At 44.9% G+C, this 111,365-nt stretch overlaps 1 protein-coding gene across 3 annotated transcripts; it reads right to left on the bottom strand.

The window, feature by feature from the left end:
* Positions 1–23,639: 23,639 nt before the first annotated feature.
* NEIL3 (nei like DNA glycosylase 3) lies at positions 23,640–94,277 on the bottom strand. Of its 3 annotated transcripts, XM_044288012.1 has the most exons (11): positions 94,148–94,277; positions 61,002–61,187; positions 59,927–60,054; positions 56,147–56,281; positions 53,746–53,959; positions 43,848–43,922; positions 43,200–43,366; positions 41,462–41,625; positions 38,946–39,318; positions 27,131–27,305; positions 23,640–23,936 (listed from the first exon to the last, which is right to left on the bottom strand). In XM_044288012.1, the coding sequence occupies exons 4-11, from the start codon at positions 56,266–56,268 to the stop codon at positions 23,778–23,780; spliced, it is 1,449 nt and encodes a 482-aa protein (XP_044143947.1). In that variant the 5' UTR covers positions 56,269–56,281; positions 59,927–60,054; positions 61,002–61,187; positions 94,148–94,277; the 3' UTR covers positions 23,640–23,777. The 3 variants fall into 3 exon arrangements, with proteins under 3 accessions (XP_044143947.1, XP_044143867.1, XP_044144021.1); XM_044287932.1 differs by lacking the exon at positions 61,002–61,187 and having other exon boundaries at positions 94,148–94,260; XM_044288086.1 differs by lacking the exons at positions 59,927–60,054; positions 61,002–61,187 and having other exon boundaries at positions 94,148–94,258.
* Between the last annotated feature and the right edge of the window lie 17,088 nt (positions 94,278–111,365).

The following is a 111,365-nucleotide window of genomic DNA, read 5'->3' as shown; positions in this document are numbered from 1 at the left end:
AAATCTGGCAACTAAAATGTAATGTTGATAAGTGCAAGATAATGCACCTGGGACGTAAAAACCCAAGAGCAGAATATAAAATCAGTGATACAGTCCTAACCTCATTATCTGAGGAAAGGGATTTAGGGATCATTATTTCAGAAGACTTAAAGGTAGGCAGACAATGTCACAGAGCAGCAGGAAATGCTAGCAGAATGCTTGGGTGTATAGCAAGAGGAATTACCAGTAGAAAGAGGGAGGTGCTCATGCCGCTCTACAGAGCACTAGTGGGACCTCATTTGGAGTATTGTGCTCAGTACTGGAGACCAGATCTCCAGAAGGATATTGATACTTTGGAGGGAGTTCAGAGAAGAGCTACTAAACTGGTACATGGATTGCAGGATAAAACTTACCAGGAAAGATTAAAGGACCTTAACATGTATAGCTTGGAAGAAAGACTAGACAGAGGGGATATGATAGAAACTTTTAAATACATAAAGGGAATCAACAAGGTAAAAGAGGAAAGAATATTTAAAAGAAGAAAAACTGCTACAAGAGGACATAGTTTTAAATTAGAGGGGCAAAGGTTTAAAAGTAATATCGGGAAGTATTACTTTACTGAGAGAGTAGTGGATGCATGGAATAGCCTTCCTGCAGAAGTGGCAGCTGCAAATACAGTGGAGGAGTTTAAGCATGCATGGGATAGGCATAAGGCCATCCTTCATATAAGATAGGGCCAGGGGCTATCCATAGTATTTAGTATATTGGGCAGACTAGATGGGCCAAATGGTTCTTATCTGCCGACACATTCTATGTAAGTAGCAGGCCCATGAATGGCGAAGGGTGTCAGCAGTAAGTTTTATGTTGACATCACTGTTTATTATCTCCTTCTTCTGAACCGTCAGAACAACCCCAAAATAAACGGATCCTGTATTTTGAGCATCCGCCTTCACACGGTGTGGTCATGCAGGTGGAATACTGGTGGAAGGAAGGTATATTTCACCCAGATTTCTCACCTGGGTGAAGTAAGTGTAATCCAGGGAGTGCTGTGGCCTGAACAAACTTGGTTGTTTAGGCATGATTCTTTCTGGAAATACGTGGGGCCTGGATTATGCGGAACGGTTGTTAAGATTGGTAGAGGGAGCAACCGTTCCCTTGCTTCCAGGCCAGTTTGTTGTTATGCTCTGAAACACCTTAAGACAGTTAACCTCGTTAGATGACTATATACAGAGTGCTGTGGCTCACTTAGGTGGACACTAGGAGGATCCATTATGGAGGACCAAACTTAACAGATACCATCTGAGCGAAGCGCCACCTGACTTATCAAGCCATATCCCGACGGTCTGACTTTACCTAAACGGTGGCTTATCCGAGCTGTTATCATTTTCCGTACAATGCCTGATGACTGATTCGCAGGGTACCTTTTATATATGCCGGTCCCACGGTCATAAACAACTGCCGTGACGCGAGTTATTGCATCTGTATACTGCATTCTAACATACATCAAGCACTCTGTGGACACAAGGCCCGCTTTATATCCCTGACGGCATGGAAACTACTATCTACGCTATCTAGTGTTTTGCTTCCTCCTCCTCTTAGTAATATCAGTTGGTCCAATCTATGTATCTAACTATAACACACAGCGGTGCATCAATAACGGTGATCTACACCCACTCTATGGAGGCCTTTTTACAGTAGTGGCCCCCGTCTTACTTGCTGTACCATCCATTTAAATATCGTAACTTATTTACCCCCTGATGATCCCACACCGTGGGGGAAACGCGTCGGGGTTTACTATATAATTATGGTTGTTGTATCGATGAAATCATCACGTTAGGGTGTTTTTAGATTTTTTGTTAAGTGCACCTTGTACCTCTTGATGTCCACGCATCACCAGGGCTGTATACATAGGGCACTACTCTGTTTGTTTTGTTGGTCTGTCTTTATAGGAGTCCACCCACCCATATCCATAAAGGGTATAGTAGGAGTGGGTAGACAAGGCTTGAGGACAGGGAGTCCCCACCATTAGGGGCCGTCCCTGGGCAGAGGGATAGGCTAGGGTGTGAGCGTAGGGATAGTTTTCTCCCCCTCCCCCGCCCACCCAGTATCTCGGTGGTACTACCTATACTAGTGTGTGATATACATCATTTTTGTATTATTAAAATGTAATCTTTCTATATAAGGGTTACTTCTAAATGCTGGACTTAATTATTCTTTTCGATTGACCCATTATAAATACTTTATCCACAATAGCTGGACTTTAGTTCACTTAGGTGGAAGCCTGCAAGGACAGCGCACGGTGCTGTGAATACTGAGGACCAGGGAACAGACTACATGCTGTGTGAACGTCAGCTTACCAACTGTAGCCTAGGTGAGACAAACTCTTTGTGTTATTAGTTAGTCCCAGACGGGAAGGCTTTTGTTTTGTGATTTGTTACTGCTATACTCGAAATCCTGGGTTCCACTAAAAAGCATGTGTTGATGTAAACTTCCTGAAATCGGACCCTAAATAAAGTGACGTGAACTTTATATCATCTGTGCCTCCGTGAATGTCCAGAACCGTACGCTGCCCCCCTTGCAGGCTTACAACGATCAGTAATTGATCAGTATTGGTAAGGCCAAAGAATTCCTATGGTCAGTATTTGGTCAGTTTTTTGCATCAGTATTTGATTGGCAAAAACAGGAGTGGGTCCAAAACAGAAATAACAACATATTATGGAAATATTTGCATGTCTTCTGTGTTTTGGACCAACTTCTGCTTTTGGCTTCCAAATTATGAGCATATCCTAATGCAAAATAGGGACCGTGTGATAGAGGCTTTATGGATGCTCCAAAGACAGGATCTGTTGTTTTTTTTTTTTCATTTTTCCATCCTGAAAGATCAGAAGAAGGGTAAAATAAATGTTGATGTCAACAAAGCCAAACAGGGACACTAGTAGCACATTACAGAGGGGGAGGATGACTATCACATGAGGAGTCAACACAGTGGCCCAGTGACAGAGTGGGGAGGGTGGCAACCACATAGCGAGTCAACATAGTGGCCCAGTCACAGAGTGGGGAGGGTGGCTGAAGTGGTGGAGCCTTGACTGCTGGAGCATAGGTGCAGGCCACTGGAAGAGTCAGAGGTTGCTGTTTTAGACTGTACAGTAACATTAGTGCCAAGGTTTTCCCAGACCACTTTATGGTGTTGATGCAGGGCTGTGGTGCCAGCATTGGCACCCTAGCCACATGCTTCACCTTCTGCCCACAGATTCTACAAACAGGAACACTGTCATCCTCTGGCGAGTATGGAATTTTCCCCCCATCACTGCCTCTATGAACCAGTGCAATTTTAGTTGTTTCCAGACAGGTAGGATCCCGAGTAGCAGATGGTCTACCTCTAGCACGTTTGGCTCCAGACCTCACACTGCTGCCACCCTGCTGACTTCTGGCCAAGTTACCACCCTGCTGGCTCAGACTAGAGCTGTGCGATATGGCCTAAAATCTATATTGCAATATAATTTGATGCATGTGCGATATAATGATACATTGCGATATATTATTTTCTTCTGTATGTATACAAATTATAAAACTTTTCAGGAAATTTTTAAGATGTGTATTGTGCAATAGATCTTTTTCAAAACCACGTAAAGATGAAGTGTTAGTAAAACACTAAATTATTTAAAATAAAGTGCAAATTTTGCCATTTGCCATCATCCATGTCCCCCAGCCAGCCCCATGCCATTGACATTTGCCATCATCTATGTCCCCCAGCCAGCGCCATCAGCCCCATGTCATTGCTATTTGCCATCATTCATGTCCCCCAGCCAGCGCCATCAGCCCCATGCTATTGCCACCACCATCATCCATGTCCCCCAGCCAGCGCCATCAGCTCCATGCCATAGCCATCCACTGCCCACCCCCCGGTATATTTGGGCCCCTGCTAATATACTTACCTTTCCTGCAGAGTGTTTGGCTGGCTGATAGAGTCCACAGGAGACGGACCGCGTCTTCTTCCTAGCATGCAATGGGAGGGATCTGACATCACACACAGCGTCAGCCAGCGCGCTGACTATGTGTGCACGCAAGGCCCTGGCCAGTGCAGCGCGGTGCAGAGACGGGAGGCTACGGAGCGGTGAGTGAGAAGCTTCTTCAAGTCAGTACCGCTCCGTGGTCATCTATCGCGATATGGCAATATAGACAAAATATATATCGTTGCCCGAATTTATATAGTTCATATTGTTTATATCGCCCACCCCTAGCTCAGACGCTGCCTCATGTGCAAGCTGCCACCCTCATCCCCTTATGATGATAAAGCCCCCTCCCACGTGTGATCAGCCACATAATTTTCCACTACTGTCTCCAGGTCACTGATGTCACCCTCACCAGTCTCAGGGCTGCATGCCTGACCGCTCGCAACACCTGCTCCAATGCGACTCTCATCGTCGCTACTTGCCCGTCTACCGGAGGACGCAGTGGATCTCTCCCCCACATCTTGGCTAGGCAGTAGTTGCTGACTGTTCCCAGTAAGCTCATTCTCGCTGAAAAGCGGAGCAGAGCCGACGGCATACAATACTTCCCAAGCAGAAGGAACATAAACTGAAAGAGGCAGGTTCAGGACAGGTGGGGGCACAGAGCCAACTAAGCTTGGTGTCAGAGTAACCCACCGACCGCTGGGGGTGTCTGATGTCAGTTGAGACGATGTTGAAGACCGAGTGAACTATTTAAGGACAGCTGGGTTGCTGGTCAAAACATGCCTGCTAATTGATACTGGTAGCTCTGGCCTGCCACTACCACCCCCTTCTTCTGCTGCTATTTCTGCCAGCTCCAGAAACATTTTTGCCACTGCCAGTTTCCTTAGAAGACCCTAGCACCTGTCCTTCGGGCACACTGTACTGTAACTCTACGTGTAAAATAGCCGTAGTGCCAGGCCACAATTTATATGCAGTCTCCATTACCACAGTCCTGTCAGTCCTCTCTGTACTTCAACTGTCTCGACATGAACTCCATTTCAACAGAGATTCTGCTGAGACCAAATAACTGAAGTGTGAACTTGGCCTAACCTGTCCTCCTGCTGTGTAATTAGGACAGGTTTTGTGTGTACTAATAGGACGGCAGACATTTTACTTCCCCTGATCATTGCTCCTAGACAAAGTGAGCCATTATAAGTAATGAAAGGTATTTGGGAATATATTTCTAATAAATTAATATTTAAGCATTTTCATTTTCTTGATTACCAGAGAACCTCTGAAAGGCTACTTTCACACTAGCGTTTCTATTTTCCGGTATTGAGATCCATCATAGGATCTCAATACCAGAGAAAAACGCTTCTGTTTTGTTCCCATTCATTGTCAATGGAGACAAAACGTAACTGAACAGAATGGAATGTTCAAAAAAACATTGTTCCATTTGGCTGCGTTCCCATACCGAAGAGTAAACTGCAGAAAGCTGCGGTTTTCTTTCCTTCATGCAATGTTAAAGATAATACAACCGGATCCGTTCATAACGGATGCAGCTTGTTGTATTATCAGTAACGGAAGTGTTTTTTGCTGAGCCCTGCCGGATTCAGCAAAACGCTAGTGTGAAAGTAGTACCAAAACAGGCCGACTGGCCCAAGAAAACCCCAATGAAATGCACATCCACTAGATATTGAAACAATATATAGATTTTATTGGACTACAAAGACACACGAACATGATTAAAAATTGTATACAATATATCTTGTGCTGGTACAGAATGTGACCAAACACCAACGCAGCTCCCACCTAAGACCACAAATATGGGCGCAATGTATGTAGTCCACACAAACAATATCCAAAGATATAAAGCAAATAATAATATGACATCAAAACACCTGGTACCTGAATGAAATCAAAGATGTGAGGACTAGCAAGGTGGGCTTTATGACGCTGGTGTGAAAGTGGCCTAAGGCAACCACAGATTGGGCAGCGTAAGGATGCCGACGGGCAACTTTAATAGATTGCTGTGGCAAAAAGATGGAGTCTCAAGAAGAGAAAAAGTTGAATTCAAGTCCCTTTCACCGTAGAGCTCTGAAATAAGTTCCCTTCAAATCTTCAGCAATCCCTACTACAAATTGCCTAGTGGAATTATAGAGCGTGGCATTTAAATCTAGCTTTGTTTTACATTAAAAATATAGAAAGGCCTGGAACTTCAAAGCAATCAGAGATCAGTCATTGTGCAGGATGTCTCATTAGTAAAGTTTAGAGTACAATTTACCGATCAATGAGACTTATTAGCTTACACTGATTATATCATACTTTGATCTTTTACTTACCACAGATTTGTGTGTGCCAGATTAGACTCGGAGAAGCACGTTACTCTTTAATCATTGAGAAACCAGAATTATTATTTTTTAAGTTACTGGAATAGATTGTGAGTTGTATTTTAATGGCATTCGGCATGTTTAATACTGTAAGGTCATTTCATATAACAACAAATCATTTGTTTTACAAGTCAAGCAAGTTTTGGTTTTGTACAATTTCACAGTGTTCATGTTTTCGCCTCGTGCTTTAAATAAATCGATTAATCTTTCTTTGCTCTCCTTTATAGGTTCTGCCTTCGGTGACGACCCAAGGCTTCACTCAGTTTCACTGCTTCATATATAAACCTGGTTTGTCTCAGCCTCTGGAAGAGATGGTGGATTGTCTAAAGCTTAAAGCAGTGCTCCCCAACTCCAGTCCTCAGGGCCCACTTGCCGGTCAGGATTTGGTGGTAACCCACAAATTGAATACCTATGGTAAGTCCTGATGCATTGACACAAATTATATCAGCTGCTCAATACTAAGGAAATCCTGAGAACATGACCGGCAGGTGGGCCATGAGGACTGGAGTTGAGGACCACAGGTTGAAAGGGGTATCTGCTTTTTTTTTAATTGATGACCTAACCTCAGGATAATGTATCAGTATCAGTTCGGCACCCCCACCAACCAGCTGTTTCAATAGACCACAGCGCCCCTCGTTGCTTGGTTTTGGCTCTAATATGCATTGTAAGCTGCGAGACCTCATATAGACAGCGGTGTGCCTTTCCAAATCTCGTCCAATCAAGTGAATTTAGCACAGATGGAATTCAATCAAGGTGTAGAAACATCTCAAGGATAATTAAGAGAAATCAGAGGCCCCAAGAGCTAAATTTCAAGTGTCATAGCAAAGGGTCTGAATACTTATGTCCATGGAAAAATGTAGTTTTTCCTTTTCAATAACTTTGCAAACATTACTAAAATTATATTGTTCATTTTTTATTAAGAGGGATTGAGTGCAGTTTGTTGGGAAAACTTGAATTTTTTATGTTCACACGAAAACGCCACATAAAATGTGAAAGCGTCTAAAGACTTTACGAATGCACTATAGATACCGATCCTACCTGTAATATGCATAAACAACCAATTAATATTTCCCTTATACTCACTATATCAATGACCCAATATCATAAATCATAACTCCACCACTAAGTATATTTAAATAATTATCAATTTTATTAGGTATCTCTGGAGTTACAAAATCTGGCCTCACATAAATTAAGAACATTTAAAATCTATCTCAGACTTCGGGTGTATGGTAATTACAATTTATACATATAAAGTGCTTAGTCCAAAAAAAGATATACAGTACAGACCAAAAGTTTGGACACACCTTCTCATTCAAAGAGTTTTCTTTATTTTCATGTCTATGAAAATTGTAGATTCACACTGAAGGCATCAAAACTATGAATTAACAAATGTGGAATTATATACATAACAAAAAAGTGTGAAACAACTGAAAATGTCATATTCTAGGTTCTTCAAAGTAGCCACCTTTTGCTTTGATTACTGCTTTGCACACTCTTGGCATTCTCTTGATGAGCTTCAAGAGGTAGTCACCTGAAATGGTCTTCCAACAGTCTTGAAGGAGTTCCCAGAGATGCTTAGCACTTGTTGGCCCTTTTGTCTTCACTCTGCGGTCCAGCTCACCCCAAACCATCTCGATTGGATTCAGGTCCGGTGACTGTGGAGGCCAGGTCATCTGGCGCGGCACCCCATCACTCTCCTGCATGGTCAAATAGCCCTTACACAGCCTGGAGGTGTGTTTGGGGTCATTGTCCTGTTGAAAAATAAATGATGGTCCAACTAAATGCAAACCAGATGGAATAGCATGCTGCTGCAAGATGCTGTGGTAGCCATGCTGGTTCAGTATGCCTTCAATTTTGAATAAATGCCCAACAGTTTCACCAGCAAAGCACCCCCACACCATTGCACCTCCTCCTCCATGCTTCACGATGGGAACCAGGCATGTAGAGTCCATCCGTTCACCTTTTCTGCGTCGCACAAAGACATGGTGGTTGGAACCAAAGATCTCAAATTTGGACTCATCAGACCAAAGCACAGATTTCCACTGGTCTAATGTCCATTCCTTGTGTTCTTTAGCCCAAACAAGTCTCTTCTGCTTGTTGTCTGTACTTAGCAGTGGTTTCCTAGCAGATGTTCTACCATGAAGGCCTGATTCACACAGTCTCCTCTTAACAGTTGTTCTAGAGATGTGTCTGCTGCTAGAACTCTGTGTGGCATTGACCTGGTCTCTAATCTGAGCTGCTGTGACTCGGATGAACTTATCCTCCGCAGCAGAGGTGACTCTTGGTCTTCCTTTCCTGGGGCGGTCCGCATGTGAGCCAGTTTCTTTGTAGTGCTTGATGGTTTTTGTGACTGCACTTGGGGACACTTTTAAAGTTTTCCCAATTTTTCGGACTGACTGACCTTCATTTCTTAAAGTAATGATGGCCACTTGTTTTTCTTTGCTTAGCTGATTTTTTTCTTGTCATAATACAAATTCTAACAGTCTATTCAGTAGGACTATCAGCTGTGTATCCACCTGACTTCTCCACAACGCAACTGATAGTCCCAACCCCATTTATAAGGCAAGAAATCCCACTTATTAAACCTGACAGGGCACACCTGTGAAGTGAAAACCATTTCAGGTGACTACCTCTTGAAGCTCATCAAGAGAATTCCAAGAGTGTGCAAAGCAGTAATCAAAGCAAAAGGTGGCTACTTTGAAGAACCTAGAATATGACATATTTTCAGTTGTTTCACACTTTTTTGTTATGTATATAATTCCACATGTGTTAATTCATAGTTTTGATGCCTTCAGTGTGAATCTACAATTTTCATAGTCATGAAAATAAAGAAAACTCTTTGAATGAGAAGGTGTGTCCAAACTTTTCGTCTGTACTTTACATATAGAATAATATAATCAGTGTATGCAAAAAGTGCTGTCCTGTCCACAATATACGGAGGTCACAGAGCCAAATTTCCGACCCCTTGAAAAAGCTGACGGCGAAATGCGTGTCGGGACACAGTCTGACTGTGTTGTGGTAAATACTTGGGTCAGTATGCTATGCTTTATGCTAACTATATGATATTGATGTATGGCAGTGTGCTTTGTAATGTCTGTGAGATTTAGGGCTGTTTCACACGAGCGGATGCCGTGCATGACATCCGCTCCGTGAATGACAGCCAAGACCCGATGCGAACTGCAGAAGCACGGAGCATTAACATGACTGATAATGCTCCGTGCCTCTCTGTGATCTCTTTACTACTGAAATCACAATGACAATTTTATCTCACTGTGATTTCGTAGTAAAGAGATCACAGAGAGGCACTGAGCATTATCAGTCATTTTAATGCTCCGTGCTTCTGCAGTCTGCATCGGGTCTTGGCTGTCATTCACGGAGCGGATGTCACGCACAGCATCCACTCGTGTGAAACGGCCCTTAGGGTCGGAAATTTGGCTCTGTGACCTCCGTATATTGTGGACAGGACAGCACTTTTTGCATGCACGGATTATATTATTCTATATGTATATTTTTTTGCACTAAGCACTTTATATGTATGAATTGTAATTACCATACACCCGAAGTCTGAGATGGATTTTAAATGTTCTCACTTTATGTGAGGCCAGATTTTGTAACCTAATAAAATTGATAATTATTTAATTATACTTAGTGGTGGAGTTATGATTGTTTTGATCTATATATCTAAGTTTTGGTTCTACCTGTAATATGAACCTTGTTCCATCTGCTATAACTAGCCCCCAACCAAGCCCATTTTTGTTTTTTACTCCCCACATTCCAAGAACCAGAACTTTAACATTCCATTCACATAGCCATATGAGGGCTTATTTTTTGCAGGAAAAGTGCTATATATTTTTTTTAAATGGCACCATTTAATTCATCATGTCTTATATTGGAAAAATGGAAAAAAAAAATCTTTGTGGGGTGAAATTGAAGAAAAAAAAAGTTCTGCCAAGGTTTTTGGGGTTTTGACATTACAGCACTCACTGTTCGCTAAAAATTACATGACATCCTTATTCTGCAAGTCTGGTTGTCCTGTTGCACGTGCACTTGTCAGCTGAAGTCATCTGTGTTGGTCGCATGTTCATATGTGCCCTCATTGCTGAGAAAAATTATGTTTTTAATATATGCAAATTAGCCACTAGGAGCAATGGGGGAGTTGCTGTTACTCCTACTGGCTCAGCTATCTCCGCAACTGCCGCACCCTCTGTACTTTGGTTGACAGCGCCGGCAATGAAAACATCATAAGGCCTGTCAATCAAAGTGCAAAGGTTGCGGCAGACTGCTAAAGTTCACTGTATTTGGAGCCCGATACCACCGTGCACCAGCGGATCCGGACAAAAAAAAAAATCCCCCAAAAAGCTACATGTATTTTATGTCTGGCCGAAAGCCTGCATACGACACAGATGTGAACCTGGCTAAAGCAGCTAACTGCATTAAAGTGATCTGTACAGACCAAGAAGTGGTGTCTATTATTAGGCTTAGTGGCCAGTTCGCAAACTGTAGGATTTTATGGGTTTTGTTTAAATACAGATATTGACATGGAAAATGACAAATAACATAATAAAAAATGCTTTCTAAACATATTCAATATAAAAACGTGATTTAAACAGTAGGTAATTTTCTGACACATTACCTTTAAAGGGTTTTCCAGGATTTTGATACTGATGACCTAACATCAGGATAGGTCATTAGTATCTGATCAGCGGGGGTCCCGGATGTCAAGGATGGGTTAGGAGTATCAAAACACCGGAAAACTCCTTTAGGCCTCATGAGCATGGCCGTTGTGCAGGCATTTTGCACATTTGGGGCCGCAATTTGCGGTCCCCAATGCACGGGCAACGCCTGTGCGGCGGCCGGGACGGATCGAGACTAGAGTTGAGCAGACACCTGGATGTTCGAGTTCGGCCGAACTTCACAAAAAAGTAAATGGGGACCCGAACTTTTGCACACTAAAATAGCTGTCATGAAAAGGGCTAGAGGGCTAAAATTGGCATCAAAATGTGGTTAAGAGCATGCCAAGTGCTCTGCAAACAAATGTGGATAGGAAAATGACTTTAAATAACATAAAATACGTAAAAAAATATAATAATAATCTTGATCTAGGAGGACAAGGTCCATATGGAGTAGGAGGTTGAGGAGGCGCTGGATGTGGCGGTTTAGGTGGAAGCGGCGGTGGAGGAGGTAGCCTACACTGCTTTTTTGTTTTTACATTTTTTTTATTTATTTTTTTTAATTAGGGTACACCCCAAAACATTGGGAAATATAACCTGTGATAACCACCTCCAGTCATGCTAAACACACGTTCAGACAATACACTGTCTGCAGGGCAGGCCAGCACCTCCAAGAGGTAAAGGGCAAGCTCAGGCCATGTGCTCAATTTGGAGACCCAGAAGTTGCGGGGGCTGACCCCTGTCAGTCAGTTCATGTAGGCGTGTGCATACTTACTGCCCCACCATGTCACACATCCCCGTGATGTTCACAATCTAATTTGATATTTGCTCTATCTACTTTCGATGTTCTTTTATGCGCCTATGGTGATCACGGGTGGCGGGGAATCGGGGTTCCAGGCCGGAGAGGGAGCGTGAGAAAGAGAGGCCACATCCAAGGGAGGATTAATTTTTTCAAATGTAAAATTATAGAGCGGAAATATGGGACAAAGTATTAAAGCGTAAAAGTGGGACAACTTTTTAAAGTATAAGCATTGAATGAAAGGATGTGTCGCGCATCAATTAATTAAGAATTTTTTTAATTTTATTCCCTGTCAACTATGCAGAGCAGGGGTTTCTATCCGGCAAAATTTGAAACATGTCACCTGACAATGTAATTGCCGATTTTTTTAAATTTATGTTCCTGTCACCTATGTAGAGGGCTCCCCAGTGACATCCATTTGGATATCTTCTCTATCAACTTTCGATGTTCTTTTCTGAGCCTACCATGTTGATCACAGTTATAGGCGAATCAGACTTCAACGCCGGAGAGGGAGCGTGAGAAAAAAAGACCAAATTTAAGGGAGATAAATTTATAAAAATTTTTGGGGATCGAGCGGAAATATGGGAAAAATTATTGAGGCGCAAATGTGGGACAAATTACAGAAGCGCAAATGTGGTACAACTTGTTAAAGTTTAAGCATTGAATGAAAGGAGGTGGCATGCATCAATTAACCACCTCAGCCCCCCTAGCTTAAACACCCTTAATGACCAGACCACTTTTTACAATTCTGCACTACACTACTTTCACCGTTTATTGCTCGGTCATGCAACTTACCACCCAAATATATTTTACCTCCTTTTCTTCTCACTAATAGAGCTTTCATTTGGTGGTATTTCATTGCTGCTGACAGTTTTACTTTTTTGTTATTAATCGAAAATTACCGAAATTTTTGCAAAAAAATGTCATTTTTCACTTTCAGTTGTAAATTTTTTTTAAAAAAACGACATCTATATATAAATTTTTCTCTAAATTTATTGTTCTACACGTCTTTGATAAAAAAAATAATGGTTTGGGTAAAAGTTAGTGTTTACAAACTATGGTACAAAAATGTGAATTTCCGCTTTTTGAAGCAGCTCTGACTTTCTGAGCACCTGTCATGTTTCCTGAGGTTCTACAATGCCCAGACAGTAGAAAAACCCCACAAATGACCCCATTTCAGAAAGTAGACACCCTAAGGTATTTGCTGATGGGCATAGTGAGTTCATATAACTTTTTATTTTTTGTCACAAGTTAGCGGAAAATGATGATTTTTTTTTCCTTACAAAGTCTCATATTCCACTAACTTGTGACAAAAAATAAAAACTTCCATGAACTTACTATGCCCATCACAGAATACCTTGGGGTGTCTTCTTTCCAAAATGGGGTCACTTGTGGGGTAGTTATACTGCCCCGGCATTTTAGGGGCCCTAATGTGTGAGAAGTAGTTTGAAATCAAAATGTGTAAAAAATGCCCTGTGAAATCCTAAAGGTGCTCTTTGGAATGTGGGCCCCTTTGCCCACCTAGGCTGCAAAAAAGTATCACACATGTGGTATCGCCGTACTCAGGAGAAGTTGGGCAATGTGTTTTGGGTGTCAATTTACATATACCCATGCTAGGTGAGAGAAATATCTCGGCAAAAGACTTTTCCCATTTTTTTATACAAAGTTGGCATTTGACCAAGATATTTATCAGCATGGGTATATGTAAAATGACACCCCAAAACACATTGCCAAACTTCTCCTGAGTACGGCGATACCACATGTGTGACACTTTTTTGCAGCCTAGGTGGTCAAAGGAGCCCACATTCCAAAGAGCACCTTTAGGATTTCACAGGGCATTTTTTACACATTTTGATTTCAAACTACTTCTCACACATTAGGGCCCCTAAAATGCCAGGGCAGTATAACTACACCACAAGTGACCCCATTTTGGAAAGAAGACACCCCAAGGTATTTCGTGATGGGCATAGTAAGTTCATGGAAGTTAGTGGAATATGAGACTTAATAAGAAAAAAAAACATAATTTTCCGCTAACTTGTGACAAAAAATGTGTTTTGCGGATCCGCGGTGTCCGTGTTTTGCGGATCCACGGATCCGCAAGACACATACTGACATCTGAATGGAGCCTTACAGGGGGGTGATCAATGACAGGGGGGTGATCAGGGAGTGTATATGGGGTGATCACCCCCCTGTTAGGCTCCATTCAGACATCCGTATGTGTTTTGCGGATCCGATTCGTGGATCTGTAAAACACATACGGACGTCTGAATGGAGCCTTACAGGGGGGTGATCATCCTATATAGACTCCCTGATCACCCCCCTGTAAGGCTCCATTCAGACGTCCGTATGTGTTTTGCGGATCCGCGGTGTCCGTGTTTTGAGGATCGACGGATCCGCAAAACACATACGGACGTCTGAATGGAGCCTTACAGGGGGGTGATCAGGGAGTCTATATTGGGTGATCAGGGGTTAATAAGTGACGGGGGGGGGGGGGGTGTAGTGTAGTGGTGTTTGGTGCTACTTATTACTGAGCTGCCTGTGTCCTCTGGTGGTCGATCCAAGCAAAAGGGACCACCAGAGGACCAGGTAGCAGGTATATTAGACGCTGTTATCAAAACAGCGTCTAATATACCTGTTAGGGGTTGAAAAAATCGCATCTACAGCCTGCCAGCGAACGATCGCCGCTGGCAGGCTGTAGATCCACTTGCTTACCGGCCGATCCTGTGAACGCACGCGCCCGTGTGCGCGCGTTCACAGGAAATATCGCGTCTCGCGAGATGACGCGCCGATGCGTGACTCTGCCTGAGACAGCCGCCTCCGGAAAGCAATCCTGCATTAGGCGGTCCGGAGGCGGTTAAAGAAGAATTTCGGAAATTTTATAGTCACCTATGCAGAGCAGGGGTTTATTCACGTCTAAAATTGTAAAATGTCAACCCAAGAATGTAACAGAAAAATGACAGAAATTTATTAACCTGTCTACTTGGTAGAGGCGGGGTATATTACACCCAAAAATTTGTGAATTTCACCCAAAAATGTAACAAACAAATTCTTTTTTTTTCTTTTTTTTTTTTACCTGTCTACTCGGTATAGCAGTGGTACATCACACCCAAAAATTGGTGAATTTCACCAGAAAATATAACTGACAAAGTAGTGAAATGACCTAAAATAAAATGCGTCCAAATAAAATAAAATAAAATTTGATTTATGAGGTGGAGATCCATATGGAGTAGGAGTTTGAGGAGGGGGTGGACGTAGCAGTGTAGGTGGAAGTGGCGGTGGAGGAGGACGACGACGAGGTAGCCAACACTGGTTTTTGGTTTAAATTTTATTTTTATTAGGGTACACTCCAAAAGAGTGTGAAATATCCAAAATACAAGAATGAGCAATTGCGCTGCAGTATAACAATGGCTGGTTAAGGCAGGTATACATGTCTATTCTGCACAAGTTACGGACAAGTCCTGTGGGATCCATGCCTGGTTCATTTTAATGAACGTTAGCTTGTCCACATTGGCTGTGGAGAGGCGGCTGCGCTTGTCTGTGATGATGCCCCCTGCCGTGCTTAACACATGTTCAGATAATACACTGGCTGCAGGGCAGGCCAGCACCTCCAAGGCGTAAAGGGCAAGCTCAGGCCATGTGCCCAATTTGGAGACTCAGAAGTTGAAGGGTGCAGACCCGTCATTCAGTACGTGTAGGCGTGTGCACACATACTGCTCCACCATGTTGGTGAAATGCTGCCTCCTGCTAAGACGTTCCATATCAGCTGGTGGTGCTGGTTGATGTGGCGTGCTAACAAAGCTTTTCCACATTTCTGCCATGCTAACCCTGCCTTCTGAGGTGCCCCAGCTGCGTTGGCAACCTCTTTCTCGTCCTCTGCCTTCGCCTTGTGCTTCCACTGTGCCCCCGCTGTCAGGTGGGAATGCCACCAGTAGCGCGTCTACCAGCGTGCACTTGTAGTCGCACATCTTACGATCACGCTCCAGTGACAGAATTAAGGACGGTACGTTGTCCTTGTAACGGGGATCCAGCAGGGTGTCCACCCAGTAATCAGCACAAGTTAGAATGTGGGCAACTCGGCGGTCGTTGCGGAGACACTGCAGTATGTAATCGCTCATGTGTGCCAGGCTGCCCAGAGGCAACGAAAAGCTGTCCTCTGTATCCCCCCAGCCATGCACCAGTGATGGCCATGAGCTGGTCTGGGCGCCATCCTGCTGTGAACATGGTTCCTCCTTCTCATCCTCCACCTCGTCACAATTGTGTACCTGGTGTTTGTGGGTGCAGGAACCCACCCTCGGAGCCACTTGTGAAAAACTGGCCGGAAACCCTACAAAATGATCCCTCTTCCTCCTCCTGTGCCACATCCTCTTCCATCATCTCCAACCACGTTTTTTCAAGGAGGCATAGAAGTGGGATAGTTCCGCTGAGAACTGCGTTATAGGCACTGGCCATGTTGGTGGAGTACTCGAAATAGCGCAACAAGGAACACAAGTCTCGCATGGAGGCCCAGTCATTGGTGGTGAAGTGGTGCTGTTCCGCCGAGCGACTCACTGTTGCCTGCTGCTGCTTGCACAGTCTGGCCAGCATGTGCAAGGTGGAGTTGCCCTTGTGGGCACGTCGCATATGAGGCGGTAAACGGGAAGGCCGAAGTTACGCTGCAGCACTGACAGGCGAGCAGCAGCAGGGTGAGAACGCCGAAAGCGCACACAGATGGCCCCGCACGTTATGCAGCAGCTCTGACATATCGGGGTAATTTTTAAGGAATCTCTGCACCACCAATTCAGTACATGTGCTAGGCAAGGGATGTGCGTCAAACCGGCTAGTCCCAGAGCTGCTACGAGATTTTGCCCATTATCGCACACCACCAGGCCGGGCTTGAGGCTCACTGGCGCAAACCACTCATCGGTCTGTTCAAGGCCCGTCCACAGCTCTGGCGCGATGTGGGGTTTGTCCCCCAAACAGATAAATTTTAAAACTGCTTGCTGTCGTTTACCCCTGGCTGTGGTGAAGGTGTTACGCTGACCGGATGAGGAGCCAGTAGAGGATGAGGAAGTGGAGTAGAAGGAGAAAGCAACATGAGGCAAACTGAAGCGCCCTGCAATCCTCGGTGGTGGAAGGACATGCACCAAACTGCTATCTGCCTCAGGCCCAGCCACCACTGCATTTACCCAGTGTGCTGTTATGGAGATATAATATCCCTGACCGCGCTTACTGGTCCACGTATCCGTAGTGAGGTGCAGTGCACACCAGCATTTCAAAGGACAGTAATTTTGAAATGCTGGCATTCAGGGCTAGGGATCGCGGGTGGGTAGAGGGGTACTTCCTCTTCCTCTCCAGTGTTTGGAGATGGAGAGCTGAACGCTTCCGTGGGAAATTGTGGAGATGCTTGGTGACCCAGGTGGTGGTGTTGCTGGAAGATCCTCTGTTTGCGGGGTGGCACTGTCACTCCAGAGGTGGATGAAGAGGCAGAGACTGGTGCAGAAGAGGAAGCAGGAGGAGCGAGAGACCTTTCTTGGTTTTTCAGGTGTTTACTCCACTGCAGCTCATGCTTAGCACTTAAATGCCTGGTCATGCAGGTTGTGCTCAGGTTCAGAACGTTTATGCCTCGCTTCAGGCTCTGATTGCACAGCATGCAAACCACTTGTGTCTTGTCACATTGTCTGAAGAACTGCCACGCCAGGGAACTCCTTGGAGCTGGCTTTGGTGTGCTCGGTCCCTTGCTGCAGTGGGCAGTAGCAGGCGTACTGTCTAGAGGACGGCTGCTCCGCTTTTGCACCCTGCTCCCTCTTCTGCTGTGCTGGTGGCTCTGTGCGACCACCGCCTCTTCCTCCGAACTACATAGGTCACTCGCATGACCTTGATTCCATGTGGAGTCGAGGACCTCATCTTCCACCCAGTCTTCACCCCTGCCCTCCTTGTCGGTCTGCACACTTTCAAAAGCCCCAGCAGTTGGCACCTGTGTTTTGTCATCATCCGAGACGTGCTTCGATGGTCCTCCCATGTACTCATCTTGAAAGATAAGTGGTTGGGCATCAGTGCACTCAATCTCTTCCACTTCTGGGGCAGGGATAAGTGGATGGCCCTGGGAAACCCTGCTAACAGAGTCATCAAAAAGCAGAAGAGACTGCTGCATGACTTGGGGCTCAGACTGCTTGGCTGATTTACAAGGGGGTGAGGTGAAAGACTGATGGACATCGGCTGCAGGTGCCAACTGTGGTCTTTCAGCAGGAGACTGGGTGGGAGACAATGTGAAGGAACTGGAGCCACTGTCAGCAACCCAATCTACTATCACCTGTACTTGTTCAGGCCTCACCATTTGTAGAGCCGCATTAGGCCCGACCAAATACCGCTGCAGGTTCTGTCACCTACTCGCACCTGAGGAAGGGTCTTCACTTGTGCGTGTAGCTGGTACAGATCGACCACGTCCTCTCCCTGCAACAGGAGCTCCACCAGCAGCACCACCTGGGCCACGTCCCTTATTGGACGCTCTCCTCATATTTCTCGAATTTAGGATCTTGCCCTAAATGCTTTAATTAATAATAGAATATAACAACAGTATATAAAGGGTGTATCTCACACAGTCTGAACAATGACATCTGCAGCAAAGGCTGCCAACAATTTTTATTTATTTTTTTGCCCAAACGGCCCTTTGTTTAACCACCTCCCGACCGCCTAACGCACCGATGCGTCCGGGAGGTGGTTGATTTATTCCTCCTGGACGCATCGGCGCGTCATCTCGCGAGATTTCCTGTGGGCGCTCGCGCTCACAGGAACGGAAGGTAAGCAAGTGGATCTCCAGCCTGCCAGCGGCGATCGTTCGCTGGCAGGCTGGAGATGTGATTTTTTTTTAACCCCTAACAGGTATATTAGACGCTGTTTTGATAACAGCGTCTAATATACCTGCTACCTGGTCCTCTGGTGGTCCCTTTTGTTTGGATCGACCACCAGAGGACACAGGCAGCTCAGTAAAGTCGCACCAAACACCACACTACACTACACCCCCCTGTCACTTATTAACCCCTTATGAACCCATGATCACCCCATATAAACTCCCTGATGACCCCCCTGTCATTGATCACCCCCCTGTCAGGCTCCGTTCAGACGTCCGTATGATTTTTACGGATCCACGGATACATGGATCGGATCCGCAAAACACATGCGGACGTCTGAATGGAGCCTTACAGGGGGGTGATCAATGACAGGCGGGTGATCACCCATATAGATTCCCTGATCACCCCCCTGTAAGGCTCCATTCAGACGTCCGCATGTGTTTTGGTATCCATGGATCCGTAAAAATCATGCGGACGTCTGAATGGAGCCTTACAGGGGGTGCTCAATGACAGAGGGGTGATCACCCATATACACTCCCTGATCACCCCCTGTCATTGATCACCCCCCTGTAAGGCTCCATTCAGACATCCGCATGTGTTTTGCGGATCCGATCCATGTATCCGTAAAAATCATGCGGACGTCTGAATGGAGCCTTACAGGGGGTGATCAATGACAGAGGGGTGATCACCCATATACACTCCCTGATCACCCCCTGTCATTGATCACCCCCCTGTAAGGCTCCATTCAGACGTCCGCATGTGTTTTGCGGATCCTATCCATGGATCCGTAAAAATCATACGGACGTCTGAATGGAGCCTTACAGGGGGGGTGATCAGTGACAGGGGGGTGATCACCCTGATCACCCCCTGTCATTGATCACCCCCCTGTAAGGCTCCATTCAGACGTCCGCATGTGTTTTGCGGATCCGAAAAAATCATACGGACGTCTGAATGGAGCCTTACCAGGAGGGTGATCAATGACAGGGGGGTGATCCGGGAGTCTATATGGGTGATCACCCCCCTGTCATTGATCACCCCCCCCTGTAAGGCTCCATTCAGACATTTTTTTGGCCCAAGTTAGCGGAAATTTTTGGTTTGTTTTTGTTTTTTCTTACTAAGTCTCATATTCCACTAACTTGTGTCAAAAAATAAAATCTCACATGGACGCACCATACCCCTCACTGAATCCAAATGCGTAAACATTTTTAGACATTTATATTCCAGACTTCTTCTCATGCTTTAGGGCCCCTAAAAAGCCAGGGCAGTATAAATACCCCACATGTGACCCCATTTCGGAAAGAAGACACCCCAAGGTATTCCGTGAGGGGCATATTGAGTCCATGAAAGATTGAAATTTTTGTCCTAAGTTAGCGGAAAGTGAGACTTTGTGAGAGAAAAAACAAAAAAAAAAATCAATTTCCGCTAACTTATGCAAAAAAAAAAAAAAATTCTATGAACTCGCCAGGCCCCTCATTGAATACCTTGGGGTGTCTTCTTTCCAAAGTGGGGTCACATGTGGGGTATTTATACTGCCCTGGCTTTTTAGGGGCCCGAAAGTGTGAGAAGAAGTCTGGGATCCAAATGTCTAAAAATGCCCTCCTAAAAGGAATTTGGGCACCTTTGCGCATCTAGGCTGCAAAAAGGTGTGACACATCTGGTATCGCCGTACTCAGGAGAAGTTGGGCAATGTGTTTTGGTGTGTTATTTTGCATATACTCATGCTGGGTGAGATAAATATCTTGGTCAAATGCCAACTTTGTATAAAAAAATGGGTAAAGTTGTCTTTTGCCAAGATATTTCTCTCACCCAGCATGGTTATATGTAAAATGACACCCCAAAACACATTCCCCAACTTCTCCTGAGTACGGCGATACCAGATGTGTGACACTTTTTTGCTGCCAAGGTGGGCAAAGGGGCACATATTCCAAAGTGCACCTTTCGGATTTCACCGGTCATTTTTTACACATTTTGATTGCAAAGTTCTTCTCACACATTTGGGCCCCTAAATTGCCAGGGCAGTTTAACTACCCCACAAGTGACCCCATTTTGGAAAGAAGACACCCCAAGGTATTCCGTGAGGTGCATGGCGAGTTCCTAGAATTTTTTGTTTTTTGTTGCAAGTTAGTGGAATATGAGACTTTGTAAGAAAAAAATAAAAAGAAAAAATCATCATCATTTTCCGCTAACTTGTGACAAAAAATAAAAAGTTCTATGAACTCACTATGCCCATCAGCGAATACCTTAGGGTGTCTACTTTCCGAAATGGGGTCATTTGTGGGGTTTTCCTACTGTTTGGGCATTGTAGAACCTCAGGAAACATGACAGGTGCTCAGAAAGTCAGAGCTGCTTCAAAAAGCGGAAATTCACATTTTTGTACCATAGTTTGTAAACGCTATAACTTTTACCCAAACCATTTTTTTTTTTTTTGCCCAAACATTTTTTTTTATCAAAGACATGTAGAACTATAAATTTAGCGAAAAATTTATATATGGATGTCGTTTTTTTTGCAAAATTTTACAGCTGAAAGTGAAAAATGTCATTTTTTTTGCAAAAAAATCGTTACATTTCGATTAATAACAAAAAAAGTTAAAATGTCAGCAGCAATAAAATACCACCAAATGAAAGCTCAATTAGTGAGAAGAAAAGGAGGTAAAATTCATTTGGGTGGTAAGTTGCATGACCGAGCGATAAACGGTGAAAGTAGTGTAGTGCAGAAGTGTAAAAAGTGCTCTGGTCATGAAGGGGGTTTCAGCTAGCGGGGCTGAAGTGGTTAATAACTGAATTTGACAGCAGTATATAAGCCTGTAAATTTCACACATGCTGATGCTGCAAGGCCTGAAAAATAGTGGAATCTGGCAAAAAAATTATGTTTTTAAAAATCAAGAAAATTATGGCTGTATTTCTAGCTTAAATTGCATACTGACTAATCCAGATGTTGTATATTGCCCAAAAACTTTTTGGGGGGGTAACAGAATATGAAAGCTGTATATATTAAACTTGAATTTAACACTTGCAGATCAGTAAAAGTGTTTTTTGTCAAAAAAGTGTGTTTTTAAAAACCCAGAAAATGATGGCTGTATTTCTAGCTTAAATTGCACACTGACTAAGGCCTCATGCACACAAGCGTTTTATTCCGTGTCCGTTGCGACGTTTTTCGTGATTTTCTGCGGACCCATTGATTTTTCAATGGGTCCGTTAAACTCGGCTAATGCACAGTCTGCCATCCGCGTCTGTGATCCGTGGTTCCAGTCAGTCAAAAAAAATATAACCTGTCTTATTATTTTCGTGGAAAACGGTTCGCGGATCCATTCAAGTCAATGGGACTGCTAAAAAACGCAGAGGCACACAAGATTGTCATGCGGGTCCGCATCCATTTTTTTCCTATCATTTGCATGGCAAAACTTTTATTTACATTCCTTTATGTCTGGTAGAAGACACACTGAAACGGATCACGGAACAACAGAACCCTATTTTGCAGAACGGAACACAACAACGATCGTGTGCATGAGGCCTAAGCCTGCAAATGCACCAGATGTTGGCAATTGCCCAAAAAATTGGGATTTTCAATGTCCCAAAAGCTCAGATGCAGTGCTAGTGCACTGAGCTTGCATAAAATGGCCGCCGCCCACCTAACTGACTTATTAAAGTTTTTTTTTTTTTCAGTTACTGGGCTCAGGGCAGGATAAAAAAATTGTGCCCTGCACCCACAAAACACAATGTATGTCGATCGCTGAGTTAGATTCTGATTTTGAGGAAAGATTCAGTCCTATTCTCTCCCTGAAATCACCAGCAGCATCCTCTCCCTACACTACACAGCAGAGTGACGTGCAGCGCTACGTGACTCCAGCTTATATAGAGGCTGGGTCATATGCTACACTGGCCGATCACATTAGTAGGCATGGCTGTGATGGCTTCTGAGGTCAGACAGTTAACCGCTTGTTGATTGGCTGCTCTGCAGCCTTTCAAACAGCGCCAAGAAAGCGCCGAACACCGAACCCAAACTTTTACTGAAATGTTTGGGGTCCAAAAAATCCTAAAGTTCGCTCAACCCTAGTCATGAACTCATTAATGGGAAAACCTGTTTAATTCCAAAGAATGGAGGGCCTCAGCAAGTGTACTATATTAGACCAATATCAATCCAGCCTATAACAGAGCCGTCTTGGGCTTACAGAGCTGAGGCCTCTTAGATATTAAAGACTGCTACTTGGATCTCTCCACATAACTTATTCCTGTATCAGACCTGGCGTTTGGACCTGAAATCATTAGTTTTTCCCCCAATTTAAAGTTCTCCTAATTTAATTCTCCAGGGGTGCTGTCATGGGGCAAATAAGTGATTACTTTTATGAGAAGACATTTTCTTCTTGAACCTATGATCGCACACATCTGTATAAAATATTCGCTAACAAACCAACCTGTCACTGGAACATAATAAAATATCAGCCCTTTGTCCTTACAGGATATGGACAGCGCTGCATTTTTTTTTTATTGAATTGCATAGTACATTTCTAATACAGGGAAATTATACATTTTACTTTACTGGGCTTCAACAATTGGCCTATATCTATATATTTACTGTTTACAATGGGAAGGGGGGGGGGGAATTATCAAGATTGGAACTTTGTACACCGGTCTTGGTATCTCTTGCTCTGCTGGAGGATGCACCTAATTTATGGTGAGGTGCAGGCCTTTTCATGAGCATCCTCTGCAGTCCGTGCACCTAAACCTAAATACATGGCAGCTACGAACGGTCATAGATTTCTGTGGTAATTTACACCAGAAAACTGTCGTCAACTAAGATTAATGTGCTGGGCCCACTTTCCCTACCCCTTTTTGAAAAGTGGTGAAGGTGGTATAGAAACGCCACTTGCAACAAAATTGTCACAATGACATTTAAAAAGTCACAAACACAGGGACCGCAACTTTTTTTCCCCCTCACCTAAGAACTGGTGTAGGGAGATAATAAAATCACCCACTAGATGTCCAGCTCCTCATTGATTTCACCATAAATCAGGATCTTTCAGGAGAGGTCAAAGTTTAAATATATGATTTTATTGTAGAGTATTAGGAAAGAAAAATGAATATAATTAAGCAAGAAACATCAAAAAGGACATGCTATTCACAACATAACACTTTACTGTACATCAGAATGTGCTGAGACACCGAAGCACCGAAGACTGTTAGTCTGTGGGATTTGCCCATTCAAAGACGTTACACTGCTTATCTTTGCCGAAAGGGCACACGTAAAAATTTCTGCCATTGTTCGGGCCAATCTTCAGTACTGTCCTCATAATGCATCTCTTCCCGTGGTTGCAGAATGGAAAATGCAGGTCAGCCCACTGAAACAAAAGAAGCAGAAGCTGTTATAATGCTGTGCAGATTATACATAAATTCTACACCAATGGAGAACATATTAAAGGGAGTCTTTCACCTAAAATCACCATTATAGAACACTAACATCAGGATCTCCATTACATTCCCCATATTAGAATGCTACCTTCCATATTGCTGTCCATCACCGATTTTCTCAGAAAACACTTTTATTCAATATGTTAATTAGCTTCTGAAGGTGCCCAGGGGCAGCGTTCATGCAGCCGTTGCCCAGGCGAAACCCCTCATCTTTCACCCCTCTGGCCCGACCTAGGTTCTTCTGATTCCGTCCTCCTCTTAGTGAGAATTCCAGCGCCGACGCTGCAGAACGGTTATGAGGTTAATAGAGTTTTCCCCACTAACAATACTTAACCTCTCCCCAGCAATCACGGGAAGGTCAGTCATGAAGTGCCCCATAGAATAGAAGTGAATGGAGAGGTCACGCGTAAACACCACAGCTATGGGACTTTTGGAGATGGATAATGCACTGTACTCAGCAGTCCCAAAGAAGTAAATGGAGGTGGGAGGATCGTGAGGTAAGTGTGCTCTTCTCCCTCGTACATCGCTGCTACCAGTGAGTGCTGGATAGAAAAGCAGTGCTCCAGTCCTTTTGACCAGCTCCTGGGTGCTTGATGGGGCGAAAATGCTAATATCTCGGGAACGCTGCTATATAACTAAGATATTATTTTATCTGCATGATCAACCCTACCAGGCAGTATGTCCATCTTAATTGGCTGATCATGCTGACAGAGGCTCTAACCCTTTAATAAGACATCAAATACATTGTTTAATAGTCATATGGTTGATATCAATCAATAACCTACGGATTAGGTTTTATTGGAATTTTCATTACCTGTTTGGGTTTTTGATTATTGTTTACTCTCCATATGACGCCCTTTAATTACCTAGGATAGCTATGGCTGTAGTCCAATACCCATCACCACAGCTCCTTATCTATAGGTAGTGAATGGCAGTAATCCCACCTAACGTGACGGCACTATACCAGTCTTTGTACTGTTTATATAGTTTTGATATTTTTCTCTCTCTTCCCCTTTCCTTTTTAGGCTATAACTAGGTAAGTTCTAGGCACAATCTCTATCTTTTCTGGCATCATGCGGACCTTCTGGAGTTTGGCTATTTTTTTCATCTTAGGGTACTTTCACACTAGCGTTTTTCTTTTCCGGCATAGAGTTCCGTCACAGGGGCTCTATACCGGAAAAGAACTGATCAGGCATATCCCCATGCATTCTGAATGGAGAGTAATCCGTTCAGTTTGCATCAGGATGTCTTCAGTTCAGTCGTTTTGACTGATCAGGCAAAAGAGAAAACCGCAGCATGCTACGGTTTTCTCTCCGGCCAAAAAAAATGAAGACTTGCCTGAACGCCGCATCCGGCATTTTTTCCCATAGGAATGTATTAGCGCCGGATCCGGCATTCAGAATACCGGAATTCCGGATCCGTCGTTCCGGCATGCGCAGATCGGTAAAAATGAGAAAAAATGTACAAGACGGATCCGTCGGTCCGCATGACAAGCGGAGAGACGGATCCGTCCTTGCAATGCATCCGGATCCAACTACGGAACTGCCCGCCGGATCACACTGCCGCAAGTGTAAAAGTAGCCTTACCCAGCCAAGTATAAATGTGTTATTGCTGTACCTACAGTGGTTAATATTGAATAATTCATAGCAAAAGCAGACAGTTCAGCACGAATGAAGCTCCTCACGACCTTGCAGCATTCCCTTGGAATTTTTCCATTTATTTTCCACTCTTCGGTACAGTATCACAAGTCGGTATAAATGCTGAGATTGAGATTTTTTTAGTACCCTTGTCACACAATGTTTCAGGAGGACCCCCCCCCTCCCTTCCTCATGTGTACCGACATGGGTTTACACTGGTGTTATATACCACCTTTATAATACAAAATTACAAACCCATATAAAAACATCACCCATAAAATACAGCGATGAGAAAAATACACTAAGTGAACATGTTTCATTTGCCCCTTTGGTCTCACGCCTCACTCTCTAATATGTCGCTCTCTGTAATAATTATCTTTTTACTACACTATCATTTCTTCTTTGCACCTCCTCAACTATCTGCCACTTCAATTTGCTTACAATATGTCTAGCTTAAACTGTTGTGTCCCCAAAGGAGCACTTTGATTGTTCCCCTCACTTTCCTATCTTCCATACGTTCTAAGACAAGACCAGTGTTTATTTAGGTGCACTTTTATCAGTATGTACGTCTGTCCAACATAACACTTCCCACACTGGCACTTTAATGAAGAAATCACACTTGTTGTGTTACAGGTGTAATGGCCATGTACAGGAATGACACGTATTTCCTTCTCTAATGATACCATTACAATTCTGACACCCCAGGCAGGGAAATGTACCTACTTTCCAGGTACCGTTGATGGACAGCCTCTATATAGGAGCTCTATGCCCTGTATTCTTACTATATGTGACACTGTCATTACATATGCTGGTTTCCTTTCTTTTGTAATTATCTATGCATGGCACCAGCCAGTGCCAAAGCCCACTCCACATTTCTATTTTAAATTGTTTTTCAATACTCAGATATGAATACGGTAGGAAATAACCAATGGCTCGTGCGACTTCGGACGAAAAAGAACTTTGGCTCCATGGAGCCAATACATTTTAATGCTGTACGGATACAGCATTAAAATGTAAATAGTTGAACGAATCGACTTCAGATCTATGATCCGAATGTCGATTTGCTCGAGCCCAACGATAACCATTATAAAACATAGGAATAAATGGAATTTAATCTGATACAGTATTCCATTATATTCAGGGACAGCTTTTCATGTCTTGTACCTCCCTATAGACGAGGAGATGCAGGCTATGGCCATTTAGTTATGTATCTGTGAGGCACAGATCTGACATAAGAGACTAGGATCCCAACCGCACTGACAATTCTGGGTTTGAAGCTTATACAAGATTGACGTTTACTCTAAAGAGATTCACAAAGGGTAAAGTACATATTCTAGAGACTGATTTGCAGTAGCCGTATGCTTGTAAATTGCTATAAGACCCAGATATCCTTCAGTAGATTCTTCTCCATCATACAAATAGTCCTTCCTGTGTCAGCGAGTAAATGTAGGACTGAATGCAGGGCACAGCTGAACGTAAAGACTCACTTCAAAATAGTCACATCTTGCTTCCCGAGGTAGAGAGCAACTATAAAACTGTCTTCCTTTGTTGTCACCATCTTTTTTCACAACCTGAAGAACAGAGGGACGGCTATGCTTGCTGCAGTGGGGGCCATTTGCATTCGGTGGAGACGTGCCTCCTGTCATGTTAACGCGAGGTGAACTGCAGGAGTAACAAAATTAAAACAAAATGAATAAATGTGGTACATACTGGAAAAGTCTAACAATGATTGGAGGGTATAGTATGGCTAGTATTAATGCTACTTTAAATACAAGGGGGACATTTACCAAACCAGATACGTCAGTTTTGTGGCTTAAAATAAAATAAAAGTCATGGCGATTGCAACATTTGGTGTCCCTTGCCACTTTCCACAGTGGTCTATGTTTAAGAGCTAAAAATGACATTAGACCTGGATTATGGTACATTTTTGCAAAAGTCGCACCCTACACCAAGCAGCCCCCTGTTGTACTTTTACACATTGTAATTAGGGATGAGCGAATAGACATCGGATGAAACATCCGAAGTCGATTCCGTACAGTATTAGGGCTCATTCAGATAGCGGTATGCTGTCTGCAAAACTGTGGATCCGTTTTTTTATGGACAGTTGAGCATGTCCGCAAAAAAAAAGTATTGTATTCCGTTTTTTGCTGACCCATAGACTTCAATTGGGCCACGTCCTGATTTTTACTGACAAGTATAGGACGTGTTTCATTTGTTTTGCTGAGCCGTGCGATGGAAGAAAAAGGGCCCATAGAAGTGGATGGGACAGCATCTAATCCGCAAAAAAACGGATCCGCATTTTTGCGGACAGCATACGGCTGTCTGAATGAGCCCTTAGGGTCCATTCACACGTCCATTGTTTCTTTCCTGATCTGTTCCGTTTTTTGCGGAACAGATCTGGACCAGTTCTGTACCCATTCATTTTCAATGGGTCCTGAAAAAAAATTGGACACTGTGCTGTCCGATTTTTTTTTCAGGACCCATTGAAAATGAATGGGTACAGAACTGGTCCAGATCTGTTCCGCAAAAAACTGAACAGATCAGGAAAGAAACAACGGACGTGTGAATGGACCCTTAGAGTGTATTGGCTCAGATGAGCCGAAGTTATTACTTTGCAAAGTCTCACCAGACTTCGGGTAATAACTTCATAAATTAATTTCTACTGTAAAAAAAATTTTTTTCCTGAATTAGGGTTTGGTTCCAAGCTCCTTTTAATGAATGCCAATCACCTTCCTATATAACAGTTACAGGCAATTATCTGCCCCTTTCCAGAAGATTTCATGGCTGTATGACTGGTGTGGCAGATCTTAAAAGGGAATCTGTCACCAGTTTTAGGCCTCTTTCACACGGGCGTCTGTGCCCCGAGGTCGTGCTGCGGCCCGCAAAATGCGCACCGCAATGCACGAGCACACAGTCCGTGGGGCAGCGGATCGCGGACCCATTCACTTGAATGGGTCCGCGATCTGGCCGTTCCGCAAAAAGATAGAACATGTCCTATCTTCCGCACTATTCCACATCTCCGTATTTGCGAACCCATTGAAGTGAATGGGTCCGCATCCGTGATGCGGAATGCTCACGGAACGGCACCCGTGTATTGCGGATCCCCAATACGGCAACAGGGCACACACGCCCGTGTAAAAGAGGCCTTAGGCTGCTCGGTTCTAACAGCTCCAGCGCCTGCCAATGAGTCCTGATACTCATGAGCTCATGACTATCCACGCCCACTTGCCTCTGATTGACAGTTTATTCCACATCAGCAGAAGGTGGGGTGAATAGGATTGGTTCTGCAGGATGTGTATGGGTGTCTACAAGCTCTATATAGAAATTACTGCAGAGCGTGAAAATACCCTTAACCCCTTGGATACCGGAGGCTTTTTCATTTTTGCGTATTTTTCTTCCCTATCTTCCTTGAGCCATAACTTTTTTTATTTTTCAGTTCACATAGCCATATGAGGTGTTTTTTTTTTTGTGGGACAAGTTGGACTTTCTAATGCCACTATTTAATATGGCATTCAATATAGTGGGAAGCAAGAAAAAAAAAAATCTCCACCATTTTACGGGTTTTGTCCAAACGATGTTCCCTTTGCAGCAAAAATGTCCCATGCCCTTCATTCTCTGGGTCAGTATGATTACAACAATACCACATATCTATTAGTTTTTTATGTCTAAATGAATGAAAAAACTTTTAAAAAAAGTTTTTACATCACCATATTTTGACCCCCATAACTTATCTACTGAGTTGAGTGGGGGCTCATTTGTTGCGGGACGATCTGTATTTTTTATCGATACCATTTATGTGTGACTTTTTGATCAGTGATAAAAAATGGTGAATCGACTATTTTAACCTTTTTTCCTGTAACGCCATAGATGCCCGTGATGAGAACATAGTCCTACCACTTTACAAATCATTAGTCAGACCACACACAGACACACACTGTGTACAGTTCTGGGCTCCAGTGAACAAAGCAGACATAGCAGAGCTGGAGAGGGTCCAGAGGAGGGCAACTAAAGTAATAACTGGAATGGGGCAACTACAGTACCCTGAAAGATTATCAAAATTAGGGTTATTCACTTTAGAAAAAAGACGACTGAGGGGAGATCTAATATATCATGGGGCAGTATAGAGATCTATCCCGTCATCTATTTATTCCCAGGACGGTGACTGTGACGAGGGGACATCCTCTGCGTCTGGAGGAAAGAAGGTTTGTACACAGAAGAGGATTCTTTACGGTAAGAGCAGTGAGACTATGGAACTCTCTGCCTGAGGAGCTGGTGATGGTGAGTACAATAAAGGAATTCAAGAGGGTGCTGGGTGTATTTCTGGAGCGTAATAATATTACAGGCTATAGCTACTAGAGAGGGGTCGTTGATCCAGGGATTTATTCTGATTGCCTGATTGGAGTCAGGAAGGAATTTTTATTCCCCTAAAGTGGGGAAAATTGGCTTCTACCTCACAGTTTTTTTTTGCCTTCCTCTGGATCAACTTGCAGGATGACAGGCCGAACTGGATGGACAAATGTCTTTTTTCGGCCTTATGTACTATGTTACTATGTTGTATTGGAAAAATATTTTTATATTTTAACAGTATGGGCGTTTTCAGACGTGTGATGCCCTTAAGTTTTATTTTTTTGTATTATTTATGTATAATCTTTTTTATTCTACGTTTTGTAGCTCGTGTGTGATGCTATAAGACTTATTTTTATTCTGTACCATTATTTTTCTTAAAATCCATATTGGTACCAGAATTGTTCATTATTATGTTGACCTTTTTTTGTTTCGATTTTAGATGCCGTGATCACACTTGATCACGGCATCTAAAGGCTTTAAAGGGACACTGACAGGCCCAATTAGCATATTTAGTTATATATATATATGACAGTACAGGTCTTATACAGTCTATTAAAATCATCTAAGTATCCCCCCTGTCCACCTTATAAATACGGAAATATAAAGTTTTATAACCTGCTTGTCCGGTCACCAATCTGCCCAAGGTGCAGCGTTTCATGTCAAAATGCGCCCAGCCAGCCGCTCCCAACTGCCGTTCTGAAGCCCCGCTCATCAATATTCACTTCGCTGGGCGGCGGCTACAACTCTCCACGGTCACGATCCTGCGCATGGGCAATCAAATCCTCCTGGCATCGTTCATGTCTAATCTACTGCCAGGCACTGTTCATAGCAGCGCTTCAGAGCGCTGCTCACTCACATCTCAAAAGGGGTTAATGATAGGTGCCCATGCGCAGGATCGTGACCGTGGAGAGTTGTAGCCGCCGCCCAGCGAAGTGAATATTGATGAGCGGGGCTTCAGAACGGCAGTTGGGAGCGGCTGGCTGGGCGCATTTTCAGATGAAACGCCGCCCCTTGGGCAGATTGGTGACCGGACAAGCAGGTTATAAAACTTTATTTCCGTATTTATAAGGTGGACAGGGGGGATACTTAGATGATTTTAATAGACTGTATAAGACCTGTACTGTCATATATATAACTAAATATGCTAATTGGGCCTGTCAGTGTCCCTTTAAAGACCACGTTCAGCATTATTGCCAGTCGCAGTCATTAGCTGCGGGTCTCTGCTGTTTGAGACCCTCCAGCCATAGCGCCCACTGCACACACTATCGTAGCGAAAGGGTTGAAGATGTATTCCCATTTTAATTATTGCATTTGTTTGTTTAGAGAATAGGCTATGCTGTAACAGTATTTTTAAGAACCGATTGGTTCTGTCCTCTTTAACTCTGTATCACCTTTTATACTCTGCCATTATAGTTAGATAACATGCATAAACCCCACCCCAACCCCCATTGTGCTCAGAAAACCCACTCAGGAATCTCAGAGACATGCATGCTGCAAATTGGACATCTTTGGGAGGAGGGGCTGAAGGTCATAACCCTAGTTTGCAATTAGGTGGCACTCCAGGTAGGATGTGATTAAAATACTTTCTTTCTTGTAACACCCTGGGGTTTCGGCCATGTGCTACGAGACTCAGAGTTCTCCCTCCCTCCATATTGTATGTGTAGGCCAGTGATGATTATTTCCCTTTTACTACTATAGTTTATCACACTTAGGGCTCATGCACGCAACAGTATGTATTTTGCGGTCCGTAAAAAATACGGAATGCACACGGACGCCATCTGTATTTTGCAAAACAGCTGGCCCCTAATAGAACAGTCCTATCCTTGTTTGTAATGCGGACAATAATAGGACATGTTCTATATTTTTTGTGGAATGGATATATACGGAAACGGAATGCACATGAAGTAACTTCCCTTTTTTTTTTTGCAAACCCATTGAAATTAATGATTCCGTATGCGGTCCGCAAAAGAAAAAAAACGGGACGGACATGGAAAGAAAATACGTTTGTATGCATAAGCCCTTAGTAAATATTTATTTACTTAGCCTGCGTAAGCTTATTCATTCTCAAATAGTCAAATTCACGTTTTAAAAACAGGGCAGTTATATAATTTTCTAATACACATGTATTGCAGACTTTTATATAAGCCTCTCAAGAGGAAGGAGAAAAAAAAAAAAAAAAAAAGACCCATTCTAGTCCTGTAAGATGCATCCACAGGAGATCTGAATAGAACCAAAGAGGGCATCAGTCATGTGATCCTCAAATCTGTCATGTGAACTCCGGGGCAGTTAACTGTTCACATAACTAACAACTGCAGTTTCTGGAGATGCAGAACATATACACTCACCTAAAGAATTATTAGGAACACCATACTAATACGGTGTTGGACCCCCTTTTGCCTTCAGAACTGCCTTAATTCTACGTGGCATTGATTCAACAAGGTGCTGATAGCATTCTTTAGAAATGTTGGCCCATGTTGATAGGATAGCATCTTGCAGTTGATGGAGATTTGAGGGATGCACATCCAGGGCACGAAGCTCCCGTTCCACCACATCCCAAGGATGCACTATTGGGTTGAGATCTGGTGACTGTGGGGGCCATTTTAGTACAGTGAACTCATTGTCATGTTCAAGAAACCAATTTGAAATGATTCGAGCTTTGTGACATGGTGCATTATCCTGCTGGAAGTAGCCATCAGAGGATGGGTACATGGTGGTCATGAAGGGATGGACATGGTCAGAAACAATGCTCAGGTAGCCCGTGGCATTTAAACGATGGTCAATTGGCACTAAGGGGCCTAAAGTGTGCCCAGAAAACATCCCCCACACCATTACACCACCACCACCAGCCTGCACAGTGGTAACAAGGCATGATGGATACATGTTCTCATTCTATTTATGCCAAATTCTGACTCTACCATTTGAATGTCTCAACAGAAATCGAGACTCATCAGACCAGGCAACATTTTTCCAGTTTTCAACAGTCCAATTTTGGTGAGCTCGTGCAAATTGTAGCCTCTTTTTCCTATTTGTAGTGGCGATGAGTGGTACCCAGTGGGGTCTTCTGCTGTTGTAGCCCATCCGCCTCAAGGTTGTGCGTGTTGTGGCTTCACAAATGCTTTGCTGCATACCTCGGTTGTAACGAGTGGTTATTTCAGTCAACGTTACTCTTCTATCAGCTTGATTTAGTCGGCCCATTCTCCTCTGACCTCTAGCATCAACAAGGCATTTTCGCCCACAGGACTGCCGCACACTGGATGTTTTTCCCTTTTCACACCATTCTTTGTAAACCCTAGAAATGGTTGTGCGTGAAAATCCCAGTAACTGAGCAGATTGTGAAATACTCAGACCGGCCCGTCTGGCACCAACAACCATGCCACGCTCAAAATAGATTAAATCACCTTTCTTTCCCATTCTGACATTCAGTTTGGAGTTCAGGAGATTGTCTTGACCAGGACCACAACCCTACATGCATTGAAGCAACTGCCATGTGATTGGTTGACTAGATAATCGCATTAATGAGAAATAGAACAGGTGTTCCTAATAATTCTTTAGGTGAGTATATATACACAGTATATACAGCATTACTGCCTACAACATGTCTGTGTAAAAGCACATCTAACATTGCTCTACCTGTCGTCGTAATTTATTTTACGGTTATCCTTATTAATAACATGACAGCATTGCCTAGAGACAGGCAGCCATTTTGCAAATAACCTGGAAACAGACAGCCACGTAAGCACACAGAGTGTAGTTGTAATAACCATAATGTTTTCCACCATTGGTCCTATGTAGTTATCCCATGGAAGTGTCCTGTGCCCCTGCACATACATGTCATGAAACACTATTGCTTACTGAATGTCAGTGGGGTGTCACATGAGTGATGCCATGTTTCATGCAAGGCCATGGATACATTACACAGGACTGTCTGATTCATGGGCTAAAGCATGTTACTGTGCAGACAGGGCTCAATAAGCAGATATAAGAATGGTATTTATTACATTTTAACTCTTTCTTCCCTGGAGGTTTTTTTCATTTTTGCATTTTCGTTTTGCGCTCCCTGCCTCCACAGAGCCATAACTTTTTTATTTTTCAGTTCACATAATTGTATAAGGACTTGTTTTTGCAGGACAAGTTGTACTTTCCCATGGCACAATTTAATATTGCATATAATGAAGCGGGAAGCAGGAAAAGAAATAAAAAAAAATGGAAATGAGTAAAAAAGCAATTCCACCACAGTTGTAGTTTTTTTTTTTTACGAAGTTCGATAAAACTGACCAGTTACTTTTATTCTACAAGGCGATACCTTATATGTATAGTTTTTCTTGCATTTTGATACTGATAAAATATTAAAAACCTTGGGGAAAAAAAAAAAAATTGTCGTCATATTCTGACCCCTATAACTTTTTTGTAGTTATGTGTACGGAGCTATGTGAGCTTTCATTTTTTGCGGTGTGATCTGTATCTGGGATGTGTACGACTTTTTGATCACTTTTTATTTCATTTTTTTGTGGGAAATTAAGTGACTAAAGATAGCGAATCAGACATTTTTTTACATTTCACCATTTGCCATATAGGGAATATGTTTTTATAGTATGGGCATTGACGCATATGGCGATACCCATGATGTGTATTAATTTTATTTATTTTTTTACTTTGGGGGAAAAGGGGGAGATTTGAATAAATAAATATATAATTTTTTATTTATTTTTTCACACTTTAGCAATCATTAGATTGCTGTTCTCAGACGCCAATGCATTAGCATTGGAGTCTATGGGAAATGTGCTAGTTTCCTATGGAGCCCTGCTATAGACAAGGGCTCCATAGGAAACACTATGCAGCACCTTCCTGTCATTCTCTATAATAGGGGCTGCTGCATACAAGCTCCGGCCCCTCTGATCGCCACACAGGGGAGCCGGAGCATACCCGGAAGCGAGCACTTGCGGTAATACACACGCTTAGATGCAGTAGTCAGGTTTGACCACAGCATCTGAAGTGTTAAATGTCCGCACCTGACATTATTGCTGGTTGCGGACATGAGCCACAGGTGTCTGCTGTATGAAACAGCAGGCACCCTGCAGCTATGGCACCGGCTCCACTCAGGAGCGGGTGCCATCTTTAAAGACCCGGCCAGTTCCGTACTAGTACGGCGCTGGTCGGGAAAGGGTTAAATACATGTATATTTGAAAATTGTATAACTTCCTATTACATAAACAAATTTAAAAAAATAAAAACAGTTATAGCTATCTAAAGGGGTTGTGCGGCCATATATATTAATGACCTATCCTCAGGAAAGTTCATCAATATCCGATTGGCGGGGTCCAACACTCCCACCGATCAGCCGTTTGGTGAGGAGGCATCGCTCCATGTGATCCCAGCTTCCTCGTCTCTATACTGTGCGTGGTCTCCTCTGGAGCGGCGGGGTAGTGTAATTACAAGGACCCACTCTATTCACTTGAAAGGATCGAGTACTTTTTTTTTATTACACTGCACTTGGCGGGGGTACTGGGTGCTGGACCCTGGAGATCAGATATTGATGACCTCTCCTGAGGATAGCGGTTTTCCTACCATATATATTGATAACCTATGTGTAGATTTAGCCAAAGAGAACTTGTGCCCTTCACTTTTCTGCTGCATATCCTGATGAAACAAGGGGCTGTGAGTTGCTATTAAAGTGACTGAAAGGCTACCCATTGTGTCACGTACAGGAACAGTTCATTTATTTTTCATCAATGTTGGTCGCAAATGCACACAATAGTTTAAATATGTAGCTGCAGCTCATAACAGTGGCATGAATAAATGATACCTATACAAGGAGTGTTTGTACTGATGGAATAATATTTAAATCATTTTTCTGAGGTTCTGTCACAGGAAAAACAAAGTGACATTTCTAGAAGGCAATTATAGAGCCACGTTCTTCTAATGCAACTGAAGGAGATGTGTGCAGGGAAATTGAGTTAACAAGGATCACAGTGGGTGAAGGAATCAACACTTGACAGGTTTTTATTTCTTAATTTATTCTTTTAACGTTTTCTCAACTTAAAAAAAAATTTTTTTTACTGAACATTTAAAAAAAAAAAAAAAAAAAAAAAAAAAAAGGGAAAGGAAATGTACTTTCCATGCATTTAATGTTCTCCGGGTCATGGCATTTAGCCACTTCCCAAGACAACTGTGATTTCCTGTGAAGTCCTTTTTATTGTTCCCTTTAAAGCGCATCTACATCTGCCATAACTGTCTGAGAGGTACACAACCCACCGCCAGGACTTGCCCCTATGTGAAAAACGGGGATGCCTTGACCTGCCTAGTATAGTGACCACATCTCAGCGGGAGAATGAATGACCGCTTAATTGATCCCATAGAAGTGAATGTAGAGTGCGTTCTCCACAAAGGTCCTAGAGGTGGAACCAACATTTGTTGGAGACTTATGGCCACAAATGTTTAGTCGAGTTTATGCCCCTACAATTCAGCTATAAGAATCAGACCTCGTGCAATTCTACTTCATCAAGCTTAGGGTACTTTCACACTTGCGCTTTTCTTTTCCGGTATTGAGTTCCAGCCTCGGGGCTCTATACCGGGAAAGAACTGATCAGTTTTATCCCCATGCATTCTGAATGGAGAGCAATCTGTTCAGGATTAGAGATGAGCGAACCTCTGTTTTAAGTTCGGCGTCTAAAGTTCGGGTTTGGATTAGCGGAGAATCCCGATCTGGAACCGGATATGGATTCCGACTTCCGTTGTGGTCCGTGGTAGCGGAATCAATAATGGCCGATTATTGATTCCGCTACCACGGACCACAACGGAAGTCGGAATCCATATCCGGTTCCAGATCGGGATTCTCCGCTAATCCAAACCCGAACTTTAGACGCCGAACTTAAAACAGAAGTTCGCTCATCTCTATTCAGGATGTCTTCAGTTCAGTCTTTTTGACTGTTCAGGACGGAGATAATACCGCAGCATGCTACGGTTTTATCTCCGGCCAAAAATCCAGAACACTTGCCAGCATTTTTTTCCATAGGAATGTATTAGTGCTGGATCCGGCATTCAAAACACCGCAATGCCGGATCCGCCCTTCCAGTCTGCGCATGCTCAGACCGAATAAAAATGTGAAAAAAATAAATGCAGGATCCATTTTTCCAGATGACTCCGGAAAGACTGATCCGACATTTCAATGCATTTGTAAGACAGATCAGGATCCTGATCAGTTGGCATACGTTTTGACGGAACTGCCTGCTGGATTCCTGTGCCGCAAGTGTGAAAGTAGGGTTATCTGTCAATCTAAGCTTGGTTTAGTAGAACCACAGGATGTTTGGCTGCGAGATGAAAGTTAAAGTTAGGTTATGTTACAATGATTTTCGGTGGGGAATTTTTGAAGTGTTCCAAGTATCCTAGCATAGCACAGATGTACAAGGTGAGGAATAACAATCTGGTTTACCATATATACACATATCTACAGGCCAAAACGGAATAGAAAGCAGGCAGACCTGGGGACCTTCTTAAAGGGATTCTGTCACCAGTTTTTGACCCCCACATTCAAAAATATGGTTATGTGCATGGAGCCCTTGTGATTCCTAATGTGGTCTTATAAGCTAAATCTGTAGGCTCATTTAGTGTAAAAAATGTTTTATCTAACCTGTCATTCATCAGATTAAAGGTGCCCAGGAGGATGCTCATGTCTCCAAGATGCCGCCCGCCGCCGTTCGTGCCCAGCTCCTCCTTTGCTGTCATCAGCGATGTGCCCAGCTCCTCCTTTGCTGTCATCAGCGATGTGCGCAGCTCCTCCTTTGCTGTCATCAGCGATGTGCGCAGCTCCTCCTTTGCTGTCATCAGCGATGTGCGCAGCTCCTCCTTTGCTGTCATCAGCGATGTGCCCAGCTCCTCCTTTGCTGTCATCAGCGATGTGCCCAGCTCCTCCTTTGCTGTCATCAGCGATGTGCCCAGCTCCTCCTTTGCTGTCATCAGCGATGTGCCCAGCTCCTCCTTTGCTGTCATCAGCGATGTGCCCAGCTCCTCCTTTGCTGTCATCAGCGATGTGTGCAGCTCCTCCTTTGCTGTCATCAGCGATGTGCCCAGCTCCTCCTTTGCTGTCATCAGCGATGTGCCCAGCTCCTCCTTTGCTGTCATCAGCGCCGCCTTAGAATCCTTTTCAACGCCTCCGGCTCTCCCTCACTCCCCCCTCCTTCTTCTCTAACATCCCGCGCGTGCGCACAGGCCTGTGCCTGATGCGCCCGTGCGGACTTCTCCGTTCAGCCTCATTGAGCGAAGTGCGCATGCGCCAGCACTTCGCTCAACCTCCCGATGACCTGAAGGCTGGCCTGTGCGCACGCGCGGGATGTTAGAGTAGAAGGAGGGGGGAGTGAGGGAGAGCCGGAGGCGTTGAAAAGGATTCTAAGGCGGCGCTGATGACTGCAAAGGAGGAGCTGGGCACATCGCTGAGGACAGCAAAGGAGGAGCTGGGCACATCGCTGATGACAGCAAAGGAGGAGCTGGGCACGAACGGCGGCGGGCGGCATCTTGGAGACATGAGCGTCCTCCTGGGCACCTTAATCTGATGAATGACAGGTTAGATAAAACGTTTTTTACACTAAATGAGCCTACAGATTTAGCTTATAAGACCACATTAGGAATCACAAGGGCTCCATGCACATAACCATATTTTTGAATGTGGGGGTCAAAAACTGGTGACAGAATCCCTTTAAGGCTCTGTGGCTGCCCTGGAATCCCATATCAACTATTTGTGAAGTGTTGTGGGGGTCCCAATGGAGTGACCTGTCTAACCACTTACATGATGCAATGACCAAGGCATCCAAAGTGTGAACAGACCTAGCTCAGAGTATCCCTGATCTCAATCACTGCAGCCATGTTTAATACATGATCCTTCTGAACTTGTACAGTCTACAGTGACTATTACAGTCACTCTCCCCCTAACCTGTCTATTGCACAAGGTCTACTGAGCCTTACCTCATAGAGGAGCTTGCGTTACTTGTTGTGGTGTGTTCAGTCTTCTGCTTCTTCTGTAGCGGTGTGAATGAATGTGCTCTTCCATTCACAGTGTTCAGAGACTCTGTCCGCTCCTCGTTTTCACTGCTTCTTCTCTTACTGGATATCATGTGCATGTTGCTGTAACCGATACCTCCAGGAGAGACACATTTGCCTTGCTGTTCTTTATACAAATTACTTTCTGCACTGAAATCACTCAGTACCAATGTTGTGTGTCCAAAAGCCGTCTTTCTATTAATCTTCACTTCAGCCAGTGGTTTTCCAAAATTATTACATGGATATTTAATCAGATCCGAGTCATAAGCGTCCACGTCATTGGCTGAATGTGTTGGAGCTTGGGGGGAAAAAAAGAGAGAAAGATTGAAAGGTCATAAAAATATAACAAACAAGCATACCACAACGAATATTCTACCTCCTGCATAAAAACGGACAAACGTTGTAGTGGTGGTGTAAGAAGAAGTGATATTGCTGGAAACATTCTCCTCTTATCTCACTTCATTGAGCAATGTTATATTATTGGCAGAGCCAAATAAGTTACTTTCTCAAAGTATCCGCTATGCTTGAGCAAGTCGACCTACGGATCATAGATCCAAAGTCGATTCCTTCATATACTTCAATGTTAATGCTGTTTCTGTTCAGCATAAAAATGTATTCGCTCCATGGAGCCAAACTGTGTCTTGCCCAAAGTTGCACGAGACTTCGGTGAATTACTACAGTATTCCTATCTGCGTATTTAAAATCAATTTTCAAGGAATTCAAAGTGGTATTTGGTACCTTTGGCTGGTACCTAGGTACCAAAGTCACCTTTGATTCCTATTAAAATTTTATTTATTTTTTAATGGGATTTAAATTTAAATGAATACAGTAGTAAGTCACTGAAGTCTCGCCTGACTTCGGGCGAGCCAAAGTTTTGCTCCACGGAGCCAATACATTTTAATGCTGTACAGCAGAGATGCTCAACCTGCGGCCTTCCAGCTTTTGCAAAACTACAACTACCAGCATGCCCGAGCAGTCTACAGCAGGGCATTGTGGGAGTTGTAGTTTTACAACAGCTGGAGGGCCGCAGGTTGAGCATCCCTGCTGTACAGAAACAGCATTAACATTGAAGTATTTGAACGGATCGACTACAGGTCTACTATCAGCGGAATGAACACGCTCGTCTGAAACTAGCCTTAGTTATTTAAATCACTAAAGTCGATTGTCTCAAAGACAATGCCTTCCAAGAGCAGTCAGCTGGTTGCCTCAGTTTGTCAAACACATGAATTTCCCAGGAAAATCCATTTAAATGAGCTCTTAGTCTCTGATGCTACCAGATGTCAGGCAGCTATAAGTCAGTGTTCAACCCTTTAAATAGACCTTGAGACATGATTTGGGTAATAAATAAGCCAACATCTCATCTGCAGACAGCTGTTTCAGGGTAATTGTCCCTCATAAATGCAAAAGCAGACAGTACTGGCTGAGAGGCTTAGGTCAGGATTTGCGGGATACTCTCTCTCCTTATGGAGAGCACCTAAACATTGTGAAGAGCCTTATAAGCCAGGCAACGCTCATCTGGAATTCTGGGAAGATGGTATGCAGATGAGCTCTTAGCAAGCTCTGCCTCTAAGTCTTCTGGTAGTTAACTCAGTGCTCTCTGCACTATGGGAATTAAAGGGGTTTTCCGGGATTTTGATACTTATATATCTGATTGGTGGTGATCTGACATCCGTGCTCCCCGCTGATCAGCTGTTTGAGAAGGCACCGGCGCTTCTGAAGCCTTCTCACAGCTTTTCCTAGGCCAGTGATGACACGCTCATGTGTCACGCGGCCTAGGAGCAGCTCAGCCCCATTCAAGTGACTGGGCCTGGGCTGCAATACCAAACACGACCACTATACAATGTACAGTACTGTGCTTGGGAAGCGTAGCGAAAGCAGCAGCGCTCACAGGAGGGCCGGTGCCTTCTCAAACAGCTGATCGGCAGGGGTACCGGGTGTCGGACCCCACAGATCCGATACTGATGACCTATCCAGAGTATCAAAATCCCGGACAACACCTTTAAGCCAGTGGAGCGATCACCCCAAAACAGCTGCAGATGAGATGCGGATTTAATTATCCAAGTCATCACTCAAGGCCTGTTTAAAAAAGGTCAAAACATTGACTTAGGCTTCTGGCACACGAACATATGTATTTTGCGGTCCGCCAAAAATACGGATGACATCTGTGTGCATTCTGTATTTTGCGGAACGGAACAGCTGGCCCTTCATAGAACAGTACTATTCTTGTCTGTAATGCGGACAATAGGACATGTTCTATTTTTTGGCGAAACGGAAATACAGACATATGGAAACGAAATGCACACAGAGTAACTTCTTTTTTTTCTGCGGACTCATTGAAGTGAATGGTTCTGCATATGGTCCGCAAACAGGAACTTCTGCCTCAACATTCAGTAGCTACAAAGCAGAAATCTGCATTTTGTATACAATAAGATTGCACACACCTTCCGGTCTAGTAGCGAGGCATGCATCACATTTCTGGTCTGATGGTTTATTTATGAGAGTGCACACTCCACAGGCCCAGTGTTCTTCTTCACTCTTGGCCACATGGTCTTGCGAGTCTTGTTTATACATCCATCCAAGAATACTATTTCTTTTTGGCAATTTACTAATGGATTAATAAAAATAAAAAAAATAAGTGAAGAACTAAAGTATAATAATGTATATGTATATATATTATTTAATATTTGTCAGAAGTTTTTCTCATCCGGAGTAGTGGGAATATGACATTTTAAAGGGAACCTATCAGATGGAAAAAAAACACCCCAAACCAAAAGCAGTACCTTGGAGTAGCCAGCAGTGTGTTTCTAATGATCATTTTCTTCCCGCAGTCAGATGCGGTAAAAGCAGGAAAAATTGTTTTATTTTATCCCCTGCGTGCGCTATTTTCCAGTGATGCTTGAAGTCCAGGGGGCAGCGGCCTCCTTGCTTCAAGTGAAGGTAACCGCGTCCCCTTCCCTGTGACTGACAGCCGGCTGTTTGGCAAAGCCAGCAGAACCCCAGACGAAGCATCACGGCGAAACCCGGGTCGGGCACCACAGAGATATTTTTAAAGCTGTAATTTTGTAAGTATATTAAATATTTTTATCTGACCCAGTGGTAAGTACTTCACCATACTTGCGACTTTCTTCCTATGAGATTCTTGGAAGCAGAAGTCTGGTTTTATTCGGGTGTAGCGGCATTCCATCCGTTAGACCGGTGTTTGGTATGAGATCATTTGAACCGACGGCTTCTGACCCACGCCTGCTTCATCCACTAAGCTCCTTTCAGAAGACTTCAATGAGATCCCTATCCACGCACCATACCAGTGAAGTTTTGCGAGTACAATCTGTTCGCAAGGTGTATTAAGTGTTGGAACATACTACACTATAGTGTTTCTTCTTTGCAACAGATTTTCGAAGGGAGACACTATCAAGATTTTATATACGCGCTTACTAGCGGACCTTTGTGAGTATAGCTCATCCACATGGTGTGATAGGTGTTTGGGGCTTACTACACCATAGTGCGTTTTCTCATCACACTACAGGTTTCCATACCATTGATGGGATGTGAGGTGTGCTCGTCGTCCCATTAAGCTGAAGATTATATAAAGAGAACTATAACACACAGAGAAGATTTTTCACCTGCAGCGCAATCCTTTTTCTATTTATTTTACTAATCACTGATCTCTGGTCTCACCTGAACTAACTAGGCCTGAACTAGGTATATATAAAACCTAAGTTTTATCCCCATCTAGTGGTGGGATGTGTAAATTACACCTAATCTGCCTGGTAACAGGGATTTTGCAGATACATTAGTACAAATTCACACAATACAGCATAATACAGTTTCAAGGTAAAAAGTGCTTTTAAGCATTGCCCACACACACGTAATGGGACGCTGCACGGTCAGTCACCGGCGAAGGAGGCGCGGTTACCTTGACTTGAAGCATGACTGATAAATAGTGTGCGCAGGGTATAAAAACGTTTTTTCCTGCTTTTACCGCATCTGACTGCAGGAAGAACATGATCATTAGAAACAAACTCCTGGCTACTTCAAGGTACCGCTTGTGGTTTTTGGGTGGTTTTTCCCCCTTTAATTTGCGTTTTCAGACTATTTTTTGGTCAAGAAAAATCACGGCAGTGGCAACCATTCTGTAAGTGATAGTTTCAACACTCAGTTTAAGCCAAGCCTATTCTGTACCTTAGATCAACCTGTTCAGGTTTATCCTTTTGACAATTTGAGCAAAAGTAGGTCATTCTGTTGTCTTCACCCAGACGACACACTGTGATTTTCGTACCACACTGACTACAGCAAGGTTTTTTGTACACTTTGTAGTGTTTGTAGAGAGGCGAGCCATTCTTTCGACACTGCAAAGACAAGACATACTTTTATGAACAAGGCCTGATGCTCACGACAGAATTTTGCATCCACAACAGATCCACATATTTTGCGGACAACACTTGGATTCATTCTTTTCTATGGGTCCACAAAAAACATAAAATGGACAGCACACATGCATGTGCTGTCCATATCTGTAGGTCTGTTCCGCAAACAGAAAAATGTCCCATTCTTGTCCATACTGTAGACGAGAATAGTCATTTCTAGTAATGGGAGTGAGAAAAATGTGAGGAGCACACACAAAGTATGCAGATATGTGGTTTGCAGACAATCCAGACACGGCCACGAGTCCTAAATCTGCAGTCCAGAGGTATCATTGAGCTGCATGCAACTCCTGCATTACTCCTGTGGACCGAAGCTGCCACTTGATAAAACGGGAACGTCTCAATAAAACATCTCCATGTAGCTTCAGCTTAAATGCTGAACTTATCTTTAGCCCCACTAAATTACCTTATAAAACAGAAGAGTGAAGTCCCGCGTCATTTTGACCAGATGGCTTATTTGCTTGTCTGTTAGCAGACCAGCCTGTAACGTAAAAGGACACACAAGAGAAGGTTTTTTTAATCTTTCCAACATTAAAGGGGTTGTATGGGATTTTATTAGTGATGACCTATTCGCATGATAGGTCATTCATATCAGATCGGCGAGGGTCTGACAGCCCTGCCGATCAGCTGTTTGAAGAGAAGGCCACGCTCCATACGAGTGCTGCCCTCCCTTCATTATTTACATGCTCGTCATCGCAGCAGTGAGCAGGTGTAATTACAAAAAGTCACCCCATTCACTTCTATGGGATGGCTCTATAGTATACACTTTAATATGAAGGAGCCATCCCATTGAAGTGAATGCTGCTGCCATGCCGACGACGACCAGGTAAACAATGAAGGGAAGGCATCACAGAGCGTGGCTTTCTCTTCAAACAGCTGATCAGCAGGGGCGCCCCGCTGATCTGACATTGATGACCTGAGGATAGGACATAGATATTAAAATCCCTGAAAACCCATTTAAAGAGGACCTTTCATCAGTTTTGACATAGGCCAATTAGGGTATTACCTTGTAGGGCGGTGCCCACTGATGCTATGTTTTTTATTTTATTTGGTGCGCTGTATTATAATGAGCAGTATACTCGCAATGGGGAGGAGACGCAGTCTTCTGCTGTGGGCGTCTCCTTCTGCCTGGCTGTGAGCGCGATCCAATCAGAGCGGACCGCTCACAGCCAGGGAGAAGGAGCTCAAGTTCTCATGAAATTCCTTCTCCTTGGCTGTGAGCGGTCTGCTCTGATTGGGTCGCGCTCACAGCCAGGCAGAAGGAGACGCCCACAGCAGAAGACTGCGTCTCCTCCCCATTGCGAGTATACTGCTTATTATAATACAGCGTGCCAAATTATCGGGGACGGGGGGGCTTTAAAGAAAAAAAAACAGAAAAAAAAAAAACACCCATTGCATCAGTGGGGGCCGTCCTATAAGGTAATACCATAATTAGCCTATGTCAAAACTGATGAAAGGCCCTCTTTAATGAGCTTAATGAAAATAATTTCAGCATATTGGATCACAATAAAATTAATCTAAGTGAAGGCTGTCACATTTAAAAGTCTTAAAGGGTTTCTCTCATGAGAAAAAAAAACGTTGTGGAGCTGACTGACATTAGCAATGTGTTAATGTCAGTAAGGATGAGCGAACTCGAACTGTATAGTTCGGGTTCGTACCGAATTTTGGGGTGTCCGTGACACGGACCCGAACCCGGACATTTTCGTAAAAGTCCGGGTTCGGGTTCGGTGTTCGTCGCTTTCTTCGCGCTTTTGTGACGCTTTCTTGGCGCTTTTTGAAAGGCTGCAAAGCAGCCAATCAACAAGCGTCATACTACTTGCCCCAAGAGGCCATCACAGCCATGCCTACTATTGGCATGGCTGTGATTGGCCAGAGCACCATGTGACCCAGCCTCTATTTAAGCTGGAGTCACATAGCGCCGCCCGTCACTCTGCTCTGATTAGCGTAGGGAGAGGTTGCGGCTGCGACAGTAGGGCGAGATTAGGCAGATTAACTCCTCCAAAGGACTTGATTAACTGATCGATCTGCAGCTGTGGATCATTGAGCTGCTGATCCTCAATTGCTCACTGTTTTTAGGCTGCACAGACCGTTTGTCAGTCTCATTTTTCTGGGGTGATCGGCGGCCATTTTGTGTCTTGTGGTGCGCCAGCACAAGCTGCGACCAAGTGCATTTAACCCTCAATGGTGTGGTTGTTTTTTGGCTAAAGCCTACATCAGGGTGAAGCTGTCACACCAAGTGCATTTAACCAGCAATAGTCTGTTCATTTTTTGGCCATATACAAAATCAGGGGCAAGCTGCGCCTGTCACCAAGTGCATTTAACCCTCAATGGTGTGGTTGTTTTTTGGCTAAAGCCTACATCAGGGTGAAGCTGTCACACCAAGTGCATTTAAACAGCAATAGTCTGTTCATTTTTTGGCCATATCCCAGTCTAATTCTGTCACTAAATCCATACCGGTCACCCAGCGCCTAAATACTAGGCCTCAAATTTATATCCAGCTAAATCTGTCCCTAGTGCTGTAGCTGGGCGAGTTATTTAGTGTCCGTTCAAGCACATTTCTTGTTCTGGGTTGAAATACAATTCCCAATTTAGCAATTTCATAATTTAGTGGTTCCTGCTATATCAGAGCTATTTGAAATCTATCCCAAAAAGGGTATATAATATTGAAGGTGCACATTGGGTCATTCAGAATAACTTCACACACACCCGCTACTGTGTATTTCCAAGTCTAATTCTGTCACTAAACCCATACCTGTCACCCAGCGCCTAAATACTAGGCCTCAAATTTAAATCCCTCTAAATCTCTCGTTACCCACCGCTGTACTGTTGTTGCTGGGCAAGATATTTAGTGTCCGTCAAAGCACATTTTTTGTTCTGGGTTGAAGTACAATTCCCAATTTAGCAATTTCATAATTTAGTGGTTTCTGCTATATCAGAGCTATTTGAAATCTATCCCTAAAAGGGTATATAATATTGAAGGTGCACATAGGGTCATTCAGAATAACTTCACACACACGCTTCTGTGCATTTCCAAGTCTAATTCTGTCACTAAATCCATACCGGTGACCCAGCGCCTAAATACTAGGCCTCAAATTTAAATCCCTCTAAATCTCTCGTTACCCACCACTGTACTGTTGTTGCTGGGCAAGATATTTAGTGTCCGTCAAAGCACATTTTTTGTTCTGGGTTGAAGTACAATTCCCAATTTAGCAATTTCATAATTTAGTGGTTTCTGCTATATCAGAGCTATTTGAAATCTATCCCTAAAAGGGTATATAATATTGAAGGTGCACATAGGGTCATTCAGAATAACTTCACACACACGCTTCTGTGCATTTCCAAGTCTAATTCTGTCACTAAATCCATACCGGTGACCCAGCGCCTAAATACTAGGCCTCAAATTTAAATCCCTCTAAATCTCTCGTTACCCACCGCTGTACTGTTGTTGCTGGGCAAGATATTTAGTGTCCGTCAAAGCACATTTTTTGTTCTGGGTTGAAGTACAATTCCCAATTTAGCAATTTCATAATTTAGTGGTTTCTGCTATATCAGAGCTATTTGAAATCTATCCCTAAAAGGGTATATAATATTGAAGGTGCACATAGGGTCATTCAGAATAACTTCACACACACGCTTCTGTGCATTTCCAAGTCTAATTCTGTCACTAAATCCATACCGGTGACCCAGCGCCTAAATACTAGGCCTCAAATTTAAATCCCTCTAAATCTCTCGTTACCCACCGCTGTACTGTTGTTGCTGGGCAAGATATTTAGTGTCCGTCAAAGCACATTTTTTGTTCTGGGTTGAAGTACAATTCCCAATTTAGCAATTTCATAATTTAGTGGTTCCTGCTATATCAGAGCTATTTGAAATCTATCCCAAAAAGGGTATATAATATTGAAGGTGCACATTGGGTCATTCAGAATAACTTCACACACACCCGCTACTGTGCATTTCCAAGTCTAATTCTGTCACTAAATCCATACCGGTCACCCAGCGCCTAAATACTAGGCCTCAAATTTATATCCCGCTGAATTTGAATACAATACATTGGGCCAAATAATATATTTGTTGTTGTGGTGAACCATAACAATGAGAAAAACATCTAGTAAGGGACGCGGACGTGGACATGGTCGTGGTGGTGTTAGTGGACCCTCTGGTGCTGGGAGAGGACGTGGCCGTTCTGCCACATCCACACGTCCTAGTGTACCAACTACCTCAGGTCCCAGTAGCCGCCAGAATTTACAGCGATATATGGTGGGGCCCAATGCCGTTCTAAGGATGGTAAGGCCTGAGCAGGTACAGGCATTAGTCAATTGGGTGGCCGACAGTGGATCCAGCACGTTCACATTATCTCCCACCCAGTCTTCTGCAGAAAGCGCACAGATGGCGCCTGAAAACCAACCCCATCAGTCTGTCACATCACCCCCATGCATACCAGGGAAACTGTCTCAGCCTCAAGTTATGCAGCAGTCTCTTATGCTGTTTGAAGACTCCGCTGGCAGGGTTTCCCAAGGGCATCCACCTAGCCCTTCCCCAGCGGTGAAAGACATAGAATGCACTGACGCACAACCACTTATGTTTCCTGATGATGAGGACATGGGAATACCACCTCAGCATGTCTCTGATGATGACGAAACACAGGTGCCAACTGCTGCGTCTTTCTGCAGTGTGCAGACTGAACAGGAGGTCAGGGATCAAGACTGGGTGGAAGACGATGCAGGGGACGATGAGGTCCTAGACCCCACATGGAATGAAGGTCGTGCCACTGACTTTCACAGTTCGGAGGAAGAGGCAGTGGTGAGACCGAGCCAACAGCGTAGCAAAAGAGGGAGCAGTGGGCAAAAGCAGAACACCCGCCGCCAAGAGACTCCGCCTGCTACTGACCGCCGCCATCTGGGACCGAGCACCCCAAAGGCAGCTTCAAGGAGTTCCCTGGCATGGCACTTCTTCAAACAATGTGCTGACGACAAGACCCGAGTGGTTTGCACGCTGTGCCATCAGAGCCTGAAGCGAGGCATTAACGTTCTGAACCTGAGCACAACCTGCATGACCAGGCACCTGCATGCAAAGCATGAACTGCAGTGGAGTAAACACCTTAAAACCAAGGAAGTCACTCAGGCTCCCCCTGCTACCTCTTCTGCTGCTGCCGCCTCGGCCTATTCTGCTGCTGCCGCCTCGGCCTCTTCCTCCGCCTCTGGAGGAACGTTGGCACCTGCCGCCCAGCAAACAGGGGATGTACCACCAACACCACCACCACCACCTCCGTCACCAAGCGTCTCAACCATGTCACACGCCAGCGTTCAGCTCTCCATCTCACAAACATTTGATAGAAAGCGTAAATTCCCACCTAGCCACCCTCGATCCCTGGCCCTGAATGCCAGCATTTCTAAACTACTGGCCTATGAAATGCTGTCATTTAGGCTGGTGGACACAGACAGCTTCAAACAGCTCATGTCGCTTGCTGTCCCACAGTATGTTGTTCCCAGCCGGCACTACTTCTCCAAGAGAGCCGTGCCTTCCCTGCACAACCAAGTATCCGATAAAATCAAGTGTGCACTGCGCAACGCCATCTGTAGCAAGGTCCACCTAACCACAGATACGTGGACCAGTAAGCACGGCCAGGGACGCTATATCTCCCTAACTGCACACTGGGTAAATGTAGTGGCAGCTGGGCCCCAGGCGGAGAGCTGTTTGGCGCACGTCCTGCCGCCGCCAAGGATCGCAGGGCAACATTCTTTGCCTCCTGTTGCCACCTCCTCCTTCTCGGCTTCCTCCTCCTCTTCTTCCACCTGCTCATCCAGTCAGCCACACACCTTCACCACCAACTTCAGCACAGCCCGGGGTAAACGTCAGCAGGCCATTCTGAAACTCATATGTTTGGGGGACAGGCCCCACACCGCACAGGAGTTGTGGCGGGGTATTGAACAACAGACCGACGAGTGGTTGCTGCCGGTGAGCCTCAAGCCCGGCCTGGTGGTGTGTGATAATGGGCGAAATCTCGTTGCAGCTCTGGGACTAGCCAATTTGACGCACATCCCTTGCTTGGCGCATGTGCTGAATTTGGTGGTGCAGAAGTTCATTCACAACTACCCCGACATGTCAGAGCTGCTGCATAAAGTGCGGGCCGTCTGTTCGCGCTTCCGGCGTTCACATCCTGCCGCTGCTCGCCTGTCTGCGCTACAGCGTAACTTCGGCCTTCCCGCTCACCGCCTCATATGCGACGTGCCCACCAGGTGGAACTCCACCTTGCACATGCTGGACAGACTGTGCGAGCAGCAGCAGGCCATAGTGGAGTTTCAGCTGCAGCACGCACGGGTCAGTCGCACTACAGAACAGCACCACTTCACCACCAATGACTGGGCCTCCATGCGAGACCTGTGTGCCCTGTTGCGCTGTTTCGAGTACTCCACCAACATGGCCAGTGGCGATGACACCGTTATCAGCGTTACAATACCACTTCTATGTCTCCTTGAGAAAACACTTAGGGCGATGATGGAACAGGAGGTGGCCCAGGAGGAGGAGGAGGAGGATGAGGAAGAGGGGTCATTTTTAGCACTTTCAGGCCAGTCTCTTCGAAGTGACTCAGAGGGAGGTTTTTTGCAACAGCAGAGGCCAGGTACAAATGTGGCCAGCCAGGGCCCACTACTGGAGGACGAGGAGGACGAGGATGAGGAGGAGGTGGAGGAGGATGAGGATGAAGCATGGTCACAGCGGGGTGGCACCCAACGCAGCTCGGGTCCATCACTGGTGCGTGGCTGGGGGGAAAGGCAGGACGATGACGATACGCCTCCCACAGAGGACAGCTTGTCCTTACCCCTGGGCAGCCTGGCACACATGAGCGACTACATGCTGCAGTGCCTGCGCAACGACAGCAGAGTTGCCCACATTTTAACCTGTGCGGACTACTGGGTTGCCACCCTGCTGGATCCACGCTACAAAGACAATGTGCCCACCTTACTTCCTGCACTGGAGCGTGATAGGAAGATGCGCGAGTACAAGCGCACGTTGGTAGACGCGCTACTGAGAGCATTCCCAAATGTCACAGGGGAACAAGTGGAAGCCCAAGGCCAAGGCAGAGGAGGAGCAAGAGGTCGCCAAGGCAGCTGTGTCACGGCCAGCTCCTCTGAGGGCAGGGTTAGCATGGCAGAGATGTGGAAAACTTTTGTCAACACGCCACAGCTAACTGCACCACCACCTGATACGCAACGTGTTAGCAGGAGGCAACATTTCACTAACATGGTGGAACAGTACGTGTGCACACCCCTCCACGTACTGACTGATGGTTCGGCCCCATTCAACTTCTGGGTCTCTAAATTGTCCACGTGGCCAGAGCTAGCCTTTTATGCCTTGGAGGTGCTGGCCTGCCCGGCAGCCAGCGTTTTGTCTGAACGTGTATTCAGCACGGCAGGGGGCGTCATTACAGACAAACGCAGCCGCCTGTCTACAGCCAATGTGGACAAGCTGACGTTCATAAAAATGAACCAGGCATGGATCCCACAGGACCTGTCCGTCCCTTGTCCAGATTAGACATTAACTACCTCCCCATAACCATATATTATTGGACTCCAGGGCACTTCCTCATTCAATCCTATTTTTATTTTCATTTTACCATTATATTGCGATGCTACCCAAAGTTGAATGAACCTCTCCTCTGCCTGTGTGCTAGGCCTAAATATATGCCAATGGACTGTTGCAGTGGTGGCTGACATGAAGCCTGATTCTCTGCTATGACATGCAGACTAATTCTCTGCTGACATGAAGCCAGATTGTCTGTTACGGGACCTCTCTCCTCTGCCTGGGTGCTGGGCCTAAATTTATGACAATGGACTGTTGCAGTGGTGGCTGACGTGAAGCCTGATTCTCTGCTATGACATGCAGACTGATTCTCTGCTGACATGAAGCCAGATCGTCTGTTACGGGACCTCTCTGCTCTGCCTGTGTGCTAGGCCTAAATATATGCCAATGGACTGTTGCAGTGGTGGGTGACGTGAAGCCTCATTCTCTGCTATGACATGCAGACTGATTCTCTGCTGACATGAAGCCAGATTGTCTGTTACGGGACCTCTCTGCTCTGCCTGTGTGCTAGGCCTAAATATATGCCAATGGACTGTTGCAGTGGTGGGTGACGTGAAGCCTCATTCTCTGCTATGACATGCAGACTGATTCTCTGCTGTCATGAAGCCAGATTGTCTGTTACGGGACCTCTCTGCTCTGCCTGTGTGCTAGGCCTAAATATATGCCAATGGACTGTTGCAGTGGTGGGTGACGTGAAGCCTCATTCTCTGCTATGACATGCAGACTGATTCTCTGCTGACATGAAGCCAGATTGTCTGTTACGGGACCTCTCTGCTCTGCCTGTGTGCTAGGCCTAAATATATGCCAATGGACTGTTGCAGTGGTGGGTGACGTGAAGCCTCATTCTCTGCTATGACATGCAGACTGATTCTCTGCTGTCATGAAGCCAGATTGTCTGTTACGGGACCTCTCTGCTCTGCCTGTGTGCTAGGCCTAAATATATGCCAATGGACTGTTGCAGTGGTGGGTGACGTGAAGCCTCATTCTCTGCTATGACATGCAGACTAATTCTCTGCTGACATGAAGACAGATTCTCTGTTACGGGACCTCTCTCCTCTGCCTGTGTGTGTGCTGGGCCTAAATATATGCCAATGGACTGTTGCAGTGGTGGCTGACGTGAAGCCTCATTCTCTGCTATGACATGCAGACTGATTCTCTGCTGACATGAAGCCAGATTCTCTGTTACGGGACCTCTCTCCTCTGCCTGTGTGTGTGCTGGGCCTAAATATATGCCAATGGACTGTTGCAGTGGTGGCTGACGTGAAGCCTCATTCTCTGCTATGACATGCAGACTGATTCTCTGCTGACATGAAGCCAGATTCTCTGTTACGGGACCTCTCTCCTCTGCCTGTGTGCTAGGCCTAAATATATGCCAATGGACTGTTGCAGTGGTGGCTGACGTGAAGCCTCATTCTCTGCTATGACATGCAGACTAATTCTCTGCTGACATGAAGACAGATTCTCTGTTACGGGACCTCTCTCCTCTGCCTGGGTGCCGGGGCCTAAATATCTGAGAATGGACTGTTCCAGTGGTGGGTGACGGGAAGCCAGATTCTCTGCTATGGAACCTCTCTCCAATTGATTTTGGTTAATTTTTATTTATTTAATTTTTATTTTAATTAATTTCCCTATCCACATTTGTTTGCAGGGGATTTACCTACATGTTGCTGCCTTTTGCAGCCCTCTAGCCCTTTCCTGGGCTGTTTTACAGCCGTTTTAGTGCCGAAAAGTTCGGGTCCCCATTGACTTCAATGGGGTTCGGGTTCGGGACGAAGTTCGGATCGGGTTCGGATCCCGAACCCGAACATTTCCGGGATGTTCGGCCGAACTTCTCGAACCCGAACATCCAGGTGTTCGCTCAACTCTAAATGTCAGCAGTACATAACAGTATGCTTTATAACTCCCTGCCAGCTGCCGTTCTCTTAAAATACGTAAAAAATATGCAAATTTGGCACAGGCGCAGTGAGTGAAGGACGTGCTCCTGCTGCCAGCTTCCTTCTTTCGGCGCAGTGAGTGAAGGACACGCTCCTGCTGCCGGCTTCCTCACTGAGCGTGTGCCGAATACTAAACATGACGGCGGCGGCACGGAATTTACGGGACGATGAGGAGAACTCGACAGTCAATCAACTGGACCTGAGCGTGCCAAAGGGTGAGTAGACCGAGCCTCTAGCTGCTACGCCCCAGTAGCACCTAGAGGCTCATTAGCATATTTTAGAAGTCTTTATTTTAAGAGAACGGCAGCAGGCAGGGAGTTATAAAGCACACTGCTATGTACTGCTGACATATCATCGCTAATGTCAGTCAGCTACATAACGTTATTTCTCATAATAGAAACCCTTTAAAGGGGTTGTTTACATTGGTGAACTATCCTCAGAATAGGTCAATATCATATTGGTGGGGGTCCGACACCCAGCACTCCCACTGGTCAGCTGTTTGAAGAGGATCTACATCCTCTTCATTACATTGCCCGTGGTTTCAGAAGTGCAGTACAATGACACTCACTCCAATACAATACACGCAAGGTAGACGATGTGTAGTGAAATGATCAGGAACCAGTGCTCGAATGGAGCGCCGTCTCGGTGGCAGGGGTCCGGCACCAGTCATCAGACATAGACGACCTTTGCTGAGGACAGATCATCATTATATACTGCCTGCACATCTGCTTTAATCATTAACCACAGGACAGAACACTGGCATAATGAATGTGAGAGAACAATACACGGTACCTGGACTGCTGGATGAAGGGCACTGTCAAAAAGAGCTTCATTTTTAATAATGTTGCCAACTCCAGGCAGCACTGCCTGATCAAGGAGCACATCACAGACCATGCGACTGCCCTGCTTCTTGACTTCACTCTCTGCTCTAGAGAAACTGAACTTGGAGGAGCAGACATCCAAATCCTGAAAAGTTCGAACTTTTTCTTGACAATCTGATGCGTTCCTTGAGTAAAGAAATAACATTATTAAAGAGGTTGTCCGAGGTTTTGACATCAATATCAGATCGATGGAGAACACCTAGCACCACCGATAATCAGCTGTTTGAAGAGGCCATATCATTCTGGTGAGTGCTGTGACCTGCTCACAGCTTACCAAGTACAGCGGCTGTGCTTGAAACTAAAGCTCAGGCCTATTCACTTGAATGGAAGTTACTGAGCTGTGCCTAGGCATGTGTCATGGCCTAGGAAGGGACCGGAGTGCTGCAGGCTCTTGAACAGCTGAGCAGTGGGGGTGCCAGGAGTCAGTCCCCCAAAATCATTCCCCCAGAGGATGAATAGAGCAGCAGAGTGCATGCTTGGCTTGCCATTCCATTAGGACGAGAACAATGCCCCCCCCCCCTTCATTCTTGTGATATGTGGGGGTACCAGCCGACTGACCACCACCAGTTACTTTTATCAAGTTTGCTCTCTGTTGTCTCTTTTGTTGATTTCGACAGACCAGAACAAAGATCCCATCATAAGCAGACTCAGAGTAAAAACAGACCCAGCATGTATGGTACATGCGTTATATTCACCACCCATTGACTGTGTAATGTTTCATAAAAAACACAAACAACAACATTTCGATGGGTCCCGTTTCAAGTGCTGTGACTGCCCTCTCTGATGCTTCCAGTCCCTGTTGGACCAAAGTGTGACACTGGCCTCAGCTGTGACATGCAATGGACCAGAAGCAGCAGAGATGGAAACTGCGCTGCTGGAACTGGGACCCATCGAAAAGGTAAGAGCTGTTCTTTTTAGCAGTCTCAACCTCTCCAGCCATCCAACCACCCTGCAAACTTTTTTTGTTTCAAACAATCCACAAAAAGCGGTAAATAGCTTAAGCGGTATTATCATTTTGACCATTTATGGCATATCCGGTGAGCCCTCATATTAGGAGAAGACTAGTTTGTTGATTTATATGGGTTGGCATGAAACGCCTTTCTAGGTGGACAGTTTCATTGATCTCTATGGACCACTTCCCTAAATCCCATAAGCTTGATTGCAAAGCAAAAAGCGGCCCCCATTAGACACTGTTTGGGTTCTCCTAAGAGGTGAGGGTCCTACAAGTGGGCCCCTTGCTTAGTAAGCATTTATCCCGTGGTTATGTCATAACTGTCCAGGATGGGAATACCATTTATTTCAGAGATGCCATTGTACTTCCAGAAAGCTGTAAACTCCTTAGGCCTCTTTCACACTTGCGTTGTCCGGATCCGGCGTGTACTCCACTTGCCATAGTAGTAGTGGGGAGCAGTATACTTACAGTCCGTGCGGCTCCCGGGGCGCTCCAGAATGACGTCAGAGCGCCCCATGCGCATGGATGACGTGCCATGTGATCACGTCATCCATGCGCGTGGGGCGCCCTGACGTCACTCTGAAGCGCCCCGGGAGCTGCACGGACTGTAAGTATACTGCTCCCCACTACACTTTACCATGGCTGCCAGGACTTTAGCGTCCCGGCAGCCATGGTAACCATTCAGAAAAAGCTAAACGTCGGATCCGGCAATGCGCCGAAACGACGTTTAGTTTAAGGCCGGATCCGGATCAATGCCTTTCAATGGGCATTAATTCCGGATCCGGGCTTGCGGCAAGTGTTCAGGATTTTTGGCCGGAGCAAAAAGCGCAGCATGCTGCGGTATTTTCTCCGGGCAAAAAACGTTCCGGTCCTGAACTGAAGACATCCTGATGCATCCTGAACGGATTTCACTCCATTCAGAATGCATTAGGATAAAACTGATCAGGATTCTTCCGGCATAGAGCCCCGACGACGGAACTCTATGCCGGAAGAAAAGAACGCAAGTGTGAAAGAGCCCTTAGCAAAAAAGCTGTTAATCATTTTCAATATTTCAGTTAACCGTTTCTATATGCAAACAGTGCTGAGCTTATTAATGCAGCCGAGGCGAGACATCTACCATGATATACAGATTGGTATCACAATCATGGCTCGTCAATGAAAAAGTCAGCTCTGCTAAACTTCTATCCATCACTACTCTGATACATTGATTTACACCACAAAAAAATAAAATAAAATAGGTCTTCAAACTTTCAAACTTATTGTACATAGAACATAAAATGTGAAGCCTAATAAATAACCTTTGTCAATGTCCTTTTACCCAGAGCGCTATTAGAAACAGTTCATGACGCCAACGCTTTACCTGACATGTACTGTGGAGTCAAAGAAGCAAATCAAGTCCTTGGTGAGCTGCACTTCCAAAACTGCTGGAGCTCCACTTCTATCTTTCTTCTCTGCTGGATTAATGCGCATTGATCCATTCATTCCAAAATGGACTCTACAATGTAACAACGGGGCATTAAGTGTGATTATAGCTGCAAGCAGTGAATAAACCAGTGGCCAGCTCATCAGCTGCTCATTTCTTGGCACTAGGCCTATAGGCTAAGTGATTTAACTTTTCACATACGTCTGCTCTAGAAAACGGTAAAGGTCGATCATTTCTGTGTAAGATGAATTTATAGGTTATTGCGATCCTGATTTAAAAAGTTCAGCGAGTGCAGTAAACGGTAGAGGTGAAGTTAAAAGGCGCTTAAAAAAACATGAAACGCGTCACACCTCGTCCTGTATACTTGTAATAAAAACAACAGGATATTGATGTGTGTGTTTGCTCAAACCTTTCAATTATTTACAATAAAATTTTCTGGTTTTGCTGATCTTTAAATATTTATCCAAGGTCATTGTGCAGACGCTCGGCTACATCTTGTTTTCCGTGCTTTGTTTGTTTTATTAAATAAAGATGGAACGGAAGGCAGCGCTGCCGCAAGAAGCAATATATTACATGGCGTGGAGGTGACCAGCCGGCTGGATAATGGATTTGTCACTAGCAGCCACTGCTCGAAACTTATGCACTTACCGAACAACTCAACAGCTCATCACTCACATAGAAAAATGTGCCCATTACCACGTGTAATGTACTAGCAGAGTATATAGGATCAAAGTAAAATCAGAGCCAGTGCCATAGCGAGAAGTGTCTTCTAAATATTTAAAGGGGTTGTGTCATTTCAGCAAATGTCATTTATCATGTAGAGAAAGTTAGTACAAGGCTCTTACTAATGTATTGTGATTGTCCATATTGCCGCCTTTGCTGACTGGATTCATTTTTCCATCACATTGTACACTGCTCGTATCCATGGTTACAGACCACCCTGCAATCCATCAGTGGTGGCCGTGCTTGCACGACTATAGGAAAAAAGCACTAGCCTAAGTCAGGGCTCCAGATGGCGACCAAAACGGTCGCCAATGCGCCTTAAAATTTGCAGATGGCGACAAGACTTTTTAGTCTTGTCGCCATTTGCGACTGTACCGCCGCGATCCTGCGCAGCCTATGTTCTCTTCAGTAGCACAGTCAGTGGTGAAGGAAGGAGTCCCTCCCTCTCCACTGTGACGCGGCCGCCACTACCACCAATGGGCAGATAGCAGGAAGGAGGAGGGGAGGAGCTGTCGCCACTGCGCCACCAATGAATGTAAAACATAAGTATAGGCAGCGGTATCACAGACCCGGCACCCGGCCTCAATAACAGGGCATGCGCTCTGCGGTAGTTAACCCCTCAGGTGCCACAGATCGCATGCCCTGTTATTGAGGCCGGGTGCCGGGTCTGTTATACCGCTGCCGACAGGAGTTAAAGAGGACCTTTCATGGGTACAAAGAATATTAACTTATTAGTAGCAGGCTACATAGAGCGGCGCCCAGGGATCTAAGTGCACTTACTATTAGTCCTGGGCGCCGCTCAGTTCACCCACTGTGGCCCCCGGTAATTTCAACATTGAGAGCAAGGAGGAGGAGACGCCAGTGTCTGTCCTTCCCCCCGACAGCAGCGCTGACCAATCACAGCGCAGAGAGAGGGAGTAGTTTTTTTCTCCCTCTCTCTGCGCGGTGATTGGTCAGCGCTGCTGTCAGGGGGAAGGACAGACACTGGCGTCTCCTCCTTCTTGCTCTGAATGTTGAAATTACCGGGGGCCACAGCGGGTAAACTGAGCGGCGCCCAGGACTAATAGTAAGTGCACTTAGATCCCTGGGCGCCACTCTATGTAGCCTGCTACTAATAAGTTAATATTCTTTGTACCCATGAAAGGTCCTCTTTAATTACATTCATTGGTGATGCAGTGCGCCCCCCCAAAGCCTCACCCCCCCCCCCCATTATCACTGGCCACAAGCCCCCCCCCCCCATTGTTATATGGTGGCCACAGGGCCCCATCCACTCCATTGGTGGCAGTGGCAGATTACACTGCTGGGGCTCAGATCGTTACCATGGCAGCCAGGACGCTACTGGAGCCCTGGCTGCCAAGTTCAGCTCCCTGCTGCTGTGTGCACAGAGCACAGGGCAGCAGGGAGATGTGTGAGATCCTATTCACCCTGATAGATCTCTATCAGGGTGAATAGCACAAGGGATGAAAAGATCCAGGTTCTAGTCCTAAGGGAAGAAATGGTTATTAAATAAAAAGTTAAACAAAAAAAAACACCAAAATACTAAAAGTTTAAATGGCCCCCTTCCCAGTTTTACATATAAAATTTACAAACTATAAAGAATTAACATATTACATATCGCCACGTCCCAAAAAGTGTGAGCTATTAAAATATTAAAAAATATTTCTGCTCGGTGAAGGCCGTAACAGAACAAAAAACTCTAAACCACGCAATTCGCCATTTTTAGTCACTTTGTCCCCCAGAAGATGTCCCTGGATGTGAGAGGTATGTGGTGCTGTTTTCTCCTATATGTAGTGCTGGCTCACTACTGTGACCTGCGTCTCATCTTCTCAAAGTCCTTTTTTTTTAATTATATGCATTTTAAATTTGGCGACTAAAAATGTAATTTGGCTCCTAAATTTTTGGTCATTTTTTTTTGTCTGGAGCACTGTAAGTGAGTTCCCATGGTCCTGGCCACCAGAGAGTCCGGCACTTTTTCCTATAGTGTGCAAGCATGGCCACTGCTGCTGGATTGTAGGGTGGTTGTAATCATGGAAACGAGCAGTGTATAATGTGATGGAAAAATGAATCCAGCCAGCAAAGGAGACAATATGGACAATCACATTGCATTAGTATGTGCCTTGTATGAACTTTCTCTACATGATAAATGCCATTTGCTGAGTAAAGTATGTGAGCATTCTTTTAAAGGGACACTTTCATTAAACATTTTCTAAATCACAAATTAAACAGGTTTTCTGTGATTTCATGTTCAGCAGTATGACTACATCTATGACTACAGAGTTAAAAAAAAAAAAAAAAAAAAATACCCTGACAGAAGTGTCCCTTTAATCTGGCACTGGAAAAAAATAAAAATAAATCTTGCTTGCTTGAAACAACAGTCTTGACAACAAGATGATCACAATGTGTCTCCCTACAGGGACCAACCTCCATGTGGAAAGAGCCAGCATTACAAAATGTCCGATTGGTTGTCTGTGTAATGTAGGACAAGAAAGGTTCTCCAAGGTGACGCGCTCTTCACTCTGGCCAACATTTGAGGATCATGACTAGACATTTACGAAGAATTACCCAAAAATATTAAAGGTGTTGGGTCCTGTTTCATTTTTAAGGTGTGGTCACATGGCCAGCTTCATGATCTCCTGCTGTTCTTTACTGCCTGGTCCCTCTTGACATGTAGGCAAGGACTGCTCAGTATGTGTGTGGAGGTGTCTTAACTTTCCAATGATGGCAGATGTCACTGGAAAGAAGGATCACACGTTTTGGAGTTCAACATGTCTGATTCTTTGTTCTCAAGGATGAGATGCTGCTGCGAAAAACGCCCGCGTGCAGCTTTTTTACCTTGTCCTATTGTGAACACATGCACTCTGAAGAATAGCCGTTTACTGAATGAGCGTTCAGCTGACCGGTATCTAAGGTACATGGCCATGTTTAGCCTTTTTTGGTATGTATTTGGTGTATGGCCATTTCTGGATGCACATGGTTGGAGGTTAAATAGCTTACCGTAATGCTTTCAGTCCAAAGTAAAGAAACAGTTCTTTTCCTAAAGTTGCCACCCCAGTATAGGTGCATGAAACCAAAGACAGGAGACCGCTGCTACTTGTGCCCAGAGCTGCACTGCTGGCTGGATTCTGTAAGTGCAGAAAAATAAATTACCGGTTGAACTCCTTGAATGTCCAGAAAAATTATTGAATTGTTAGCAAGTAAATGTTAAAAGTCATATGTCAGCAGATCTGTACCTATAAAACTGGCAGACCTGTTACATGTGCACTTGGCAGCTGAAGACATCTGTGTTGGTCCCATGTTCATATGTGCCTGCATTGCTGAGAAATATTATGTTATAATATATGCAAATTAGCCTCTAGGAGCAACGGGGGTGTTGTCATTACACCTAGAGGCTCTTTTCTCTCTGAAACTGCCATGCCCTTCAAATGTCCGGGAAGGGCTGTGAAAACGTCATCACGCCTGGCCTTGTCAATCAAATGGAGAGGACGCGGTAGTTGCAGAGAGAGCAGAGCCTCTAGGTGTAATTGCAACGCCCTTGTTGCTCCTAGAGGCTCATTTGCATATAGGAAGACATTTTTCTCAGTAATGAGGACACATATGAACATGGGACAAACACAGATGCCTTCAGCTGCCGAGCGCACATGTAACAGGTCAGCCAGTGTCATAGGTACAAGTCTGCTGACAGACGTCCTGTAACCAGGATTAGCATTCTCTACTGCAGTCTAGGTATAAGCCTTCATAGACAGCAGGGAAGGACACATTCTTGCATATTGCAGGTGAAGGAAGCATGGTTGCAGATTTACATTTGAGGCATTCACGTTGACCATTTCCTTGACAAGTCATTCAGGGTCTGATGCCACCACATCACGCTGCTCCTCCACCATCTCATAGCAGTGCTCCAGACTAAAAAAAATATCAAGGAGCCATTGGCTAACCTGAAAAATTTAGGAGCCAAATGAAATTTATAGTCGCCAAATTTAAAATGCATAATATAGCTGGGATGCTTAGGAGCATGGGGTTTTCCAAGCTACAGCCCATGCAGTTTAAGGAGTTGTACACTCATTTCCATGACCTGTCAGACTAGCCAGATTCGCGTTGGTAATCCCTAGGTGCTGGGTCCCGGCTCATTCGCTTCCCGGCCTCCGCTGCTCGTCTTGGGTTTCCCCATGAAAACGTTTGGCTGCAGTGGCATCAAGACAATCTCTGGCCATGGTGTAGATCTGCCTCTCTTGCATCACATGTGGAAATGAATACCGGTCTTGTGAAATAAGGGGAATAGATTATATGATTTATGATCAGAAATGGTTACTAGTCTGTGCATTGATAGGATTGCGCTGGTTTCACACCGGAGTCTGTCTGCAGGAGCTCTGTACTGCCGAGGTCGCATACCATTATATTGATTTATGATGCTATGTAACCCTTACAGTTCTGGAATGTATTGGATAACACTGACCGCATTAGGTCAGTGTTATCCAGTACATTCCAGACCTCTAAGGGTTACATAGCATCATAAATCAATATAATGCTATGCGACCCGGGCAGTGCTATGCAGACCAGGACAGCGGGTGTTAAAGCAGCACAGGCGGTGGTTATACTTGTTCTTACAGATCTCTGCCTTCTCCTTGTGACCCCATAAGGACCCAGTCCTATAAAAACACACTAATAAATCTGCATACGGGTGACTCGTCTAGCGTTATCAGCCGTGGACTGTGCGGCCCTAGATGAAATGTCTCCAGCAGCTCAGCGCCACAGCACAGACTCAACTCCAAAACTTGCCAGACTGCTGGAAGCGGGAGCACAAGCCACGCCCACCCTCTATGCCGGGTAGGGTGAGGGGCGGAGCTTCACCCAGCAGACGTCTGCAGCGTGTGTCTGTCTGCTGGATGAAAGCCTTTTTTTTTTCCTTAGAGGCAGAGCAGCGAGCGGAGGGTCTAGGTGCAAATTGCGACAAGACTACAAAGTCTTGTCGCCATTTAGCAGTTCTAAGTCGCATTGGCGACCATTTTGGTCGCCATCTGGAGCCCTGCATAAACATGTAGCATTTTTGGTAACATTAAATTTGACATGTTTTAGGCTAGCAGAAGTTGTTTTTTCCTCATCAGACAACAGAATATTTTGCCAACTGAGATATTGTGAGAGTTTCTCTACCATACTGGCATCAGTACACATTCAGGGGTTCTTATGCAGTTTTGAAGCCAAAAGCAACGTGTGGATATATAAGAGAAATTCTACTTTTTCTCAAAATCCATTCCTGGTTTTAGCCTTAAAAACTGCATGAAAAACCTGGACAGCTACTGGCAGTCTAAAGCTGCAACTAGGTCAAAGTTTTTTTGAAGGGTTATCTAAGGGGTGCTTTTTAAGTGTGCTTAGCAGGCATAAGGAATCTTGTAGGCCATGCGATGCCTCTCTGGAAAAGGGTATGCAAATAAGTTCCTTTTCACCCAAAAAATTTTTGGGGAGTTCTGGTGGAGCTAGTTGATGTGTTGGTACCCTATAAGTCAATGTTCAACCTTTCAAAACAGGCCTTGAGACATTACCCACATCCACATGGAGGATAAATTCAGTAACATTGCATGTGGCAAACCCACTGCATTTTACAGTAATGAAATCTGCAACAAATCAGCAGCAGAATTTCCGCCGAATCACAGTACGAGGCGTGTTCAATAAGTTATCTACCTGAATATGAAGACAACATTTTCAGAGAAAATTGAACTTACTACTTTTCAATGTAATCCCCTTGACTTTAACACACTTATTCCACTTTGCCTCCAGGGATTGGGTGCCCTCAGAAGGCTTCTTGCCGCTGCAGGAACCCCGTTACCGCCTCTTTGACTGCATTATTATCAGGAAATTGTTTCCCACTGAGAAATTTCTTCAAGTTCTGAAAGAGAAAGTAATCACGGAGTGCCAGGTCTGGACTGTAGGGTGGGTGGCTAAGCTCCATTCCCTGATAGCAGCATGTGATTTTCAAGACTCGAGAGCTGGTGCATTGTCATGAAGCAGCAACACGCCTGCTGATAACTTCCCACCGCGTTTCTCTTTGAGGCATGAATTCTAGTAACTCTAGTAAAACTGTTGCCATGATCTTTCCAGCTGACTGCTGGATACAACATTTCTTTGGAGCTGGTGACCCCTTCTGCTTTCATTGCATGGGCTCTTGTTTGGTCTCAGGATCATGCTGGTGGAACCATGTTTCATTACCCGTAATAATTTGAGAACAGAAGTCTCCTGGGATTTCTCTAGGCCAGTGGTTCTCAACCTTTCTAAAGCCGTGACCCCTTAATACAGTTCCTCATGTTGTGGTGACCCCCAACCATTACATTTTTTTCCTTGCTACGTCATAACTAATTTTGCTACTTTTATGAATTGTAATGTAAATATCTGATATGCAGGATGTATTTTTATTGCTACAAATTGAACATAATTAAAGCAGAGTAATTAATCACAAAGACAAAATGTTGGCTACCCCCCAAATAAATAAATCAGAAGTGCTCAGGGTCCCCCAAATAAATAAATCAGCAGTGCTTCATGTCCCCCCAAATAAATTAAGCCTTACTCAGCCAAATAATTAAAATAAAATTAGCCAGGCTCAATTAAATCATTGGTGGCAGTGGTGCTCAGCGGCGGTGTCATTAACGAAAAAACTCGGACCTCAGCAGACAGGCGGCCCGACTTACCCATCCAGACGTCAGGCTCCTTCAAGCACAGGCAGTGATAGGACATAACTTCCTGTGCGCGAGGATAAGGGGCCGCTGCCGTTGTGCGGGCGACCCACAATAGGAAGCCTCAGGTGACCCCCCGGAAAGGGCCGATCGATCCCCAAAGGGGTCACGACCCCTAGGTTGAGAACCACTGCTCTAGGCTTGTCTAAATTCTCTTGGTCAAATTGCTGGTGACAAGTTTTTTGCTCAGGTATCAACCTTCGTGGCATCCACCGGGAACTGACCTTTACCATCAAAACATTATGAATGATACTGGAAACTGTGCCAACTGAAATGTTTAATTCATGAGCTATAACACTGACTTTGACTTGATGATCTTCTAAAATCTCCACTTTGTGGTAGGTTTCCTCTTAAGATGCTTCAACAGGTCGCCCTGAACGGGGGTCATCTTCAACTGACCCCGATTTAAACTGCTTGGCCCAAACGTTACTTTGTAGTATGAAGGCGCATTATCACCATATACAGCAATCACCCTTTCATGGATTTCTTTAGGGTGATTTTCTTCCTTTTTAGGGAATTTAATCACAGAACAAAGCTCCAAAGCTCCACTGCTGCTGTGTGTGTTGTATGTCCAGACATGTCTCCTCCTGCACAGACAAGCTGAGCTCTCTAATGCTGGGGTAGATAACTTATTGAACACCCCTCGCATAACCTGTACCACGTAGCTGTACACTAACTGGTGCAAGATGAAAACACTAGGGCACTGCTGAAAAAATAAAAATAAAAATGAAATAAGAGCAATGTACAATCAGAGTGTGTACACAGTGTCTGGACTTCCCAGATCTGCAAACAGAAAATGTGCAGCATATTACAGTAGCTGCAAAGTGGATGAAATGTTAACACATAATCCACGTGGTCATGCGGTGACCTACAGTGAAGATACTGTAGATACTGAAGATAATTTAGATACACAGCAGGTCACAGATTTTCACCCTTCAATGTAGCCGAGTGGAATTGGCGTTATATCAACAGCAAAAATCCATAAGTAATACAAATGCTGCAGAACCTGCAGCAAAATCCATGATGGATTTTTCTTTCCTGTGGGCAGACTGACATATCAAGTTAGGCTACTTTCACACTCGCGTCTGAGATCCGCCTGTGAGATCCGTTTCAGGGCTCTCACAAGCGGCACAAAATGGATCAGTTAAGCCCAATGCATTCTGAATGGATAAGGATCTGTTCAAAATGCATCAATTTGGCTGCGTTTGGTCTCCGTTACGTTTTTTTAGACGGTCACTAAAACGCAGCTTGCAGCGTTTTGGTGACCGTCTGACTATGCGGAGCCAAACGGATCCGTCTTGATTTACAATATAAGTCAATGGGGACAGATCTGTTTTTCACTGACAATATGGTGCAATTGAAAACGGATCCGTCCACTATTGACTTTCAATGCAAGTCAAGACGGATCCGTTTTGAGATAGACTTTTTTTTTTTTTTTAACTCGTTTTATTGAAGTTTAACAACAGACATGGTACAACACAGCCTGAAACAGTGACAGCACGCGCAGGAGAGCCACTTGTTTCCCAGCATATCATCAAATCACACAGTGTATTAGGCAGGAATCCATAGTGTTACACAATTGAGCATAAAGACACTCTATATCAACTTTACAGCGATCATACACCCAGCGCAATGGGATCCTCCGACACGGAGTGTAAATGCACAGACTGCAGTAGAGGAACACCACTCCCCCCATACCTTCTGGAACTTCTGAGGACATTTTCTATGAGTATACACCACTTTTTCCATTGCCATTGCATGGTTCATCAAGGTCTTCCATTGACCCACTGTGGGGGACCTTTCCGCCATCCACCTCAAGGCAATTGCCTTCCTAGCCAGGAAGAGGGCCTCCCCCAAAAATACCCTCTGGTGATGTGTCCACCGTTCTTCCTCCAGCACTCCCAAGATACATATTTTGGGGCAAACCCCTATCGGTGCCGGTACTATCGTGGAAAGGATTTCAACTACTTTGCCCCAAAACACCTGTAAATGCATACATCCCCACATCAAGTGCCAGAAATCAGCTCCCTCCTCCTGACATCTATGACACTTACTACTAGTCGACCTCCCCATTCTAAGCAGCCTAACAGGGGACAAATAACTCCTATGCAGAATGAACAATTGTGTTAGTCTATTATTTACAGATGGGGAAACCTTAGTGGGTACCAGCATAGCCTCCTCCCAATCTTCAGCGTCAAGAGTCGGGATATTAGTCTTCCATTTCGCCTCTACCTCCAGTGGATGAAGAGCCATGCGTTCACCCAGCAGGTATGTGTACAATATTGAGATAATGCCCCTAGGCCCCTGTGATCGCAGCACTCCTATCAGCGGATACTTGGAGATACTGCGACTCATCCCTCTAAATTGAGTGCACAGAGCATGCCTTAATTGAAGGTATCTGTAGAATAAGGAGTGGGGAATCTCAAACTTCTCCTGGAGTTGCTGTAAGGTCCGCAATACTCCCCCATCATACAATTCAGCCAGTGTCATCACACCCTCCAGGTTCACCAAGTGTGGGAACATGGGGTTGTCCCAAAGTGGTACCGCATCTGGCAAATCCACATATGAGTTAAATTTAGTCGCCTTCCATACCTGGTGAGCCAGCCTGTGGGCAGACAGTAGCCTCCCAGAGACCGAACCTGGGGACTCCAGCACAGGCCAGAGAGTAGATAGGCCAAGATACTCTTTCAGCCAATACTCCGGCCCTGGTAACTCCCCCTGCTTCACCCATGCCGCCACATACTTTAGCTGGCCGGCCAGATAGTAAAGAAAAAAAATCGGGTAAAGCAGCCCCCCCCTTGTCTTAGTCCTTTGTAGCACTTTCAATGAGAGCTTCCGTCTAGCCCTGCCCCAAACAAAAGCCGCCACTATTGAATGTAGTCTGTCAAAAAAGGCCTTAGATACCGGGGCGCATGCGTGCGACAGGAGATACAGACCCTTGGGGAGCAGAATCATTTTAACTAGATTTAGTCTCCCCATCACCGAAATCGGCAATGCCTTCCACGTTTTAAATTTGTCAATGAATAATGACTCTATTGGATCAATATTTCTTGCCACAGACGCGCATGGGTCCCTTGTGATCACGATGCCAAGGTACTTAAACTGATCCACCACCGGTAAGTTATGTATGCACTCCGGCCAGTTGTGGTCCTAGAGAGGCATAATAGCCGATTTCGTCCAGTTTATGTGCAAGCCCGAGTATATGCCAAACCTCTCTATTACCTCAATAGCTCTGGGGAGGGTCCGCTCAGGCTCGGCCATAAACAGGAGGAGATCATCCGCGTACAGGCCTACCTTCTCCACCCTATCTCCCTTTGCGACCCCTATAAAAGACTCATCCTGCCTAATACGCAAGGCTAAGTGCTCTATCACTACCGCAAACAGGAGGGGGGAAAGGGGGCAGCCCTGCCTAGTGCCTCTTTGCAAAGTAAATGAGTCCGACTGGGTTCCATTTACTAGTATATTCGCCTTAGGTCTCTGGTACAGAATCTCAACCCACCGCAAAAACCCCGGTCCAAACCCAAATTCCCTAAGGATCCGCAAGAGGAAAGGCCACTCCACGGAATCAAAGGCCTTGGCTGTGTCAAGAGACGCCAGAGCCCATTCACAACCCTCCGCTACCCCTACCTGAGCGATAATCTGGGCCCTTCTGATATTGTCAGAGGTGGTCCTCCCCGGCATAAATCCTGCTTGATCCTGGTGAACTATAGACGTGATCACCCCGTTCAGACGGGAGGCCAGTATCCTAGTCAATATTTTATAGTCTAAATTTAGTAGGGAAATTGGCCTGTAGGAGCCACACGCAGTTGGATCTTTATCCGGCTTTAATATGACAACAATAGTCGCATCATACAAAGTCTCGGGTAACTGATGACGCTGAAATGATGCCAAGTACAATTTAAGAAGTTGAGGACTGAGGATCTCACTATACCGTGAGTAAACTTCTATCGGGATCCCGTCAGGCCCTGGCGCCTTCCCCACAGGGAGATCACGAATAGCCATCTGAATTTCTTCCAGGGAAATATCCCTGTCTAGCAGAGCTACATCCGCCGCACCAAGCTTGGGGTGGTCCACCTCTACAACATAGTCATTCAGTTCCCCCTCCGTATAGTGTGCTGCTGAACTATACAATGCTTTATAAAACTGCTTGAATCCCTCAAGTATTCCCTCCACAGACTCTACCAGCTGACCCTCCGAGCTCAGAATCCGTAATACTGGGGGAGACGACTGATTGGTCCTAGCGATTTGAGCCAGAAGCCTACCCGCTCTATCTCCCGCTTCAAATGACTGCTGCTTCATGAAAAATATTTTACGTTTACTCTTCTCCTTAAGGTGCAGCATATACGACCTACCCTTAGTCATCCACTCCAGCCTATTACTCTCCGTGGGGTCAGCACAAAAAAGGGCCTCAGCCTCCCTACACTTAGTATGCAAATCCAATTCCTGGCGAGCCAAGTCCCTCTTAACAAATGATATTGAAGACTTCAAACAGCCCCTCAGGTAGGCCTTCAGGGTGTCCCATAGCAGTAGGTCTTCCGTCTCTTCCCCCTGTGCATCTAAAAAAAACTCTCAGCTGGTCAGGAATCCTATCATTTTGAGTCAGCAGGGAGAGCCAAAAGGGATGAATTCTCATCTTTCCCCCACCAGAGGTAGCCCCAGGGATGTTAAAACGTGCCACAACCGCAGCATGATCTGAGGGGCCCCGCGGCTCATAAGTGATATCTATTACGTCTGTATATACAGCAGCGTTACCAAAAACGTAGTCAATTCTCGAAAGCGCCCCCCTAGCGGGAGTGAAACAAGAGTACTCCCTCAGTCGCGGGTTTCTAAGTCTCCACAAGTCCACCCATCCTAGTTCTGTCGTAACTCTAAACAGTGTCGTCACCGAATAAACCCCAGTTCCCCCCTCACCAGACGGTCTATATCTATCTAACTCTTCCTGCATGACCATGTTGAAGTCCCCCATACAGAGCAGTCGGGCAGTGGGATATTGTGCCGCAAACCCCAAAATCACTTGAAGAAGTGAAAGACTAGCCGGAGGAGGATTATATAGGTTAATAAGAACGTACGGGATGTGATTAAGGCTCCTTTCACACTAGCGTTCGCTGGTCCGCTCGTGAGCTCCGTTTGAAGGAGCTCACGAGCGGACCCGAACGCAGCCGTCCAGCCCTGATGCAGTCTGAATGGAGCGGATCCGCTCAGACTGCATCAGTCTGGCGGCGTTCAGCCTCCGCTCCGCTCGCCTCCGCACGGACAGGCGGACAGCTGAACGCTGCTTGCAGCGTTCGGGTGTCCGCCTGGCCGTGCGGATCCGTCCAGACTTACAATGTAAGTCAATGGGGACGGATCCGTTTGAAGATGCCACAATGTGGCTCAATCTTCAAGCGGATCCGTCCCCCATTGACTTTACATTGAAAGTCTGGACGGATCCGTCCGAGGCTATTTTCACACTTAGCTTTTTTTTTGCCATTTTAATGCAGACGGATCCGTTCTGAACGGAGCCTCCGTCTGCATTATTATGAGCGGATCCGTTCAGAACGGATCCGCCCGAACGCTAGTGTGAAAGTAGCCTAATAAAGCCATACACTAATAAGTATTGACCCTCCGGATCAACAACACATTTCTGCGGCTCCCAAAGGAGTCCTTTGCGCACTAGTAAAGCCGTTCCTCTAGAATTCGACGTGCCATATGACTGAAGTGACCACTGCACCCATTGTTTAGCAATTCTGTGCCCAGTGTCAGCCGTCAGATGAGTCTCCTGAAGTCCTAGAACGTGAGGACAATAACGTCTCACATGCGAAAATACCGCTATCCTCTTGTGCGGTGCGCCCAAGCCTCTCACGTTCCAGGACATCACCACTAAAGAAGCCATGATGCAATCAGGAAGCTATCTCTCCAGCAACGCAGGATGCTAACCAGTGAGTGAAAAGAAACCCTGCTAAGTCTAACAGCTCGCCTCCTACCCACACTCTCAGTGTAAAAATGATGTGTCCATGTCTTCAGTATTCTAATAAACATATAACCCAACAGGTGAACAACTAACACCACTAAACATACAACCAGTACATATACCATAGTGTCAGTTATGTGGCAATGAATTCGGGGACCAGTACGGGAGGAAAGTTGTTATACCCGTACAGGTAGCCGACCATTCCCCGTTCAATGCAGATGATAAAGCTGCAGGTGCAATCTAACCTCAATAAATGCATGCATGCTTATCCAGCCCCTCAGGACTCAATTTCCCCCACTTATCTGGATCAAAGGCCTCAGAGATCTGAAAGCCCGCAAAGCAACATAACACATATAGGTGAAGCTTTAGATTGCACCGTTAAACAAGATAACATTAACTGAATGGCAAGGCGCCAATGTCGTGCCTTCCAGGGGCCCATCAATACTTGCATCTTAGAAGTGAAGTCCCATATCAGTGCGGCCTAGGACGCCTAGCGACCCAGTCCTCAGCTTCCTTCGGATCAGTGAAAAATATAGGCCGGTCTCCATCCACCACACGAAGGCGCGCCGGGTAGGCCATCGAGTACTGCAAGTTCAGCTCTCTGAGGCGCCTCTTGACCGACACGAAGGTGGCCCTCTTCTTCTGTAAATCCGCAGAAAAATCCAGGAAAAGTGACACATTAGCGTTGCGAAATTGCCCCTTTGCTCCTTGCTTGACTGAGGATTAGATCACGATCCTTCCAATTCAGCAATCTGGCTAGTAGAGGCCTCGGCGGTGCACCCGTCGGCGGTGGTCTGGCCGGAACCCTGTGCGCCCTTTCTACTGCATAGGCCACGGAGAACGCAGCATCGGGGAATTGGGCCTTGAACCACGTCTCCAGGAAGCCAGCCGGGTCTCTCCCCTCCGCCCTTTCTGGCATCCCCAGGATCCGCACGTTGTTGCGTCGCGCCCGGTTCTCAAGGTCATCGCACTTCTGCCTCCATAACCCGACAGCTCTCTCCACCTCCGTCAGTCTCGAGTCCAACGGCCTTGTGTAGTCCTCCAGCTCCGACACTCGATCCTCCGTTTGCTTGACCCTCTCCCTCAGCTGCTGCACATCTTGTCTCAACAGACCCAGGTCAACGCGCACCTCCTCAATCTTGCAGGTAAGGGAGGATTGGCATGATGATAGCGCCGTAAGCAGCTGTTCAGACACCGCTTTTAGGGTGATCTCAGGTTCCCCAGCATCATCAGGCTCCATCTGCTGTGCGGCCTGCCCGCGCGTCACCGCTGCACGTGGAGTAGCGGGAGCTGCGGCGCCATGTTGGTTCTCCTGGCGGGCATACTCTTTGAGCTCGTCTGCCGCGGACTGTGCCTTGCTGGGTCCCATATCTTGGTGCCTGGGCTTCCTCCTTCTCCTCTGCACTTGCCACTCTGAGTTTGAAGAATGCAGCTTGACAGGATTAGTCAGGATAGGATTCAGGGAACGGAGCCGCTCTCAAGTGCGTGCGCTCATGTCGGCAGTTAGCCACGCCCCCCCCAGACTTTTTTTTTTTTATGAATAATGCAAATGGATCCGTTATGAACGGATACAAGCGTTTGCATTATTGGTGCGGATCCGTCTGTGCAGATACAAGACGGATCCACACCAATGGTCTAGGTTACAGTCTTCCTCTACCCAATGGCCACGTCAGCTATACATATGTGACTGTTTAAATATACTCTTTCCACTGCTTACCTAACAGTGCATCTTAGAAATTAGCTTATCAGAGGACCCCTTTAAGTCAGTGATCTAGCTTCTGCATATGAAATGAGAGTACAGAACGCTTGTGCAGTGAGCCTCTGAGGAGCTGATGCAGAGGATGGGAGTGGTAGTGGCCCTGATGAGAGTGTGTGTCACTGTGTACTCCTTCAGGTGGTTGCTCCTTGTATATCAGTGCAGTAGAAATGTAGTCAGGGAGCCCAAAAAGATGCGTGAGAGCGTCTGACGTGGGACGCTAGGGCTCCGCCCCCCCCGCCTCTCCTGCACGCCGGCCGCTGGTACCACCGCCTGGAATGCCTGACCGCCGCAGCCCACGCTAGTTTGCCGTCCATCGCAGCCCATGCGCCGAGGCCGTGGCCGCCCTGATCGCCCCAGAGTCTGACGCTGGTGTCCGGACCCGGACCTCTGTCCCTGGAAGATCCGAGCCGCCGGGCGGTGAGCAGTGAGCTATCGCAGCACTTGTGTTGTGGGAGGAGAACAAAAAGCGCTGGCGGGACGAAGGTTGGTGGGGCCGGAGTACAGGGCACTAACCATCAGTGCTAAAGGGGAGCTCTGGTTGGCATTCGCCTGCTAATAGTGAAATCTTGGCACTGATAGAGATGATATCCGGGGGGTACTTTCTTAGTCCCTGAGGTCCTGCTCTATTGATTTCTACCGACCCCTATTGACACTTACTGAATCTTAAGCGGTGAGGCTAGCTCCGCTTGTAATACCTGAAGGGCGGCCACTTCAGTTATCTGGAAGTGGAAAACTCAAGGAGGACTATCCACAGGTTCTTGTGGTAGTGTTAGGTACCCCTGTTAAGTACCCCTGAGATTGCAGCTAACAGCGGGTTAGTTTGTTATCGTGAACGTGGCTGTGACTATGGGGGTGCAGATTGAAGCTGCCGTAGGATAAAAGAAGTAAACCCTGCACTGAGACATCTGCAGACAGTTATTGAGGGTGGACTGTGCCAGTGTGAACTGAATTGAATCTAAAAAGAAAAAAAAAGAAAGAGCGGGGGAGGGTGTTTGGGATGTGCAGTGCAACGCTTAATAATCCTAATAACCCCGATTGAAATCCCTATCCCCCCTCAAGATATCTAACTGTATCATATCTCTCCGAATTAACCAGCTAACTGACTATATCCCTTATACGTCTGGATCCTAGACCTCGACCCTCAACCCTCTAAGAAGCCTCTCTTCCTTCGGCTGGATCCTGCTGATATTATGGACCTTTTTTTCCTCTCTGAACTAACCTTTGTATCTAATCATGGATATAATTTATTGACTGTATTGGGTTTTTTTGTGATTAACTAAAAAAAGGAAGAAGAAGAGGGGGAGAGGAGGAAAGGGGGTGGGAGGGAGAGGGGGTAGAAAAGAAAGGAAAAAGATAAAGGGGGAGGAAAAAAGGGAAAAAGGGAAGAAAGGAATAGGGGGGGAAAAAAAAAAAAAAGGGAAAGAAATAAATAGAAGGCAGAAATAGAAGAAAAAAAAAAAAAAAAAGGGAAGAAATTTTTTTTTTTTTAAAAAACAATAAAGGTGAAAGAGGATTAAGAAAAGAGGGATGAGATCTTAAAATGCCGCCAAAAAAAAGGGAAGAACAGCGTGGCCCCATGGGGAGTACTACTAGGCGATCAGCAGGAGGGCTTGAAAGTGGGCCTAAACAAGCGGGTCTAAATAAGTACCTGGTCCCGAGTTCACCTGGGCTTAGATCCCCACAAAAAGAAAAAATGGCGGATGCCAGAGTACAGGATTTGACACAGGAGACGCCAGTGGAGGGGGGAGAGGGGGATAGGGGAACACCAGCGATATACACAGAAACGGACGTAAAAATGGTGCAGGATATACTTTGCACTGTCTCAAGGATGGAAAATTTAATGGGTAATTTAGTAACCCAGCTTGGGGCAGTGCAGACGGACGTTATGGTTATCAGAGCCGAGATGGAAAAAGTAAGACAGCGCTTACAAGAGATGGAAAAAAGGATTCCCACCCTAGAGAAATCTGTGCAGAAATTAGAGAAGGAGGTGGCCCATTTAAAACAAACAAACGTTAAGATGGAACAAAAATTGGTAGACCAGGAGGATAGATCAAGAAGGGCTAACCTAAGATGTGTGGGGGTCCCAGAGAGAGCGGAGGGAGGAAATTGTACTGAATTTATGGAAAAATGGTTGAGGGAAAGTAGCAAAGTAGGTACTCTTTCTCCCTTATTCACTATTGAAAGAGCACACAGGGTCCCCACAAAAAATAGGGCGCCAGGGGATTACCCCAGATCTATACTGGTGAAATGTTTACTATCTAAGGATCGAGATGGAATACTATCTGATGCAAGAACCTCAGAAAAATATTATATACAGGGTGTAAAGATCAAACTCTTTCCTGACTACTCATTTAGTACTAACGCACAAAGAAGAGAATTTATATCCGTCAAAAAAAGATTAAAGGGACTCTGTCACCACTTTCTAACCCCCACTTTTAAAACTATAGTTCTGTCCATGGAGCCCCTGTGATTTCAATGGTGTTGTTATATGCGAAATCCGCAGGCTCGTTTTGATAAAAAAAAACTTTTATCTAACCTGTCAGTCATGAGGATAAGGTGCCCAGGGCGTTTCTCCCGGTCTGAACATGCCGCTCTCCGCCGCCGCCGTTGGTGCCCAGCTCCTCCTCTGATCCTTTCAGCGCCGCCTGAATGTGAAGAAATACGCCTCCGGCTCTCCCTCAGTCCCCCCTCCTTTTCTAAAATTTCGCGCGTGCGCACAGGCCTGTGCCTGATGCGCCCGTGCGGACTTTTCAATTCAGCCTCAATGAGCGAAGTGCGCATGCGCACGCGCACTTCGCTCTACCTCCCGCTAACGCGAACACTGCTGCACGCGCGGGATCTTAGAAAAGAAGGAGGGGGGACTGAGGGAGAGCCGGAGGCGTATTTCTTCCCATTCAGGCGGCGCTAATTCAAGGCAGAGGAGGAGCTGGGCACCAACGGCGACGGCGGCGGGCGGCATGTTCAGACCGGGAGAAACGCCCTGGGCACCTTATCCTCATGACTGACAGGTTAGATAAAAGGTTTTTTTTATCAAAACGAGCCTGCGGATTTCGCATATAACAACACCATTGAAATCACAGGGGCTCCATGGACAGAACTATAGTTTTAAAAGTGGGGGTTAGAAAGTGGTGACAGAGTCCCTTTAAGAGAGGCCGGTATAAAGTATAGCTTACTTTTTCCGGCAAAATTAAGGGTGGAATATAACGGCAAGATTTCCTTTTTTCAGACTCCGGAGGAAGTCAGTGACTGGGCGGATGGAGAGGGCCTTTGAGGCTGGTGGGGGGGGGGGGGGGCGATAGGAGTCACGCTAAGTTATGGAGTCGCCCGGACTGCTGGACAGCAGAAGGGGGGACTATATAGAGGGAGGGGTATACAGGGGGGGTGGGGGGTTGGAGAAAACCCTTTTTTTTTTTTTTCCCTTTTTATTATTTTCTTTTCCTCCTCCCCCTCTGTTAGATGGTTAGGATCCTTTCATTGAATGTGAGGGGGCTCCGCGAGAGGGTTAAAAGATATGCTATCCTTGAGTGGATGAAGAGGTTTCTGCCAGCCATCATCTGCCTCCAGGAGACACATTTGGATAAGGAATCAGTAAGATGGTTGGAGAGGGGATGGGTGGTGGCGGGATATCACTCTGTATACACCACTTATTCCAGAGGGGTTTCAATTTTGATACATAAGATTAAATTTGAATTTCTGGCATGTGAGACCGATGACCATGGTAGATACCTCTTTTTACATTGTTTTGTGGACGGGATTAAAACTGTAATCGCAAATATATATATTCCACCACCATATAAACCAGATGTTCTGTATCAATTGTATAGATTTATGTTGAATAAACAGGAATGTATACTGATTGCGGTAGGGGACTACAACGCGGTTATGGACCCACTCAGGGATAGGACGTCTAGCAGAGGGGGAGGAGCACAAAATGTAGATTTATCTAAAGTAGCCCATGAATTTAATTGGGTAGATGTTTGGAGGGTGCAACACCCGGATGAAATTTGATATTCTTGTTACTCAAAAACACACCAAACTTGGTCGAGAATAGATATGACTTTTGGAAATAAAAATTTAATGTCCCTAAATAGGATCACGACAAAATATATACCCATGGCCTTGTCAGACCATAATGCAATGACAGTCGAACTGGATCTGAATAAGGACAATACTCCGCCGTTGTTTAAGTTCAACTCCCATTGGCTATTATTGATCTCTGACAAAGAGAGCATAACCGAGGAATTAAAACATTTTTTTATGGAAAATAACGGGTCTGCCAGTAGACTAGTGGTCTGGGACACTTTCAAGGCATTTTTGAGGGGAGTATTGTTCAAAAAGGTAAATCATTGGAAAAAAAGAACCAGAGAGAACGGGAAGGCATTGGAGAAAAAGCTGCAAGAGGCAGGCATGGCAAGTATGAGATATCCTACTGCACTAAATAAGAGAGCTTGGGAGGAAGAACAGGAAAAGATGAAGAGTTATCAATTAGAGAAAAGTAGGAAAGAATTGCTCTTTCAAGGTATCCAACTAGCCTCGGAGGGTGAAAAGGTCGGTAAAATATTAGCAAATATAGTGAGAAATCAAAAAGGGAAATCATGGATAGGTGCAATTAAAGATAAAACGGGTAAATTAACCACCACACCCGAAGGTATTAAAAAAGTGTTCTGGGAATACTTCATAGAGCTATATAAGTCTAGGGTACAATACTCGAAACAAGAGCTAGATTCATACCTGGATAAGATCGCCTTTAATAGGATATCTAAGCCCCAAAAAGAATATCTGGAAAAAGAAATAACGGTAGCAGAAATAAATTTAGCTCTGGGGAAGGTTAAATCTGAGAAGGCACCAGGTGGGGATGGGCTTCCCTTTGAAATATATAAAACCTTCTCCCAGGTGTTAGTACCAGAATTAAAGATAACACTGGACGAGGCCCGAAAATTAGGCGACCTACCGAACTCTATGAAAGAAGCAACTATTACGCTAATTCCAAAAAAGGTAAAAGAACAAACAGATCCCGGTTCATACAGGCCAATATCCCTGTTGAATACGGATGTTAAAATTCTGGCAAAAGTTTTAGCTGATAGGCTTTCAAGGGTTATTAAAGGGATAATAAATAAAGATCAGACAGGATTTATACCGGGCAGAACAATATACTCTAATATAAGAAGGACATTCCTTAATATCGAAGCTAATAGATTGGACACAGAGGGGAAAGCGATACTCTCACTGGATGCCCAAAAGGCATTTGATTGTATCGAATGGGACTATTTATGGGCAGTGTTAAGGAGATTTGGTATAGGGGAGGGATTTATAGGGTGGATTCAGTTAATATATCTAAATCCCAGGGCTAGAGTGGTGGTGGATGGGAGCTTGTCCCTGCCGTTTGCCCTATTTCGTGGCACAAGGCAGGGATGCCCTCTCTCCCCACTGCTATTTGCTATGGCAATTGAACCTTTGGCAAATATAATAAGAAACGATAGGGAGATTAAAGGTTTCCAATATGCGGGCGGAGAAGAAAAACTGTTAATGTATGCGGATGATATTTTACTTTTTTTGCAAAACACTGGGGATCAGTTTAATAGAGTGATAGAGATAATAGATAAGTTCGGGTTTTTTTCTGGTCTAAAGATAAATTGGGGGAAATCACATATGTTATTATTAGGAGATAGACAATTACAAGGAGACACACGGGTGCATGTTCTCAAAAAATATGAAAATTTTAAATATCTTGGCATACAAATCTCCGGAAATATAGAAGAATATGAAAAATTAAATGTCCTCCCCCTAATAAAAGAATTAAGAACTAAAATACATATATGGAAAAAACTGCCAATGTCAATCCAAGGTAGGGTAAATTTAATAAAAATGGTCCTTCTCCCAAAGATACTCTATATATTGCAAAATGCTCCAGTGAGAATACCGCAGACTACCTTTAAATTACTAGACAGACTAATGGGGGACTTCATCTGGAAAGGTGCGATCCCTCGGATAAAGAAGGAAGTCCTTCAGCTCCCAGTGCAGGAGGGAGGTTTAGCGGTCCCCAATTTGTTTCTTTACTACTTAATAATTCAATATGGGAATATACAGGGAGTGCAGAATTATTAGGCAAGTTGTATTTTTGAGGATTAATTTTATTATTGAACAACAACCATGTTCTCAATGAACCCAAAAAACTCATTAATATCAAAGCTGAATATTTTTGGAAGTAGTTTTTAGTTTGTTTTTAGTTTTAGCTATTTTAGGGGGATATCTGTGTGTGCAGGTGACTATTACTGTGCATAATTATTAGGCAACTTAACAAAAAACAAATATATACCCATTTCAATTATTTATTTTTACCAGTGAAACCAATATAACATCTCAACATTCACAAATATATATTTCTGACATTCAAAAACAAAACAAAAACAAATCAGTGACCAATATAGCCACCTTTCTTTGCAAGGACACTCAAAAGCCTGCCATCCATGGATTCTGTCAGTGTTTTGATCTGTTCACCATCAACATTGTGTGCAGCAGCAACCACAGCCTCCCAGACACTGTTCAGAGAGGTGTACTGTTTTCCCTCCTTGTAAGGCCCCATGCACACGGCCGTTGTTCACAGCCGTGTGCGGGCCGTGGAACCGCGGCCTGGATCCCTCCTGAGAGCAGGAGCGCATGGCGTCACTGGTTGCTATGACGCCGTGCGCTCCCTGCTGCCGGCACAGTACAGTAATACACTGGTATAGATCATACCAGTGTATTACTGTACTGTGCCGGCAGCAGGGAGCGCACGGCGTCATAGCAACCAGTGACGCCGTGCGCTCCTGCTCTCAGGAGGGATCCAGGCCGCGGTTCCACGGCCCGCACACGGCCGTGAACAACGGCCGTGTGCATGGGGCCTAAATCTCACATTTGATGATGGACCACAGGTTCTCAATGGGGTTCAGATCAGGTGAACAAGGAGGCCATGTCATTAGATTTTCTTCTTTTATACCCTTTCTTGCCAGCCACGTTGTGGAGTACTTGGACGCGTGTGATGGAGCATTGTCCTGCATGAAAATCATGTTTTTCTTACCTTGCAGACTTCTTCCTGTACCACTGCTTGAAGAAGGTGTCTTCCAGAAACTGGCAGTAGGACTGGGAGTTGAGCTTGACTCCATCCTCAACCCAAAAAGGCCCCACAAGCTCATCTTTGATAATACCAGCCCAAACCAGTACTCCACCTCCACCTTGCTGGCGTCTGAGTCGGACTGGAGCTCTCTGCCCTTTACCAATCCAGCCATCTGGCCCATCAAGACTCACTCTCATTTCATCAGTCCATAAAACCTTAGAAAAATTAGTCTTGAGATATTTCTTGGCCCAGTATTGACTTTTTAGCTTGTGTGTCTTGTTCAGTGGTGGTCGTCTTTCAGCCTTTCTTACCTTGGCCATGTCTCTGAGTATTGCACACCTTGTGCTTTTGGGCACTCCAGTGATGTTGCAGCTCTGAAATATGGCCAAACTGGTGGCAAGTGGCATCTTGGCAGCTGCACGCTTGACTTTTCTCAGTTCATGGGCAGTTATTTTGCGCCTTGGTTTTTCCACACGCTTCTTGCGACCCTGTTGACTATTTTGAATGAAACGCTTGATTGTTCGATGATCACGCTTCAGAAGCTTTGCAATTTTAAGAGTGCTGCATCCCTCTGCAAGATATCTCACTATTTTTGACTTTTCTGAGCCTGTCAAGTCCTTCTTTTGACCCATTTTGCCAAAGGAAAGGAAGTTGCCTAATAATTATGCACACCTGATATAGGGTGTTGATGTCATTAGACCACACCCCTTCTCATTACAGAGATGCACATCACCTAATATGCTTAATTGGTAGTAGGCTTTCGAGCCTATACAGCTTGGAGTAAGACAACATGCATAAAGAGGATGATGTGGTCAAAATACTCATTTGCCTAATAATTCTGCACGTAGTGTAAAGGGTAGCTTAGATAGTCAAGCGGGTAGGCAAGAATTAAATAGATGGGGTTGGAAAGAGGGAGGTAATCACTTAGAGGTGTTGGAGTCAGGTTTTTTGGGGAAAAAAAATTCAGATAATAGAATATTAAACTTAATAGAACACGTATGGGGGGAAATTAAGAAGATATTGGAGATTAAAGGGTTTTTGAAATACACACCGATATGGAAAAATCTTATTATAAAAGAATTAGAAACAATAAGGGACTATATAGATTGGGAAAAAAAAGGAATGAAATATCTAGACCAGATCTTCGAGGAAGATAAGCTGAAATACTTCAACACAATGGTGTTGGAATTTGGGATCTCCCATATTGATACGTATAAATATCTTCAACTTAGGAATGTACTGCGGACAGTGGTACAGGAGGATAGGTATAGAAGGGAAAAATCAGACAGGTTGGATAAGTTCACTATAGTAGGGGAAGGAGCAGGAACAACAGCAAGGAGATATAGGCTTTTGATGGAAGGAAAGAGAAAAAAAATCACAATGCTTGCTGTAGGAAAATGGGAGAAGGATCTAGGCTCCCTTACAGAAGAAAATTGGAAAGATGCCCTTAGAAATTACGCTACAATCTCGGATAGGGGCTCACATAAGATCTCACAATTCTTTATAGTGCACAGATTACATCGATCTCCATGGATGTTGAAAAGAATGGGAGTGAAAGCAACTGATAAGTGTCCAAAATGTGGGGAGGAGAGAGCAGACTTAATACACTGTTTCTGGAGATGTCCCAAGCTCCATAGATATTGGACAGAAATAATGGAAACCGTATTTTTGCTCCTGAAAGTTCGGCTGCCCAATGATCCAATAATCTGTATTCTAGGGGCAACTGAACATTTGAAGCTAAACAAAAAAACACGACTGGTTTTGAATAAAGTATTATTCCAGGCCAGATTGCTCATACTCAGGCAATGGATAAAAGTAGATTTACCGACAGTGGGACAGTGGAGAAAAATGATAGACAATTTAATTAAAGAAGAACGAGTGATGGAGAATCACATAAAAAGGTCGCTAAATCTCGACCAAGTCTGGAAAAATTGGTTACTTTAGTGTCGGAGGAGGTTTTTTTTTTTTTTCCTCACGTCCCCACGTTGAGGGAGGGGGGGGGGGGGAGGAGGGGGGGAAACGGGAGAAGGAAGGGAAAGGAAAAGGAACTGTAGTCATTAATTGTGAATGGTTGATCTTTGCTTATCTGATTTTTATGGATCTGTTCCTTGTGTGAAATTCAAATAAAGACTAATTTATAAAAAAAAAAAAAAAAAAATTAGTTTGAAGAATCAGGCCAGAAATAAATTAAGTCTCTTTTTACTTAGTGGAAAATATAAGTAAGTACAAAGTGCAACTCCTGGCAACAGTTGAGGAGCTATGGTGGCAAATTGGATGGCTATAGATTGACAATAGCAGGCACTTGTAGAGGTAGTCAGGTCCATAAATATTGGGACATCGACACAATTCTAACATTTTTGGCTCTATACACCACCACAATGGATTTGAAATGAAACAAGATGTGCCTCAACTGACGACTGTCAGCTTTAATTTGAGGGTATTTACAGGTGAAACTCCAAAAATTAGAATATTGTGCAAAAGTCCATTTATTTCAGTAATGCAAATGAAAAGGAATTGCATTAATGCAGCTTAACCCCTTAAGGACTCAGCCCTATTTCACCTTAAGGACTTGGCCATTTTTTGCAAATCTGACCAGTGTCACTTTAAGTGCTGATAACTTTAAAACGCTTTGACTTACCCAGGTCGGTCTGAGATTGTTTTTTCGTCACATATTGTACTTCATGACACTGCTAAAATTGGGTCAAAAAGGTGAATTTTTTGGCATAAAAAAATACCATATTTACCAAAAATTTTGAAAAATTTCCAAATTTCAAAGTTTCAATTTCTCTACTTCTGTTATTACATAGTAATACCCCCAAAAATTGTGATGACTTTACATTCCCCATATGTCTACTTCATTTTTGTAGCATTTTGGGAATGATATTTTATTTTTTGGGGATGTTACAAGGCTTAGAAGTTTAGAAGCAAATCTTGAAATTTTTCTGAAATTTCCAAAAACCCAATTTTTAGGGACCACTACAGCTCTGAAGTCACTTTGCGAGGCATATATAATAGAAACCGCCCAAAAATGACCCCATTCTATAAACTACACCCCTCAAGGTATTCAAAACTGATTTGACAAACTTTGTTAACCCTTTAGATGTTGCACAAGAGTTATTGGCAAATGGGGATGAAATTTGAGAATTTCATTTTTTTGCCTAATTTTCCATTTTAACCCATTTTTTCCACTAACAAAGCAAGGGTTAACAGCCAAACAAGACTGTATCTTTATTGCCCTGACTCTGCCGTTTACAGAAACACCCCATATGTGGCCGTAAACTACTGTACGGCCACACAGCGGGGCGTAGAGTGAAAGGTGCGCCGTATGGTTTTTGGAAGTCAGATTTTGCTGGACTGGTTTTTTGACACCATGTCCCATTTGAAGCCCCCCTGATGCACCCCTAGAGTAGAAACTCCATAAAAGTGACCCCATCTAAGAAACTACACCCCTCAAGGTATTCAAAACTGATTTTTACAAACTTTGTTAACCCTTTAGGTGTTGCACAAGATTTAATGGAAAATAGAGATACAATTTCAAAATTTCACTTTTTTGGAAGATTTTCCATTTTAATTTTTTTTTTCCAATTACAAAGCAAGGGTTAACAGCCAAACAAAACTCATTATTTATGGCGCTGATTCTGTAGCTTACAGAAACACCCCATATGTGTTCGTAAACCGCTGTACGGGCACACGGCAGGGCACAGAAGGAAAGGAATGCCATACGGTTTTTGGAAGGCAGATTTTGCTGGACTGTTTTTTTTTGACACCATGTCCCATTTGAAGCCCCCCTGATGCACCCCCAGAGTATAAACTCCAAAAAAGTGACCCCATTTTAGAAACTAGGGGATAGGGTGGCAGTTTTGTTGGTACTAGTTTAGGGTACATATGGTTTTTGGTTGCTCTATATTACACTTTTGTTGTGTGGCAAGGTAACAAGAAATAGATTTTTTGGCACGTTTTTTTTTTTGTTATTTACAACATTCATCTGACAGGTTAGATCATGTGGTAATTTTATAGAGCAGGTTGTCACGGACGCGGCGATACCTAATATGTATACAATTTTTTTTATTTATGTAAGTTTTACACAATGATTTCATTTTTAAAACAAAAAAAATGTTTTAGTGTCTCCATAGTCTAAGAACCATAGTTTTTTCAGTTTTTGGGCGATTATTTTAAGTAGGGTCTCATTTTTTGGCGGGATGAGATGACTGTTTGATTGGCCCTATTTTGGGGTGCACATGACTTTTTAATCGCTTGCTATTACACTTTATTGTGACGTAAGATGACAAAATAGCTTTTTTTACACAGTTTTTATTTTTATTTTTTTACGGTGGTCATCTGAGGGGTTAGGTCATGTCATATTTTTATAGAGCCGGTCGATACGGACGCGGCGATACCTAATATGTATACTTTGTTTTATTTATTTAAGTTTTACACAATGATTTTATTTTTGAAACAAAAAAAATCATGTTTTAGTGTTTCCATAGTTTAAGAGCCATTGTTTTTTCAGTTTTTTGGCAATTATTTTGGGTAGGGTATGATTTTTGCGGGATGAGATGACGGTTTGATTGGTACTATTTTGGCGTACATGCGACTTTTTTGATCACTTTTATTACCTTTTTTGGGAAGTAAGGTGGGCAAAATTTCAATTTCCTAATAGTTTTTTTTTTTTTATGGCGTTCACCGTGCGGGGAAAGTAACATTACCGTTTTATAGATCAGGTCATTACGGACGCGGCGATACCAAACATGTGTAGGGAATTTTATTTTTTTCATTTTTATTCAGTGATAAATGTGTTTTTTTGATTTTTACTTTTTTTTTTTCACTTTTTTTCACTTTTTTTTGACCCAGACCCACTTGGTTCTTGAAGATCCAGTGGGTCTGATGTTTGTATAATACAGTACAATATATATTGTACAGTACTGTATTTTACTTACACTTTGTCTGAACAGATCTCTGCCTTCAGCACAGATCTGTTCAGCACCATGGACAGCAGGATGCCTGAGAAGGCGTCCTGTTGCCATGGGAACCTTCCCCGTCTGCTCAGTAGTGGTCAGAACTGCGCAGACGGGGAAGGGTAAGGACGGGGCTCTGGGGGGGCTGTCTGGGAGCTCCCTCCCTCTCCATTCGGGGGGCTGCAAAGGCACAGCAGCCCCCCAATGGGAGAGGGAGGGAGCTACTTCTTACTGTTAACTTTTTTCATACAGCGGTCCGTACGGACCGCTGTATGGAAAGGGTTAAACGGCTGACATCGCATCACCGACGTCAGCCGTTTATACCAGGGTGCCAGCAATGTGCTGGCACCCTGGTATACCCACTCTACACCAACGAATTTTCAAGGGGAGGCAGGCGGTGCGGCAGGCGGGATCGCACCGCCCCCACAACTACCCCCCCCTGCACCACCCGCCGGCAAAAAATCATGCAGGGATGCAGGGGGGATGTAAAATCTATATTTGAGGTACACTAAAGTTTCTGATCCCCGCGGTCAGGGACCGCGGGGATCAGAAACTGCAAAAAGCGCAGCAAACCGCAGGTCTGGATTGACCTGCGGTTTGCGGCGATCGCCGATAGGGGGGGGGGGGGGGTCACATGACCCCCCCTGGCGTTCACAGGATGCCGGCTGAATGATTTCAGCCGGCATCCCGTTTCCATTAACCCCCGCGGCGCCGGAATCTGCATTTAAAGTTAGGACGTACCGGTACGCCCTGAGTCCTTAAGGACTCGGGAAATAGGGCGTACCGATACGCCCTGCGTCCTTAAGGGGTTAAAATTTGAATTTTGTTAAAAGGTTCACTATTCTAGTCAGCTAATTAATCCATACCCCCTGAGCAAAGGGTACCTCAAAATTGTGACTTTGGGGTTTCATAAACTGTAAGCCATAATCATCCAAGTTATAACAAATAAAGGCTTGACATATCTCGCTTTGCATGTAATGAGTCTATCACCTATGTTAGTTTCACCTTTTAAGTTGCATTACTGAAATAAATGAACTTTGCGCGATATTCTAATTTTTCGAGTTATACCTTGTACATCCAAATCAGGTGAACGGTGTAGGAATTACAACAGTTTGCATATGTGCCTCCCACTTGTTAAGGGACCAAAAGTAATGGGACAGAATAATCATCAAACTTTGACTTTTTGATACTTGGTTGCAAATCCTTTGCAATTAATTACAGCCTGAAGTCTGGAATGCATAGACATCAGACGCTGGGTTTCATCCCTGGTGATGCTCTGCCAGGCCTCTACTGCAACTGTCTTCAGTTCCTGCTTGCTCTTGGGGCATTTACCTTGTCTTCAGCAAGTGAAATGCATGCTCAAATCGGATTCGGTTCAGGTGATTGACTTGGCCATTGCATAACATTCCACTTCTTTCCCTTAAAAAACTCTTTGGTTGCTTTTGTAGTATGCTTTGGGTCATTGTCCATCTGCACTGTGAAGCGCCGTCCAACGAGTTCTGAAGCATTTGGCTGAATATGAGCAGATAATATTGCCTGAAACACTTCAGAATTCATCCTGCTGCTTTTGTCAGCAGTCACATCATCAATAAATACAAGAGAACCAGTTCCATTGGCAGCCATACATGCCAACGCCATGACACTACCACCACCATGCTTCACTGATGAGGTGGAATGCTTAGGATCATGAGCAGTTCCTTTCCAGCAGCTTGGTCTCATCTGTCCATAGGATGTTGTTCCAGAACTGTGAAGGCTTTTTTTTACATGTCGTTTGGCAAACTCTAATCTGGCCTTCCTGTTTTTGAGGCTCACCAATGATTTAAATCTTGTGGTGAACCCTCTGTATTCACTCTGGTGAAGTCTTCTCTTGATTGTTGACTTTGACACACATACACCTACCTCCTGGAGAGTGTTCTTGATCTGGCCAACTGTTGTGAAGGGTATTTTCTTCACCAGGGAAAGAACTCTTCGGTCATCCACCACAGTTGTTTTCCGTGATCTTCCGGGTCTTTTGGTGTTGCTGAGCTCACCGATGCGTTCCTTCTTTTTAAGGATGTTCCAAACAGTTGTTTAGGCCACGCCTAATGTTTTGGCTATCTCTCTAATGGGTTTGTTGTGTTTTTTCTGCCTAATGATGGCTTGCTTCACTGATAGTGACAGCTCTTTGGATCTCATCTTGAGAGTTGATAGCAACAGATTCCAAATGCAAATAGCACACTTAAAATGAACTCTGGACCTTTTATCTGCTCGTTGTAATTGGGATAATGAGGGAATAATACACACCTGGCCATGGAACAGCTGAGAAGCCAATTGCCCCATTACTTTTGGTTCCTTAACAAGTGGGAGACACATATGCAAACTGTTGTAATTCCTACACCGTTCACCTGATTTGGATGCAAATACCCTCAAATTAATGCTGATATCTGCAGTTAAAGCACACCTTATTCATTTCACTTCAAATCCATTGTGATGGTGTATAGAGCCAAAAATGTTACAATTGTGTCGATGTCCCAATATTTATGGACCTGACTGTAGGTGTCCACTGTAAGATTCAAACTTGAGGCCCAGTCATGGGTGTCTGAGCCGTAGTCCCTCACCCTGCAACAGTGTCTGTAAAGCTGTATTTCGCTGATCATTCTCCTGTTTTGCTGTACAGATGCTTTCTTGAAGCTGTATTTTCAAGTTTTTTAAATCTGTCTGTAGTGTCGGTCTCACAGAAGATGAATATCTGGTTCCTAGGAGTAGGAGCTCTGGCATGTCCTCTCCTAACCGAACCGGACCTTCTCCTCCTGGCAGAAATCAGGGCCAGTCCACTCCTACCAAGCGGTAGGAACAGGGTGGTTAGCCCTATTCCTGCAAACCAATGCCAACCATACAATGCATAATATGATGCTAGCACTGGCGTAGCTATAGGGGGTCGCAGCGGTTGCAGTTGTGACAAGCCCCTAAGCCAATGGGGGCCCTCTGGCACTATATTTTACATTTTATAAGACAAACTGCATCTTATAAAGAGAATCCTAGTGAGCGCTTCCATTATGGAAGCGCTCACTAGTATTCAGGAGGCAGGGAGAAGCGCTGTGAGCGCCATACTTACCCCCTCCTCCTGCTTGCTCTTCTCAGGTCCCACGCTGCTTTGTCCTGGCTGCTTGCAGTGTCAGGATGTACAGAGCACACTCTGACCCGAAGCTGCAGGCAGTCAGGTGACTACAGCGCGGGCCCTGAGAAGAGAGCCAGGACAGAGAGAGTGGCGGCAGGAGAGGCAAGTTATTTTATTATTTTAGTCTGATCTGAGGTCTGATATGGGGGGTCTGAAGGGTCTAATGGGGGGGTACTGGAAGTCTGATATAGGGTTCTGAAGGGGGGGGGGGGGGGCTGGAGGTCTGATATGGGGGCCTAAAGCGTCTCATTGGGGGCCTAGAAGTCCAATCCAATCTTGTCTGAAAGGAGAAGATGAGGAAAGAGAATATCCACATCAGAGGACACATCACCGGATGTAAGAGGTACATATGTGGCGCTGTATGACCCTGTATGTTCTGTAGTGCTGTATGTAATGTTTTCCAAGTATGTCTTTAAAGGGGTTCTCCTTTTTTTATACGAGCTCTGCCTTCTCTGATCTGTTTACCTGCTCATCACTGCAAATGCTGCAGCGAGCAGGTAAACAGAGCAGAGAAAGCAGCTCTCATATGAGTGCTGCCCTCTCTTCAAACAGCCGATTGGCCGGCTAGGTCATCAGTAGTAAAAAAAAGGACAACCCATTTAATAGGACTGGAGGGAATGGGTTAGGTTGAGAATTTGGCATGGGGGGTGGGGGGACATATACATTTTTGCCTCAGACAGCAGAAAGGCTTGGTGCACCCCTGCCCCTTGCCATAAAGCACTGAGGGAAGGTGGGGGGCAAGCTGAACTCTTGCACCAGGGCCTATGAGCCTTTAGCTACGCCCCTGGATGCTACATAACTATGGACAACAGATCCCCCCAGGTCTGGGGTACTGCATTTGGACAGAAGTGAATAATTTGGAATATACTCCAGTATTGCCCAGCTTCTGCAGAGAATGCTACATGGAGAAAGTTCTTGGTACATGCATAGGCCTGCGCTGTCTCCCAGTAAGATGCATGGGCCATGAATCTTCACAGCTCATTAAATGCACTTGCTTATTTATACCATTTCACCAGATCCTTTCAGTCTTTTAGGAACTGAAAAGAAAAAAATGCACGTGTATATCTGCAAAGGTCATGGAGAGAAACATATGGGAAAGGCTCAGCCGACGTGAATTAGGGCAGAACAAGGCAGCAGCCATGACGATTTATCCACCCAAATAGGTCACCTTGTTAATATTCCCCAGATTTATAAGATTCCGTGCCGCAGAAATGCAGATATTTTCTCGCACAGGATAACAAGATCTCTAAGCTCTCCCTATGGCCATGACATCTATGTATTAAGAGAACCCTAATAAGCACCATAATCAAAATTTATAACCATGTCTGCCCTTATTCTGGTATTTTGCTTTCTCCTCTCATTTTTCAAAAAAAATGTCGCTACTTTGCTATATTGATAACCCCTGTACTGTCCCTTCCGAGAGCAATTTCACAGTGAAATTACCCTTTCCAGCTAGCACCATTACGATGCTGGAATATTTGTTTTAATAATTTAATGTAATGAAATCTCTTACAAATCGCTTCTTGCAGTGCAAAATGTTCCCTAAATACCCAGGCGGGAGACAACAGCATTGACGGAGAACTCCAAAGGCTCAATGTCTTTGTGCAATTTAAAAGTCTAAACAGCAGGCAGGGCCCGCGGAGACGAAGGCGAAAAGCCTTGGACCTCGGCTAAGAACAGGACATTATGGGAAAGGAGCTGCAGGTCTTACTGATGGACTGGAGCCAGGTAATTACAAAGCCACTGTTGGCATATGCTCTGGTCTACATTATGGTCGATTACTTCCTTTCAAGGCTGAGCACAAACCTGGAATTAAAGATGAAGTCGACATCGCTTTAAATACTATTTAAAAAGTAAAACGACTGCCGAGCAGAGCGTTGTGGAGGACGGAGGCTTTCAGAGAGAAAAGGCAGTGAAAATCAAATTACCGCCGCACATTAAAAAGGTATTCCGCTGACATAACCTTAAATAAAAATGAATGGAAAAATGAAAACTCCTGTACTCCACTAGATTGCTCCAAGTGTTGTATTTTATTTAACAAGCAAATATTCCAGTTCAAATGAAATGTACAGGACGTTTTCGGCATTTAGCCTTCTTCAGAACACTGGAATCATTTACAGACCTGCAATTATTAGAAGATGTAACGTGATATACACACAATAATATAATAGAAAATGTTCTAGTCAAAGCATCAAATCACAAAGTGAGTAATCCCGAGAGACCATGAACAATAATAATCTTTATACAGCAATCTGCTTAATGGGGGAGGGATGTCTTCTGCTGGATCCAGGGGGTTAGCGGGATACAATCCATATACATGGGTATGTAGCCGTACATACAGGAAAATAATTGGCATATTCACAGTGTGGGAAAGAGATTCAAACCACAGCAGTATATCAGAGCAATGAGGCAACAATATTAGGTGGGGTATGGTCAGTGGCAACACATTGTGGTAGTATAGCGCAGCAATAGGTGACCGGTAGCTGCATAGCGGGGGTATAGTCTGTAGTAGTCATATGCTTACCTGGATGAGCCGCACTGTGTAGAGAATTGAAAGTAGGGTAAAGTACCCACAGCCAGTAGCAGATAGGTAGAGGAACCAAAATGGTCCTGGTGTGTTGGGCTCTGCGGCCCTGGTCGGTGCTGGGTTTAAACTGAGCAGCAGCCCTATAGGAATGGCGCCATGAACCATGAGGGGCGTGTGGCGTTTTATATCCTGCCACATTGGTGCCTGGGAAGGAAAGGAGGGAGGTTCAGGGGAGGAGAAAGGAAAGAGGAAATGCCAGAACGACGGCTGCTCCATCAGGTAGGCTCTGGGCATGCGCGGGTGGCTGGCGCCCGGAGAGGAAAGGAAGACCGGGTAGGAGAATTCCTAAGATGGCGGTCACTGCTTCAGAGTGGCAATGTGCATGCACCATGTGTTAGTTGAAAGCCCGTAGTATAACAGGAGTATATGGTGCGTGCGGCCAATGCGAGAAAGAGAGTGTGGGCGGAGATAGTAGAAGTAAGGAACAGAAGGATATGTGTGTAGTAGCGAAAAAAGAGAATAAGGCCTCTTTCACACTTGCGTTGTCTGGATCCGGCGTGTACTCCACTTGCCGGAATTACACGCCGGATCCGGAAAAACGCAAGTGTACTGAAAGCATTTGAAGACAGATCCGTCTTCAAAACGCTTTCAGTGTTACTATGGCATCCAGGACGCTATTAAAGTCCTGGTTGCCATAGTAGTAGTGGGGAGCGGGGGAGCAGTATACTTACAGTCCGCGCGGCTCCCGGGGCGCTCTAGAATGACGTCAGAGCGCCCCATGCGCATGGATGACGTGCCATGCGATCACGTGATCCATGCGCTTGGGGCGCCCTGACGTCACTCTGGAGCGCCCCGGGAGCCGCACGGATGGTAAGTATGCTGCTCCCCCGCTCCCTACTACACTTTAGCGTCCCGGCAGCCATGCAGAAAAAGCTAAACGTCGGATCGGGCGATGCGTCGAAACAACGTTTAGCTTAAGGCCGAATCCGGATCAATGCCTTTCAATGGGCATTCATTCCGGATCCGGCCTTGCGGCAAGTCTTCAGGATTTTTGGCCGGAGCAAAAAGCGCAGCATGCTGCGGTATTTTCTCCGGCCAAAAAACGTTCCGTTCCGGAACTAAAGACATCCTGAACAGATTTCACTCCATTCAGAATGCATTAGGATAAAACTGATCAGGATTCTTCCGGCATAGAGCCCCGACGACAGAACTCTATGCCGGAAGAAAAGAACGCAAGTGTAAAAGAGCCCTAAGGTGAGCAGAGAGGTAGAGAGAAGATGAGGTTGGAGGTGAAGAAAATAGGGGAGGTGAAAGCAGTAGGTGCAGATGGAGATGAGAATGTGACAGAAAAAGTAAGGCCTCATGCACACGACCATTCCGTTTTTTGCGGTCCGCAAAACACGGAAGCCGCCCGTCTGCCTTCCGACATTTGCGGAACGGAACAGGCAGCCCATTGTAGAAATGCCTATTCTTGTCCGCAAAACGGACAAGAATAGGACATGTTATTTTTATTTTTTTTGCGGGGCCACGGAACAGAGCAACGGATGCGGACAGCACACGGAGTGCTGTCCGCATCTGTTGAGGACCCAACCATTGGGTCCACACCAGAGCCGTAAAAACTGCGGCTCGGATGCGGACTAGAACAACGGTCGTGTGCGTGAGTTATGCAATGGTACAGGAAAACGAAAGTCATGTACATCAACAGAATCACAATATTGAATATGAAGATGTATTCATATGAAGCTCCCCAGTTCGTATTCACGGTTGAGACCTTTGGGTTCCAGTGTTTGTAGTCTATGAATCCAAAAGGCCTCCCTGTTCTTGAGTATTCGAGAGATGTCACCGCCCCTTCTGGGGGCTTCTATCTGTTCGACTTCGACTACTTGAAAATGTAGCTGGGCAATACTGTGTCGTTTGGAAATGAAATGTGATGGAATGGGCAAAAGAGTAATTCTGACAGCGGATGGTAGATTTATGCTGACAGATTCTGTCCCTGATGTTTTGCGTAGTGTCTCCTACGTACGCCAGGCCACAGGGGCATTTGATTACATGGATGACATTGGAGGTGTCACATGTAAAAGCCACGTATGGGATAACCCTTACCAGTGTGAGGGTGATAGATCTGGTTTCCTCTCGTGACGTGGAAGCATTGCATGCAATGTAAGCAAGGGAATGTGCCTCTACGTTGTGTCCTGAGGAATGTCTGCCTGGGTATTTTAGTGGTAGAGCCCTCATCAACTCGTACACGGGTGTCCCTGAGATTTTTAGGACGCCTATTGCAGGGTACAAGTGGAGAGACAAACTCCTCTATGTGAGGATAGGCCTGACGTAGGAGATGCCAGTGTCTGCGTAGGATATTTTGTACTTTGGTTGCAAAAGGGGTGTAGGTGTGTACGAAAGGGATCCTGCGATCTTGGCGTTTTTCCGTGTTATGACTTTCGGTCAGACAATCTCTGATCCGGACAACGCAAGTGTGAAAGAGGCCTTACTCACTTTGTGATTTGATGTTTTGGCGAGAACATTTTCTATTGTATTATTGTGTGTATATCACGTTACATTATGCTTTGTACTATCTTCTAATAATTGCAGGTCTGTAAATGATTCCAGTGTTCTGAAGAAGGCTAAATACCGAGAACGTCCTGTACATTTCATTTGAACTGGAAATTCGCTTGTTAAATAAAACACAACACTTGGAGCAATCTAGTGGAGTACAGGAGTTTTCATTTTTCCATTGAAACTCGGGCTGGGAACTATTGTGGAAAGATTATTGCTCGCCGTATGGTCGCCATCTATCCTTTGGAGATGCCCAGAAACTTTCGCACGATGGTCTGGTCGTCCTGACCTGTAGCTGATTTTCGCCCGGCCTGGTATTACTGCAGGATACCAGTGTCATGGCGCCGGCTGAGGCGGGAGGGATGGGGACCATCGAACAAAGGTTTCTTCATCCGCGAGGATAAGCGCGGCAATGAAAAGGGCGCGAATAAGTGTGCAAACGCGCAAACATAAGTTCGCGCGATCATTCACATGTTCGCCAGCCAATCACTTCATACCATAACTTGTCTCCCCATTGGTCATGATTGTAAGACCGCCTTCCAGCCAATCACCCGTCTCCCCATTGGTCATGATTGTAAGACCGCCTTCCAGCCAATCACCCGTCTCCCCATTGGTCAGGATTGTAAGACCGCCTTCCAGCCAATCACCCGTCTCCCCATTGGTCATGATTGTAAGACCGCCTTCCAGCCAATCACCCGTCTCCCCATTGGTCAGGATTGTAAGACCGCCTTCCAGCCAATCACCCGTCTCCCCATAGGTCAGGATTGTAAGACCGCCTTCCAGCCAATCACCCGTCTCCCCATTGGTCAGGATTGTAAGACCGCCTTCCAGCCAATCACCCGTCTCCCCATTGGTCAGGATTGTAAGACCGCCTTCCAGCCAATCACCCGTCTCCCCATTGGTCAGGATTGTAAGACCGCCTTCCAGCCAATCACCCGTCTCCCCATTGGCCAGGATTGTAAGACCGCCTTCCAGCCAATCACCCGTCTCCCCATTGGTCAGGATTGTAAGACTGCCTTCCAGCCAATCATCCGTCTCCCTATAGGTCATGATTGTAAGACCGCCTTCCAGCCAATCACCTGTCTCCCTATTGGTCATGATTTTAAGACCGCCTCCCATCTTCTGGTATAAATAAACCTCGCCTAGCTGTTGGAAGCAGGCACATTATTGGATCCTACTTGAGAACGTCTCTGTGACGTTATTTTGGAGGAATTACGCACACATCACCAAGGATTTTCCGATTGTACTTCTGGCGGTCGTTTTCGGTTGTGAGAACGAGACAAAGGAGCAAACGGCGATATCAGAACCGTCTCCTGATACCTACGTATCTACCCATGTGGAGGGTCACCCAACCTGTTACCAGTTAAATAAAAATGAGGTTGTAAATGCCGCAAACCCGTTTGCATTGTCGCCGAAATCCACTACGTTTACGGACGTCCTGCAGATTTACAATCCGCACTGGACATCAAGTTATGTTCACATTTTGTTGCGGAAATTTTCAGCTGTGTGAGGACGAGATTTGAAGGGGTCCACTTCAGCCTAAAGCACTGATCATGTAGAGAAAGTTAGTACAAGGCTCTTACTAATGTATTGTGATTGTCCATATTGCCTCCTTTGCTGCCTGGATTCATCTGTCTATTGCATTATACACTGCTGGTATCCATGGCTACGACCACCCTGCAATCCATCAGTGGTGGTCGTGCTTGCACACTATAGGAAAAAGCGCCAGCCTTTATGTTGGCCGAGACAGTGGGAACACACATTGGCCGGTGCTTTTTCCTATAGTGTGCAAGCACGGCCACCGCTGATGGATTGCAGGGTGGTCGTACATAGGGATGAGCGAATCGACTTCGAATTAAACATCTGAAGTCGATAAACATTAAAACTTCGTTCTTGGAACCGAACCAGAGTTCGGGAAATGTTTTTTTTACAGTACAAATTAATTTATGAAGTTATTACCTGAAGTCTCGGAGCCAATCCATTCCAATACTGTACAGAGCTCCTGTTCCATACAATATTAGAACAACGTTTTATGCAAATCCACATCAGATGTTTCATCCAAAGTCGATTCGCTCATCCCTAGTCGTAACCATGGAAACGAGCCGTGTATAATAGGATGGAAAAATGAATCCAGCCAGCAAAGGAAGCAATATGGAGAATCACAATACATTAGTAACTGCCTTGTATTAACGTCCTCTCCGCGATAGATGCCACGTACTGAGGTGACGCAACCCTTTAAGTTCTGGCTACTATAAAAAATAAAGAAGAAAGAAAAAAGTCTGAAAACATTTGACCAAAATGCTGTTTGTACCAAATGCTATGACTGTTTTATGCCAAAAACCTCGCCTTTGCAGATGAGCCCAGCTGACTACCACTGGCATACAGGACCTGTGCCACACTCCTGATATGGGGCAGGGCACTGGGCGATGCCAGGCTGCACGTCATCTGCCCCACAAACCAGGCGCGCTATATACATATGGAGACACGTAGCCGCGTGATTACCGCACTCCCCCGCACCGCCACCACGCGCTGTCCCTGCGGCACTCGGGCCCGGATCTTCTCCCCGTTCAGCGTGCAGCCAGGACCCTCCACCATGACGGCCAGCCGCCTGTCACCTCCACACACAGCATTCAAACTGTGGCGGCAGCTGGACTCCACTCAAACCCCGCCCCAAACTCTTCTGATTGGTGAAGAGCTAGGAAATGGAAATGTATACAAACTTTCTATTGGTGTATTTCTGCAGAAGTCGTAGGCGACTGGTCAGGGCAGCTGTCCATCACTTCGGCAAAGCCTGCAGAAAGTACTGAAGAGCGCATGTGCAGTGAAATGTGTTTCATAAGGCGTTCTCCCCATGGTGTCCAGCAGAGGGCGCAGGTTAGTGAATACACTGAGAAGAAATCAATCCTATTGCTGAGCTTGAACATTTGGAATGACAGTGCTCACAGCTAATGGTGTCCAGGTTCTGCAGCTGGATGTTCTGGAGCTGCATGTTCTGGAGCTGCATGTTCTGGAGCTGAATGTTCTGGAGCTGAATGTTCTGGAGCTGGATGTTCTGGAGCTGCATGTTCGGCATCTGCATGTTCTGGAGCTGAATGTTCTGGAGCTGAATGTTCTGGAGCTGAATGTTCTGGAGCTGCATGTTCTGGAGCTGCATGTTCTGGAGCTGCATGTTCTGGAGCTGAATGTTTTGGAGCTGGATGTTCTGGAGCTGGATGTTCTGGAGCTGCATGTTCGGCATCTGTATGTTTTGGAGCTGGATGTACTGGAGCTGGATGTTCTGGAGCTGGATGTACTGGAGCTGGATGTACTGGAGCTGGATGTACTGGAGCTGGATGTACTGGAGCTGGATGTACTGGAGCTGGATGTTCTGGAGCTGCATGTATTGGAGCTGGATGTTCTGGAGCTGGATGTTGGGGTGAACTACTGCTTTTTGGCATGTAGGGACAATTTTACAAGTGTGAGACATCAGCACATTCCTGTAACCGTAGAGGGTCCGATCCACATGACTATGCTTCTGTATACTGAATGTGCGACCCAAAGTATCCGGAGGTTTAACTGACTTGAACTCAGAACCTCTTATATCTCTATGACGCTGTAGGGTCGAGTCCATAAACATGCGGCTGGACCCGGACTCTCATCCAAAATCTGAATGCATAATCCAGCCATAATATACTTGTGTGGACACGGCCAAAGGGTGGTTTCACACACAAAACGATTGCACCATTCTCTGGCCTGTGTTCTCCTCAGCATATGACGCGATGCAGTGACATCATCCTGCCTGCTGGGCTGAGCAGGAGCGAACACAGGCCGGAGATCATTCCCCGGCCTGTGAGCTCTCCTTCGCAGCTCAGCAGGTGCGATGATTTTGCTGTATCACGTCTGCTGCTGGAGAGAGCATGATGTGTTTCGTTTATAGGGGGAACGGGGCTAGGTGAGTATTCCTTCTTTTTTTTTTTTATTGACATGGGGCAGCACTACTGGAATGGGGGCACTAAGAGAGCAGCACTACTGGAATGGGGCACTAAGAGGGCAGCACTACTGGAATGGGGGCACTAAGAGAGCAGCACTACTGGAATGGGGCACTAAGAGAGCAGCACTACTGGAATGGGGGCACTAAGAGAGCAGCACTACTGGAATGGGGGCACTAAGAGAGCAGCACTACTGGAATGGGGGCACTAAGTAAGAGAGCAGCACTACTGGAATGGGGGCACTAAGTAAGAGAGCAGCACTACTGGAATGGGGGCACTAAGAGAGCAGCACTACTGGAATGGGGGCACTAAGAGGGCAGCACTACTGGAATGGGGCACTAAGAGGGCAGCACTACTGGAATGGGGGCACTAAGAGAGCAGCACTACTGGAATGGGGCACTAAGAGGGCAGCACTACTGGAATGGGGGCACTAAGAGAGCAGCACTACTGGAATGGGGGCACTGAGAGCAGCACTACTGGAATGGGGCACTAAGAGCAGCACTACTGGAATGGTGGCACTAAGAGAGCAGCACTACTGGAATGGGGGCACTAAGTAAGAGAGCAGCACTACTGGAATGGGGGCACTAAGAGCAGCACTACTGGAATGGGGGCACTAAGAGCAGCACTACTGGAATGGGGGCACTAAGTAAGAGAGCAGCACTACTGGAATGGGGGCACTAAGGGGACATAACTACTGTGGGGGGGGGGGCACTAAGTGGCATAAGTACTGTGAAGAGGGCATAATAACTGTGGGGGCACTAAGAGAGCATAACTAATATGAAGGGGGGCATGAAGGAAGCATTCTACTGTGAAGGAGGTATGATGGAGCCATTAATACTGTGGTGGGTCACAAAGGGGACTGGGCAGGATTAGGTGTGTATAGATAGCCATTGGCCGGCGTTAGAGGTGTGGCTTAATGTACTGTACATTGCCTGAGCGCATCTAAAAAAAAAAAAGGAATTCTTATTTCATTTTTAAAAGTTCTACTCTTTTGTATATGAATACCTATGGGATGAAATTACCGACAGCTTTGCAACATTTTTAATTTTTTTTAAATGCAAACTGCACAAAATTTTACCTTTTTACACTGTGCTTGACAGAAGTTGAAATGTGGGTGTAGCTTAGGCTAGCTTCGCACTAGCAGAGTGTTCCAACTGGGAGCAGCTTGCTAGAGATGCCTGGATCGGGCACTGCTGGATGCTACCTGACACTCACCGGCCGATTCACTATATTGGGGACCAGCGGAGATCCGGCCGCATCCCGGCAAAACATGCAAATCAAAAATACCATGAAAGCACCTCCATAGTGCCTCTGTGGGCTTCCGATCCGTGCTTCCGCACCAGATCTCCCGGATTGTGGACCTGGTACACACGGCCGGTGCCCGTGTATTGCGGACCCGCTGTATGTGGGCCCGAATACGGCCACGGCCGGGCAATGGTCGTGTGCATGAGGCCTTAAGAGGATATTTCAGTTTCATGATAGTGGTGACCTAAAACAAGCAAACCTTAGTATGCCTCCCCCAGTTTCCCAATCACTCCCAGGCAAAGCAAAATGCAAAGCTCAACGACCCACATTTCTGGTGAATATATGGTTTTTTTTTTTAATAGGTGGATGAAATTTAAATTTTTTTAAAATTGCACCTTCCTCCTCACCCACTTTGCCTGACTTCTATGTCAGTAAAATGAAACAGGTACTTATTCTGACCACCATATTTCTCAATGCCTTCACACCAGACAACTGGCATACATACATTGGTAAATCTCTTGCTTCCCATGTTTTACAAAGCTGGCCGCCAGCCACCACCAGGGGGTGCACAGTGCATAGGAATGTATACAGTTACAATTGACTGAAATGGGAGCCGTAATAACCTGTTTGCACTGAGCTTCCCCTGGTGGTGGCTACTTGAAAATGCAGTGTTTTTGAAATGGAAAGTGATGGAAGATATGGGGCCTCCTCGCACATGCCCCGTAGCAGTTGCGTGGTCTACCTCCATTGACTGTTTAGGATAGGTCATAAATATCTGATTGGTGGGGGTCTAACTCCTGGCACCTCTGCTGTTATAAGGGGTTGCGTTGCTCATGCGAAAGCTGCATCCTCTTCAATGTTTACCTGTACGCTGTCTACATTGTCGTTCCGTTGTAGAGTAAATACAGCTTCGGTCTCTCATTAAAGGGAATTGGACAAAATGCTGCAAATTACCCTTTACTGCCACTACAATGTAGACAGCGTGCAGGTAAACATTGAAGAGGAGGCAGCGCTCGCTGTTTGGTGCAGGTATTGTGAGTTGGACCCCCACTTATCTAATATTGATGACCTACCCTGAGTACAGGTCATCAATATAAAGAAACCGGACAACCCCTTTAATAAATGTCTCCATGGTTACCCTGTGAAGCCTAGTCCTGTAGTTATTGCTACTCCGCTGCCATTGCTCCCTCTTCTTGCCAGCCTGCAACGGCTGAAGAAAAGGCCGATGGGAGAAAGTAACGCATGACTGAAGGACTAAGCACAGGGATTGTTTGTATTGTTGTCTGTGCTATCAGGCCCTATCCACATGAACATATCCACCTTGCGGTCTGTAATTCACGAATCCGCCCAGTATGGTCCATGTGCTGTCCGCATTTCATTTGTGGACCCATTGTTTTCAATGGGTCTGTGGTCTGCATTTTGTGGACATAATCAATCAACAAATATGAGAGCCTTTTAAAAAATATTATCTTTTATTAAACATGATTTTAAAATGTAGATCTTTTCATGATTGTGGTAGGGATTCAAATATATTGGGCCATAATAAATATTCAATACAAAAAGGAAAACTATTTTGAATATGATGGTCAATTACATATGTGCCCTGTCTGCCTAGATATACTGGATTACCTACTATCCGACTGTCTGTGTAGAAAGTGCACCAGTGCGGGAGAGGGGTAAAAATACCCAGGGCTATTGAATAGCAAATCCGAAATTGGCCTCAGTACGATCACCTTCCTAGAACTCTCATAAACAGAAAGTCTTTTAGTCTTAGGGTACTTTCACACTAGTGTTTTACTGGATCCGGCAGGGCTCAGCAAAAACGCTTCCGTTACTGATAATACAACCATCTGCATCCGTTATGAATGGATCCGGTTGTATTATCTTTAACATAGCCACGACGGATTGGTCATGAACTCCATTGAAAGACAATCCGTCCCCATTGACTTGCATTGTGGGTCTTGCTCTGCATCCCATGACGGAAACAAAACCGCAGTTTGCTTTAGGGTATAGGAACGCTACCAAACAGAACGGAATGCATTTTGGAGCATTTAGTTCGGTTCAGTTACGTTTTGTCCCCGTTGGCAATAAATGGGGACAAAACAGAAGCGTTTTGAGAGCCGTCATAGGGTCTCAATACCAGAAAATTAAAACGTTAGTGTGAAAGTAGCCTTATATGCATAATAGTGGCAGGCAGGAAGAAGACCATTCGACCGGTAACATACCGTGGGTTTGAATAAAAATAACTACTTCCCCTAAATGTGCGTTTCGCGTTACTGCTTCTTCAGGAGGAGAGGCTTAGGGGAATGTGGGGATGGATTTTTAAGGAAGAACTAACCTATGGCGTGTTAGAGGCTGCTACACGTTACTTGCGTGCACTGCGGTCACATTATGGGCGCATGGCAAATCGCAGCTACTTTCGACACCGGCAAGGGCAACCTCCCGCAAGTGTCGTAGGTTAACGTTGCTGGTATCTCATCTCCTTGGCGACAAGTGAAAGCTCTTTGGCAGCGGGGATCGCCATGTGCACATGACCCGAATATCAAAATTTGGGAAATCCTTCATTAATATACCTATGAAAATAAATACAATTGCTGTTAAATTTACAATATAAATAGAAGCTATCTAAAGAAGGAAAATTAGAACTATATAAAGTGCTGGGGTAATTAAAGGGGGTCATTTTATGTGAATTGTATCTATGTTATTGTAAATTTACAAATTTAGTTATATTCACTGAGTATTTTACAGAAACATGACAGAATGCAGAACGGGCAGCGCACATGGACAGCAGCCGCCAAGCAGGAGACGTGTACCGTAACTTAGTATAACTAATGGAATCCCAGAAATCACAGTAATCACTAAAACGAAACACTCGTTAAACACTTTTGTGCATACTTTAGACACCTATATGGTGGGTTTACTGATGGAGACGCATACATTGTCCAGGTGCTAAGGCGAAGTTCACTCTTCAGTTATTATTTCCATCCATGATTGTGAGCCAAAACCAGTAGGGAAGCTTCCACAGAGATAAGGTGTAATGCAGGCATCCTCAAACTGCGGCCCTCCAGCTGTTGTAAAACTACAGCTCCTAGTATGCCCTGCTGTAGGCTGATACCTGTAGGCTGTTCGGGCATGCTGAGAGTTGTAGTTTTGCAACAGCTGGAGGGCCGCAGTTTGAGGATGCCTGGTGTAATGGAAAGATTCCCTCCTGTTCTGTGTTTTTGAGCCGCGCCTGGTTTTGGTTCATAATAACTGATGGAAATAACTGGCCAAGTGTGAACTTGGCCTTACAAGCTTTCAGCAGACATTCTTGGTGCTGATACATATTATATAGATCAGTTGATTGCACCTGAAATCACAGACAGCCATTTCCCTTGTATGATGCCTGTACATGGGGCTGTACTGTAATTACTTCTGAATATTTTAGCAATTATCCCAAGCATCAGAATGGATTTGGCAAAGACTATTGGAAATGACTGCTGCCGATGTAGACTAAATAATATGTACGATGGGTGCCACATGTTACAATAATCTTTGAACTCGGTTTCTAAACATTTGGATAATTATAAACCTCTAACAGGTATCATGTAAATTATTTGGCAAATAAAAGTGCTACTTTAGCTCTCCACTCACTCCCTTATGAGTCAATGGAGGATACAATCTAATGTTATTTATACTAAACAATTGCATCTCCTAATGTTAGAAGCAATTACAAACTCTCAATGGCTTTTTAATATTGCTGGATCGGTGCTGTTATGCAGCATCATGCTTATGGCTTTCATTTTGCATGGACCATAACTTTGGAAAATAGATTGGAACAATATTCTAGGCACATTAACAAATAAAATCAGGTCATTATATGTTTGCTTTTAATTTATTTTGGTTTCTTTTAAAACTTTTCCTTACTATAACAATAGGCTGAAAATCTAAATGATAGATTAGGAGCATCAGCCAAACCTGTTTTGACAAAATAGAGGGCCATAGGGTAGAGAAGGCGTATTATTCAATATACATATTTTATGCAGCTTTATCATTATTTTTCAATTATATTTTGGATGGATCAGTGTGGTAGTAATTAGGCTAAATTTGATCTGATTTTTTTTATTAATTGTAATGCAGCGGGTGTGGACTCGAAATATCACTGAACAGATTTGGCTTAGGGCTACTCCTGAGGTTATTATCTAAGTGGTTTCCCTGGTTTCAACCTTATGTCCCTATACAGGAATCTGGTTTTTGCTGCAGGGGAAATACGATCTCCATTCAGTGACATCTGACCCAGGTGAGTCAAAAGACACCCCTCTATGGCACCAAAGGGGACTGCCAAAATCATAGTCAGTGGGCAAGCAAGGGTCAATGCGGTAAAAAAGCCAAGTGTCAGGGCAGGTGACATAGTGTCAGTACAGTAAACAGGCAGAGGTCAGGGCAGGTGGAATAAGTACAATACGGTAAACCAGCAGAGGACAGGCACAGAAGATCAGATATCACATGACACACCTTCACACGGACTAGGAAAGCTAGGAACCTTTTTGCTCTGGCATTCCCCTAAAGAAGAAGGTGTCTTACCTAAAAAGGTTAGCCATAGGCTAGGCACTTATTAGGACATGTATACTGGCCTTTTAAGTGCAAGCGGGAGTACTCGTTTGTGCGATCTACGGAAGAGAGGAGTACAGGCAGGCAGTGATGAGGAGTTTGCATATGCCTAGCATAGGGTGGTCACAGAAGGGCACAGACCACAGGAACCAGAGGGCAGCAGGACAGGTCAGTATTCTGGATGCTGTGCCCACTGAGAACAGGGAGATGTCAATGAGGACACGCTGACGAAGGAACATAAAAATAGTGACTATTGATAATAAAGCTTGAATTTAAATTATTTGTCATTGATTTTAGATCTGCAGAGGTGACCATCGCAGTAAGGGGGAGCTCACTGCATATGGATTTATTATTGAGTGGTGACTGCAGGCAGACAGCATTTTAGCCTGTACCTCTATGACTGTGTGAAGGGAAGCAACAGCAGAAATGCCAGCCCCTATGTAGAATTCTGAGCTTATTTAAAGGGGTTGTCCAAGCACTTGATGAACACTACTGATGAACTATCCTCAGGCTAGGTCATCAGTATCTAATTGGTGGGGGTCTGACTCCTGGCACCTTTGCCAATCAGTTGCCTGAAGAGACTATTAGACTCCATTTTTCTCAAGTGTTGGTTTGGGGGAAATTAACTCAATACAACAGTACAGCAAGTGTTTTGCCATTCAGAGGATGGATAGCGTTTGAAATCTTATAAAAAAAAAAAAACTCTCGAGACAGTTCAATTATGTATTTATTTATTTATGTTGGTTTGGGAAAATAGCATGTGTGCATCGTGTGTTATAAAATACAGAGGCTAGCGTTTTAAATCAAATGTGAAATATTAGACAGAAATCTGAAAGAGGGAATTTCCAGACAGTTCAAGTTTATTTGTATTGCAAAATATAGCAATAAACGTGTGCAACGTGTTTTTTTTTTAATACTTATCATAGTGTTTTAAATCTTTGAGTGAAAACAAGTGAAATACTAGACCGAAATCTGTGTCAGGGCATCTCCAGACAGTTACATTTTTTTTTTTGTTTTGCAAAATATAGCTTTATTTCAGGTTCCACTCTTCAGAGGTTTGGATACTGTCTGATCTGTAGACAGATCTCCATAATGCAGCAGGAAATGACCTTTTTGAAATATGAGATTTTTAAATTAACCACTAAACAAACTCAGGCTGAGAACATTGCAATGCCACTGCCACAGAGGCCCCCTAGAAATGGAAGATGGGTTACTGTAGGTTCTGGTAGACAGAGAGTTGTGGATAGAAGGCATGTCCCACAGTCTGTGGCTCTCCATAATTCATTTGCAGCACTTTCAGAGTGCAAGAGCAACATGGAGGATGGCTCAAGCACAGTGGGTGAGAAACAATCATCTCCCATGCCTAAAGTATGCAAGACTGCAGCCAAAGACAAAAAGGAGAAGGTGAGGATTAATAGTAAGCAGCTGTTGGTGGGCGATTCCATCATGAGGTGTGAAGTTTGAGGAGAATGGTGTTGTGAGATGTCTCCCTGGTGCTACCGCTAGCAGGGATAGACGAGGGATCCTAAATATTGTTAGGCAAGCAAAGCAGGAAAGGGAAGTGGATGTTATTCTCCATCTTGGGACAAACAATCTGGCATGCAATGAGGTTTCAAAGGTGAAGGAAGCTTTTCACACACTTGGAAAGGATATACGGGAGGTTGCATCAACTGTTTCATTCTCTGCAGTTTTGCCTGTGCAGAACCTTCAGCATGACAGGAAGATGCGCATTAAGGAATTCAATGTATGGCTTGGTGAATGGTGTTTGCACCAAGGGTTTGGCTTTGTGTCTCATGTTAGCTCTTGTTGGAATGGAAAAGAACTGTACAAGAAAGATGGTTTGCATCTTTCTCTCAAGGGAACGAATGTCCTTGGTGAACAGTTCCAAGTATTTGCTAAGAAGCATTTAAACTAGGAAAGGGGGGCAAAAGAGTGATAATCCAGCAGTCCGACTGCCCCCCGGAACAATGCCAGAAGAGGCCAGTAGCACAAAGGTTAAGAAATGACAAGCTCAGAGTCTTGTTGTCACGGAAGGTGTACAGGAAACAAGACAATGCAAAATGAATATATGACTCACTGGATCCAAAACTAAGGAGCAAAAGGGAGACCCCTGCATAAGACCTGGCACTCTCCCTGTCTGCTCAGCCTATGCGAAAATCCCAATGGTGGATGATCGCATATCCACGTACCTCGACTATACAGTATACCACCTGAACACCCTACAATAGTGAGGGGACACGACCACTGGCTCCCTACACTAGACACGGAGGGAGTCAGGGTCACCTGGGATCCAGCAAACAGAAAATCACAAATAAATGTACAGAACTTATCTTGTAGAAGGCTGGAAAATAGGATCAGCATGCACACACACTCCAGGAAGTTGTATAAGCCGCACACTAATGCATTATGGGGAGGAATTTAAAGGGATGCAATCAGTCCAACTACATGACAGCTGAGAGAGGCTAACGAGATGAGGAACTGAAATTCAAAATAAAGAAAACTCAAGGAGGAGGTTCTGAAAGGCTTCTGTCAGAGCTTCTCAGCTGTCTGGTTGTGACAGTACCCCTCCCTCTACGAGTGGACTCCGGACACTCAGAGCCCACCTTCTCAGGATGGGACCTATGGAAAGCCCTGATGAGACGAGTGGCCTTAATGTCCGTCACTGGGACCCACATCCTCTCCTCAGGACCATAACCCTCCCAATGAACGAGGTACTGGAGAGAACCGCGGACAAGACGAGAATCCACAATCCTAGAGACCTGAAATTCAAGATTCCCATCAACCATAATCGGAGGAGGAGGCAAAGGCGAGGGTACAATGGGTTGAACATAAGGTTTCAATAAGGACTTATGAAAAACATTATGGATCTTCCAAGTCTGAGGAAGATCAAGACGGTAGGCAACAGGATTGATGACAGACAGGATTTTGTAAGGCCCAATAAACCTAGGACCCAACTTCCAGGAGGGAACCTTCAATTTGATATTCTTGGTAGACAACCACACCAGATCACCAACATTCAGGTCCGGACCAGGCACACGTCTCTTATCTGCCACACGCTTATATCTCTCACTCATGCTCTTTAGATTATCCTGAATCTTTTGCCAAATAGAAGACAAAGACGAGGAGAATCTGTCCTCATCAGGTAAACCAGAAGACCCCTCTCCCGAGAAAGTCCCAAACTGCGGATGAAACCCATATGCACCAAAAAATGGTGACTTATCAGAGGACTCCTGACGACGGTTATTTAAAGCAAACTCAGCAAGGGACAAAAAAGAACACCAATCCTCCTGATTCTCCGCCACAAAACAGCGCAGATATGTCTCCAGATTCTGATTGACGCGCTCTGTCTGGCCATTCGACTGCGGGTGGAAAGCAGAAGAGAATGACAACCGAACCCCCAAGCGAGAACAGAAAGCCTTCCAGAATCTGGAAACAAACTGCGTGCCCCTATCAGAGACTATGTCTGAAGGAATACCATGCAATTTGACAATGTGATCAATAAATGCCTGCGCCAGCGTCTTAGCATTGGGCAAACCAGGAAAAGGGATGAAATGCACCATTTTGCTAAAACGGTCCACCACCACCAGAATCACAGTCTTCCCCGAGGAACGAGGCAGGTCCGTTATGAAGTCCATGGACAGATGTGTCCAAGGACAGGAAGGAATGGGTAAGGGAGGAGAGGACCTGATGGCCGTGAATGAGGGACTTTGGCACGAGCGCAAGTCTCGCAGGCTGCCACAAAACCCTCAACCGACTTACGAAGCGCAGGCCACCAGAATCTCCGAGCGATGAGATCCACTGTGGCTCTTGCCCCCGGGTGCCCTAGCAAGGACCGTATCGTGGTGTTCCTTAAAAATCTTGTGTCTTAAAGCGAGAGGCACAAACAACCTCCCAGGAGGACAAAGATCAGGAGCCTCTGACTGGGCTGCCTGCACCTCTGCCTCCAATTCAGGAAAAAGAGCAGAGACCACCACACCTTCAGCCAAAATGGGACCCGGGTCTTCAAAATTCCCACCTCCCGGAAAACAACGTGACAGGGCATCTGCCTTCACATTCTTAACCCCAGGGCGGAACGTGACAACAAAATTAAACCTTGAAAAGAACAAAGACCATCTGGCCTGTCTCGGGTTCAGACGCTTGGCTGACTCCAAGTAGGCCAGATTTTTATGGTCAGTAAACACGGTAATAGGGTGTCTGGCTCCCTCTAGCCAATGGCGCCATTCCTCAAAAGCCAACTTGATGGCCAACAATTCCCTATCTCCCACATCGTAATTTCTCTCTGCGGAGGAGAGTTTCTTCGAGAAAAAGGCACACGGTCGCCATTTGGCAGGAGAGGAACCCTGAGACAAGACCGCACCCACACCCACCTCAGAAGCATCAACCTCAACTATGAAGGGTAGAGAAATATCAGGTTGCACCAAGATGGGAGCGGAAGCAAAACTCTCCTTGATATTAGAAAAGGGCTTACGTGCCTCTACCGACCAGGAAGAAAAATCTACCCCCTTTCTGGTCATATCAGTGAGTGGTTTAACAATAGAGGAATAATTCAAAATAAACTTCCTGTAATAATTGGCAAAGCCCAAAAAATGCATCAGCGCCTTCTGATTCTCAGGAAGCTCCCACTCAAGCACAGCGCGGACCTTCTCAGGGTCCATGCGAAAACCAGAAGCGGAGAGAAGAAACCCCAGAAATTGAATTTCTGGAACCGCAAACACACATTTTTCCAGTTTCGCGTATAATTTATTCTCCCGCAGGATGAGCAAGACCTGACGTAAGTGTTCCTTATGAGTTTTGAAATCAGGAGAAAAAAATCAAAATGTCATCAAAATACACTAATACAAATTTTCCCATTAAATGATAAAAAATGCTGGTCACGAAATGCTGAAAAACGGCTGGGGCATTCATCAAACCAAAAGGCATAACCAAATTCTCAAAATGGCCCTCAGGGGTATTGAAGGCCGTCTTCCATTCGTCTCCTTCTCTGACCAGGTTGTATGCCCCTCTTAGATCTAATTTGGAAAAGACTTTAGCCTCAACAATCTGGTTAAACAGGTCCGGGATCAGAGGAAGCGGATAAGGGTCACGAATTGTGATACTGTTCAGCTCCCTGAAATCCAGACAAGGTCTTAAAGAACCATCTTTTTTCTTAACAAAGAAAAAAACAGCGGCAACAGGTGACTTCGAGGGTCGTATGTGTCCTTTTCTCAGACTCTCCGAGATATAAGCACGCATAGCGACCCTTTCAGGTTGGGAAAGATTGTATAAACGAGATTTAGGGAGCTTGGCGCCTGGGATGAGATTAATAGGGCAATCGTACTCCCTGTGCGGGGGCAAATCCTGAACTCCACTCTCAGAGAAGACATACGAAAATTAAGAGAGAAAAGGTGGTACAGTCTTAGTAGAAACCTCAGAAACAGATGTCATGAGGCAATTCTCTCTGCAAAAGTCACTCCAACCATTTATTTGCCTCGCTTGCCAATCAATGGTGGGGTTATGTTTAGTGAGCCAGGGTAGCCCCAACACAAGAGGAGTAGGTAATTCGCTAAGGACGAAACATGACACATCCTCAACATGAGCATCACTCACAATTAAACAGATATTGTGAACTATGCCCTTTAATGATTTCTGAGAAAGTGGAGCGGAATCAATAGCAAAAACAGGAATATCCTTTCCCAAAGTGCATACCTGGAAACCATGAGTTATCGCAAATTGATTATCAATGAGATTGACTGCTGCTCCACTATCTACAAAAATCTCACAAAAAATGTTCATGCTCTCTAGCGCCACCCTGGCAGGCAGGACAAAACGGGAACTACAAGCAAATGGAAAACCTTCAATTTCCGCCTCAACCCTGCCAATAGCAACAGATGGAACACTTTTAAAAGATTTTTTCCTTTTTGTTTCTTTATTACTCCCAGAAAACTGCCTGAATCTCCTAAAGGGACAAACATTTGCCAAATGATTTATACCTCTACAACAAAAACAAACCCTCCCACGCGGGCTGAATCTTCCAGTGTCAGAGGCAATCAACCGCAGCTGCATGGGCTCCTGCTCAGAAGGGGCTGACAGCGACCGAGACCCCTGCGCACAGAATGAGACCGCTGCACTGTCCTGGGACCGAGTATGACAGGAAGGAGAGATCTCTCCTCTCTCTCTAAGACGCCTGTCAATACGAACGGCCTGAGACACAGCACAGTCCAAGGAGATAGGCCTCTCATGAAAGGCAAATGCATCTTTCAATTCCTCTGAAAGACCATGGCAAAATTGACTTCGGAGTGCAGCATCATTCCAACCAGTATCAGCTGCCCATCTCCGAAATTCTGAGCAGTATATCTCTGCGGATTGTTTACCCTGGCATAACAGACGTAGTCTAGACTCAGCCAAAGCAACACGATCCGGATCATCATATATCTGACCCAGGGCTAAAAAGAAATCATCCACTGAACGGAGGGGCCGTGCCCCCACCGGCAGCGAAAAGGCCCACGACTAAGCGTTACCCCTGAGCAGCGATATAATGATCCCCACCCTCCGTTCCTCATCACCAGAGGAATGGGGAAGAAGGCGAAAATGGAGTTTGCAAGCCTCTCTGAAATGCACAAAATTCTCACTACCCCCGGAGAACGTATCCGGGAGCGAGATCTTAGGCTCAGAACAAACTCCATGAACGCAAGCTGAACCGGTCACTAGAAACTGAGAAAGAGTCTTACGGAGATCAGCTACCTCCAATGAAAGGCCCTGGAAGCGTTCAGTCAAAAGTGAAACCGGATCCATGCTTGAGACGGTTTTGGCGGCTTATAATGTCACGGAAGGTGTACAGGAAACAAGACAATGCAAAATGAATATATGACTCACTGGATCCAAAACTAAGGAGCAAAAGGGAGACCCCTGCATAAGACCTGGCACTCTCCCTGTCTGCTCAGCCTATGCGAAAATCCCAATGGTGGATGATCGCATATCCACGTACCTCGACTATATACCATCTGAACACCCTACAATAGTGAGGGGACACGACCACCGGCTCCCTACACTAGACACGGAGGGAGTCAGGGTCACCTGGGATCCAGCAAACAGAAAATCACAAATAAATGTACAGAACTTATCTTGTAGAAGGCTGGAAAATAGGATCAGCATGCACACACACTCCAGGAAGTTGTATAAGCCGCACACTAATGCATTATGGGGAGGAATTTAAAGGGATGCAATCAGTCCAACTACATGACAGCTGAGAGAGGCTAACGAGATGAGGAACTGAAATTCAAAACAAAGAAAACTCAAGGAGGAGGTTCTGAAAGGCTTCTGTCAGAGCTTCTCAGCTGTCTGGTTGTCACACTTGTCTACAAATGCTCGCAGTCTAGGGAATAAGATCAATGAACTTGAGGCTATAATGGCATCTGAGAATATAGATGTAGTGGCTGTTACTGAGACGTGGTTCAAGGGGAGTAATGACTGGGATATATCAATACCAGAGTTCTCTCTATACATGAAAGACAGAGTAGGCAAGAAGGGGGAGGGGGTGGCCCTGTATGTAAAAGATAGCATAAAATCTAATTTGATACAAGTTAGCGAGAACAATTTGGAGTCAGTTTGGGTTACCTTGCAGCTTGATAATCATAAGGTAACTCTTGTAGGTGTGATATATAGACCACCTAGCCAAGTCAAAGAATTAGATAATCTACTAGTTGAGGAAATAGCTAAAATGACATTGAAGGGGGAAGTTATCATTATGGGAGACTTCAATATTCCAGATGTAAACTGGAAAACCAAAATAGATAGTTCTGCCAGGAGTACAGATATTCTAAATTCCCTACTGGGATTATCTCTACAGCAAGTAGTGGAGGAGCCAACCCGGAAGGAGGCCATTTTAGATTTAGTATTCACAAATGGGAATTTGGTATCTGATATTACTGTAGGGGAAAGCTTGGGATCTAGTGATCACCAGTCAGTGTGGTTTACTATAAGTACAGTGACTGAGTCACACCACACAAAAACAAAAGTTTTAGATTTTAGAAAAACTGACTTTTCTAAAATTAGATTAGTGGTACACGAGTCCCTATCAGACTGGAACAGTTTCATTGGAGTCCAGGAGAAATGGGACTACTTAAAAGTGGCACTATTGAAGGCAACAGAAAATTGCATTAGGCTTGTCAGTAAAAGCAAAAAAAGGAAGAGACCACTGTGGTACTCAGCAGAAGTGGCCAAAATCATTAAAAACTAAAAGATAGCATTTAGGAATTATAAAAAAAACAAAATGAGGATGACAGACAAATTTATAAGATTAGGCAGAGAGAGGCCAAACAAGTTATAAGAGCTTCTAAAGCACAGGCAGAAGAGAAATTAGCTCAGTCAGGGAAAAAAGGCGATAAGGCATTCTTCAGATACATAAATGAAAAAAGGAAACTAAAACAAGGAATTACCAAATTAAAAACTAAAGAAGGAAGGTATATGGAAGAAGATAAAGAACTAGCTGACTGCCTCAATGAATACTTCTGTTCAGTTTTTACAAAGGAAAATGAAGGAGAAGGACCTCAGTTAGGAAAGAAGACTAATGAATCTTTTGACGCATGTGTCTTTACAGAGGAAGAGGTTCTAAGTCAACTGTCTAAAATTAATACAAATAAGTCACAGGGGCCTGATGGGATACACCCAAAGCTATTAAAAGAGCTCAGCGGTGAACTAGCAAAATCATTAACAGATTTATTTAACCAATCACTGGCAACAGGAGTCGTCCCAGAAGATTGGAAATTAGCAAATGTTGTGCCCATTCACAAGAAAGATAGTAAGGAGGAATCGGCCAACTATAGGCCAGTAAGCCTGACATCAATAGTGGGGAAATTAATGGAAACCATACTTAAGGAGAGGATTGTGGACCATCTAAAATCCCATGGATTGAAAGATGAAAAACAGCATGGGTTTACTTCAGGGAGATCATGTCAAACTAATCTTATAGATTTTTTTGATTGGGTGACTAAAATAATAGATGGAGGAGGTGCAGTAGACATCGCTTATCTAGACTTTAGTAAGGCTTTTGATACTGTCCCACATAGAAGGCTTATCAATAAAGTGCAGTCATTGGGCTTGGACTCCCATATTGTTGAATGGATTAGGCAGTGGCTGAGGGACAGACAACAGAGGGTTGTAGTCAATGGAGTATATTCAGACCAAGGTCTTGTTACCAGTGGGGTACCTCAGGGATCTGTTCTGGGACCCATATTGTTTAATATCTTTATCAGCAAAATTGCAGAAGGCCTCAATGGTAAGGTGTGTCTTTTTGCTGATGATACAAAGATTTGTAACAGGGTTGATGTTCCTGGAGGAATACACCAAATGGAAAAGGACTTAGGGAAACTAGAGGAATGGTCAAAAATCTGGCAACTAAAATGTAATGTTGATAAGTGCAAGATAATGCACCTGGGACGTAAAAACCCAAGAGCAGAATATAAAATCAGTGATACAGTCCTAACCTCAGTATCTGAGGAAAGGGATTTAGGGATCATTATTTCAGAAGACTTAAAGGTAGGCAGACAATGTCACAGAGCAGCAGGAAATGCTTGCAGAATGCTTGGGTGTATAGCAAGAGGAATTACCAGTAGAAAGAGGGAGGTGCTCATGCCGCTCTACAGAGCACTAGTGAGACCTCATTTGGAGTATTGTGCTCAGTACTGGAGACCATATCTCCTGAAGGATACTTTGGAGAGAGTTCAGAGAAGAGCTACTAAACTGGCACATGGATTGCAGGATAAAACTTACCAGGAAAGATTAAAGGACCTTAACATGTATAGCTTGGAAGAAAGACGAGACAGAGGGGATATGATAGAAACTTTTAAATACATAAAGGGAATCAACAAGGTAAAAGAGGAAAGAATATTTAAAAGAAGAAAAACTGCTACAAGAGGACATAGTTTTAAATTAGAGGGGCA

The sequence above is a fragment of the Bufo gargarizans genome, chromosome 1, assembly GCF_014858855.1.
Source record: "Bufo gargarizans isolate SCDJY-AF-19 chromosome 1, ASM1485885v1, whole genome shotgun sequence".
Taxonomy (NCBI): domain Eukaryota; kingdom Metazoa; phylum Chordata; class Amphibia; order Anura; family Bufonidae; genus Bufo; species Bufo gargarizans.
This window is presented reverse-complemented; position numbering and strand designations above follow the sequence as displayed.

Coding starts and splice junctions, on each gene's coding strand:
- NEIL3 (XM_044287932.1), bottom strand. CDS start 94,240: ATGGTGGAGGGTCCTGGCTGCACGCTGAACGGGGAGAAGATCCGGGCC. Junction 39,319..41,461: donor CCTCGCTACTAGACCGGAAG/GTGTGTGCAATC, acceptor TTTCCCCCCAAG/CTCCAACACATTCAGCCAAT. Junction 23,937..27,130: donor CAAGATGTGACTATTTTGAA/GTGAGTCTTTAC, acceptor CTTTTGTTTCAG/TGGGCTGACCTGCATTTTCC.